Here is a 134,868-nt window from a genome sequence, read left to right as displayed (position 1 = left end):
TGCAGTCCCGTTGTCTGAGACGAGAATGTCAGGGAGCCCGTGGGTTGCAAACAGCCTGCGTAGTACCCGGATGGCTGCGGATGTAGAAGTGGACGGTACCAGTGCGACTTCCAGCCATTTGGTGTAGGAGTCCACCACTATGAAGAATGTTTTCCCCTGAAAGGGGCCAGCGAAGTCCACATGCAGGCGTGACCATGGTGCTCGGGCGGACTCCCAGGACTGGACTGGGGCCCTTGGGGGATCTGGGCGGGATTCTTGGCAGGCCTGGCAGTGTTTGACCCAGGCCTCTATCTCTCCGTCGATCCCCGGCCACCACACATAACTCCTGGCCAGGGCCTTCATTCTTACTACCCCTGGGTGTGTCTCGTGTAGGGCTGTGAGGACCTTTTTGCGGAGGGGCTGGGGAACAACGACCCTGCTTCCCCATAACAGGCACCCCTTGTGGGCTGACAGTTCATGTTTGCGGGTTGTGTAGCCAGCGAATTCTGGCCCAGGGCTGTTGCTGGGCCATCCCCTCCACACCCAGTCCAGGACCCGGGAGATGACCCTGTCTTTCTTGGAATGGTGTGCAACTTCTTGTGCCTGAATGGGGCGGTCGGGAAGCAGCTCCAGGCTCATAACCGCTTGTGCAGGTGCTGGGTCGGGGCCTGTTTCCGGTAGTGGTAGCCTGCTGAGGGCGTCCGCATGGCCCATCGCCTTCCCCGGGCGGTGAATCAGTGCATACTGGTAGCTGGCAAGGAAAATTGACCACCTGAGGACGCGAGGAGACAGCACTTGGGGGGTCTGCTTTTCGGGGGCAAACAAGCCAAGCAACGGCTTGTGGTCAGTCACCACGGTGAAGGGCCGCCCGTACAAGAAATCATGGAATTTTTTTACTCCCTTCACAATTGCCAGCCCCTCCTTGTCTATTTGTGAGTAGTTCCGTTCGGTTGCGCTGAGTGTCTGGGAAAAGTATGCTACTGGTACCTCTCTTCCATCCGGGAGTTGGTGTCCCAGGACAGCGCCAATGCCATAGGGTGAGGCGTCGCATGCTAGCACCACCGGCAGCCTCTCGTCGAAGTGTGCCAAGACCGAGTTTGAGACAAGCAAGTCCTTGACTGCCTGGAATGCAGCCTCCTGGCGCTGGCCCCACACCCAAGGGGCCCGCTTGTCCAGAAGTCTGTGTAGGGGCTCTGCTACCGCCGCTTTGTGGGGAAGGAAGGAATGGTAAAAGTTCAATAGTCCCAAGAAGGCCTGAAGTTCAGTCTTGCTCTTGGGCGCTGGGGCATCACAAATGGCCCGTACCTTGTCCCCAGTCGGGTGGACCCCTTCTGCGTCCACCATAAATCCCAGAAAGTCCACCTGAGGCACTCCTAGTAGACATTTTTCCCGCTTCACCTTGAGACCCGCCGTCTGGAAACGGTGCAGAACAGTGCGGAGGCGGTCCTCAAACTCCTCTGGTGTGGGCCCGGCAATCAACACATCATCGAAGAAGGGGGTGACGCCAGGAATTCCTTTAAGGAGAGAGTCCATTAGGTTCTGGAATATGCCTGGTGCCACGCTGACGCCAAATTGCAGCCGCTTTACCCTGAACGCTCCTCTGTGCGTCACAATCGTCTGTGCCTCTGCTGTGGCCTCATCTACTGGTAGCTGTTGATATGCTTGGGCCAAGTCCAGCTTGCCAAAAATTTTCGACCCAGCCAGGGTGGCAAGGACATGGCTGACCACTGGCACTGGGTATGCATGGGCCGTGAGGGCCTTGTTTATGGTACATTTGTAGTCTGCGCAGATGCGGACCGAACCATTAGGCTTGACGGGTGTGACGATTGGGGTTTCCCAGGGGGCATTAGGCACCGGCTCCAGCACTCCTTGCTCCACGAGCCGGTCCAATTCCTCGTCTATACGGGGTTTCAGGGCGAACGGGACCCGGCGGGCCTTGAGCCTGACTGGTCGTACTGCGGGGTCAAGCTGTAGAGCAATGGGGGGGCCCGTATACTGTCCCAATTTCCCATCAAAAACCCCCGGAAATTCCTTGCATATGGCGTCCACGTCCACTTGTAAGCTAGTGTTGTTCACCCCGGTGACGGCTAGCCCCAGTGGTCCAAACCATGCCAATCCCAGTAAGCTAATGTAGGGGCCCTTGACCACAAGCAAGTCCAGTTGCCGCGTCCGCCCTCGGTATTGCACCCTGAAGGTCCCCACCCCCATTGTGGGGACCTTACGTTTCTGGAAGTCCCGGAGGGTGAATGGGGCCGGCCTGAGTTTGGGACCCCCAGTAGGACACAGTTTCCTTAAGGTCCTTGCCGAGATTATGGATAGATTTGAACCCGTGTCAAGCTCCATGCGGCATGGGGCCCCCTCTATCTGTACCTCTACATAAATTTTCTCTACGTTGGGGTGGGGCAACTGGTATACCTGGAAGTCTGTGAGCTCCGTTGAGTTGCCTTGGTGCGTTGGGCCCCGGGACCTGGGGCTCTTGGATTGGTCATCTGATGCCTGGCGTCGGGTGGGCCGAGCCCGACACACCCGGGCGATGTGTCCCGATTTTCTGCACTGCCTGCACTCTGCGTTGCGGAAGCGGCAGGTCCTCCTCTCGTGACTTTCTCCACAGCTTGCGCAGTTCCCTCCTTCTCGTCGAGGCAGCTGTGGTATGTGGGCTGCTTGAGTGCGCTGCTGTACTCGGTGCACCTCCTCCCTGTTGGATCCTGAGTCGTCGGTGAGGTCTTCGTGGTGGACCCTCGGTTGGGGCGGCTGGCTCGGCCGTGCCTCTTGCGTCGACTTCTCAGCAGCTTCCGTTGCCAGGGCCTCCTCCAGAGCGACCTGGAACGTTAGGTTCTTCTTAGCGTAGAGGCGTCGTTGCAGCTTCTCATCCCTCAGGCCACCGACGAGGCGGTCACGAAGCATGTTCTCCAGCTCTGAGAAGTTGCAGAACCGGGCGGCTTGGCGGAGAGAGGTCACAAACCCAGTTATGGTTTCCCCAGGGGCTTGCCGCTTTGCGTAGAAGGCATTTCGACGAGCCACCACTGAGGGCTGTGGCGAAAAGTGCCCCTTCAGCTGTTCCATTATTGTTTTGTATGGAACTGTAGCGACGTCTTCAGGCGCAAGGAGAGCCCGGGCGATTTCAAACGTCTCCTCTCCGCAGACGCTGAAGAATATTGCCCTCTTCTTGGCGTCTTCTTCCTCGGTGACCCCTTTGGCTTCTAGGAGGAAGGTGAAACGAGAGGCATACGCTTCCCAGTCTCCAGATGCTGGGTTGAACGGCGAGAAGCTGCTGTCGGTTGCCATTCTGAGTTCCTTGTGTCCCGGAGCTGAAGCCTGGATACACGGTGCGAGGCAGCGGTGCAGCAGGTGGCGGTGCTGCGGTGCTGTGTGTGGCAGTCAGCTCAGCGGGATCCCATCCTCGTCGCCAGTGAAATATACTCAGAGTCGCAAAGTGATTTCATGCTCTTTATTCAGCTCATAGTGGTGAGGAGGAATGAATGGAAGTCCCCTCAAAGTATCTGCTTTATATACATTATTTACACAATGGGCTGCACATGATTGGCTAATTCTGGAATTCTACTGTAAGCCAATCAGGTTGTGGATTCACTTATATCTGGAGCATGATTGGGTGGTTCCTGCCAACCAATCAGACTGCTGCATTGTTCTAGGACCAATCAGACTGATGCATTCTGAATCCTATTGTTCTAGGACCAATCAGACTGCTGCGATTTGGATCCTATTGTTCTAGGACCAATCAGACTGCTGCAGTTTCGATCCTATTCAACTCAGTACATAACAGCAATGGAAGGGGTTGTCCTTGGATAAGGTAATTACATGTTAGGTATGTTCCTTCTTTCTCTACTGCTTGCTATGCTTTTCTGGTTTTGGAGCCATTTCAGTTCATGCACCACAAATCCTTTCTCTTGATCAACCAATTAATTGTTTCCTGGAATGAGATTTCCTCAACCCACACATTTCAGTTTAAGCTATTTAATTAGTTGATCACACTGTAAACAGCAGTGCTTGCTTCCAAGTACAGACATGTAAATTTTGTCTGTAATCCTGTAAAGTTACAATCGTCTAGCCATGTACTTGCTTTCTTAGAAAATATGTGTAGGTTCCACCTATAATCCTGGAAGGCAGGCATCTGTCAGCCCTGTGCTGTAGATACTATGTAAAAGTGGTACTCAACACTAGTCCTAGTCTGCTAAACCCATCAAACTTAACTGATATGAGTAATTTAGGTTTATTCATTTCAGTAGGTCTACTCTGAGTAAGATTTTGTTGAATACAACCCAGAATTGTGCTGTAGTAGATAGTACAGCTAACAAGCAGAGGAAATTGTGTTGGTCTAGATCCGCTTGTGGAATTGGCTACATTAGAAATCTGGCACCGTCAGGTGAAATCTACAGGAATTAGAGCCCAGTTGTGTAACCGTGCTTACTTGGAAGTAAGATGAGCTGCAATCATCTTGATCTGTAGTGTAGGCACTCTATAGACACAAATCCAGGTGCATGCACAAAAAAATGGTGCTAAAATGGTTCTGAGAAGCACATGCTTCAAAATGTCAGAAGTATGGTTGAGGGGTGGGGAAGAGGACAACGCTGCTCACACAGCTATGCCATGCCCACCATAGCTATGTAATATAGTGGGATGCACACATCAAACAGTGCAAGATGAGTCCAGAAGCATGGATAATGGCTGCTTGCCATTCTGCTTTTAGCTTACAGCAGAAGAACAATGGTAGCACTATGAACTCTCTATCTGGAAGCATCCTGGCAGATTTCCAACTGTTTCCAAAATCCTGTCCTTAGGAATGATTCAGCAGAAGGGGCTACATCTACTTCTTAATGTTTCTTTGGGGCGCGGGTGGCGCTGTGGGTAAAACCTCAGCGCCTAGGACTTGCTGATCGCATGGTTGGTAGTTCGAATCCCCGCGGCGGGGTGCGCTCCCGTCGTTCGGTCCCAGCGCCTGCCAACCTAGCAGTTCGAAAGTACCTCCGGGTGCAAGTAGATAAATAGGGACCGCTTACTGGCGGGAAGGTAAACGGCGTTTCCGTGTGCTGCGCTGGCTTGCCAGATGCAGCTTGTCACGCTGGCCACATGACCCGGAAGTGTCTTCGGACAGCGCTGGCTCCTGGCCTATAGAGTGACATGAGCTCACAACCCTAGAGTCTGACAAGACTGGCCCGTACGGGCAGGGGTACCTTTACCTTTAATGTTTCTTTTCCCCTTTCTGCTATCACATCATAGGTTGAAAAAATAAATTGCAGCCATTATTTTCTGCTATTGCCCCGTATCCATGCACGTTATGTCTTTGTTCTCCCGTTGGTGACTCTTGTCGTTTCTTTTACCCCCTCAAAATATTTGCAGAATAGGTGGAGTAGGAGTAAAGCAAGTGTTCACATAAGGAGGCTATTCATAAAGTACAGCAACCCTACCTTGGCCTCATTTCTGTAAATGTTATGAGCTCAGAGGATGAGAGCCCTAATCATAACAGAATGGCTAGAATCAAAAGAGCTACTTTAGGTTCATTGAAAGAGCTGGGGTATGCTAGTGAGATTTCGGAAAACCTTTCTCCCCTTAGAACAGCAGAGCCCCATGCCAAATCACAAGCTGCTTTTGAAACATTTTTCATTTATAAATGCAGCTTATTTCTATGGAACATGGAGGGCTGCTGTTCAATAAATGCAGGGCTAATGCTGTCTTATGTATTTTTTAAATTGCACATAGAGTATAAAAAAATATAATGTTCTAATTTGAGTTGCTGCTTAGCCCCAAACCCTCCAACTGAACAATTAAATTGGTATTTAATATTAAAAATTGTTCAGCTCATTCTGGGATTTTACAATGTGTCTTGTTTTTATGTGTGCATAAGTCTTAAAGTCTGCATCTGCTTGGGGGAACGCCAAGATTCTCATGGTTTCACCAGCTGGGTCCTTCCATCAAAACACTCCAGATAAAATTGGTTCAGCTGGCAAGCTTGTAGAAGTTACTGTTCCTCTATAATGGAAAAGTTTCAAGTGACTGATAGTCCTAGTGCTAAGATTACACTGACCTCAAAGACTGCAATTTTCCATTGGGAAATTCCAAAAGCTGGATTGGCTTAAATGTTTAGTCTTGCTTATAAATTAACACTTGTTTAAAAGAAAGAGAGGGAGAGGAAGAGAAGAAGAAGAAGAAGAAGAAGAAGAAGAAGAAGAAGAAGAAGAAGAAGAAGCCCCAACCCTTTGTACAACACAACAGCAAGGGATCCTGGGGTCAGTGCCGAGTCTGGTTTGGAACACGTGAAAAGTGCTTGTACGTGACTCTGCCATTAAGCAACTTCAACAAGTTCATAAACTAAAACATGGTGAGTTAGGAGTTCCAGGTGTTGGCAGAATGAAAGCTCATATTCTGGGCTTTTCTAGTGTAGAAATATAGCAAATAACAGTTTCACAGCCTTTGTCCCAGCGACACATGATTCAGAATCAGAATAGCATGTATTGTGTTAGTCCATGTACTATAGCAGAATAAAACAACTTAGAAGACAAGTGATTTATTTATGTAGCAATATAGGAATATTTCATGTGTGCACATTGGTGTCTGTAATGCTACACACCATAAAATGTGATTAGAAGATACTCATTTCCAAGCAAATGGGAATCTCTTAGCTGCCTTGAATCTTTCGCCATTCAGTTTCATCGGATGTCCATTGAGCTCTAGAGTTAAAAGAGAGAAAGAAAACTTTTTATTTACTTTTTGCACACCATGAAAATTTATTATTATTATTATTATTATTATTATTATTAATTTCATAAAATATATACACTGATTGTACGAAAACCTCAAAGTGGTTTACAAAAATTGTAATTGTATGTGCCTCCATTGTGTTTCCTTCTTTCCTGCCTTTTTTTTTCTAAACAAAAAGCCCCAAATGTTGTAACTTTTCCTTATAGGGAAGTGGCTCCATCCCCTTGATTAGCCTTTTCCCAACCCTTTCTAGCTATACAATATTATTTTTGAAGTGAAGTGACTAGAACATTTAGTTTAAAGAAAATATTTGACATCCTCAGATGTTTTTCTTCTTCTTAGAAGGGCTTGATTTTTATCTATCCTGGGTAAGGGTGGATCTTCCAGAGATGTCCATGCAGACTGGCCCAACAGGTTATGACCAGTCATTTCACTTACAAGCTGGGCCTGAAGGGTTGTAGCTTTTTGTCCAGTTGATAGCTGGAGAAGCAGGAAGGTGTGGGGAAATTACTAGGGGTCTATGAGGAAACGTTGACTGACATGTAGCATCTGCAGCTTTTTAGCTTAGGAATAAGAAAAGGCAAACAAGGGGGAAGGGATGTGATATAGAACAGGCTTCCTCAGCCTCGGCCCTCCAAATGTTTTTGGCCTACAAATCCCATGATCCATAGCCAGCAGGACCAGTGGTCAGGGATGATGGGAATTGTAGTCTCAAAAACATCTGGAGGGCTGAGGTTGAGGAACCCTGATATAGAATTATATGTATGGTGTGTAGAAAATGGATAGGCCTCTCACATAATACTGCTACCTGAGGTCACTCAATGAAGCTGAATGGTGGGAGGTTCAAGGCAAACATCTTCATATAACACATTGTTAAACTTGGAATTTGTTACCGCAAGATGTGGTGGCGGCTACCATTAAAAGCAGTTTTAAAATGGGATTAGATTCACGCAGAATGTGGTGATCAATCGCTCCCAGTGGGCTTATACTACCTCCAGCATCAGGGGGTCATATGCCCTTGAATACCAACTTCTGGGCGCAGCAGGGGGGATGAGTGGAAGAGTACTGTTGTGCTCACATTTGACTTGTGGGCTTCCTAGAAGCAACTGGTTGGCCACTGGGAACAGAGTACTGGACTGGATGAGCTTTTGACCTGATCCAGCACAGCTCTTAAGGCTCATGCCAGAATTCTGTTGGGCTAATAATAAAATAGTGTTGACCAGTGGGGCATCTAAGTAATTTTAGACCCTAGACTTAATGGTCATGTGGCAGCGGTGGGTGGGTTAGCCAGTCATGTTTATGACCTCAGCCTCAAGGTCCAGCCTTAGCTGAATCATTGCTGCTGAGCAAATACAACTTGGTATTGGCAGGCAATGGGGTGGACCCATTGCTGGCTGTATATAGGCATAGTATTAACCATACTTTTCACAGGTGGCAATGTGGGACAGGGTTTATTACGAGTAGGTGGTGCCACCGCGCCACCGGAGCACAATTTCTGTTGTCATCCTGAAGCAAAGTTCTTAACCTGAAGCATTATTTATGGGTTAGCGGAGTCTGTAACCTGAAGCGTATGTAACCATAGCATTTCTTTTTGTAATTCAGTATTGTAGTTTGCCCTTTCATTACAGAATGGAACTATTCACTAGACGTGACTTTAAAAGTTTTAATGCTTGTATTATGTTTGTTTATTGTAGAATAGTTATCCAATTTATTCTGCCTCTGCACTCTCCTTTTGCCAATTGACTTCACTTCTGGCTCTCTTTCTGAATATAACTGTGAGCCCTGAAGTCTAATTTAGTAAGTTTTATTGCAGTACTGCTTAGGGGGGAGCTAGGAAAAGGATCTTATTGTGTTGTTAGAATAATTAATATGTCTACTGCTTCACAGTGTTTCCCAAACATCCGTTTTCATTTTCCCTGCCTTTCTGGACCTCTTGAACTGATTTCTTCTTGCTACTTGCTGTTAGTGTTTCCTTGAGGCCCAGCAAAGGATACAGCTGGGTTAAAAAGGTCTCATTGTTGTGCCAAAATAAATATTTGGAATACTGAAGCACAGTGGTTTCTTGTCTTTTTGTTAACGATTCAGGGCATTGTAACGTATTTTGTCTGCTGAAAAGTGCATTGCAATGATTAATCTGATGTGATAATTAAGTTGATTCCTTTGTAGCTTATGAAACCAGGGAGCTCTGAATGACTCAGTCCTCTGCCACATCTGGAAAAAGCATTATATATTGCAAATGGGGCTTGGAACGAAAAGCTACTGTGTATCTGCCCCTTTTAACAGGGACACACTCTTTTTCAGAGTTCTAGTCAGGCCCTCCTCCAGTATTTTGTCCCTCTCCCTAATTTTCAAACCTGTGTGGAAAATTATGCTTCCCCAAATGACACACAGCTTTCTGGGGTCGTTGAAATACCAGAGGGTGTTTGTTTGGTCCTCAAGTTTATCCATTGTTGCTGTTATTTTGTATTCCTACAATACTCGGGGTTCCTTGAGCTTGCTGATAACTTAATTTTGGTTTGTCACTCTTCTTTTGGCTACATAGCTGTCCGCACTCAACATCTGAGTTCACTATTAGAGGGGGTGATTCTGTTAATAATCCTTCTCTTATGTCGCTTCAGCTGTTGTCTTGTGGGTCAGCTAGTCAGTCCTTTGTGATTCATCTCACCCTTGCATATTGCTGTGTGCCATGAATGAGATAGCTTATAAACAGAGTGCCTGCATTGGACCAATATTTCTACTTGCTTTTGAATGTTAAGCCATCTTCATCTGTTAGTCAGACAAAGGTCATGAGTTTTCCTCAGCAAGTAAAATTAAATTTATAATTGGAAAATACTCTTAGATTTGAGACAGAACCCCCCCCCCCCCAAATAAGCCATGTTGCTCACAGAGACTGGCAGACACACACCACCTCTCCTTTGCCTGGCATTTTGACTAATGTTTTGAATAACCAATGAGTGGGTGTGATACTTCTGGACAGATGGTCAGAGGGTACAGGAAGCCAAGATACCATCTATGGACATGATGCGTATCTTAGAGCATATATCTAGATATGAACATTAAATGTCTAGAAAGGAGCGAAGGGGTTTCTTGGTACCTGGCTGGATTTATCAAGTTCATGTACATAAAGCTGTGTACACACCATACATTTAAAACACATTTGAAGCACATTTTTTCCTTCACATTATTCTGGGCACTCTAGTTTCCTCAGATATGGCACAAGACATTTGGGCACCTGAGGCGAACCACAGAGAGGGGTGAATGAAGATCTACATCAGAAACAAGGGAGGGAATTTAGAATGATGTCAGGATCTGCTGCCCCTGCTGATTCTGCTACCTGAGGCATTCACCTCATCTTGCCTCATGGGTGGGCTAGCCCTTAGTTTACTCGTTTACAATTCCCAACAAGCCTTAACAAACTACAGTGCCCAGAATACTTTGAGGGAAAGAATGTGCTTTAAAGGTACAGCATGTACACAGCTTAAGACAAGGAACTGAAACTATTCACCCATTGTTCACCTGAACAATTTCCCCCCCATGTAAAAGCAGGAGCCTTGAAGTTGCCGATCAGTAGTTAGCACCTTAATGGCATACTGAGCAGCAGGGCCAGATTTAGGTTTGATGAAGGTACTGAAGGTAATGGGGCCCTTTATATGTCCAGCTGTCCTTTGTCAACAACAAATTGTCGCTGTTTTTTGTGTTGAATATATGCTATATGGTAATTTATGGACCTAATAGGTATCTAAAGCCATTTGCACATAACAAAATATGTATTTTATCAAAGTAATTGTTGAACTGAAATACAATTAAGAAGTATATTAATAGTGGGGGGGAAATTGGGGGGGGGGGGCAAGAGAGTGGTGCCCTAAGCTATAGCTTGTTTAGCTTATATGTAAATCCGGCACTGCTGAGCAGGCACATAGATATCCAACCCTCTGTGATAAACGTCATAGCCAAAGGCTGGCTGATCACAGAAAGGATCTCATTAAAATATTCCCAGAACTGGTAAGGAAACCCAGGGAGAAGATAATAGGTATATTAACAATTTTATTTATACAAAAACATTGTAAAATTAATGAATGTTAGAAGGATGCTGGAATGAAGTTATATGGTTTTAGCAGAAATGTAATAAGGAATTAAGTAAAAGTGGATTGATAACGGGATAAAATGAAAAATTTAAGGTTAGACCGTTAAGATAAATTATAGAACAAAAATTGAGTAAGATGGAAAATTTTTTGCTGAAATAGTTAATTGAAATAGAATACAAAAAAGGGAGGTGTGAGGAGGTCGATGAAACAAGTTAATGAAAGGTAAAGATATGGAATATTGGATGTGTGTGTTTAATGTATTCTTTTTTTCTGTATTGTTGTATTGCCTTTTTATTGTAATTGTAATGTATGTTTTGTTAAATTTTTTATTGTTTCCTCTCCTTCCTTTTTCTTTTTTCTGTAATTTCCAAACTTCTAATAAATACATTTTTTTAAAAAACCAACAATTTTATTTTTAACAGAAAGGGGGGCTAAATATTGAGAGTAAATCAGTAATACTGTACTTCAGAAGTGTTCCAGTAACCTAAGCAACTAACACTTCAGTGTGGCAGGCATGCTTTGGGGGTTTACACCAATGTTCTTTGTGGGAAACACACAAACTGTGAAGGGAGACATATCTTCTTTTTTAAGAAGCATGTGGTGGACACCAAGTATACTGAGAAACCATGACTGTCTGTGGTGCCTGTCATACTTTATGTGTTCCCCACAGGTAAACCTGTGTACTGCTGTACTGAATCGGCTCTAAGAGGAAGGATAATTCCACCTTCCACACCGTGATCAAAAGGCTCCTATTGGAAATAGTTCCGCAGCATTAGACACTGAATTAACCATTTTTTCTAAATACACTACATATGCAAGCAACTGTGGCAAATTTTAGAAGCGTTTTGACAAGTATAGGCAAATAATAGAAAAGCATGTCATATGAGTGAGAGGGGACTGAAGTTTCAGACTATGATGCAGCATGGGCAGGCTTGTACAGTTTGTGACCCTCCAACTCAAACAAGCCAATGCAACAAGCCAATATCTTGACGTACTTCTCTCTGCTTTTTTCCAAGCCAGCCAGGCGGCTATAATAGAGGCTTATTGTGTTCCTATCAAGCACGTTTAGCTGATGGCTGCATTTAGCTTGGTGAACAACAAGTTGCAGGCATGGCTGTTGTGTGTCCTCTGCTTTGATAGCCGTAAATATAATCTGTGGCTCAAGTCAGGTGCAACATTATTCACATCTTCTCTTTCTCCTCTGGCTCTTCCTTGTTCTAGTTGCCCAGCTCAAATTGGTATGGGTATTCTTCCTCTTCATTCAGGTACCCATTGTTGTCAACCTTACTTTTTGTCTGCTTTCATTTTTAAATTAACTGTTAGACATATGACTCAGATTCAGTGTAGCCATTGTGCCCTTTTTTTGTATACTACTGTCATCATTTTCAGTTGACAGTTTAAGCCATGAAGCTTTTCTGAGATACTGTGTACAGTCCTGCGTTACATTGCTTATATAAAAAACTATTCAAAATAAAAGCAAGCTAAAACTATAAGATTGCAGAGCTAAAAGATAAACAACCTTACTCATTGCCATATTCATTCTGAAGTGTTGTTTATATAATGCTTTTTATTTATTTTTTACTTTGCCCTGCTCTTCAGCTCAAAAGCCTTCCAGAACAGTTAAAACACAATCAATGAAAATTAGGCAGTTGCTGCCTTGAGCAGGCTTACAATTTTAAATGCTGTAACGGAAAAAGGAGAAATTGTGAAAGGAGGGAAACAAAGGATTGCACACACCAATTCTTAATAGTTTGCCGGATTTTCAGGTTCTTATAATGACCAGGAATGGAAACAGTTCAGGGAGAGGAGGAGTTTGATGGAGCTATATTTTTCCTCCCCATCTCTCCCTCAGCTGATGAAATGGTTGTTGCCCAGTGACCACTGAGAGTGGGACTCCATGGAGAAGCACAACCTTGCTTCAGACCTCTGTCTTTGTCTCTCTGTGCTATAAATTGATGGAATGGCTGCTACTAGGTGATGGTCGAAGAAGGGAAGACCAGATGGAGCTGGTCTCACAGCCAACCTGATAGAAATACCATGCTTCTCAACTCTCCTGCTGTACTGAAGACTGTGGGCTGAGAGGCTTTGTCTTAGGTTCTCCTGCACTGACAGATATGCCACCTCCATGGGGGATATCTGGACATACTATATACACAGGTGAAACATGCAATTGGTGGAAGGTTGTGTGTAAAGCCCACCATAACAAAGCCTTGTGACTTGCATGGGGGGGGGGAGATAAAGAATGTGTTTATTGAATAAAAATCAAATATCTTGCATATACCTTCTCTCTCTCTCTCTCTCTGCAGGGGTAGCTACTAAGGTTCCATTACTACTAGATGGCCGGTCTAGAAAGCGGAAGACTGAGAAGTAAGGAGTGAGGCTGTGGCATCAGATGCATCAGGCTGCTCCAGGTGACCTGTTCTGTTATGGCCCGGCATGCTCTGGGCTGTTTGGGGTGATAACATGATCAGGAGGTGTCTGCCATGGCATGCTTGATGAGGTGCATGGTAGCCATCAGCGCATTAGGAATGTGGTCACAACGGCCTGGGCATTGACATGCAGTAGACATCTCTGGCTTGAAATTTTCCCTGCAGCTAACCCTCATAATAATGATGACATTGCCTTTAGCGTAACCAGTTGCAACATATCTGGTGCCAGGGAGGCTGCTCCTCCATTCTCCTGATTCCCACGCCCCCAGGCATATGTGCTTGGCCAGCATGCCATGGACTCACCAACCCACCCACTCACTCACCTTAGCCCATCGCCAGCTCCCTCTGTTCCCTTCCCAGCTGCTGCATATGCACCCTTAGTCCCTTGATAAGTTCCTGGATGATGACGCCAATCAGATTTGTGGCCCTGGTGTGGTTCTGGCTTCTTATTAGAACGTTGGGAACATCCTGCCCCAGACTTTTTCAGTCAGTATCTCAATATGGGCAATGTATAACATATCCCCCCCCCCTCGAGGTTATTTGAACCAATGTCCCTGGGAGCAGTCATTGATGTGTTTCTACCAGCTTAAGGCTGCCACCCTAAACAAAATTATTAGAGAGTAAGTCCCATTGAACCCAGTGAGAATTACTTTTGTGTAAGCGTGATTAGGATTGCACTGGACACCATATACATAATTCTTATGAATGCTTATTCACATATGAGAGCAGTTTTTGTCTATTACGATTTTCCTTCTACACTGCAGATAGCTCAGTTGGTAGAACACAAGACTCTTAATCTCAGGGTTGGGGGTTTGAGCCCCACATTGGGCAAAAGATTCCTGCATTGCAGGGTGTTGGACTAGATGACCCTCGTGGTCCCTTCCAATGCTACAATTCTATGTGAGAACAGTTTTTGCCTGTTTTAATTTTTCTGTGTAATTTCATTTAAGGGCTTAATATCAAGCTGAAATATTGCTCCCTATCTAGTTTTGGCTTATTCCCCCCACCCACTCAGTTTTGTTCCCTCCTGCCCTTTTCTAGTAACCAAGTATATATGCTTGAAAGCCTAAACAACGGGAAAACCCTGAAAGAAAAATGAAGAGGTTATTGCTTAATTATCAGCATTGTATATCAAGTAATGTCTGATCATTCAGCAAGGCAAATAAGTGCCAACCTCTCTGTTCCCAGTAAATAATGTAGGCCCAGTTTTGTTGACAAGCACATCCTGGAGTATTTTGGGAGTATGACAGACTGCCTGAGGGAGGGGGATTGGGTTAATTTCCGTTGAGTACATCCTGTGTGAATGGAATGGCTTCAATTAAGAGTGTACATTACAGAAAATACTCTTCAGTTTACAACTGCTGAGAATTCTAAGTATGCTAATTGTGTGTGTGTTTTAAATCAAGAGAATATGGTCAGAAATGCGCTTAAATGACCTAAGCTGATGATTTAAGACTGTGTGGAGATAATTTCTAACCAAAAGCATGTTTTAAGGAGATTGTGGAAAGTATAAGAGCTTTGGGATGACGCAGTAAAAAACAGCGTCCCCAATTTGGCAAGTTCTGTCAAAAGACTTATGTCTGGGAGGAGGAACGGATCTGTTTTCATATTGCGGGCGAGCCTCCTCAGAGGACTAAAGAAGGTGAGAGATTTGCGAAGATTAATGATGTAAAGAGTGCTTTTATTTATGGAAGTGATGATATATGGAAACCATCTCAATATGGTGATTGGATGAACGGAAAAATTCACACAGGATTACAACTGGTGTTTACCTGCTTAAGGAGATTATCAGAAGAGATCACAAAGAAAAAAGAAAAATATATGAATAAGATGAGATGTGGGAACAGCAAGATAAGACTGGATAGAATTATGAACATTATTTGGACAGATTTGTGGACATTAACGCAGCAGCAAGAAGATGATTGGAATCCCCTTCGGAACTTGAAATATGGGTACCCCCCACAAAAAATTAAAAATTCGGCTTTGTAATTCGGAATTTATGTGATGTGATTTGATTTGATTGGTCAGTTAATAAAAATTATTTTTAAAAAAATAATAAAAAAGAGAATATGGTCCATTTTGTCCAGATGTTTTAAATCCTTTACAGATGCTGGCAGTGTTACTGGGCTTCTGTATCCCTGTAATTTAATGGATCCTGAGGACAGTGTGGCAAGTAATAGTACTAAGGTTAGAATACAAAATCACATGCAAGAGCACAGTTCTATAGAACAGCCGCAAAAAGTGCTGAAGGCCACAGAACTGTAATAGCAATGGTGAAAGGAGGGAAACAAAGTAACACCCATTCTTAAAAGTTTGCCAGTTTTATACTATATATTATATTGTATATATTAATGAGAATATGTTTACAATAAAGTAGGCAAAATATCATTGTCGTTGCAAAGTGTATATTTCAGAGAGGCTTGCAAAGAGCCATGCAGCACAAAAATAATTATTATTGTATTGAAGAATGCTCAGCTGACAGCAGACAGGCTTCTGGATAAGGTCCTGTTCCTCAGATGTAACCTCCAAAAACATTCTCCATGAGGAATTAGCAAACATTCTTACTAGCAATGCAGTTATTTGCTAAGGGGGCGGTATCAACTTGTCAACAAAAAACTCACCACCTCAAAAATGTTTCAAGACCCTGATTACTTTTTCTACAACTGGGAGAACTTCAGAAAAGAAGTTATTAAACAAAAAAACAAACAAAATTATAATTAATTTATTATACATTATAAAAAAAGGGAGTTTAATGGTAAAAAGTCATTCCAAGCAATTGTTTCCAGGGGGATAATACCACTGCAAGCACCCAAAATGATAGGCAGGTACGGGTCCTACAGACTTAATGCTTTTTATAGTGTCCTCGGCAGGTGACTGTCACCCAAAATACACACCAGATAATGTGACTTCAAATAGCATTTAACCCATTTACTGTTGCATAATTTAACTGGAAATCATTATAGTTATGAGAGTAATCCATGGAACACTTAACCAATGGTGCATCCAGAACTTTATTCTGATGATTATAAGGATTTCAAGTTCCTAGTTGCTGATGAAATCTATTCACCAAAATATAACCAGGTAGATTATGCTAAGTTGCTGTTATGTAAGGAAGCTTGATGCATATATAGTTTGAATTCTGTTAACTTCGTTGGGCTATATGCTAATTTGGACCTGAGTCTTCATGTGGATAAGTCATACATATTGCGCTGTCAATGTATGAAATTCAAACAGACCATATGAATTCCACCTAGCCAGTTTATAAAATGTCTGCCACTCTCCAGTGTTGCATATGTGCACATTCTCTTCAACTAAATGTGCACATTTGCTGATGTTTGTCCATGTTCACCCACAGACCTATTGGTAGACCAGTACTTGAATATACATTTAACACAGAATGAAATGATGCAGTGTACGAGGAACACAGAAAGGAGTTGTGATGGGGAATTTCATTAGTGCAAGCAGTTTCTGAGCTCTTGGTGCAGTACTGCACCTAAGATTTCAGATTAAAACTGCAGAGTGGAAAGAAAGGAGGACCTTTTTCTGGCTCTGGTATAGTGGTTAAGAGCGGTAGACTCGTAATCTGGGGAACCGGGTTTGATTCCCCGCTCCTCCACATGCAGCTGCTGGGTGACCTTGGGCTAGTCACACTTCTTTGAAGTCTCTCAGCCCCACTCACCTCACGGAGTGTTTGTTGTGGGGGAGGAAGGGAAAGGAGAATGTTAGCCGCTTTGAGACTCCTTCAGGTAGTGATAAAGCGGGATATCAAATCCAAACTCTTCTTCTTCCCCACTTCCAGCTACTCTCTGAAGACTGGGGAGGAGACCCTCCTAAGAATATTAGGGGGGTGGGCAGGGGAAGGACTAGACCATGTGAAAAATGAACAAAATATTTTAGCTGCAGTTCATTAATTTTCAGCTTTGTATTCTTGTTATAAAAAAGCGTGCCTAGACATTCTGTTGTTGCGCCCATAACCTAGGTTTAAGGGGCCATTTAGCTCCTAGCTTTCATATCTCAGGTTCTAACACTGGCTAGTTCATTATGGCACTGCATAGATCTATTTTTGCTCATCCTTTAGCATGGACAGATTTCGTACGTTTCTGTTATGCTTCCTCAGTGATTCACTGAGTGATTCACATGGCCTCATCAATCATACCAGTAAAAACATAAAACTGGACATTGGAGAGCAGTGATGAGGGGAAGGAAACAGGAGTAGCAATCCATCACATCCAAGACTTGGCACATCACAAGGAGACAAAAGGAAGATCCATTCCACTCTCACCAACCCATTTTTTCATTATTCCTGAAAGGAACAAGGGGCACACTTGAGCTCTCAGCACACCACCGGCTGGCAACCTCGCAATTACCATACCTAGTCTTTGGAAAACTGAAGTGAAAGACATCAGCACATACAGCAAAGTCACTGCATATTCCTATATCTTAGCACAAAAGCAGTCCCGACTCCTTGGTATTGCATGAGCAAGATGAACAGGACTTGGGTATGGCCTTGAGAGGCAGATCAATTGGATCCCATATGAATCTTGACTGTGGATTGGTGGGGATGATCAGATTCTTGGTATGTCTTTGCTTATGAGTGGAAGGAAATAAGATTTTGAGGCATCCCTTGTGCTTACCTACCTGGAAGTATCAGGTGCGCCTCAGTCAACATGGTTAGAATTCTGTTGGGAGATAAGTGCCGCCATTATTCAGCAGCAGTGTCTGCCAAGCGGTTGATTTAAGTGCCTGCTCAATCAGTGTTCAAGTTTGTTCACACAAAGTGCTTGAACTGGAGACATATATATGTATCAGTTTATTACCTTGTGATGAAGCTGAATCACATACGATACAGAAGATGCATGAATTCAGACAAACGTAAAGAGAATGCATAAACTTCACAAGAAGTGTTCCCGATTAGAATATAAGTCTCAATACTTGAAGGTGATGTGCTTGATCACAAGCATACTTGTGCACAGGCTGCTTAATTTAATTAAGTTACGGAGTATTGCTGACTCTTTACTGTGATATTGTACACAGGTACACTCAAGCTAAGTAGCAATTAGGCATCTGTGTGCAATTATGTTGGGCAATGAAGTGAAAGTCTCAATGACAGATCTAGACTGTCACTCACTGGGCCCAGTTTCGTAACTGTGCAAACAGGGACACAATAATCTGCATGCTTAGTGTGGAAAATGGATGCAAAGAAAATATTGTCCTTTAATTAAAGTAGAAAATAAATAAAAGGCAACATAGTAAACATAAATACAGTGGTACCTCGGGTTACAGATGCTTCAGGTTACAGACTCTGCTAACCCAGAAATAGTACCTTGGCTTAAGAACTTTGCTTCAGGATGAGAACAGAAATTGCGGTGCGGTGGCAGCGGGAGGCCCCATTAGTTAAAGTGGTACCTTAGGTTAAGAACGAATTAAGTTTTTAACCAGAGGTACCACTGTAAATGTTAACAGAGCACAAGTTCCTGGGAAGGGTAACTGTCTTAGTCTGTTTTAGCAAAACCAACAATGTTTTGGAACATGTTAAAAACTAACAAATTTGAGTATGGCATAAACATTTGTGGACTACAGTCCACATGGGGAGTGTAAACTTGAACAGGCAAGCATGCACTATATACATCTGAAGGGAGGGGGAATTTAGAAGAATTTAGAGAGAAATCTAATGCAAAAGATGATTACCTGAAAGCAAAATAGTTACAGTGACTAGTTAATAAGGCAGCACCAGCATCTGAAAGGCCTAGTCGCAGATATCGTATTCAGTGGATTTTGTATTTTTCCTCCCACACCCTCTCTGGTAAAACAGGTGTTGAACTCAAGTTGGTGAGTGAAATTCAAAAAGGGAATTGTTTTATAAATTATATTTATAGATAGAAAATTATATTGCAGTCTGTCAATGCTGAAGGAGATGTCACACATTATATTTTGCATTTTTTTTCACTTTAAAAATGGTGCCTAGGTTGACCTGGACTTCTAGTCATCATGTACGGGCTTTTATCAGTGCTTGGCGAAAGAATGTTGCTAAAATTAATGTTCCTAGGCAAGCTAATCAGGGGAACTAGGCTTTGTGCAATATAATCTGCTATATACCAGTACATGGCATTTTATTCTTTCAGTACCTATAAGCAGAACCCACTCCACCAGCTCAGCTGGAATAAACCGGAATTTGGCTCCTTTCATCCCTGAACTTTTCTCCTCCTATATGGTCAGTATAAGAACTGCTATGTGTAATTAGGAAGCGCCATCTGAGTTTGCTTATTTTCCTCTTCCCCATCCTTGTTGTTCTTGTTGTGTCTACTGCATTTGTAAACCTGCAGGCAGGGATTCTCCCCCCCCCCCATCTTTATATAGCACTTAGTAAATTGTACGTACTTTATAGATAATGATAATAATGATGGCAACATTTGGCACTACAGCAGACTTATTTCAGGCAACAGCACAACTAATTTAACTTCAGTAGGCTGGTAATCCCTATTTCCAAAGATTAACCGGCATTTCAAAGTCAAATGGTGTCAGCAAAGGAACAGAAGATAGACAGACAGAATCTTTTATATCAATGCCTCAGTGGTTATGGGCCACAAGTAGTTCAAATAGTTAAAATTGGTGCAACTATGCTGTAACAGAATATGTGCCACTTCATCCAAAGCAATTTCCAGCAACATAGCATTGCACATTATATAAAAATATGAACACGGGGGGGGGGGGGGGAATGCACAAAGCCAATTCCCTGCTTCTTTTAAAAAAGATTAACAAACCCTACATAAAACTATTATCTCTTACTCCTTATCATATGCATCTCTCTACTTTTTCACATTCTCTCTCAGGATCGTGTTATATGCCATGTTTTTATGTGCCTATTAAAACCATTTGACAGGTACACATAAAAATCAGAGTATGCACACACACACACAAAATAACAATACCATCCATGTCTGAAAGACATGACACGAAAGGAAAAAGGGAGGGAAAAAGCAAGCTCAGGCACCAGTTCTTAAATTAATGTAATTTGTTGCAGTGGACATCTTGAATGAACAGTTGAAGGAGAAGAGTGCCTCTATTAAAGATTTTAGCATTAGATACACCAGTTTTTAATTGTGTGTGTGTGTGTGGGGGACCTTGTCACCTTCTAATAACCTTTTGGTATTAAGCAGGTTTGGCAATCTTTGGTCTTCCCTTCTTCCCTGGCCATTGACCATGCTTTCAGGGGCTGATGGGAGTTGTAGTCCAGCAACATCTGGAGTCAGTGGTTCCCCACATCTGGCACAAAGATAGGTGAAGGGGCCTGGGTTGCCATAGCTTCACATTCCCCCCAGTTCTTGCCAAACTTGTGTCTTGCTAAAAGCATTGCTGGCAGGATGCCAAAATGCAACAGAAAAAGGGTGGTGGGGAAAGAAAGAATATAGCTTCTCATAATAGCATAGGAAAGAACTTGTGAAAAGTGTATGGTACAATCTAATTTATCCAACAGCTATGACTAATCAGCAGGTGAAGCAAATAGAAATGTGGACATCTTGGGTTAATTGTCACAGAAGCTAAATGCAAAGAAAAAACATATTCTGATTTCAAAATAGCTAATCAAGGTCTTTACTAGAAGGGTTTCCCCCCTGAACTCCGCCACACATATAAAAGGAGTGCCTCATTTGAATAAAGGGAAATGTCCACATTTTTATTAATTTTAACCAGCCATTTGCTTTTCTAATGTATTTTTTAGCCTTGAACAATATGATCCAAATGCTGTTAGGTGAGAGAGATTATTTGTGGCAGATTTAAGAATCTGCGACCTATATTAAAAATATGCAATGAGGATTTTTTAGTCTCTCCCGCTTTTTTTTTTGAGCCATCGCATCCTATTTTCAATAACTTCTATTCCTAGATCTGTGACCCAGATAAATATTCCTTTTGGCTGTTAAGAGTCTGCACTCCCTTGTCACCAAGAAAAGAAAAAATCCCTCCCTTTTAATTCATTGCACCATAAAACCGTTAACGTAGCCCTGCTATTTTGATTTGATGATCTCATCCTTTGGTGTGAACAAACCGACCCTCCGCCGGGGGGCGCGCAACGCTGCGACTCTTCATTCAAACGCCCGAAAGGGCAGCGCGTTGCTCTTCTAATTCGGTATTTTACAGACATCCGAAGCTGTTCGGATCCGGAGAAGTGCAAAGCCCCGCCCCTCCATCAGTGTCAGAACGGCATCTCCCCCCAACCCAGCCCGGAAGCTGCCCGGCTTAGGTCTCCTCACCTGCCCTCCCTGTCGTTGCGCACCTTGGCACGCATTTGTAGCGCGCGCGCGTAAAAGAAGGCTCGGCAGCTGCAGTAGCATTTTCTCCTCCCCCGGTTGCTGGCTTGTCCTCTTCTTTGTCAAGTGATTCAGTTTTTTAAAGCCTAATCTGAGAGATCCTGTTGCAACCGTTTTTGACTACACATTTAAAGGAGGAGCTCTGGTAATAACCACTTTCCTGGGAGTAAGTCCCTAGGATTTTCAACTGGTTTTTTTTTTTTTAAAAAAGCAGCCTTTCGCATACAGGAGACGGTATTTCTCCCAGGGAGTTTAGAATTATGATCCAGATATTGCTCTTCAGAATAATCATTTAAGCCTGCAATTTTATCTACATCTATTGTGTGCGTGGTACGCATAGGGGCACAAAAGCCAAAAAGACAGGGATCCCATGTCCCAGAGCACTCGCGTGCAATCATGCGCGCGTGTGAATGCTTTTCTTACCCGTGCAGGTTTCACGCTGGATCGAACGTCTGCATTTGCAACAGGGACAGGCTTTGGAGCGCCGTCTAAAAAAATAATAATCTGCAAGCGGTTTGCCTACAAAATTTCTAACGGGAAGCGGAGCGCGTGTATGTGCGCGCGCGCGCCACCCATGTGCCTTTCATGCAAAACGCCCAGGCGCGGAGGGGTGCTGAATTTGTGCAAGGTCTGTTTGCCGAGAGGGGGCCCGTCTCTTCTTCTCCCCCTCCTCCCGCTTCAATGATGTCATGGAGAGGCAGCAGGCGAAGGAGGGAGGGGGGGAGGCAGAGAGGAAAAAGGAGGAGACACTGCAGGTTCATGTGTATATAATGAAAAGGCATTTGACAATCTGCCAAAACGCACGGGAGGGAGAAACTGGACCTACTGGATTTCGTAAAGCGAATCGTCATCATCTGCAACTACATGGGGAAGGAGGAGGGGGGAGCAGTGGCGGCGGCAGAAGCAGCGATTCCAGACTCGGCAGCCTCCATGTGAAACCACAAGCAAAAATAAAGCGGGGAAGAAGGGGGAGGGTGGGGTGGTTGGGGGAAAAATAAGGGAGGAGGAGATCACTGATATTTTTTTAAAAAATAAAATCCATCAGATCCAGTCCTCCTTCGTCGCAATTGCTTTCTCGCGCTGGCTCTTCGCTGGGATTAAAAACCGCCTCTTGGCAAGAGCAGCAGCCATGAATTCAGCTGAGCAAACCGTTACATGGCTGATTACTCTGGGGGTGCTGGAATCGCCCAAAAAGAGCATCTCGGATCCGGAGGGATTTTTGCAGGCGTCCCTGAAAGACGGGGTGGTGCTGTGCAGGCTGCTGGATCGCCTGCTGCCGGGGACCATCGATAAAGTAAGTGGCATTTATGTCCCTCTATTTCCCCTTTAAGCCTCCTCTTCTCCCTCCACCGCCCTCCTTCCCTCCCCCCCCACCACACGGGTAAGGCAAGCGGATTTTATACTTGGATTTCACCACCAGAGTGCTCGCACAGCGCATGCAGCACACCATGCTGCCCTTTCCTTGCGTGTGCACAGCGGATCTGATAACCCACGAGTGCAGCAGACAAATAAAAATGCCCGGGCTGGGTGCTGAATAATGCAGCGGCCCCGGCTGCTTTTCCGATCCTCTTTGGCACAGGGCGCAACAGTCACCCAGGTAGCCAGAGGCTCCGCCGCCCTTGCCAGATAAAAGAGGCGCGCGCATGGGCGCAACCCGAAGAGGCTCCTTCCATCTCAGTCGATCTGGACATGCAAGGAAGTGAGCCGATCGCATCTAAGCGCTTTTCCTTTGTCCAAGGAGTCTCCCCACCCTCGCAAACGCAGGAAACGTGCGGCCTTTTCCTGGGGAATGCAGTTGCCTTCCTTCAGCCGACGGCGCGGACATCCCATCTAGCAAGCGAAAGGCGCCATTGTCAAAGAGGAAGGGGGTGGGAAATGGGTGGGGAGTGGGGTAAATATAGGAGCAGAGTTTGGAGCAGGGCTAAGCTGCTGTACTTTTCGATTTCCTCTTAAAGGGGCAGGAATCGTCGAACGTTTGCAGATCTTGCCCGAACGAAAATTAAGGGTAAAACGTTTCAAATCTTCCTGCAAGACCCACAGTGATTTACCATGGGAAGAATAAAACGTTTTTCAAAAAATCAGATAATGTATAAGAGAAAATCTGTTTTCCTTTTTATTTATTTAAGACATTAGCAATCTAAACTAAAAGCGTGCTTCTCCTTTTTTGCACAAGCCCTGTTACTCATTGTTCTTACTGAGAAGTAATATTACTATAGCAGCTGTGGTCTGATAGGCATGCAGGCAGAAGGTTACAGCTGAAATTAACAATCCGCTCTGGAATTTATGGATTGGTGCAGTTTATAATTTTGCATGGGTGCTAAGGATCTGCTGAGGCCTTCACAGATCCAAAGGCCCATTTTGGGCCTGTTGGATGGGAGAATGGGTGTGACAGAAAGGACACACTCTCAGGCTACAGTCTTGCAATGGAACATAAAAAATTCACAAAATATGACTGATTAGAGAGATAGAAAGAAGATAGACAATCTTGCATGAAGTCCTGCATTAGACTTACAGTTCTAGCATGGGTGAGGTGCCGATCACATAATTCAAACTACTATAGCACTACTGTTGCTATTACTTAAAAATTCCCCTTACACTAAGAGATATCTCTGCTTGCTCACATTGCAGTATGCTGACCTAGTTTTCGAAGGAGCGCTGGTGATTTATTGTGAGTGTTATTTTGAAGTCTTAAGTTTAGTGTCTTACTGCTTGACCCTCGATAGATGAAACAGCATTTTAGCTGAAAACGAAGCACCTTAAAATTTTCTGTTGTGTGTTAAAAAAAATTGAATATGGTACTTGTCTTTTTCAAACATTGATTCCAAGCCAGAGAAAGCCACCCCCACCCCCACCCCTACCCCCGGCGTATTTTACAGGCAAAAAAAGGCCAGCTGCTTTATTTCAAGGTCTATAAACAATGTATTCAGATTGGCTTATTGTATTTTCTTATCTGGGTATAGTTTTGACTGTAGACTTTTCCAAACTTGGGAAAATCAGTGCCTGTTTGCTGATCCCACTCCACCCTTGTAAATTAATGTGAACTTTGACCTACATATTGGCTAAGTTTCGTGTTCATACTAGTTGTCTATGTGTGGGTAGAGGGAGAAAGGGAAAGTTCAGCTTTTTCGCTGGTTATAGATACATCATCATAATGCACGAACCTGTGTGAACGCAACAAGAAAAACAATATTGCTCTGGCTGTAGTATTTTTGCCTTAAGTTCTGGCACTATTCTACTTAGGTTTGTGCATTCAGAATATTATTTGTACAGTGGTGGCCTCTAGAGGGTGTAGTGGTTGTTAGCGTTGGAGCTGCGACTCCCAGCTGCATTTGCAGAGCATGTGGAATTTGAATTCCCACCTTCCTTTCTTCTAACCTTGGAGAAATTGGCAGCCCAGGGCTTGCTACTGGGTAATCCAAAACTATAGCTTTAAGCAAATCTTGTCCGGTGGGCAGTGTGACTTAGACCAAGTTGGCAGAATCACCTTTGATTTTTTTATATATATATTTTGGTATTAGAACCTTGCAAGATCCATCAAGTGGAGCCCAGGTGCAAAAGACATACACTTAGAATGAAATAATTTTGACCCCAAGAAATGGCTGAGTATTGGAACTCCCCTTCCACACACAAAAAACCCACTCCTCATTGCCCCTTCTCCCTGAGCAGTCTTAGCAGTATAATTTGGGGGTGACAAGTACTCTTGTGTACTTTTTAAAGGAAGCCAGCTTTCCTTGCTCATCTGCTTCAAATTACCTAGAGATCTACCAGCAGATTCCAGTCTCCCTTTCACCCACTTCTAGGCTTAAAACACAGCAATGTTGTTTTCTCCATGCTGCGTATCAAGTTGCATTTGCACATTGCTGCGAATTGCCCATTGCTGCGAACATTGGGGCGGAGACAGGGGTGTCTTCACCCGATGCGTGCGAACCTGTTTGATTTCTCCAGCCTTGCAACCTATTGAGGAAGCTGTCGTCTGCGCATGTACAGTGGCTGTTACGCGTACACACCTCATCTTAACAGCAAGGTGAATGAGGCTGTTATGTACTGAGTTGAATAGGATCCAAAAAGCAGCAGTCTGATTGGTCCTAGAACAATAGGATTCAGAATGCAGCAGTCTGATTCGTCCTAGAACAATGCAGCAGTATGATTGGTCCGTAGGAGCCACCCAATCAAGCTCCAGGTGGAAGTGAATCCGCAACCTTATTGGCCCATGGGAGAATCCCGGAATTAGCCAATCACGTGCGGCCCATTGTGTAAATAATGTATATAAAGCAGATATTTTGGGGGAACTTTCATTCCTCACTACTATGAGCTGAATAAAGAGCATGAAATCCACACTCGACTCCGAGTATATTTCAGAGGCTTAAGTTTTCCTTTCGGATTGACAGAAAACGCATCAAACAACAAGGCCTCTCAAGGAATTACAGGATAGCTCTGCACTGAGGTGCAACGTCTTCTGTGTGTTCATGGATTCAAAAGCCAACCGTGGTAGCGCAGCCCTGGTTCAACCCCGGCACCACCATTCCTTTTAAATTTGCAGGGTGAAGGGATGCGGAGAGGACAAGGTGGGCCAGAGTGTGGAATGTGCTGTTTGCTTGCATTTGCAGCCAAGGGAGAAGGGAGTGTGGAAGGGGTCATGGGGACATCCTGGGGAGAGTGCATCTTAGATGACAGGGCTGTTTGGGTTGGCAAGATAGCTGGTGTTTTGGCATGTGTGAGGATTTTGGAGGGCAAGCAGTGGCACACGAGAAGAAAGCTTAGACTGTGTGTGGCCGGAGGGCGGGGGGGAGAGAAGGAATTGGGAGTTGCAGGGAGGTGCTAGAAACCAGATGAATTGGACGTTAGCTACTATCTGCTGCTGCCCTGAAACAGTGTGAATGGAAAATGTGTGGTGTGGATCCTACTGGATAGGGAATTGGGAGCTCAAGCAACCATTGGTTTGATTGGAGGCAATGGAGAATCTTGCAATTTCTAGAGAACATCGTACTGTACTGCCTTGTGCTTTGAGAAACATGGCTTAAGGGTGAACTGCCAATGTAAACCCTCAAAGCAGTTTGTTTGAGTATGGTGCCTAGACCTCTGAATCACCGCCGCTGCATCCCCTCTACTGCTTGATGGTAGAAAACCTTTCCTAATCAGGAAAAAGTATCTTTCCAATTGTGGCCAGAACAAAGATGGCTCACCAGGGATGGAGATCAAACTAGAAGGAGATACAAGCTGCTTGTGGGATTTAAGTCAGCAAAGAGGGCTGCTCAGCTGGCTCATTTGCCTTTGCCAGTCAACAAGCCTAAGCACAACAAGTTTTCTTAGGATTGCAGCCAGAGGGTTTGGAGTGGGCTTTGTTGTTGTGCGTTTGTAGTTCTTTTTGTAAACAATATGCATGACACCGAAAAGCTGACTTAACATTAGCTGCATTTGGACAATCCACTCCCAGCCTAATAAGCTGAGAAATGAATGAGAGTTTTGCCTGCACACACAACCCCCTCAATTGATCCATAATTGAACCAGGAAGGGAATTAACCATAGTTTACCATTTCATCCAAACTGGGAGACTAGAGTTACCAGCACGTCATGATGTTAAGCTGGCTTCAGATCGTGATTGAATGTTTTGGCTTGTTATAAACTTGGGAACCATATGTTGCATTTATACTCCCATTTACTGTGTACTAACTGAGTTTCAGCGTGGGGTTTTTAATCAGTGTCCACACAACATTATCCAAAATGCATATGTATCCTGTACTTTGCTGTGATATACCAATGTTTGATGTGTTGTTTCTCCAACCAGTGGTGTCACTTCACACCAATTGGAGTCCTTAAGTGGACCTTAATTTGTCTCTAGCCAAGGTATGAACACCTTTGCAAAGGGTAAAAACATCCCTGTCATTGACAGACCCTGATGTGTTTATAAACTGAAATTAATTGAAGCTGTGCAGAAGTGAATAGCTAGTGGGGAAAGAGCTGTGAAATGCACTGAAAAAACTGCTGTGCTCTGAGATGGTAATGTTGACCGACCCATGGTTTCCTGGTTTGAATGAAATGGTAAACTATGGTTTTTCTCAGGCTTTCTAACATTTATTCACTACTTGATACTGCCTATGGAAGCTCATGCTACAAGAAACAAATTTAGATGTAATTTACACATTCAGGTACCTTGACAAGGTCTGCATTTTTTGGATGTATGATTTCTGCTAACACAGAGACACATAACAGAAAGTTGCATTATTGTCCATTGCAATATGATGAGTGATGCTGCACCATTGAAAAGTAGCTTTCACTGAGATGGCCCTTCTAGGTGTGTATCTGTATGCACGGTGCAGAGAACCTGGCATAGAAAGAGACCTGAGTCTTTGACGTCAAAATATCAAGTACCATCCAAACTGGGTTGCTGAAATTCCACTATGCCCAGAGAGTGTGGCAACTGGTGAAAGTACCCATTCTTTTATCATTTGGACCACCAAAAACAAAAAGGCTAGGCTGTGCTCAAGTAAGGAGCGAATAGAATTAGGAGTGTGGTGATAGAGACCTTGCTGAAATGTCGCCACACACACAGAACCCACCCCAAAACAGTTGCTAATGAGCTTCCACACAAGCTGTGACTGCAGATGCATAACACGTTATTTTTACTTAACAGAATTTCTGCAATAAGAGCAAAGTTGGATTTAAATGGATGGAAAGAGTACAAACTGGCATTGTCATGTGATATGGATGATGGAAAAAGACTTGCGCACACAAGAATGGTTGATGAAAATCTCGGAATATGCAGAGATGGCAAAATTGACGGCACTGATGAAAGACACAAATTGCGAACCTTTTAAAGAAGACTGGAAACCCTTTCTAGTTTATATAAAAAAAGTTATTTCCCATATGCGAAGACCACAGTGAGGTTTGAAGTGTAAGAAAACTGCAGAATATATGAAGAAACATGTTAGAGAGAGGATGAATTTAGATAAGAGGGAACCTTAAAACACAGTTGTATGTGTTTTGGGTTATAAACATTGATGTTGGGTGTGAGCAGGAAGTCACTAGTTTTGTTGAATTGGAATATAATTGTTGAGTAACAAATGTAACTGTATGGAAAAAAGAATAAAATATTGTTATAAAAAAAGAAAGAACCTTGCACACATGAGCAGCTGTGATTCCATAATAAACTTCCATCTGGAAGCCCCTTTTGATGACAGCTGACCAGCTCATTAATTACTATGAAGTAAATACCCAGCAAGCTAGCCTTACACAGGAATGTTTCAGCACTAATGGAGGCAGTAATTAGAACCTGATGAGAAATAGAGATTTCATGTGAAGTATACAGAAAAAAAGTTAACATTTAATATGAACAACATGCAACATTTTCCGTATGTTAATTTTTTTACAACGCTGTATTGTGCATAACATGTTTTATGTGGGTTTATTTTGGAGAAGACATTTATTTGGAATCTGGGGCAGGGGGTAACATCACAGTCCCGTGATGTTAACTCAAAAGTAAGACTCATTGGGCATAATGGGGCTTCCTCCCAAGGTAACCGGTTTGCAGCCAAAAGCAAGAACTACTTCTGGGTGCACAATTCTTAGGATCGTTCTGGGAATGACTGCTTACATTTATATTGAGAATGTAAGAAGACCTTGTGCAGGGTCAAAACCAGAGGAGCCATCTAGTCCTGCATTTCCTTCTCGCATTGGCCCACCAGATGTGAGAAGCTCATGAACAGAGCGATACTCTCTGCACTTGTGATCTGTAGCAACTAGTATTCAGAGGCATATAGCCTCTGATATGATGGGCAGTGCATAACTATCATGACTAGTAACTACTTACAGTTTTATTTTACCACCACACTATTAAAAACCAACAACAGCTCATAGGCATGGTCCAATAAGGAAGATCAACTCTTTCATTGCATGTGCAGAACATGGCATGCAGGGATCACACTTTAATTATCAACCACATTTCTCTGTGTTTATGTTACCATTGGCATAATGTGTCATCCATATGCTGTGATACCATATTATGCATTTTCTTAACTGTCCCCTCCACACACTTTAGTTGTTGCTGAGAAGCAGGGCATGAGAAGCAGGGCATGTGATAAGGGTCCACACATGTTACAGGATGAGAGGCATTGAACTCTTGCCTGTGCTTATCAGTTTTAGATGCATCACTGTTTCAGTTTTCACATGGAGGTTCATCCTTTTTCAACCTATGTGTTTGTCTTTGTCCTCTCGCCTCTCCTTCTCTTCTCTTTCCCCTCTCCTCTTAAAAACTTGCACAAAAAGAAAATGCCAGTGGTGTAGGTCCGGGCACGATCCAGTTGTAGGTTATGATGAACTACCAGGAGGTGCAAGAGCTTATAGATACCTTGCACTCCAGATATTTTATTGTGCACTAGGGTCCCATCTCCCCGATGACCTGTTTATTGAGCATTAATCCAGTTTTGCTTGCACAAAGCTTACATGGAGGTTAGATTATATCTGGTCTTTACTGAGCATTCATTATTTGTTTGTAGGGCCGCTATATAACAAGGAGCATTCGTCTTGGTTTGCTTGTGGGATGTTGATATCTATTTCTATTAGTCTTTTTTTTTCATCCCACACTTTTCAAAGCATTTCCCTATCACTTTCCAAACTATGGAGAGGCGTATAAAAATGTATGTTTATTGTGCTGGGGAAGAGAGCCGCATATTCCACTCTTAACTATGTAAAACTTAAAATTCTGATATGCACTTGAATATCACTCACAAAGCAGTCACAATCTGGAGGCACATTTATTTATTTTTGGGGAGATTTGATTTGCATTTGAACTGTGTTTTTTTTTTTTTAAATGCAAGCTGTATAAAGGCAAAAGGTGGAATACAGTGGTACCTTGGGTTACAGACACTTCAGGTTACAGACGCTTCAGGTTGCAGACTCCGCTAACCCAGAAATAGTACCTCGGGTTAAGAACTTTACTTCAGAATGAGAACAGAAATTGCGTGGTGGCGGCAGCAGGAGGCCCCATTAGCTAAAGTGGTACCTCAGGTTAAGAACAGTTTCAGCTTAAGAACGGACCTCCAGAACGACTTAAGTTCTTAACCCAAGGTACCACTGTATAAGTTTTAACTTTTAATTTCCCCCTTACATTTATACCCCATATTTCTTCCATCATAAACTGCAAGGTGGCATTAAACAGTTCTCTCATCTAGGCATGGATGAGACCCAGACCTATTTAGCTTCAGCCATAGTAGGTGGTGGTTTCATGTGTCTTCAGGCTGTCACCGTCCAAAGTTGTCCCCTCTCATGGGAGAGCATTCAAGCTGTTGCAGACCTCATCACTGCCACTGCCACTACTTCATCGCTTGCATAAACTGGCTCTGGATGTGAGGACATCTCATGTGCTTGCCTTGCTTTTCAGCCTTGGAGATGGAACCTGGTGTTTTATAGATGTTGAAGAGGAACCATAAATGGGACAAGAATCAAACAGAAGTGCTTTGGGGGAAGGGAGGAGTGGGGGACCAGCATGTTAAGAAATATAGATACTTTTTTCTGAGGAGATAATTGAGAACTGATAATGAGGCACAGACTATGGGACCAGGTTGCCTTGAACTGCTAAGCACCAAGGCATCACAAGCAGAGGGCTTCATGGTGTAAGCTGCAACTGTTTTCCTTCCCTGGCAATCCTAAAGACACCAGTGTGCAATTGTGACAGTTTTTCAGAGGCATTTTAGGTCTTTACATTGGGGCCTGAGGCATGGCCTGCATATTTACACGCATATGGTCTCCTTCCCTGACAATACTCACTATGTGCAGCTTCCTGTGGAGATTTATATATGCCCCTGACAGGAATAATCTGTACAGGACAGCTGTGTTTGGTCTGTTTGAGGAATAACACTGCACATTAACTATTCGTTTAGAATGTTAATTCTCTGAAAACTGGCTGTGCAAACATTCCCTGAATGTGCATCAAATTAATTTTGACACCAGCTGTCCTGGTGGCTCAGGGAGTGGGGAACTGACATTTGCTCCTGAAGGTCTAGAGCTCCACTACAGAGCTGATGACTCCAGATTCCATGTGCTAATTGACTTCTACTGTAGACCGCTTGGGAATCTCTTGTGTTGGCACAGCACTACACCTGGAGTCTCAGCCGGTGTAGGAGGCTACAGCAAATCTGTGCAACTCGTGACTCACCAAGCCCATGAGCAATGTATAGCAAGAGGCTCACCGGCACTCCCTTTTTATGTTAGACCCAGGCAATGGCAAAAAAGGGGTTAACCCATCACGTGATGGGGTGCCGCGGCCGGTGGGCTGCACTTACGTTAGTGTGTGGCACGTTTCTCAAGCCTGGATTGGGTTTAAGACACGGAAAACTCAGGTTCAGCTCTCCAGACAGTTGTGAAGTTTGGTGGGTGGTCTTACGCAAGTCGCCGTCTCTCAGTCTCACCAAGGTTTGAGCTTGCTCAGCGGCAGACAGTGATGTGGGGCTGGGCCCCACACCTGACCTCTGCCCAGCTGAACCACTGCAGCAGAGGGGGCTGCACAGTGGGAATGGGGTGGCAGCCAGGTCAACGCATGTGCAAGTGCGCCAGCGGAGCCAATCTAGTCTCCTACTGGTTCTTGCTCTGAGTTATTTGGCAGGAAGTTGGGTTACGAATAATTCATGCACGCTAATGCGAAGTTCTTTTTTGTGTGTGTGTGTATAGGGGTTGTTAAGTTGGAACCCAGAAATACTGTTTATTGTGTGGTATGAAACAGCTGTAGACTGTGACTTATAGAACCTTCTCCAGACTCCAAGACTCAGGACAGTGTTTGGATGACTATGTTTATATGGCAATGACTCAGCATGAGTGTGGATTCTTTTTATAGCGGGACACTTAGTGACTGGTTCTGTGAACGCACCAATATGTGATGAGGCTGTTGCTTACTACATGCAGTTAATTTGGATAGGAGAAAACTTAACTATGAAGCGAACAGTCAAAGGACGGGTAAACACACCCAAAAATGACAAACGATGATGATTTTGTGCCACAGCTAATGTGTCATGTGAGGTAGCACTCAATATCAAGTTGTTGAAGCAGAAACTGCCCAGTTTTGAGGCTTTTGCCCACAACTGTGGGGCAAAAGGTTTTTTAAAAATAAATAATAATAATATAGTCATGGAGATCTTCAGCCTATTATATTGGAGTTTGCTTTTAATGACCGAGTCACTCATAAATCGTCCCCACCGATCCCTGTGGGAGTATTCACAAGTAAGTGTGATAAGCTGTTCTTGCCATTATGAAGTTAATTTTGAATCCATGCACTATTAGGTCTTTCAGACCGTTAACAGATATAGAGCCCTGCCCTTCAGTGAAGCCTCACCTCTTAGCTTGAGTGTATTGCCAAGTGATACAGAACATGGTGCCACACATTAGGCAAAAATATGTAATAAAATGTCAAAGGATTGTATGGACTCTCTTCTAACGGATCAATTTTACCTCAGAAACATGTAGGGTAGTCCTCTTTGACCTCTTTTCATGATGAATGCTGGCTATTTGTTTCTGTTCTTTTGTACCTATGTTTTAAATAACCAATGGAAAGACTTCTCGCAGCTGAAGTGTTACAGGCTCCCATGTTTCCTCCTGCATTATAAAGGTTGCTTATGTAACGCTTAATTTATCACACAGGTTTTAGTTCCAACTCATTTATTTTAAGGCAGCTTGAAGAACAATTTGGCAGTCTTCAGAAATGTTTCCAAAGTAGAAGTAAGAAAACTATTTTTGGATTTTTCAGTTGTTTTCCTTGAACTCTGGGATAGTTGGTTTTATATTCATTCACTTGGAGCCAACTCTGTGAGCATCACAAGCCAAACTGCGAATTTCCCCACAAAAGTGAGGTGTTTACGCGCTTGAGACTTTGTGCAGATACACAGAGCAGGCCATTTTGTGCTAGCAGAGCCTGCCAGCTGCTACCTACCTACCTACCTACCTACCTACCTACCTACCTGAGTACTCATTGCCACTGCTTTAGGGCACGTAAAACTGCCTGTGAGGGAGTCCTCATAGCTCCATTAAAAATAAAATAAAATAGGGAAGGGGTTTGGGGGACAAACACAAGTGTGCTCCCACCTTACTTCTCCTGTTCCTGCCAGAAGAAAGTAGTTTGACTGTATGTATGTACATACATTCAGATTCTTATTTTCCACATTCATTGGAAATTTGATTTTCAGACCACGTGTATTCAGTAGTTTCCTGGAGAGCCCATCTGTGTGCTTTGCAGTGGAAATGTTTAGTAGCCTAAGTTGAAACATACTGAAAATACTAACACTGAATGCATTTAGCCATAGGGATATACATACATTAAGGGCATACCCACATTACAAACCTAAGATGTTTTAACCAGGGGTCAGCAAACTTTTTCAGTAGGGGGCCGGTCCACTGTCCCTCAAGCCTTGTGGGGGGCTGGACTATATTTTGAAAAAAAATATGAATGAATTCCTATGCCCCCAAAATAACCCAGAGATGCATTTTAAATAAAAGCACACATTCTACTCATGTAAAAACACCAGGCAGGCCCCACAAATAACCCAGAGATGTATTTTAAATAAAAGCACGCATTCTACTCATGTAAAAACACCAGGCAGGCCCCACAAATAACCCAGAGATGTATTTTAAATAAAAGGACACATTCTACTTATGTAAAAACATGCTGATTCCCAGACCGTCTGTGGGCCAGATTTAGAAGGCGATTGGGCCGGATCTGGCTCCCGGGCCTTAGTTTGCCTACCCATGGTTTTAACAGTCATTCCTTTACCCCTAGGAAACCCTGGGAATTGTGGTCTTGTGAGGGACTGGGGGCTAACAATTTATGCAAAAGCATTCTTGGTGTCTTCAGCAAACTATAACCCCCACTATATCATGGGGAGAAACCACGGAAATTACAGCGGCGTAAAACTGGTGCATGCTTATAGTGGGTGCATAGATAAGTAGTTCTGCATGCTCAGAGTCCTTTCCAACTTTACAATTCTGTGATTCTGTGACTCTACTCTGGGCTCTCTGTATGAGAGTTGAAGTTGTATTTTCTGTGGTTTAGGGGACCATGTCTGTGTCTGTTACTAGACCCATGGGCTGGCAGGAAGAAGTTGAAATGGGTTGATTCAAGAAGGCTGTCTTTATGTAGTACCGTATTTTTCCATGCATAAGACTAGGTCGTTTCCCCCCCCCCAAAAAAAACCAATGTCAAAAATTAGGGGGCAGCTTATACTCCGGGCCATCTTCCCCTATTTTCTTAAATCTTGAGTCCCCCAAAATAGGGGCGCCTTATACATGGGGGCGTCTTATAGATGGAAAAATACGGTACTTTGTTTTGCTGTTGATGTTTATCATGTTTATTATTTAAGGATTGTTGGCTGTCTTGAACACATTTGGAAAGGTGGAGTACAAATGGCTTCAATAGCAATACAGTACAGTTAATAGCAATAGAAGTCAACAAATACAGACTTCTTTACCGTTCACCTAGCCTCCTGCATCTGCACTGACAACGTATGGAAACCAGTGTACAGTGGTAGCTTGGGTTACAAACGCTTCAGGTTACAAACGCTTCAGATTACAAACGCTTCAGATTACAAACACTTCAGGTTACAAACTCCGCTAACCTGGAAGTAGTACCTCAGATTGCAAACTTTGCCCCAGGATGAGAACGGAAATCGTGTGGCGGTGGCAGCGGGAGGCCCCATTAGTGAAAGCGCGCCTCAGGTTAAGAACAGTTTCAGGTTAAGAACAGACCTCTGGAACGAATTAAGTTTGTAACCCGAGGTACCACTGTGTGTGGCATCAATGCAGTGAAATCACTGCCTTAAGGAGGGGCCCGTTTCTCTGGTTCAGCTTCTAGTGCGGCGAAATGATTTGCTTGCAGAAACTCTGTAAATGTTACATCAGCAGATTTCCCCACTTTCACTGTGTTTTGCACTATTATGCAAATTCAGCAGGTTCCACCTGAGAGAAACAAGTGGAAAGAAGGAGGGTGCAGGAACATGGCAAGAAGCCACTCAAGGTGGCTTCATCACGTACGTAGGCTACATTTAGCAGCTTGCAAGATTCGAGTTAAAAGTTAAGTAGGTTCCCCACCCCCCCTACTGACTGTACAATGGAGCTTGGCTTGATTTCTCGAGTCTCCTGTAACCTATTTGTTCTGCAAGCACCGGTGCTGTGCTTTGTAGCACACCATGAAGTGAATGCCATGGTGGATACTGTGGAATGCAGATGTTCCTATTGTGTGTGACAGCAGACTCGGAGCTTGCCCACACTGGGACAAAATGTGGACCCCCATCCCAGTGTTGTCTCTTTCCTCCTTTAAATGCGGGGCATTTTGAGCCTGGCCTTTTCTGATTTTCCAAGCCTCCAAGCCCTCTGCATTTCAGGTGGAAAGGTCCAGGGTAAAACTTGAGACGGGGAGGACATTGTGTGGCTACTCCTACATTAAGGGGGAGATTGGCCTCCTGGGAAGACACATGTTGGAACAATGTGGACAGGCCATTGCAGAACGTTGCCTATGAAAGAAAGTCCGTCAGCCCTGCCTTATATATTATTTTCCTGAAGGTGGCCACCATTTATTTCCGGCAGGCTCCCGTGCCTTGGAAATAGCTAGCCCAAATCCAACAGGTGGATCTTTATTAACTGGTAACTTAAGGACAAGAGCTGAGCCCATTAGCAAAACTGCCCGCCGGAGTTTTCCAGAAAGGCACGGTGGCAAGATCCTGGCAACTCCGTTCTGCACACATTGCTGCTGCTGCTGCACTTGGTGGGGTGCTCTCTATATTGTCTGCTGTATTTGCATAGCTAATAAGACACCACCTCTCTAGCCCTGCCCCTGCAGAGGGGGTGGCGCGGGAGGGAGGGAGGGAAGAGAAGGGGAAACCATCCCGGAGTGGGGGAACGAGGGACTTCCCTCGTCCCCCGTTCACACGCCATTTCCTGTCGGCGTGTTTACTTCCGGGCAAATCAAATCCAAAAGCTGCTTCCCAAGTGAATCCTGGATGGGAGAAAGTGCAGTGGGTGGGCGGGTGGAAGCGAGAGCCGGGAGCCCACGGATGGCGAGTTAGACCCGGGTGGGTGCTCCGAAGCCCCTGCTTCTCTCCACGGTCGCAACCCGCCACCGCGAAACTGACTTGAGCCGCTTCTCCTTCTCTTCCTCTTGCAGGTTTATCCGGAGCCGCGCACCGAGAGCGAGTGCCTGAGCAATATCCGCGAGTTCCTCCGCGCCTGCGGCGCCACTCTCCGCCTGGAGGTGAGGTGGGGGAGAATTGTGCATATTGCAACACACACACACACACACACACACACACACAAAACCACGTGTGTGTGTGTTTGCTTGCTTGCATGTATCTATATGTGCACACACACACGTGTATATATGAGCATGTAATATGGGGTGAGGGTGGAGGGTGCTGAGGAGGCTAGAGGGCCATTCTAAGGAATGAATTAAAAGTTAAGGGAGCTACTGTGCCGGACGGTTGGCAGCAAACAAACGCCTACCTGTTCCATCCTCTCTCTCTCTGCAGACAGGCGTTTCTTTCTTCTCCTCCATCGTAATGCCACGGTGGTGGTTCTTCTTACCCACGCACCTATTTAGCACACTCGTGTCTGTGCAGCCACGCTGTCCTTTTTTTTTTTTTTTTTGCTTGCCTCCCGTTTTATATTGCCTTGTGAATGCTATATATCATTTTGTATGGGTAGCTGTTTTAACAGCCAGATATTGAACAAGCTTTCCCACCTCCTGTTAACTCTCATTGAAGGCCAGACAAGATGAAATACAGGAGGATTGTGAGTTCTCTCTCCTGGCATTTTTACTTAAAAGCAGCCATGGAGAAGCCTGGATTTTATTGGAGTCATGGTGCAGGGGGAGTGAGGCTTTTACATTTCCACGCTTTCACTGTTTAATACCTCTTTTCAGCTGCTATTAGCCCTGAAGTAGAAGACATCTCTGTTTTCTGCTGGGAGGTTATTAACTGCTTGTTGAGAGTACTGTATTAAGTTTTTTTTGGGTAGGGGCAGTTAACTTCCACTACCCCAATGTTGGTGCTTTGATCATAGTCAAAGCCGAAGCACGCGTGCACACACACACACACGTCTTTGTTTTTTTACTATTAAATAAAAAAAATGTCATGAGATTGTTCCACACCTCTTGTTTCTTGTCTCATCTGGCCCCAAATCTAGCCTTGTTTTTCAAAGAGATATATTGTTTCCTACTGTGTTTGTCTTCACACTGATTTTATTTGGATTCTTCCAAATTTTATATATATATATGAGAGAGTCATCCCTTTAAAATAGCCTGATTAATATCATTGTGTAATGCAAACATATTAAAATATACACTCTCTAGTTTCATAAAACTCAATCCATGCCCTCCCATGAAGTACTTATATTGAGGTTTTTTTGTTTTGTAGGGAACGAACCATAGATCATCTCAGAATCAGATTTTTAATGCCACATCTGCACAATATATTGAAAGTGCTATTATGCAGCTAGGCTTCAGCCAAAGAATCCTTGAAAACTGTGTTTAAGTGTACAGTGAGTTGTTAGGAGACCCCTATTCCCACCCCAGAGCTACGATACTCAGAGTGGTTTAACTGGTTGTCCCTTTCCCCATGGAACTCTGGGAATTGTAGCTGTGTGAGGGGAATAGGAGCCTCATAGCAACTCCCAACTCTCGTAACTTTTAGACTTTTAAAATACATCTGAAGGCAGCCCTGTTTAGGAAAGCTTTTAATGTTTAATAGGTTATTGTATTTAATATTCTATTGGAAGCCGCCCAGAGTGTCTGGGGAAACCCTGCCAGATGGACGGGGTATAAATAATAAATTATTATTATTATTATTATTATTATTATTATTATTATTATTATTATTATTATTAACAAACTACAGTTCTCAGGAATCTTTGGGGAAGCCATGACTGTTTAATGTGGTGCTATACTACTTTAAAATGAAGGTGATAGCTGATGTGTTCGCGCCTCAGAGGTGGTGGATTTCTGCTCAGCATGACCAGAAAAAATCCTAACACTGGAGGCGGAAAGAGGGTTTTCTTGCGTATCCCTGGGCTATGGAGCAAGGAAAAACAGCTTGTTCTGGTTCTACCTGCTCAAACACTTTGAACGATGAAAATTTTACCCTACTTGTAGAAGGAACATCATGGGTGAGCATGTCCAGCCATTTCAGGAATCCTACCCAAAGCTGTTGCTGTCAAAGGCATTTATCCTCTCTACTTAAAGAAGTCCCTGGATATATGGCTGGAAGTGACACTAAATCATCAAGTCAACCCTCCTTCCTCAAGGACAGCACCTAAACCAATCTTAATCAATGGTGGTCTAACTTGATATTTAAGGCCTCTGTTGACAGAGGATGCACAGCAAGGTTCCATCTTTTTATGTCTCGTATACAGTAGACAAATAATATAACTAATCTCAATGCATTTGAATACTTCTATTAGATTCTGAGGCTGGGGAGCGATGGCTATTCCAGGCCTTTCTTTAATTTTTCATTTGTTTGTTGATGACCCTCGGGATCCCTTCCAACTCTGTGATTCTATGATTCCAGCCCTTTTCCATAATGAGATAACTAGAGGAAATGTGTTGGTGATAATCAGTCTAAATGCTCTTCTTCTGTTCTGACTACTAGGTGACACTTTCTCAGATTTCTCTATGAAACTAGTTGGTTTCTACATGTTTTCCTCATTCATTCGGACCCTTGATTGCCTTGGTTTTTGTTGGTTTGGGTTTCCTTATGACTTCTTTGTTATAAGGAGTACAGTTTAGAACGGGACAAGTATCTTCTGAGTCTTCTGTGTATAATTCTCTTGTTGCATCCAAGTATGGTGTTTTCTTCCTTTTGGCAGTGTCGCTACATTGCTGAGTCAGAGTCAATTAGTTAATGATGAACTCCCCCTCTACTTACTTTCTACACAGCTATTTAAATTAGTGTCCTCGTCCCCCAAGCTTGCTAACTTTCCCTTGGGTTAGTGAATCTGACTTTAAAGGGCCTTGTAGATTTAACACTTGATAACTTTAATACCTAGCAAATTTATTGCCTTTCCTTTTAATGAGTAATTGATTAGAACATAGAGACCTAGATTTTGGTCACATGATCAATCACACACCTACCTTGCTTCATTTTTGTCTGTGAACCCTGTGTGGGGCTACAGTTATGGCAGACGTGTTGAAACAAGCTTGTGAACTACAGTAGAAATGTGAGACAATTGAACTTCTGGCTTTGTTTACCCAAGGTAAAGCTCCACCCATGTTTCTTATCTTTCCAGGGGAAAGACAGAAAGAATAAGAGTTTTATAAAATGACTTAGCTTTATTTAAGTGGGGTGCAGGGGGTGGAATTCACAGGGCCATCTGAGGAACAGTTGTGATTGACTACCCTGAGTTGAAACTTCTTGATTATTGGCCATAAACAATATGCAAATTACTATATTAAGTGGTCAGTGCTGTTTGAATTCATTTGTCAAGTTGTTTTCTTCTTGCCTGCACTTGCCTTTCTGTTAAGACATGAAACTTAAAAATTGTTAGTTGGAAACGTATTTTAAAAATTGAATGGGCATTACGTATCATAACAGGAACAAAGTCTGCCAAAATTGTGGGAAAGTTCAAGACTATATGACTCACTTTTGCGGGGGGGGGGGGGTTTGAGGGGAGACTTCTGTATTTTCATGGTTTGGGGAAAATTGGAAATATTTTGAACCCAGGCACGAGTCGTTTTAAAGTTGTGAACAAGATAACAACTAGGTAGTTTAAGAGAATGCTGGATAGGAAAAAACCCAGCTGTACCCTATTGCATCATATATTGTACTTGAACTGCAGGTTTTTGGGGGGCCATTTTCCGTTCTAGATAATATTGTTGACCTCTTCAGCACATTTCAGATATCCCTGGCCTTACTGTTCTGCCTTGGGAAAAGCATAGGAATATATCTACACTGCAAACATATAAATCTCATGTTTACTGTAGGAAATTACGGGAATGGTTGGTTGGCAAACGTGCTTAGAATTATCTGTTGTAGAACTATAGTTCCCTGGAAACCTAGAATAACTACAGTCTTCAGGTTGAGCGTTTTCGGGTTGTGCCCCGCGGCGACCCTGAAGTAATGGAACATGTTACTTCCGGGTTTCACCGCTCGCGCATGCGCAGATGCTCAAAATGACGTCGCGTGCATGCGCAGAAGCAGCAAATTGCGACCCATACACGAGCAGACGCGGGTTGCGTTGACTTCAGGATGCGAACGGGGCTCTAGAACGGATCCCGTTCGCATCCAGAGGCACCACTGTATTAAAATCAGTGTTAGCTGTGGTCTAAACTACTGAGCCTCTCGGGCTTGCCGATCAGACGGTTGGCGGTTTGAATCCCTGCAATGGGGTGAGCTCCCGTTGCTCGGTCCCAGCTCCTGCCAACCTAGCAGTTTGAAAGCACACCAAAAAATGCAAGTAGATAAATAGGTGCCGGTCTGGCAGGAAGGTAAACAACATTTCCGTGCGCTGCTCTGGTTTTGGTGTTCCGCTGTGCCATAAGCTGCTTAGTCATGCTGGCCACATGACCCAGAAAAACTGTCTGCGGACAAACACCGGCTCCCTCGACCTGTAAAGTGAGATGAGCACCGCAACCCCAGAGTCGTCTGTGACTAGACTTAACTGTCAGGGGTCCTTTACCTTTACCTTTAATTCTCATTTAGGGGTAGGTGTGTCTTTGGGCTGTGCTAGGTAAAGGTAAAGGGACCCCTGACCATTAGGTCCAGTTGTGACCAACTGGGGTTGCGGCACTCATCTCGCTTTATTGGCCGAGAGAGCCGGCGTACAGCTTCCGGGTCATGTGGCCAGCATGACTAAGCCGCTTCTGGCGAACCAGAGCAGCGCACGTAAACGTCGTTTACCTTCCCGCTGGAGCGGTACCTATTTATCTACTTGCACTTTGACGTGCTTTCGAACTGCTAGGTTGGCAGGAGCAGGGACCGAGCAATGGGAGCTCACCCTGTCACAGGGATTCGAACAGCCGACCTTCTGATCGGCAAGTCCTAGGCTCTGTGGTTTAACCCACAGCGCCACCCGCGTCCCTTGGGCTGTGCTACTGGGCTGTAAATGGGAAGTCACAAAATTAAATGTTCTTCCATACTAATGCATAAATAAAATTCCTCTCCTTAGAGGGAAAGGGTTCTAGCATAGCCTTATTTCTTACACTTGCTTTTCTATATGCAGCGGTTATTGATTTCTTTTGCATGGAGGACTCTGTAGTCACTAGTGATACAATCCAGGCAGAGGCTTACTGTTTTGTGTAGACTCTCAGGCCCTCACGGTGTTGCTGTGTTTTCCAAATAAACATGCATAGGATTAGGCTGCCAGTGGGTTATAGCTTTCTGTCCCATTTATAGTTTTATATCTGCTTATGCAGTTATAGGCCAGGAGAAGTTGAATTCTTGACAGGAGAAGGGGAGCAGAGGAAGAAGAGAAGACAGGAAAAGTATTGAGCTCTCATTTTGGTAGAGACTAGAAAGCATTCCTTTACTAAAGAAGAGACGGTTGGGCAATATGTGTGTAACCATTCACTGCACAGGTTTCTGGAGGGAAATAAGTTTGCTTGAGAGTCAAAACTGTCTGTATTCTTACTTCTGTAGATGAAAAAAAAAAGGTGTGTACAGAGTTTTCTGTATATAGGCAGATCAGAAGTGTTTGGCTTGGTTTCTTGAGAACATGGTTTATTACCTTGAAAAACAATAGTACTTTAAATACCAGATAATGGTAAGAAGAGACTCAGAGCCATTTAGGCTGATTTTCTATAGCCTGCAAGTTGCTGCCTTCCGTTTTACAGCTGTCACAAATTCAAATGGCGCCAAGTGCATGATCAGCAGAGTATGTGGTACTGATAACTGATCAGTATCTCAGAACATCAACTTATGCCAGCGTTTGCCATTTTAAAAAAGTGCTTGGGTGAACTAGTCTTCAGTACAATTGCATTTTACAAACATTTAACTTGCACAATTCGAACCATACGCAGTTGAAGGCTGCTTGACTTAAATTTTGCAAGTTAAATGCAAGGAAGATAGAAGGCTTTAAAGCTCTTTCTGCACTGAGTTTTGCCTGCATGAAAATAACTTTTAGCTCTCTGCTTTGCTTGGGAGGGCAAGGCACACACAGATTTGGCGCACTGGTGCAAGATCTCACAGGGCTGTCCAGTTCCTGTGAGATCTCATGCAAGCTTCCCTACCCTTCCAAAGTTGGCGTGCTGAGTGAGCCTTGCCTGGCAAGCAAGGGAGACAGCTTAAAAGCTCTTTCTGCACAGGGAAAACCCAGCGGAACAATAAGTTTATAAACATTCTTACTGGCTCGCTTGCTGCTTCTTCAAATCCCTCTCTGCAGAAGAAAGGCGAACACCCACAGAAAGAATGCATGGTTCTGATTGGCTTAGGGTGGGCTGATTGACTTAGGTTGGGGAAACTGAGTCTGCCTCCCTCAACTCATTACAGGCAGTGACCATTTTATGCAAATCATGCACATGCTCATTGCTGCCAATATAGAAGTGGTCTGAAAAAGGGGCGGGGTGGGCTTATGTAAGCTCTGCTTGTATGCATGGGGGTAAGGAATGGAACGCCCAGCCAAAAGGATTGCAACCTGTATAAGCCATAGCTTGGTTTTCACCCCCTTCTTACAAAAGATGGGGAGGGAAATGAGCAAAAGCATCCACTGCCCTACGGAAGCCGTTTCTGTGGGATAGAGAGTTGCAGGAGATGGAAGAATGGAGAATAAAACTGACTGAATATGCAGTATTGGATAAACTGACTGTGAAGATTCGATATCAGAAAGACCAAAAGTTTATTGAGGACTGGGGGAGATTTACAGAATATCTGAAAGGCATACGTGATGTACAGACAACGCTTGTTGGTTTTGAAGAGTCTCTGTGAAAAATTAAGAAATATTGTAAAAAAGAAGTAAGAGAGAGGAAGAAGAATGGTTAAAGGCAATAATAAGTTCAGAAATGCGTTAACAATAGAAATTTTAACGAAAGATTGGCAGAGAAATTGAGGGAAGTCAAAAATTGATGAATGTGTGATTAAATATGAGCAGATTGTATAAAAATGTTTGGAAAATGAATAAAAATTATTATAAAAAAAGAGTGTTGCAGGAGACTGGGTGGGACCTGCTGGTAGTGATTATTCTGACTGGCTAACCAGAGGAGATGGGCAGAAGTATCTAGGAAGCCTCTCAGTTGGTGTTTCCAGCACTGACCATAGGTGGCTTTCCAGAGTCTCTGGTGGAAAGCTCCCTTCCCAAGCTCTGCTTCCTTTTGATGCTTTGAACTGAGCTGTCTAGGGCTGAACCTTCAGCCATGTCATCACGAATCAGCACCTCTTTCCCCCCCAGCTATTTTTGTTTTCATCTTCATGCTACGGAGCATACCATCATGAAATTTGGCATCCCCACATAATTTCGGAGGTGCAAAGAAATGTTGAGCGTTCAAGAGCAAGTCGGACACCCTCCCCTTGGTACATTGTTGGCGATTCTTACTATTCTGTTTAAAGAGAATTCCCAGATGACATGAAATCACTTCCATTAAACCATTACACATGCATATACTCTTCTCTCTGCAATTCCCTGTCCTTCATCCTCTTGTTTGGCTTCCTGTTGAGTAATGCCGCCTAGGTGCGTGTGTTATTCCGATGATGAACTGGCTGGTGGAATGGCCAATCAGCTCGCTCCCACCATCCCAGATAGCCTCAGATTGGCAGGAAACATAAGCCTCTTCACATCCTGTTTTTCCTTGACTTCTTTGAACATAACACGTTTAGCAGTCTACTTTTGTTGAGAGATAATTCACAATGGTAAGCCCAAATCCTTCTCTTGTGTGCTGTTTATATAGATTATCTTGCTTCCTAACCCATTTTTATTTTGTGGCGGCTGTTTTGAAAAATAGTCCTGGTATATCTCTGGCAGGATTTTTATTCCGGTTGATACTTATCTCTCCAGGGTGGATGGGGTGAGGGATAGGGCGTGGCATTTTCTTTTTGCTGTTGGAAACAACTTTTATGCCTTTACAGTGGTACCTCGGGTTACAGGCGCTTCAGGTTACAGACTCCGCTAACCCAGAAATAGTACGGTACTTCAGGTTAAGAACTTTGCTTCAGGATGAGAACAGAAATTGAGTGGCGGTGGCAGCGGGAGGCCCCATTAGCTAAAGCGGTACCTCAGGTTAAGAACGGACCTCCAGATCGAATTAAGTTCTTAACCTGAGGTATCACTGTAATCCTTTCTAGGAGACTTAGCAGGATTGGCTAATACATCCTGTAGGGTAAGGTCGTCCCCCCCATTTCCCCCCCTAAATCTAATGCCTGAAGAGGGCTATTGTGTTTGCTGAAACAGATTGGCATAGCTACCCTTCTGTACTGCAGTTGACTCATCAGCCTGTAAAAGGGACAACATCTGGAGAACCTTTACGTGGCCTATGGAAGATGGGCATAAAATAGGCCAGGTAGGGGTGTTTTTGGAAATGGATTCCATAAGGAGGTTGTTCAAGAGAGAAGACGTGGTCCTGTGGCCCTGCAGTTCTGTGTGAAAGGGCACACACAGCTGATTCCCTTTGACATGTCTATGGGTGTGGGAGAGACATGTGGCTGGAGATGTTCACTGGCAGAGTGCATAATGTCCAGGGCTTTAAAAGCCATTGTCAACACTTTGAATTGGGCCTGGAAGCTAATAAGGTAGGTGGTCCTCGAAACCGAAACAGAAGTTGTACACTCTTTGCAACTCAAGTTTGTGTATATAAAAAATAAACAGTGGATCAAAACTTGGCTGAGATCTTTTAGAACAATTTCGTTTTGAACTTGCAGTGGCTTTCTTTCTAGCATGACTTAATATGTATTTATGTTTCTTCTTTTTTTTTAAAGACGTTTGATGCAAATGATCTCTATCAGGGACAGAACTTCAGCAAGGTGCTTAGCTCCTTGGTTGCTCTAAATAAAGTAACAGCAGGTAAGTAGAATCCATTTCCCCCTACTTCATTTTCTCGCTGTTCTGTATTTTGTTTGTTTGTTTTGCTCTGAACTGAAAGTTTCTATGTTTCAGGTTTTTTTTTTTAAAAAAGAATTCACCGCATTTACCATTCAGCAGCAGGATTTTTATTTCATTTCATTTCTTGCTCCGCCCTTGCGACACTCCGGCTCACAACTCCCCCAGTTGTCCTTGAGCTGAATATGCTTCCTTAACTAAATAAACGAACTATAGCTGAATAGCTCTGTTGATGATAGCGCCCGAGTCATTAGCTTGGATTTTGGTTGGTTTTCAGTGTTACCTGCACAAGTGCCCCATTTCCGTACTTTGATACTATTTGGAATATATTTGGCGCGGGTGGCGCTGTGGGTTGAACCACAGAGCCTAGGACTTGCTGATCAGAAGGTCAGCGGTTTGAATCCCCGCAACGGGGTGAGCTCCCGTTGCTCGGTCCCTGCTCCTGCCCACCTAGCGGTTTGAAAGCACGTCAAAGTGCAAGTAGATAAATAGGTACCGCTCCGGCGGGAAGGTAAACGGCGTTTCCGTGCGCTGCTCTGGTTCGCCAGAAGCTGTTTAGTCATGCTTGCTACATGACCTGGAAGCTGTACGCCGCTCCCTCGGCGAATAAAGCGAGATGAGTGCCGCAACCCCAGAGTCGGTCACGACTGGACCAAATGGTCAGGGGTCCCTTTACCTTTACCTTACAGAACACCTCTATTTTCTAAGTAGTAATATATACCTCCTGAGTCTGTTTTGGTGTTTATCCCATGCTCCCTTTTTTCCATTTTAAGAGGATAGATGGACAATTGCCCCATTTTCAGATTTTTCTAGTAATACTGTGGTGTGTACCAGATGTTTGTTGTTTTGATTATAGGATCACCTCTAATGATTTTGATACCCCATGAGTATGGGGCATAAATGTCACTGTCTCTTGAAGCACTCATGTGCGTGCATGCACAAGCATACACCTAACAGTTCATAATATGAGTATTTGTGTTAATGCCTTTTTTATTGCATAAAGCCCATGTGAGGTCCGGAGGGTGGCAACACAAGAACAGGCTTCCTCTGATGTGTTTGTGCACATCATTGAAGTTGGATAACAGTAGAGATGAGGAATAATCTAGCAGAAGTCCCTTTTGAAAGCAATCTAATTGAATGTTTATTTTATTATATGTATCACTCACTTTCCCCCCCAAAACTGGCTCTCAAACCAGTTTACATCTATAATATACCATATATTACGGATATACGGTAGGTTTTGTGGGTAGGCTATTCTGGTTCCTGGTAGTTGGTGTCATGGTCTAGGATGGTTGTAGGATTTCTTCCAGAGAGAGAAGGAGCTGCAAATGGACTTGGGGGGGCTAGTAGATTATAAAGATGCATTTAAGTGCTCAATTGTACGAGCCTCATTGAATTCAGTGGCACTAACATTCCCATATGATGTGCCTATTATAATACAACAACAACAACAACAGCAACAACTTATTATTTATACCCCGCCCATCTGGCTGAGTTTCCCCAGCCACTCTGGGCGGCTCCCAATCGAGTGCTAAAACGGGCTGCCTTCAGATGTCTTTTAAAAATAGGATAGCTGCTTATTTCCTTGACATCTGATGGGAGGGCGTTCCACAGCGTGGGTGCCACTACCAAGAAGGCCCTCTGTCTGGTTCCCTGTAACTTCGCTTCTCATAATGAGGGAAACTGCAGAAGGCCCTCGGCGCTGGACCTCAGTGTCCGGGCTGAACGATGGGGGTGGAGATGTTGTGCCTCCCTGAATGTAGGAAGAGTGGGCTATATACATTTTAAAAAGTTTAGACCCCTGAAAATGTTTCATGATTTGTTTATTTTGCTACTGTTGTTGGGGTACGGTGCCTTCCTTCCCCAAATAAGACAGTGAAGACTTTACCTACCGGCCTCTTCCTCCCACCCCATGTCTCCTGGATTTCTTGCCTGATCCATCAGGAGACACATACATGGAAGTGGTACATCATCCTCATCCTTTCAATAGTAATGATATCACTTTTGGGATCAGGGACAGGCAGTCTAAATTGGACGTTCATGCAGATGTGCCTCCTGGTGTGGATATGGAAGTATGTCCTCTTGCATTCATTTGGATTTTGGGAAATGAGGGGTGTGATTATTACTATTTGCTTTTGAAGTGAATTTTGCCTGCATACCTGTTGGGTGCATCTGTCCAGAGATTCTTCCCAGGCCCATCTCTTCCCGTTTTGGTACTCAGTACATTCCTATGAAGACAACTCGCTTTACAGATGCGAGGGATGATAAAATATAGTTCCGTTGTCTTGCACAAAAGTAGGTTAATTCAAGTAATTGCCATCTTACACGTGCATTTCTGGGAATTCTACACTTCCGTTTTAGGAAATCAAATATAAATGCTTGTCCCCAGCACAAATTTTATATATGTGTGCCTTACTGAAATGCTAATGTTTCATGGTTATTTCTTTTCAGATATTGGGCTAGGAAGTGATTCTGTGTGCGCAAGGCCATCATCTCATCGAATAAAATCTTTTGATTCCCTGGGATCCCAATCTTTACATAGCAGAACCTCAAAACTTTTTCAGGGCCAGTATCGAAGTCTGGTAAGTGTTGACCTATTTCTATTCTCTCTTTTTCTTTTCTTTTCACTCTCCTTAATTAGTGCTGCAAAGTGAGAAGCTTGACTCAGATTCACAGATACTTGATCGTTGCCTTCTCACCTATCTGTAGCATAAGGCTTTGAGACTTTAAATATGTTTTGTGATGTTTTGAGGAATCTACTTTCAGATTCTGCAGATTCATGGGTTGAGATCAACAATTCAGAGCAGTCAAGTGTTGCTTAAACCCACTAGTGCATCAGTGAGGTTTAAGTGTGCTTAACTATTGGCTTGTGGCCAAAGAGTCCTAGAAATGGTGTATTTGTAAACAGAGCTCATATCCATCTAGTTCCTCCATGTTTGTTATCAGGGGCAACCCAGTCAAATGGGCAGCATGTTGTTGTTGTCAAATGGGCAGCATGTTGTTATGCTATTTTGTTGTTATTATTCTGTGCACTATCTTAAGTCATAAGGCCTGGAAGAAAAGACCTCTTTACTCGGTGGGGAGGGTGCGTGTCCAAGAATTACATTTGTTTCATTTTCCACTTAGGTTTTAACCAATTAAATTTCAGCATTGCGTCGAACATTGGTCCTACTTAGAATTGACCCATTCAGACCAATGTATTTAAGTTAGCCATTCTCATTCACTTTAATGGTTCTGCTCTGAGTGAGGCACCCAAGTTGGCCAATGTCAAATGAATTCGTTCAGTTCCAGTTCACACAAGAAAATGTGTGATGAGAAAATAAGGCACACGATAATGCAGTTCAGAGCAAAATAATAGGTCTAAAACTTTTACAGCTAAGGGGTATGAATCCTACCTTAAAAGCATACTACCTAAGTACCAAATAAATCCCAAAGGCTTCTTTCATTTGTACTTTTTAATGATACAATCATACACATACATAGGTGAAGAAGCAACCTATGCTTTTGGTCGGAACCCGGTAACCTGATTTTTTGTTTAGGGAGGGGGTGGTTCTATTCTGTTTCATACTTGGCTAAGACTTCTGGATAATGGTTCAAGTTATGTTCTGCTTCAGGAAAAAATAAGGGTTTATTCTAGTTTGTTTATTTATTACACTTATATCCCATATTTTCTTGAAGGAGGACACAGTGGCATGCTTGTTTCCCGCCCTATTCAATTTATCTTCATAACAACCCTGTGAGGTATATTAGGTCATCAGGCAGTGACTGGCCCATGTTTACCCAGTGGGTGGTTGAATTCGAACCCTGTTTCTTGGTTCACATTTTGTTTGAATCCGTGTTTTTTTTTCAGTTTTTGAAATATGATTAAAATCTGTGAGAGTAAATCATATTAGTTCATATAAATGTTGTTCCTCTGCTTGTCATCTCAGACTTTTCCTGCTGAAAGGCAACTAACCAATGATATGCACCAGGTGCAGAGAACCAGTGGTTCTCTAGATGCTGTCAGACTCCCAGATCCTATCAGCCCCAGCTTACATGGCTGTTGGTCAAGGGAATGATGGGAATTGCTGTCCAGCAACATTACAGTGCCTCACCCCTGATTTAATTAAATGAACAAAATGAGGCCCACGTCTTATGACCAGTCTTTGCCATTTGATTCTCACTTTCTCCCTACTGTGCGAACTTTTATAGAACTATGTAGAAATAGCCTCTGTGTTTGATTTGAAGGTTAGCTTGGTATGGTCAAGGTATCCCGTGCATTTCCAGAAATGGCAAATCTGCCGAACAATGACTGTTCACACTGTTTGCAAAGGGTGAGGTTGGTGTCAAGCTGATGGAGGAATTGGCATTCTAGAATTGAGTAAGCGGCCATGCCACTACTTTTGAGGCTGTCTTGTACTCTTTACTCCTGAAGTTTCTAAGCAGCTGAAAGTACTGCATACTTTCCACTAGTCAAGGCAGCCGTAAATCCTGAAATCAGTGGCTGGCTTTATTCCAGTCTGTTTTGAATGACTCCACCCATGGATGTGAAGGAGTGTTTGTATTCTTTCATACACTTCGTTTTGCATCTGTCGGCGATGTCAGCTTATACTGATTCACACATACAGGCTGGGACATTAAATGAAAGAGCTCTTAGGGCACTCCTAGGAAAGTGATAGCAGGCATCTGTTTTGACTTAACTTTTCCATCAGTACGCAGTTGCAGGTTCAGTTTGGAAAATGTTGCAGCAAATATGTGTGGGTGGGTGAATTTTCAATTCATGCCAAGTTTCACAGTATAAGCTTGGGAAAGTATCATGGGCTTCATAATATTCTAGGACCTTTGCCTGTCTTGTGTGCCTGGGGACCATGACTGTTTACTACATGTTCCTAGACTCCCAAATGTTATAGAAATGGCATGGTTAACAACCACGGAGACCTTTCTTGTTCTTCAGCCTGTGAAAAAGCTGTCTTATTATCCTGCACTGGGGATTTGCAGATGCCGTTTCATACATCTCACTCAGTTAAATTCTGTTAACATTTTGAAAAAGTACCTAAAACTTTTGTTTTCGCTTGTCTTGTCACTTCTAGGATATGACAGATAACAGCAACCACCAGCTGGTGGTAAGAGCAAAGTTTAATTTTCAACAAACCAATGAAGATGAACTTTCTTTTACAAAAGGAGATATTATTCACGTTACAAGAGTGGAAGAAGGAGGCTGGTGGGAAGGAACTCACAATGGCAAGACAGGCTGGTTTCCCAGCAATTACGTACGAGAAGTAAAATCAAATGGTGGGTTTCAAGAGTCTGCTTATAAACTGCCCAAACTTACTTTCTTTGTGGATTTCCATGTAGCATATATATTTGTGACGATGCATGCCAATGTATCCCAGCTACAAAAATGAATGTGAAATTCTTTAATCTACCTTTTGTGCATCAGGGCAGGGCACTGAATGAGAGATTTTATTCTGAAAACTCCAGTACGTGTATTGACAATATGGTTAGGTGCATTGCATACAGATACACAGATTTCCTTTCATGTTTAGCAGCCTCAGTAAGATCCCCACACATTATGTGATGGTGGCTGCTAAGCAGGTGTATGCTCTAACACTTGTTTACAAGTTACTAGCTTTCACATTTGGATTCCTAATCCTAGTGAAGATGGTTCACTGACCAGTGACAGGGAATGCAAAGCCTCAGGTCTTATCTTTCATTTTTTTAAAATACACCTGTTAGTTTCTTTAATGTGTTCCAGAGTCTCCAGGCTAAGATTTATAACAAATGACCCATATTCGGTGCTTTTCCTTCTTGTCACACAGCAATTTAACTCCATAAATTTTCAGTTAACTACAGTTTCCTGTAATGTCCAAACTGGGAAACAATGGGTTTGGAACAAGGCAGAATTTAAAAAAAATCTTCAAATTGTGGTTTAAGATCCTGGCTTGTTCTAAAAGTGGAACAAGGAACTGTTATTAATTGAAGACTTCTTAGCTTACCGCATGAAACACTCAGGCAAAAGGACTCATTCATATCTTTGTTTACTAAGCCGAGACGGATCCATATGAATGAGCTGCGTGCTTGTAAATAAATAGCTGAAGTAAATGGTCCTGAACCTTGCTGCAACAAGATTTAAGAAGAGCATTTTGTTTGACCTCTAGTGTCTGAGCTGTGAAATTGCATCCTACTGCTAATATATTCCCTATTTCAGAAAAACCTGTCTCCCCAAAATCAGGAAGCCTGAAGAGTCCACCAAAGGGATTTGATACATCTGCAATTAGCAAAAGCTATTATAATGTGGTGAGTAATCTTTATTTGAATTTCTTGTGCACTACTTATCCATAGAATCTTGCTTAAGGCTAGAGCACCGAAGTTGATGATGTCATGGTTTGGTGTGGGTTTTTTTGTTTGTTTTTTGCAAATGATATTCATCTGCAGGATCTGGGCACCTTAAACCATTATTTGCTAAGCTGCAGAGAGCCCACTAGCCATGTATTGTGGCAAACCAGGATGCTTGACAACAACCCCTGCCCGTTTTTGTATTCCAACATAGGCAACAAACCAGAAAGCTGCCCAGCTCCCAGTATGCCACTATATGTGGCTTGAAGGCTCATAGGTTTACAGTCTTGGCTTAAAGAATTGGAACCCAAATGCTGAAGTGAAAGGCTGATGTTTAAATATCGGCCAGTATTTGGAAGAGCTGGCACCTTATATGCCTACTGGCACAAAATACTGTGGTACCTCGGGTTACATACGCTTCAGGTTACAGAATCCGCTAACCCAGAAATACTACCTCGGGTTAAGAACTTTGCTTCAGGATGAGAACAGAAATCGCGTTCTGGCGGTGCGGCGGCAGCAGGAAGCCCCATTAGCTAAAGTGGTGCTTCAGGTTAAGAACAGTTTCAGGTTAAGAACGAATTAAGTATTTAACCTGAGGTACCACTGTATATGATTCTAGTGATAGAAAACAGCACAAGATGAATAAGGACGAGCCCATGATCAAGTCTGAGTAGTTTCCAAGGACGTTATCCAAATAAGTGGTTTTGTTAGCGCAAGATCTTCCTGTCTGCAAAATGGAATCTCCTCCCTACATGCTTCCTGCGCCCTCCCCGAATCTGCTTCGGAGGGTTGGGGGAAAACCCCATAGCAGATTTAGGGAGTGCAGGGGGAGAGGAGAAGACAAGGCATCCAATTACACAGGTGAATGTCTTTGCACTAACAGAACTACTTTGTTGAAGACCGCCCCAAATACCCGGCTCAGTTTGAAGACTGTCTTTGTGCAAAAATGAAAAGGTGTTTCCATAAGTAGTGGGTACTGCATGATTTGTGTTTGTGCAGTGTGAATGATTGCGGTAGGGAGATCAGGTGGGAGCTGATGTAAGACAGAACTGGTGTGATGTGTATGTGTTGATGGGGTGAGTGTTGCATATTTTGCGAGTCAGAATGTGCCTTGGCAAGACGGCAGTTGAAGAGGGAATGGATGGTGCTTTTATTCAGGTGGTTATGGGTAGGATAGAGTATGGGGAGTGAAGGGCGGGGAGGTCAGAGGGTTGCAAACCATACCCCCCTCTCTCTGAACTTCCACCCATCTTACAGATACTTGTTGGCCAGGCTACTGCATCCTGACACTTGATATGTTTCTTTTGTTATGTGCATTGTATTTGCTATCCTTTTTGCAAACTACCATATTTTTCACCCCATAGGACGCACCGGCCCATAGGACGCACCTAGTTTTTTGGGGGGGAAATAAAGAAAAAAAATATTTCCCCCCCCCTCAGGTGCGGGGCTGGGGCGGGGGAAGCCCGAGCTTCCCCCGACCCCAGCCCCCAGAACAGGCTGCTTTCCGCTAGCCGCGGGAGAGCCGCGCAACTTGGTGCTGCTCTCCCACGGCTAGCGGAGCACTGCGCGAAGCCCGAAGCTTGGGGCGTGCTGAGCTCAGCGCGCCACAAGCTTCTGGGTGCAGGCAAGCTCTCCGCTAGCCGTGGGAGAGCTGCGTCTCCCACGGCTAGCGGATAGCTTCCTGAAGCCTGGAGAGCTAGAGGGGTCGGTGCGCACCGACCCCCCTCGCTCTCCAGGCTTCAGCGAAAGCCTGCATTCGCCCCATAGGACGCACACACATTTCCCCTTCATTTTTGGAGGGGAAAAGTGCGTCCTATAGGGCGAAAAATACGCTATTTAGTCTTGATTTGGTATTAAGCAGTATGTAAAAAATGAAATGAAAGTCAAGAGGCTGTGCTCCTGAGCTCTCTTGTATTTGCAAATTCTTTTGTCAGAAAAGAGTGAGTGAGGGCTAATGCACACATTGCTATTCCTGTTCTCCTAATGATCTTCATTGGAAAAGGAAGGAAGGTTTTTGATGTGTGCCTTAATAGCACCTGAATCAGGTCTTTAAAGGAGCTTTTCCAGTTCCACATATTGGCCGTGTCATACATTGGGAAGGGAGTGCACCATCCTCATGTGATTGTGGAAGAGCCCTGTTCCACCACACAGATAATGCTAAATATACAATGGATACATTCCATAAGAATGTCTGATCAGTCATGTAGAGGCCTAGTCTGTGCAGTTTTTCCCTCTTACATGGAATACTTTTATTTCTATTTTATTGATGTCACAGAAGGAAGAAGGCAAGTTCTCTTCTGCACCTTGCAGGAATGGTGCTCCGTCACCCAGACTTAGACTTACAACTGTATGTTCAAATCTTATGACAAGACGCCATCTTTGGCCATTTTCTCTCAGGACTTCTTCCTGTGGAACGATGGTGGCGGTTCCCCTACATCTGTTTGTAGGGAGCCTATTTATGGCCTTCCTCCAGATGTTGTTGGACTCCACTTCCCATTTCCAGCAGTCAGCTGGCCAGCGTTCAAAGATGATGGAAGTTGTAGAACACCAATATCTGGAGTCCCCTGTGTCCCCTACCATTGCCCTCCTCAAAGGAGGTTATTCCAAATGAATTAAGAAAGGCAACAATTGAGCCGCTTGGGATAGTAAAAATTTTTTTTAAAGAATGTTTGAAAAGTGAATATGCAATATGCAAATTTTAGAGAACTTCACTGATGAAATGTAACTTGCACTCTTGATGAGGGCACAAAATCTAAACATTGCAGAAAAATATTAAAAGGGTGCTTGTCACAGCTGGAATGTTAGTCTTTGAGAATGCTGAGTAAATCTGTCACTTGTCTCTCACTCGGTAGTTGAAGAGTATCTGTGAAGAGTATTTCTTGGGGAAAGTTTTCATAATGACTCCCAGGGTCCAAAAACATTCCTCAGAAAATTCAGAAAAGTCGCTGTGAAGTTATTAAACTGAGCCCACATTTTTCATGGCTTTGTTTTTGTGTGTGTGTGTGTGTTTTAAAGGAATGTTCACACATGTTATGCATTGCATGTAAACGGACTTGATGAAGTTTTCCTAAAACAGATCAGGAGACAGGCCCCTGTAATTTTGTGGTCTTTTAGCAATCTCTTGTATTTAGAGATACAAACCATTATTTGTGCGTTACATATTTTTGACTTTTTATTCTGCATATTCTCAGTTCTTCTGTTTCTAGGATGGGTGGGGGGAAAGTATATGCTATTACATGCAAAAAAATAATGCAAGGATCTATTTTGCTCCAAAAAGTTTGTAGCTACTTAGGCAGCTTCTCTTTATGATTGTGTATCTCCCCCCCCCTTTTTTTTAGTGTAGTGGAAGAAAAAACATTGTAAAGTGGCCCTTAGTTTCCTTTCACCTGATATCAAAACAGTCATTTAAGCAGTTTTGTTATTTATTCTTTTAAATAAAAGAATAGTCAAAGTTAGGGATGATAACCGGGCATTGTGTGAGTGAACTGTTAGACATACTTGATATTTTTCACCCCTCTTGTGACTGAGGGAATAGCTCACACTGAATGAATCCAGCTCTTTATGCTTTTCATTTGTGTGCAGACTGCTAAAGGTTACCATGTCTGTGAAAGCAGTCCACAGTTGGTACCTAGTTCCATCAGATGGTGATGGAGCTTTTGGAACGGGGTCTTTGAAATCTCATGGGTTCTTGCAGCAGCCAGAATGTGCAGAAAGCAGGAAAGAGGAGAAAGGTGATCATTAGAGCAGACAAGCAGGGTGGCGAGATTAAAAACCGCGAGGTGCAGCTATGCTGGATGTGAAGTATTACTATGTTTGATGCCTTGTAACCTCCAAAAATATTGTAAATGTGAATTGTCTGCCCTGGGAGGCAGGTAAGTGAACTTGAAGCCCATCCAAAAACAGTGAGACAGAAAGAAATTATGAGAATTGAGAACTATCTGCATAAAAATCAGCATGAATCTTGAAAGTCAAAATAGGCTTCTTCTTTTTTTAATGGTACTTCATGAATGCAGGTAATGTAAAGGAGAATTTATTTAAACATCAGGAACATGCTTATTTGTGGGAATTTAATTTACACTTAGCCGAAATGCAGCTCTGTTAGCGGCTGGTAATTAAGAAACTGTGTTACACAGCATGTTTTAATTTAGATACGGTTTATTTTCTCAGATTAGCAAATATACTGTGTGCATTTTAAAATTAAAAACAGTTAATTTAAAAACATTTAAGGGTGGTACTATTAAGCGTCTCTTAATAGGATCACTCTTAATTCAAAGACTAATACAGTTAATTAATGTTTTTTCAGAGATTAGATCATGAGAATACACCTTGATGACTCCTGCGTAAAAATGATGCAAAATAGTTCCAGTGTAATACTTGAAAGCCTTATAAAATGTTTCTTCTAGATGCTTATTTAATGCCCCCCTCCCCACATACAATGCGACTTTTGCTGATTGTTGGTTTTGTAATGCAGCAGGCAACAGGTTTCTATGCATCGCCTAGTTTTGCATGCGATAGTGTTGTGGTCTGCTGATGTTTCAACATTGTCTTTTCTTTCTAAGATATAATTTATTAATCTTTCTGCTTCTTGTGTGCAAGCCAGTACTTTCTGACCGACTAATTAATAGCTTATGTGTTCTTTGTGACATCTGTCCTTCGTAGCGCTTCTTGCAAAATGGAGACATTTTAATCTTCGGGGCAGGAGTCAAGTTACCAACAAAAGAATGAACTCAGAAATTGTCTCCCCCCCCACCCTCCGCGCCCTCTCTTCAGCTGAATAGGCCTATTCAAAGGAATAAAACTGAGTTCAGCAACACTAATGAAAGAAGCAGTGAATTCTCCGTTTCAAATAGTTCAGCATGCCACTTGTTTCATCAGGTTTTCATATAGACATCTGGCGTGAATAATGGTTTTATGCCCATACCAACTATAAACTGCTGTATTGAATAATGTAGTTAGGCTAACGACATCCTAAGATCATGGGGGTCCTAGGAGATCCATTGCATCATATTGGCCTTCCCAAAGTAATAAAAAATTGGGGGTTTAAAAGGGAAAGTAGTGGTAAAAACGGATAGCTTATTCTTGCAGATTGCAATGCTCTTAGCAACTATTGAATACTACTACATTTCCCTACTCCTAGGGCAGTTCTGTTGTACACCTAGCAGTGTTAGAAACTCATATATAAGCTAGGTGCTAAATGGCTCCTTAAACCAAGGTTATAGTCATGGAATGTCTGGTTGCCATTTTTGGGTAAGACATCTCCAAAGTCTTATTTTTCAAATGATGGACTGACTGTGATTGATTCTCAGTTAAACATCTGGCTAGGTCAGGCGACAGCCTTGAACTGGGTTAAGAGCTTTGAAAACTTAAAGAAGAAAAGTCACTTGATCCAGGGACAGTCCTCATATACAGTGGTACCTTGGGTTAAGTATTTAATTCGTTCTGGAGGGCCGTACTTAACCTGAAACTATTCTTAACCTGAAGCACCACTTTAGCTAATGGGGCCTCCTGCTGCCACCACACGATTTCTGTTCTCATCCCAAAGCAAAGTTCTTAACCTGAGGTAATATTTCTGGGTTAGTGGAGTCTGTAACCTGAAGCGTATGTAACCTGGAGCGTATGTAACCTGAGGTACCACTGTATATATATTGGCCTATTCAGACCTCTTTTTCTGAACGGTGACTGCTCCCGCTCAGGCTGCGCAGAAAAAGCACTTGGGTTCCAGAAATTCATTCCGATTGTGCAAATAAAATATAATTGATTGTGGTATTAGTGTGCATAAACAGCCCACATCGAATGCATGCATCTCCAGGCATGCACCTCCAGATGGTGTAGATGTCAGGAGGCATCCTGCTGCCTGGGCATCTTCACTTGGTCGCAAAATGCCCCTGCTAATTTCAAACACTGACATCTAGCTGCGCCTTCACTCTAGTGGCTGTGTGTGTGTGTGTGTGTGTGTGTGTGTGTGTGTGTGTAAGTAATGTTAGACAAAGGTGTGAGAAAGAAATTCAGGGTTGCAGTACAATAAGATTTGGAGTTTCCGATATCACTCCTGTGTGCCGCTGTTTGTAGACTGTGACAAAAACCAAACCCAAGGCAGGAAGGAGAGCTGCAGAGCAGAGTACCATCTCACACTTTTTAATTTCTAGCACACATTTGTCGAGAAATATTAGCCATCGCTGCCTTAAATAATCAAGGTGCTATAAGGAAGATATGCCAGACATATTGCCCTTTGCAGGCAGGATTTTTTTCCAGCCCTAACCTGGAGATGCTGAGGATCACACCTGCAAAGTGTTGGTTCTACTGCAGCCCTTCCCTACCATTTTGACCCTTAAAAAACATGGTGTGTTTTTTACTACGCTAATTGCTTACCTTTAATCAAGTGCACACTTCTTCCTCTCCTATTTACAGTCAAACTATAGAAAACAATATTGGTGTCTTGACATTTGGGTTTCCTCCTCTCTGTAGCTTTAACATGACAGTCACAGGCTTTTTTCAAATGTATTATAGGTGCTACAAAACATTCTAGAGACAGAAAACGAATATGCTAAGGAACTACAGACCATGCTTTCTAACTACCTGCGACCCTTACAAGCTAGTGAAAAGTAAGTACATCTTGCCGTTGAAAAACCTTATTTGAGCCACCATGCATCATGGGCAGTGTAAGTTGCTTAAGGGACGCTGGTGGTGCTGTGGGTTAAACCACAGAGCCTAGGACTTGCTGATCAGAAGGTCGGCAGTTCAAATCCCCGTGACGGGGTGAGCTCCTGTTGCTCTGTCACTGCTCCTGCCAACCTAGCAGTTCGAAAGCACCTCAAAGTGCAAGTAGATAAGTAGGTACCGCTCCGGCGGGAAGGTAAATGGCGTTTCCTTGCACTGCTCTGGTTTGCCAGAAGCGGCTTAGTCATGCTGGCCACATGACCCGGAAGCTGTATGCCAGCTCCCTCGGCCAATAAAGCGAGATGAGTGTCGCAACCCCAGAGTCGGTCACAACTTGACCTAATGGTCAGGGGTTCCTTTAGTTCCTTAAGTTGCTTAAAACCTGCTCTGCGGGGCTATGGTGAAGGGCAGGCAATAAATTCAAAAAGCATTCATAATAGTAGTAGAATCCTAGAATTGTGTTGGAAGGGACTCTTGAGGGTCATCTAGTCCAACCCCCTGCAATGCAGGAATTTCAACCCTCAGGGGTCATAGTAGTACTCTGTGGCACTGTAACAGAGATGCACACAATATTATATCTGTTGTTTGGAGGCTAGTATGGGGGGGCACTGTAGAATATATATTGATCCTGATCTTTCCTTTTCGCAGTGTGTTGAATTAACATTCTGTAACATCACAACCAATGGTTCCAAGGGCTTATGGGTGAAAGAGACCCTGATTTTAGTTTGTTAGAGGTGTATATTGTGGGAATTAGACTTAAGTTCTTATTTACAGAGAACTATGTGAATGTAGGTTGTTTGACCCTTGAATTACTTTTCCCTCCTGTTAAAAACTACGAAAGGTGCTCTCTTTTAAAATTTAAAGAATGTATAACTTTTACCTGATGTACTTGCAGTTATGGTGTAAAAATATATATACAGTGCAGGTGGATTTTTTTTTTAGTTGCTAAAGCACCTTATGTTGATTAAACTGTTACAGACGAACAAACATTTACAGACAGACTGATAGTCTGAGGCAGACAGCAGCACAACACAACATAACCTGCTGCTTTAACTGTTGAGAATCGCAATAAATAAGATGAAATATATATATATATATATATGCTTTCGTAGATTTTCACGGGTACAGGAATGCAGGTTTTGGTGTCCTCGGGTGTCTTCCCGTGTAAAAGTTGGGGTGTCTAGGCGACGTTTCGACGAGGTCTCACTCGTCATCTTCAGGCTGGTGCTTTCGGCTTCTTGTTACTGGAACAGAGCAGGATCTCAGTGTTTGAGTTCCTATAAATACTGTTGAGGAGGTGTGGTGTATAGCCTCCAATGTTCTGGGCAGAGAGGAGGTTCCCAGGCTAGTGTGCCTTTTCTTCTTTTGTTCCTTAATTACTTGAGGGATATCTTGAGTGATTTCTTGAGTGATTTCCTGAATCCCACTTAGGTGGGTCATTAGGTGTGGATTAGTTGCTAAAGCCTTCGTGTCTTGAACTCTTGAACTTTGTGAAGAGTTTTTCTGAGAAGATGGCTGTACTGCACTTGGTTGTGCTCTGGCTTGGCTTCGTGTATAGGGGCGAGCTGTGGTTTTGTGGCCTGTGCCAGCCAGATCTGTGTAGGGATTGCAGGGGGGTGCAGCATCCGGAGGTGCCACCCTGGTTTGGCTACTGGATGGTGTCTGTAATTTATCTGTGGAGAGGGTCTGGGTTTGGGTCTGGTGTGGTTGATTGGTGATGGCGTTCTGTGTGCCTCTGGATCTGGTGTCAGATTTTGTGGGGAGGGCTAATTGACAACTGAGTTACAGAATCTCTCAAATGTGTTAATTGCCAATGGATACCAGCAAAACAGGGTTACGAAGCTAATCCAAAAAGAAACACCCCCCAAAAACCAAGACACAGAAGAAAACAATGGCATAGCCCTCCTTCCTTATATCAAGGGCACTACAGATAAAATTAGCAAAATCCTCCATAAACACAATATCAAAACAGCCTTTTGCACCAACCAAAAAATAGCCAATATCCTCAGAAACCCCAAGGATAAAATTCAGTTGGAAAACCAAGGGGTCTATGAAATACCCTGCAAAGTCTGCCCAGCCACGTACATTGGACAAACAAACAGACGAATAAATGCACGTATCGCAGAACACAAGAATGCCGTCAAAAAAGAAGAAAAAACTTCCTCTCTTTTCCAACACATGAAAGAAACAGGACACGAAATTAATTTTGCAGATTCCAAATTGCTCTTTAACATGGAACATCACCACAAGAGAATAATCATGGAAGCCATCGAGATAGAGAAACACCCTCACAACATGAACAAGCGTGACGACACATCCCGCTTGCCAGACATCTGGAAATTAGCCCTCCCCACAAAATCTGACACCAGATCCAGAGGCACACAGAACGCCATCACCAATCAACCACACCAGACCCAAACCCAGACCCTCTCCACAGATAAATTACAGACACCATCCAGTAGCCAAACCAGGGTGGCACCTCCGGATGCTGCACCCCCCTGCAATCCCTACACAGATCTGGCTGGCACAGGCCACAAAACCACAGCTCGCCCCTATACACGAAGCCAAGCCAGAGCACAACCAAGTGCAGTACAGCCATCTTCTCAGAAAAACTCTTCACAAAGTTCAAGAGTTCAAGACACGAAGGCTTTAGCAACTAATCCACACCTAATGACCCACCTAAGTGGGATTCAGGAAATCACTCAAGAAATCACTCAAGATATCCCTCAAGTAATTAAGGAACAAAAGAAGAAAAGGCACACTAGCCTGGGAACCTCCTCTCTGCCCAGAACATTGGAGGCTATACACCACACCTCCTCAACAGTATTTATAGGAACTCAAACACTGAGATCCTGCTCTGTTCCAGTAACAAGAAGCCGAAAGCACCAGCCTGAAGATGACGAGTGAGACCTCGTCGAAACGTCGCCTAGACACCCCAACTTTTACACGGGAAGACACCCGAGGACACCAAAACCTGCATATATATATATATATATATATATATATATATATATATATATATAAATAAAAAGATGATCCAAAAAGAACTCCCTTAAGAGAATCAAGTCTTTTTGTCTTAAGACAGTCTTTAAAAGAATCTTTCCAAAAAAAATTTTATAAAATAATTCCAGTAGCACCTTCAAGACCAACTAAGTATAAGCTTTCTAGGTATGAGCTTTTGTGTGCATACACACTTCTTCAGATACTCTTGAGGGAGAGGTCGCTACATCCTTATAACTGTTGATGGCTGTTAATGATGGCAGTTGGTTCCACAGGGAAGGGCAAGGGATTTTTAAAAGGACAGATGACCAAAATTAGCTTTAGCATGTATAATGGGACATGAATCCAATATCACTATTCAGACCAGGTCTCTCCATAGTTTTTTAGTTTGGTAATGAGTTGTAACTCAGCAACTTCTCTTTCAAGTGTATTTCTAAAATTCTTTTGCAGTAAGGCAGCTACTTCATAATAAATAACAAGATGAAAGATTAAAAAAAAAATTATTAAAAGATGATACAAAAAGAACTCCCTTAAGAGAATCAAGTTGTTGAGAATCGCGAGACTGTTAATAACCGAACCAACTGAAATAACTGCCGCAGAGTTTGACATCTGGCAAGCTCCCCATGCAAGTTAGCTCCAGAGAAGACCCCCCCTCCCCGTTCCCCACCTCACACATCTTTTATGTATTGCAAGGGACTCTGGGATAGAATCATAGAGTTGGGTCATCTGGTCCACCCCCTGCAATGCAGGAATATGCAGTGAAGCTGGCTATGGGGGAAGCTGTCAATCAGAGCGTATGGAAAGCATCTTCTGGGATGTATATAGTGGGAAAGAGCTCTGGCCTGTCTCCCCGCCTCTCTAGCTTCCTGAGCCCCCAAGTGGGAAATTGGAGGAAAGGGGGGGGGTCTGTGACATCAGGGGTGCATGCGAAAGGAAAGTGATTTTATGCCTCCTATATTGGAAGCTAGTCTCGGCCATATAAGCAACACCAGAAATGATGTGGGCTGTTTTTCATACAAGTGCTTAATTTTCTTATTTTCTTTTTGGCTCCAGGTTAAACTCTACAGATACTTCATATTTAATGGGAAATCTAGAAGAAATCAGTTCTTTTCAGCAAATGCTTGTACAGTCTTTAGAAGAATGCACCAAGTATGTACTATTCAATCTAGCAGACCTGTTTATGTTTAACTGTTTAGAATGACACCTGGCATCTATAGACATTTGTAGCCCACACGTTGATGTAAATGTGTAAATCTTGCAGTTCAATTGCAAAGTATGAACAAAGAACAGGAGTGACTTCTCCAAAAATAAAAAATAAAAATAATGAAAGTACTGTGCACAAACAACAACCACCACCAGTAGTTTTATGCAATGTGATAAAGTCTATTAAAGCAGGTGATTTTTATTCTTTATTTTTTAAAAATACGCTTTCCAGCAGCAAACATTCTTGAAGTAAATAATTTCAAAACATTAAAGTTGGTGCAGCTGTAACAATTTTGACTCTTCAGTTAGGATCATGGGAGTTAGCTGTTGGGTTATTGTATCCCTGCTTCTAGGGATGTGGGTAGGGCTGTGGGTTAAACCACAGAGCCTAAGGGCTTGCCGATCAGAAGGTAGGCAATTCAAATCCTTGCGACGGGGTGAGCTCCCGTTGCTCTGTCCCTGCTCCTTCCAACCTAGCAGTTCAAAAGCACGTCAAAGTGCAAGTGGATAAATAGGTACCGCTCCGGTGGGAAGGTAAACGGTGTTTCCGTGCACTGCTCTGGTTTGCCAGAAGCGGCTTAGTCATGCTGGCCACATGACCCGGAAACTGTATGCCGGCTCCCTCGGCCAGTAAAGCAAGATGAGCGCCACGACCCCAGAGTTGGCCACGAATGGACCTAATGGTCAGGGGTTCCTTTACCCTTACCTTTTATCCCTGCTTCTAGCTTCATTCTCTTCCTCGCTGAGTTATCTCTCCTCCTCCGTGTTTGTCATGCTTATGGGCATTCGGCACAAAAGCAAGGACATCGACTGTAAAAAATAGAAGGCATCGCATCCCAAGTAACAGCAACACATAATGAGCTATCAAATATATAACAATTTTACAACAGTTTCCCCAACACTCAACTCCCAAAGCTACACTTGGTCTTTAAGGTTACTAAAACAAATGTCCTTGGTGAATTTGGAATGCATTGCTCATTAAGCTTCAGAACATTTAAAAAATTACATTTACATTGCTTTCTTTCAGGTTGCCTGAAACTCAGCAGCGGGTTGGTGGTTGCTTCCTAAATCTGATGCCACAAATGAAAAATTTATATCTTGCGTACTGTGCCAACCACCCGTCGGCAGTAACCGTCCTCACAGAACACAGGTATGTGCATCAAGAAAAAGAAAACCTTGTAAATTTAACTTTGTTTTTCTTTCCACTTTTTAATGGTGTTTTGCAAACAAATTGAGGTGTTTTATCAGGCACAAGACCGAAGATGAAGTGGCAGCAGATGTGAGCATCAGTTTTGAAATCAGCTTTTTTTAGTGGAGTATTTGAAAATAGGCATGTAGATTGATTTCAGTATAACTTGGGGCTCGTTAACACTTCCACTTAGAATCATAGTGGTGGAAGGGACCACAAGGATCATCCAGTCCAACCTCCTGCAACGCAGGAATCTTTCGCCCAACATGGGGTTCAAACCCACAACCCTGAGATTAAGAATCTCATACCCTGCCAACTGAGCTAAGTGTGCATCACTTGTCCTGTAGCTTGTAGGCATTAGTCAAATCAGTTTAGCCTTTGCCCCACCACTTCCCCCCAGAAAACATGGTCTTTATTGCTAAATTGGAACAAACATCAGTCCAGAGAAAACCCAATTGATATTTACTCGTATTTAGTGGTAAACGGCAGGTTTTCTTAGAGGAAAGAGGCAGTAGTGTGGTTGAGTCCTTACTCCTGAGGGAGTGTGCACAGGTTTGCAACCTTACAAGTCCTGTAGTGCTATTCATATTTAGTTCAGTGCCTGAAATAAATCAAATACTTTTTATTCAGGCGCATGACAAAGGCTTTCTTATTCCGGCAGGCATTTTAAGGTGGCGGTTGTGTTACTGTCCAGTTTCACCATGAATTTTTATTGTTTTAATCTCTTGTGTGATCTGTTTTTATATACATCACTTAGAAACGCTCAGGATTCAGCAGTCCATAAAATGCCTTAAATAATTTTGTTCATTGGATGTGTGAGATAATAGTTACAGAGGTAATTCAGGCATATGGTACCTTGGTTCTAAGTCGGGGATAAGCAACCTGAGACCCTTGAAATGATGATGGGCTCCAGCTTCAGCTAGTGTAGCCAGTGGCCAGGGATGATGGGAGTTGTAGTCTGGCAACATCTGGAGGGCCACATAGGTTTCCCACCCCTGCCCTACATGAACTAGACTAGGAGAGTGGCTATGTAAGCTCTCATAATACTTAGAATTAGCCAAAATGACAGACATAATAAGACAAAAACCAAAAAGTGAAGTAAAAAAAGAATGGGAGTGCCTAAATGAATACCTCAAAAGTCAAGGTTCGAGGGCAGAAATCTGACTGAGTCTGGAATAACCTTGTGAAGTGAAAGGATATGAAAGAAGGATTTATATCCAGATGTTAGGATAGAGATGATAAAGAAAACAGGAAAACAAGAAGACACAATGAGAGATAAAGGAGGTGTTTTGGGATTGGTGGAAGTCAATGTCTTGTTGTTTTAGGGTTTATAATATTAACTTGTAAGATGGATTTTTGTTTTGTTTTGCTTTTAGTTTTCGAATGTTGATTTTTGTGTGTTGTGTATTATTATTTTTTAATATCTTTCGTGTTGTTGTGTGGAAAATACTAATAAAATTCATTTTTTAAAAATAAAAAAGGTAGTTTCCAACACTTGCATATTCCCTCCTTTTCCTCTACTTAAGCACTTTGAACAGTGCATTGTTAATCTATGGAACTCACTGCTCCAAGATAATGATGGTGGCTTGTATGGCTTTTAAAGGGGATTAGATGAATTCCTGGATGATAGAGCTATCTCTGGCTGTTGGCCATGATGACTATATATGGAACCTCCATGTCTAGGGGCAGTATCCCCTTGAATGCCAGCTGCTAGGGAAACAACAGCAGGCGAGAGCTATTGCATTCAAGATCTGGTTGGCCATTTTGGGAAGCAGAATGCAGACTAGATGCAACTTTGGTCCAATCAATCAGAGTTGTTCCTTTTCTTAGGCAATTTATTTTAAAAATTGAGAAAATTTCTAAAGTGCCATATTAAAAGTTGGAGTACCTGAATAGGGCCAGGATTTTCTGTTTCAATTATATTTGCTTAATGCATTAAAACTGAAATTAAACCATTGTGCTTTTGCAATGGTGTGATCGAATGGCTGAATGTTGGGTGGGATGTTACAATAAGTAAAAGTAATTTTGCACAGCCTGTGGAAAAACATGATTCTTTCTGAGGATTCCAGGCTAATGCTAGCACCTACGGTAGCAATCTTTATAATATTTTCCGGTGTGTTTAATTGTGTGGCTGGAAGCACAGTGTTGACACTTCCTAGTATATATTTTTTTACTTCATTTTCAAAAGACGCACAGTGGTTGAGTGTATTGATGCTTTGGCTACATTCCTAAGGTTCAGGGGTTCAAGTTGCACTCAGTGTTGTTATCAAGGGCTGTGTCAAGCCTACTGTGGGATTGATTGAATGTGATTGTGCTTTGAGTATAATAGACAGTAGAAACTAGCTTGCCACAGAAGTGCTTTCATTTAAAACAAATATATTTTAATATAAAATTTGAGGTCTACCTCACTAGCCTTGGTCAGATGAATAAGGTTTCCTTTTTCTGATACCCGATGTTTTGAAATGATTATCTACAGACCAATAGGGCCATTAATTGATTCAGCTTATAACTATAATATTTTAGGCTTGGAAGGAATGTGGACATTTCCGTCCATCGTCAGCCCTCTCTGCTTATTCAGAAACCTGTGGTTAGCCACATATCAAAGCAACCTGACTATTTCTCACTTTGGGAGTTCTTAACACCCTCTAGCAGGATTGTCACTTGGTTTAAAGCAATCTTAGGTCTTTACTTTAAAATGTTTTTGTTTTTATTACTCAACCTTTCCATAAAATGAGCAAGCCAATTCAAATGTATGAATTTAGTTGGTTGAGTTGAATTACATACAAATAAAACAAAACATTTGAAGAAGTTCAGACAAGGGAAACAACAGGGTTCCCTTGTTGTTTAGATTATGCAGGCAACATATTAACAGGAGGCCTTCTGTTCCTCTAGGGAGGAGAGGAAATGCTGCTTCTATGCTGATACCTGCCATGCACAATGTTTGTAAATTATTGTACATAAATATATTTCTAGTTACGGTGCAAATGCAACCTTAGATGAGGTAAGGTGATCAGAATCAGGCTGTAGGATCATACGTTCTTTCCCCAGAGCGTCCCATTTTTGTTTTAGACCAGGGATGAGGAACCTGTGGCCCTCCAGATGTTGTTGGACTCCAGTTCCCATTGGCCCCAGCCGACAAGGCCAGTGGTCAAGAATGATGGGAGTTGTAGTGCAGCAACATCTGGAGGGCTTACAAGTTCCTCATCCCTCTTTTGGACATTTCCCTGCCTTCCCTCTTTTGCACTTCGCCATGAATTTGACCCAAGGAAATATCATTAAGAGCGGATCTGCCTTAGCATTAACTATGATTAATGACATAACCCTTAACCACTATGGAGAAAAGCATTGCTGGAAAATTTGCAGATGAGGTGGAGTGCTGCCGCTTACTCTGCCCCCTTAACCATAGTTAAAGGTTACATCTCCATCAGTCTGAGGGACGCAGGTGGCGCTGTGGGTTAAACCACAGAGCCTAGGACTTGCCAATCAGAAGGTTGGCGGTTCGAATCCCTGCGACGGGGTGAGCTCCCGTTGTTCAGTCCCTGCTCCTGCCCACCTAGCAGTTCGAAAGCACGTCAAAGTGCAACTAGATAAATAGGTACCGCTCCAGCAGGAAGGTAAATGGCGTTTCCTTGCGCTGCTCTGGTTCTCCAGAAGTGGCTTAGTCATGCTGGCCACATGACCCGGAAGCTGTACGCCGGCTCCCTCGGCCAGTAAAGCGAGATGAGCGCCGCAACCCCAGAGTCGATCACGACTGGACTTTTACCTTTACCCATCAGTCTTACTGATGCAACCTCAGTTAAATCTTTACCAAAGGCAGAAAAGTTTTAAAACAAAGGTAAGAATACTTTCCGTGGAGGCAAATGGAAGCAATCTTTTTCTAGCATTAACCCAAATGAGAGAGCAGATTATAAAAAAAAACCTACAACCAAGCACAACACTCAAAACTTCTCCTGCATGCTTCAGGCTGAAAATTGCATCTGTAGAATTGGAGCAAGGCTTAAAGCCACTTTTTCTTTTAAAGTACAGTTTAACAGAGTGTTAGAAGATCCTGTAGCTGGAACCTGATTTGAAATTACTTTATTGCATTTTTTAACAAAAACAGATTTCGAAATGTGAAGCTTAAGTAGCATTTATGGAAGATAATGGGAGCATGGAATACAGATAAGCATCTGAGTCAGAGAACCTTTTGTCCCTCCTCCACTTTGCTTCAGAAAAAGGGCTGCTAACATAGAGGGTGATGTCATACTTGAAGCAACAGCCCAAGAATAAGGCATTCTATCTAGAAATGCTGCACTAGAGACAGTAAAAAGCTTAGAGTCATTAAGTGAGCCAAGGGTTTAGTGGAGGGTTTTCGGCATGCATTGTCTGTGTGACATATTTAGACCTTTCAGCAGTGAGAGTTCATGTTCTGTCTACTATAGACAGGAATTGGAAGTGTAAGTTGCAGTTTTAAATGTTTCTTTTTCCATTTGTTTGTTCATTTAATGCTAAGAGTTTTTCTACTGTTCACATAGTTGTAGGTGCTTTGAGGTCTTTAAATATACTCTTCCTAGTTTGTTTTTTTTAGTGATTTTACATGTTAAAAATGTTGTTGCTTTGGATCCCTTTTAGAGGCAAATTGCAAATTCTATTTTAATACCTTACTAACCTAGGAGACTTCACGAAGCATGGATGATAAAAACAGTCAGTTCTCTGGAGTATCTTTATAGGAGAGGTTTCAAAAATTCCTTGATACCCAAATCTTGTAAATGTATGCTAGCTTTGTAATAATATTTATGCTTATTTATTTTACATACATAGTCTGTTTTGGATAGATTTAAGATTTTAATAATAGGCCTATTTGTTTCTTGGATGAACTACTATATCTTGCATATCTCATTTTGTTTCTTCCCTGTGTACTGCTTTAGCTAAATATGGAGTGGATTCATTGTGAAATATTCAGCAGCATTTAGACAAAAAGTGCATATTATAAAAACTTAGTGGCTTTGTTAAAACAGCTGTGATCTTGAACTAACCACACTGATTTGCAGATGTAATGGTTGTTGAAGGAAATAAATTAACTATGCATAGCCTTTAAATAGTTCATTAATGGCAGTTTTTTTTAAAAAAAGAAAAGTTCTTTCTTAATCAGAACACTATTTAAAAGATTCTATTTTTAAGTGCTTGGCTAGTTGATTCTATCTCATGTAGTGAGTTTTGTAGCTAAAGCAGGGCTGTGTTACGTTTGAATATACACGGACTCTTGAATATCAAAACTGTTGCTGCTCCATGTACTTCACATATTGTATATTGCATATGTACATACAGCCTTCTGTCAAGCACATGTCCACGAACATATTGGTGGTGTTGTGGACCATTTTTATGGTCTTAGGGATTTGGTTTAAACACGAAATGATATTACTCCTGAAATCAAAACTATATTTTCCTGAAGTGTTGCGGTAGCAGGAAGGCGTTGCAGCTAGCCTTGGACTTTCTTGGCCATGAGAATGTTCAGTGGGAAGGATGCATTTAACTCTTCAGTGTATGGATGGGGAAAGGTCAGTTCAGACTTACAGAATCATAGAATTGTCAAGTTGGGAGGGACTCCAAAGGTCATCTAGCTCAACCCCCTGAAATGCAGGAATCTTACAGCTCTTACTATAAAAAAATCTTCCTGATATTTAGTTGGGTTCTTCTTTCTTGTAACTTGAATCCATTGGTTTGAGTTGTACCCTCCAGAACAGGAGAAAACAAGCATGCTCCCTCTTCCATGTGACAGCCCTTAAGATGTTTGAAGATGGCTATCATAGCTCCTCTCAGTCTCTTCTTTTCCAGGCTAAACATACTCAGCTCTCTCAGCCGTTCCTCATAAGGCTTGGTTTCCAGACCCTTGATCATCTTGGTTGCCCTCCTCTGCACACATTTCAACATGTCAACATCCTTCTTAAATTGTGGTGCCCAGAACTGGACACAGTACTCCAGGTGTGGTCTGACCAAGGCAGAATAGAGTGGTACTATGACTTCCCTTGATCTGGACACCATACCTCTGTTGATGTAGCATTAGCTTTTTTTGCTGCTGCATCACACTGTTGACTCGTGTTAAGCTTGTGTTCTACTAAGACCCCTAGATCTTGCAAGGAATCATAAGAGAACCTAGCAGAGGAAAGTTTTGGGAATTCCACTTGTTGGATTGTTATTAAGAGCATGACAATAGTTAAATGCAACATTGCAGATGTGTAGGTAGACTAGACTTCCTTTTAGAGGAATGTTGTGACTTAGCTGAAAAGGGTGTGTATGTGTTGATGGTGGGTGTGCCGACATACAATGCTTTCTTGACATTCTCTCAGTTGTGCTAAAGTGGATTAAATTGCTGTGGGAGATTTGAGGCTATACAAATGCAACTGCGATGGCGGTTCTTAAAAATGTACTTTTTATTTGTGTTTCTTCTGGAAAATGTTCAGTAACCTATTATTTAACTTTGTGTTCCGTGTATTTATATATTTAAATTATCCTTAACCCTTCTACATTAACATGTTGTCCTGAGTATACCTTAACTTTAAACAATAACAATAAAACAACAAATTAAACAAAACAATAGCATAAAATACAATAAATAAATAAATAAATAAATAAATAAAAAAAAAACAGTAGATGAAAAAACAGCATTAAAGGAACCAGATCTTGAAAATACCTATAATTAGACTAAAGCAACTTTCAATGCCTGCTTAAAGGCCAGTATGTTCATTTCACAGTGTGGCTTGTTATTATTTTGGTAGTGTGATTTTCCCTGTGCAGATTTGCTTGGGTTTAAATGCCACTGAACAACATAGTGCTTAATTCCAAGTACATGAGCACAGGGTTGAACTGTTAATCTTCTTGGACGTTAGCTCTCGTCATCAGTATGAATAATATGTTTAACATCACCTGAAATACTTGATTATTTATAGTGCTGGGAGTCCTAATTTTAGCTCTAAATTGATGCATTCTTTTCAATTGGGATCCAGAGAGAATTAAAGCTAAGCTTGCAGAACTGCTTTTCCATCAAAAAAATACGGATAAGATTAGGCTTGTTCATCTTTTATTTTATGAGGAAGCTTAGCCCTTTCTCAGAAAATGAAAAGCAGGCTATTGCCGAAGAAGTGAAATGATTTATTTCTCTCTGGTTTGGCTGGTTTTACTTCTTTGCTTTTGTTTTAACTTTAATTTCTTTTTTTTATGAACAGTGAAGAGCTGGGAGAATTCATGGAGATGAAAGGAGCCAACAGCCCTGGGATTCTTGTATTGACCACAGGCCTGAGCAAACCTTTTATGCGCCTGGATAAATATCCCACATTGCTCAAAGAGCTTGAAAGACACATGGAGGTATATCTCAGCAGCATTAACATTCCATCTTAATGATGATTTGACAATGATGGCCTTAAAGGTACATTTCAGGAGTGATGAGTCCTAAAGGACATTGCTATGCTCTCGTTCTTCTGATGTAAAGGAAGTCATAGTAGTCTGGAAAGATCAACTCCATTAGAGTTCTGGGGTTGTGTTTTCAAAGACAAAAATAAGATACCCTGATCCTAAAACTGTGGCCTATAGTAAGAGTGTATTGCCACATTTTATATGGCACTGCACCTGTTGCTTTTTTATTACTCCAGTCCCCCAAGAGGCACTTGTGGAAGTCTCAGACAGGGTGGGTATTTAACAGCAGTGCTGTAATGGTAAATCTCGAAGTGCAAGAAGTCATAATGATGACTCCCATAGAAAGTCCAAAATGCAAGGAGCTGTTCTGACCATACCTGCCCAACCACATCAATGCATAGCATAAAAGCCAATGCTTCAGGCTTGGCTATAGCAGCCTTAGAATAGTGAGCTGACCTCATTCTCTGATTCCCTCTATTCTAATTTGTCACAAACAGTAGTGAAACCTGAAAGTCTTGATATCAGCCCACTCATTTGCTGGAGCAAGACACTCCCGACAGATGATGTCATCGCGCATGCTCTGAAAAAAGTCCCAGAGCCGCAGTTCCCTGCGTCCCCGCACTGTTGCACAACTGCCTTGTTTGTGCTTCTCATATATGAATCTTGGCTGTCAAGCAACCAGGTGGACTCGAGAGTGGACAGCCAGGTGGACTCAAGAGGACTGTGCATCCCCATTGCATATGTGTTTATCTCGGCACTCCTAGCTTACCATGAAATCTACATCGGCATAATTGTTTAATTTTAACATTTGGGAACTGCCCCCCCTTAGTTCTTTGGCTATTTAACTGCTGTTCAACAGCGTGCACAAATTCACAGTAATCCGACTTGTAGGCTTGGTCCTCATTACCAAACCTAGTTTAACATATTTGGTTTGACAACGCCGTATAGAGTTGGGCTGAAAGGTTAGTTTCCATCTTAAATTACGATGAGACATAGAATTTTTAGTTGCAAGGGTCAAACATATTTTGATTAGTTTTAGGGCTGGAACAAAATTCCTTTTCCTCTTTACATCCAGTAGCAGCCAATGGAACTGTGCTGCTCTCCCGTCTTCTGAATATGTCAGGTCACACCTGCTTGCCAAGAGGGAGAGGGGCAAGGCATCGAGAGCTTGGTATGGTGTAGGCACAGTAAGGACACAGCGTCTGGAGCATTGGGCTGGTTCTGCCACAGCGCCTGCACCACACAGAGCTCCAGCTGCCTTGCCTTTTCCCTTTTTGGTAAGTGACCCAGCATGTTTAGAAGGCAGAGCAGGGCAGTCGCACCAGCTGCTACTGTTACATCTCCAGTAGTAAATCAACTTATTTTTAAATTGTACACCACTGAAATCTTGCTCAAATTGTATTCATAATAAAGGTAAAAGACCCCTGGACAGTTAAGTCCAGACAAAGGTGACTATGAGGTGCGGCGCTCATCTTGCTTTCAGGCCGAGGGAGCTGGCGTTTGTCCACAGACAGCTTTCCGGGTCATGTGGCCAGCAGGACTAAACCGCTACTGGCACAACAGGACACTGTGACGAATGCCAGAGCGCACGGAAATGCCGTTTACCTTCCCTCCGCAGCGATACCTATTCATCTACTTGCACTGGCGTGCTTTCGAACTGCTAGGTTGGCAGCTGGGACAGAGCAATGGGAGCTCACCCCGTCGTGCAGATTTGAACTGCTGACCTTCTGACCAGCAAGCCCAAGAGGCTCAGTGGTTTAGACCACAGCGCCACCTGTGTCCCCTAGGTATTTATATAGTGAGTGAAGGATACAGATTTATGGCTAGTCCATCAAGCGAAGTGTCACCAGGCCAGTGGGAGGGAATGGGCTTATTTAAAATAAAATTTGTTCTCTAGATCTGGCATGACCTGATCTAGAGGTTTGTTGCCTTTAAAGCAGCGTAGGTGTGAGAAATGTATCTTAACATTTGATTTATATATAATACCAGAAGAATGTGTAAACCTTGTCTAGAATGTAAAGTAAATTTTGTTCCTTTCATATTACATATAAGTATATTTTAATATTCTTTTAGGATTATCATCCAGACCGGCCTGACATTCAGAAATCCATGACAGCTTTCAAAAATCTTTCTGTAAGTTACATGGGTGATAGATGGCAACATACTAGTCTAAACATCATACAAAATAGCATATCAAAGTCACGAGAGCACTTTGGGTGGGCATTATGAGGGAACAGTATTTAAAGATGAATCACTATGGAAGAATTTTTAAAAAGATGGTTCCACCGGAAACTCTGGTCTGGGTTCAAGGGACAGACAGTTTATAGGATAAAAGAGGAGTCACATGGTACTACATGAAATACCATGACTTAAACCTTTGCATATAGAAATCTGTCTGAGTGAATTCAAGTACTATAAATCCATATAAGGATAAAAGCACCCATGTTGTGGTTGGCCCACATAGCCAGCTTCCTGTTTGATTGTGTGGTGTCAGGCTGCTTACACATCATTCTTCCCATGGATCTCTGGCCAACAGAATTTAAATGTGAACCTGGTCATTCAGAATGCAGAACTAGCAGGTGCTTTTCCTGTTTAAATTGAATATACTCCTCCTGTGCAAATGCTTAATGTAGCAAAATAGTTCAAGGCAGGCAAATTTGAGAAAGCGTTCTGCAGTTGAGGTTCACAGAGGGGAAAAGAAGCAAACCCCAGTGTGCTGAAACTCCTTAAAAAAGTTATTTGTGCTTGGAAGTTTCCTGAGCTGCTTCCTTTGTTTAGGATGTTTCACACACCCTTATATGGCAATAAATGTCCTATATAATGTAATCCTTGGGTGATAATTGATTGTGTTCTCTATTTTACTGAGCACAGTGAATGAAAGGATATATATAGCCCTTTGTAAAATATTTCAGTTGTTAAAAGAGGACAAAAAGAATTGGTAAGAAGTCAAACCAAGTGTTGGAATATTTTGTGTAGAAACAGCTTAAAAACAAAACACTTGAAACGTCAGACTAGGACAGCTAAGTCATTATAACTGATTATACTTTAATGATATTTTTTCAAGTGCCAATAGGAGCTATATGTTGTACATGAAACAGTTAAGTAGAGACAACCCCTACCCATAGCTTGCAATCTTAATGACACCTTGAGGAAAGGTAAGAGATGGACATTAAGGGATTTTTTTTTAAAAAAAAAAGTCAAGGGAAAACAAAACTGTTTGGTAACCAGCTGTCCCACTACGTTGAGGTGCCTCAAGTTTCTATTTTGGCTTCAAGTATAGAATAGCCTTTAAAGCAACAATGATGCAATGCATAGCCATCTTAAGTAAAAAAAAGGGGTAGTTGGGATTTGGTAGTCTGGAGAGTTCAAGATGCAGTTACTTCTATGACTGTCTCTCCTCTTCTACAGCCAAATCAAATGAAAAGACCCAGACATGGTACTGAGTAACTGTTGTTTCTGGGCTGTTTCAGTTGTGCTTGCATCCTGGCTCATAGTATTTTCTCCTGGTCCAATAGGCACAGTGTCAAGAAGTACGGAAAAGAAAGGAGCTTGAACTCCAGATACTAACAGAAGCTATCCGCTGCTGGGAAGGAGAGGACATTAAAACACTTGGAAATGTTATTTACATGTCACAAGTCATGATTCAGTGTGCTGGAAGTGAGGTAATGCAGCTCTGTTTAAAAGAAAACCCGAAGTGGTTGCCGCCCCCCTGTCTTGTTTGCGGGACCCTATCCACCCCCCCAACCAGTCCTCCAAACTCCAGAAGAACCTGGCAGGGAGAGGGATAGAGGTGTTGCAAGTCACAAGCCAAACAGTAGAAAGCTGCCACCACTTCCTTTCCTGGGTCAACCCTTGAATGGGGTCCAAGGAGGAGAATCCCCCTTCGATGTTTACTGGGTTGCCCAGACCTGTGTCACTGTACCGTGACGCTGACAGACAGTGGCGTAGCGTGGGGGGTGCAGGGGGGGCCGGCCACACCGGGCGCAACATCTGGGGGGGGCGCGCTCGCACTCGCAGCTCTCTGTCCCTACCTGGCTCACTCACTCTCTCTCACTGCAGTGCTGGCTGTGCGAATCCGAGCCGAGCCGCCGGGTCGCCGCCCACTGTGGAGGGGAGGGTGCCAGGCATGCGGTGCGGTGCGGAGAGAGAGCGAGGGACTATCTGGGGGAGGGACAGTGCAGCGGGGGGGCGCAAATTACTTGCCTTGCCCCGGGTTAGGGGGCGCAAATTACTTGCCTTGCCCTGGGTGCTGACAACCCACGCTACGCCACTGCCGACAGAAATCCAACAGATAGATGCACCAAGGGTCAGGCATCAGTTTAACTACTCCGGCAAAAGGCACAAAATACAAAAGGCAAAAGTCCTTTTCCAAATTTATTGAAAAAGCCACTTGGAAAGTAAAAGCTTGCACATTTCTTGGAAGGTTACAAAAAAATAAAATAAAAACATTGTACTGTACAATATAGCTAACTACAACATACTCACAAAGCATCAGTAGTTCAAAGCATAGCAAGAAGTCACAAAGTCCGTTCTTGTGGTCAAATGCCCTCAGGCGAACTCCAGGGCAAGATAGTCTGCAATTTGCATCTCAATTCCCCAAACTTTTATCCTTGAGGATCCCACGTGGAGAAGGGGTTACAGCACAGCTGAACTTTGTTTATGCTCAAAGGACCTTGAGATCAAAAGACCGCTTCTTTGTTCCCATACTTTTCTGACATGTACCAGGCTCCTGAGCTGTGAATTACCTGATAGCCTTTTCACACCCATTCCACATCTGAGCCCCCAGCTGCCAGAATTTACAAATCAGATAACATCTCCTCCCTGCCCAAGTCAGGATGCAATTTGATTCACACTTCTAAAGACAGAGAGGTTTGCAGAACCTAGACATCCATTCCCAGAAATCCACAGTTTTAACTCCCCCACAATGCCTCACTCTTGCGTGAACCAAAGTTTAACACACTAAGATTTCCTGACTTCACCACACCCCCAGATAATCTTATTTTTAAAAAATGCCTGACATGCCTTGATAAAGTAACAACACATACCAGTGTTTGCGATCACAATATGCCATATAAAATTTTGTTTTGTCACTTCATTGTAACTTTGTATTTTAATGATTTGCCTTCTCTCTCTCTCTTTTAATAAGGAAAAGAATGAAAGATACCTTCTTCTTTTTCCTAACATATTGCTCATGCTGTCCGCCAGTCCTAGAATGAGTGGGTTTATCTATCAGGTAAAACAACTTTTAGTATAACTTTTTCTGCATACTATGTTAATGTAATCTTTAGCTTTTGGAACATTTCTATCATATCCTCTGACTGATCCTATAAGGCAGAAGTAGGCAACATTATGTCTGAGGGCCAAAATGACCCTCTAGGCCTCCCTCCATGACCTTAGGACTCCCCCTCCCCCACATCATGCCCCCTTCATCACGCCTTCTTGGCACCTTCAAGTACTTTTGTGTGGCTCAGATGTGGCCTTGAATTGCGATAATGCCTCTTGCTTCGCTGGAGATATATATGTTTGTGGAAATGGCTGACATTTGTGTGTCTGGAATGAAGTCTACCGTACAGCAGCAAGAGTCACTTGTTCGTTTGAGTGTTAAATTTATATACCGCCCTTCACCTGAAGCTCACAGGGCGGTTTGCAATGTATAAACACCAAAAAGTGCCATAATAGCAAACAAAAACCACACATCCCCACAGTTTAAAATGTTATAGATGGTTTAAGTACCATATTTTTTCGCTCCATAAGGCGCACCTGACCATAAGGCACACCTAGTTTTTAGAGGGGGAAATCAAGAAAAAAATATTATTCCCCACCCCCCGTCCTAAAGAGCAGCGTGTCCGCTTCTCCCAGAGCTTCTCAGGGCTGGCGGGGGAAGCCTGGGTCCCCCCCCCCCCCAGCCCTGACAAGCTCTGGGAGTATTCCCACCTCCCACAAAAGCCCACAGGAGCCGCGCACCCTTTAAGGAGCGTGCGGCTCCTGCGGGCTTTTCTACGAGGAGGGAGAAGGGACTGACACGGCCAGTCAGTCCCTTCTCCCTCCTCGTAGAAAAGCCCGCAGGAGCCGCGCGGAGCTCTTGGGGGCTTCTCCTGCCTGCCTTCCCCCCTGCATTCGCTCCATAAGATGCACACACATTTCCCCTTACTTTTTAGGAGGGGGAAAGTGCGTCTTATAGATCGAAAAATACGGTAGCCAAAGGCCTGGGAGAAGAGGAATGCTTTTGCTTGGCAACTCTAGATAGGTAATGAAGACGCAAGCCAAGCCTTCCTGGGTAGACCGTTCCACAAGCAGGGATCCACTGCAGAAAATGCCCATTCTCGAGTTGCTGTCCTCTCGTGGAGGCGGCTCACCCCCTTTTTCTGCTTCCACCTCCAACCACCATGACCATAAAATCTCTGCAATGTTTCTCACAAGAGAATGTGGTCCTCAAAGAGTGGAAAAGGTTCCTCAGCCTGCTGCTACTGTGGTAGAGGAGCAAGTAAGGAGCATAAAGGCAGCACTGTGGATATTGACATAAACCACTCTCCAAGAGCAAGCTGTGTCCCAATCTTTGCTTAACCACCCCCTGGCTCAAAAACAATTCATACGTTTGTTTTCATTCACTGAATGTATTTTAGGATTTATCAATGTAAATAAGCTCACACAAGTTGCTGATCTGCTGGTGGCTGGCAGAGAAGAGACAGAGAACTCCCTTCTTTTTGTTTGGCAGAATGCTTGCTTCCCCTCACGCAGTTCCTTGTCACCCGTGGCTCCTAGGCTAGTGCTTAAATACAAGGCTGCCATGTTTTTGGATTTTGTTTAAAGAATGCCTTGATATATCTGTTTTTTAGGGGAAATTGCCGCTAACAGGCATGACCATTGCAAAGCTAGAAGACAGTGAAAATCACAGAAATGCATTTGAAATATCAGGTAATGTCTGGTTCTGTTTGTATCATTTTATGTGGCAAAAGCCAGCTTGATAAGTCACAAGACAGTTTAAAGTGACCTCTCTGGTCATACTGTTTATAATTTATTCATTTTTAAAATAGTATGTGGCTTTGTTTGTTTTTTTAAAAAGAACTCAAGACAGGCTTCTCCAATAAAAAAATCAGCAGTATACCAGTAAAATAACAATATGGTCTCGATGCCTGGAATTGTAATCCACTCGATCACTGGGCCAGCAATCACTTCAAGCCTTCAGCCTGCACATGCGAGGGGGAAAGTGGGTAGAGGAATAGGAATATACATGTCAGCCCCTGCTCCAATGCTTCCTTCTCCTCCACCCTGATATTCATAAGTTTTCTGCAGTGCCCATTTGTGTGTGCCTTTCCCTCTTTATATTTCTGCCGTCACCTGTCCAGCTGAACACCTGAAGAGGGCTTTAGTGGAAGGGGATTTTAGTGCCTTCACTGCACTCCCCCCCTCCCAAGCTCTTGCAAACTGATTGGCTGTTCCAAAAACAGGGCAACACAGCTAAAAAGGTCCTCCCCAAAGTGGGTGAGGAACACATGGCCCACCGTATAATGCTGAACTACAACTCCCATCATCCCCAACCATTTGCCATGTTGGCTGGGACTGATGGAAGTTGGAGCACAATAACATCTGGAGGGCCATAGGCTCCCCACCCCTGATTTAGAGTTCCAGAGGTCGAAATCAGCACCTTGATTTGTGCCTGGAAATCATACAGCACGGGTATATTGAGACTTAACACCAGCTAAAACCTGAGCAAGCCATATTCTCTGCTAAGCAGAGTTAGCTGACTGTAGCACTCCAAACAAGAGCGCTGGTTCTCGAAGATGTAGTGGTGATTCTCTGTTGAGGTGGCCATCGTTGTGCAGGGGTATTAGTGGTTCATAGGGAGAAAATCCCTAAACATCATATGTATTTGTATTTGTAACCTGCAAACCTCCCATATTTTCTGTAACCAAGTATTACTCATCCTTAAAGGAACAAGAGAATTCTTAAGGAAGCATTCTTCTTTTTTCATTCCCAAATTGTGGTAAGGTGATGTGGAGGAGACACCAGATTCAGGAGAAGTGTGCTGATCCTTAAGAAGCAGAATATACGTTCATTTGTTTGAAACACGAAAGCGTTTTGCCGTGTTGGCTGTTGCTAATGTGAGAATTCAACTCAACTGCTCTTTCCTTCTGTATTTTCTGTTGGGTTCCAGGAAGTATGATTGAACGGATATTGGTATCTTGTAACAACCAGCAAGATTTGCATGAATGGGTAGATCATCTACAGAAGCAAACCAAAGTGACTACTCTTGGGATGCCTGCTATTAAACCTCATTCTGTGCCATCTCACACGGTAAGAGACCTTTAGTACCATTGGGTTTAAAATAGGTCATTTTTTTCTGTGTTCCTGGAGACAAACAAATGCATCCTGATAATTGTAGTCAGTGTTGGAGCTGTGTTAAAGTAGGGTATTAATGAAATATTGTGATTTGTTTGGGGGGAAAGAAGCACTTTGTGTTCGGGCACAAAGATAAACCAAACTCTGATTTGTTTTGTTTGCAGCAGGTAGAAGCATTCACATTCAACCATAGCCCATTTTAAACTATGGTTTAATGTGATGTGCTAACCATACCATAGTGTTAATAGATTGGTAAGTTCCAACAAACCTGTTTTTAAGTCTTACTGCAGCAAATTTAATAACGAAAGCTTACTGGTGTAGGGTTATACGTGGCATTCCCTTTTGATTGTTCTTTCTTTGCTTGTGTGATGTTTGTTCATTTTGGCAGCTTCCTTCTCATCCTGTAACACCATCCAGCAAGCATGCAGACAGCAAGCAAATGCCCCTGACTCCAGTATACCACACTCTTCCACATCCTTCACATCATGGGACGCCTCATACCACTATAAACTGGGGACCCCTGGAGCCTCCCAAAACTCCTAAGCCGTGGAGTTTGAGCTGCTTGCGGCCTGCACCTCCATTACGGCCTTCAGCAGCACTCTGTTACAAAGAGGTGAGCATGTGCAACCCAGTGAGAAGTCTAAATTCTTTCCAGGTCAGAATTCTATACGGATAACATAAAGGATTCCAGCTGAGATTCAGCTTGCATTGAGTCAGTCACAATTAACCAAGGCTGTGATTTCTAGGCAGTGAGTGGGAATACAGTGGTGCCCCGCAAGACGAATGCCTCGCAAGACGGAGAACCCACTAGACGAAAGGGTTTTCCGTTTTGGAGGTGCTTTGCAAAACAAATTTGCTTTGGGCTTGCTTCGCAAGACGAAAATGTCTTGCGATTCCTGGGTTTTTCCCCCCGCTCCCAGCCTTTTTCCCAAGCCCCTAAGCCGCTTAACAGCTGTTCGCTAAGCCGCTGAACAGCTGATCTAAGCCGCTTATCAGCTGATCTAAGCTGCTAATAGCCTTTTAGCAGCTAATCCGCTAATCCCTTAAGCCTTTAATAGCCGCTAATAGCCTTTTAGCAGCTAATCCGCTAATCCCTTAAGCCTTTAATAGCCGCTAAACCACTAATAGCGCTAATAGCGCTAATCCACTAATGGGCTTGCTTCGCAAGACGAAAAAAACCGCAAGACGAAGAGACTCGCGGAACGGATTCTTTTCGTCTTGCGAGGCACCACTATCTAATTTGACACCATACACTTTTTCTCTTCAGCCACGTTTCTTACTGGAAGAAAGGATGGGGGGAAATATTTAATAGAAAGAGTAGTGTTCTTGAAATGATGATGGATCAGACACTAGGAAAAATGTGTCCTGTGTGTTGGCATATAAAAAGCAAATCCTGCTTCAGTTGCGCTTTCACTGTCTCCAGGCCACTTGCAGTTTTCCTCAGCCAAGATTTAGTATTGTAAAAATAGAAATCGAGACAGCAGGGTTCCCGTTTGCTCTGTTTCTGAATTTGCACAGGCCTTCTGTTTTCACCAGTAGTTTTTGCCCAGCAAATGTCTCTTGTAGTTTAATAGTTTAAACGGGTTTTATTAATAGCATCTCCTAAAATCGACACACACTCATATCTTTAGAGCAGCAAGATTATATGGGAGTTCAAAATCTTCTGGTGCTTTCTCTTCCAGTGCAGCTTGGAGGAAGATTACAATGGAGATTACTTTCAGTGCAAACCATTAGTATTATGTGCAAACAAGGAATCTTGATTTAGAAAAAACAATGGCTCAACAAGCCAGCTTCATATGACGCTTGGAAACTGAAAGTAAAATTGACGTATCCATCATACAGGAGCAGACTGGGGGAGTATATGAGCCCAACACTTCACTTGGGCATATCCACATAGTGATAAGCCATGGTTCAGTATTAGAGGCAAAGCAGCCTAATGGCGTATAACAGCAACCATGGTGACCAGATATTGGGCTCATACACTTTCTCCTCTTCTTGGATATTCAGATTCCTTCTCTCCCTTTCTGATATGATCAAACCATAGTTTTCTGTTACATTGGAGCCAGGCAAAATTTGATCACACTGGGAAGTGAGGGAGGGGGAATTGGGTGTACAGGGCAAGGAGAGACCCAGTGTGCAAACACATTTGACTCAGGCCATTCAGCACATTTCTGTCATGTTTTTCCACCACTTCCTTGTCCACTTTTTTAGCAGACATCTAGTTTACAGACAGACTAGCATATCTTGGAATTCCTGTAAATTGGCTTGTTTGCTCAGCAGAACTGAAGTGCTCTGTGTCTGTTGGTCTCCTCTTTTCAGTATCCTAATTTAATGCAGTAACTTCCACCTGTGCATTGGAACTTCTTCTCCCTCTCCTCACCCGTTCGTCCCTGCCTGCTTTAGGGCTTCTGGAGCAGATTTGGGGGGGTCACACAGGGAGAGGAGGGGGAGAGGAAGTACCTTGGTGGGGGCAGGATGATTTCACTGGATACAGCTGGAAATTTATTATTTGTCAACTGTTGGAAGCCAAGAAAATGTGCTAAGTTGAACGCTCGAGGCTACAGATCCACAATAGAAGGCTGCAGCTGGATTTAGACACATCAAAGAAGGGTTTCAGTTTAAAGCGTTGTAAATTTAAACAGGGAAAACAGGTGGAGAAAAATAGGACTCCAAATCGCCGTCTGGTGGCACAATGTTATATCGCACATACAACACATATACAGTCATACCTCGGCTCCCAAACACCTTGGGAGTTAAAAGTTCTGGCTCCTGAACGATCGAAAACTGGAAATGATTGTTCCGGTTTTCAGGTGTTCTTTTGGAAGCCGAATGTCCGACTGGGATTCTGCAACTTCCGATTTGCTGCAGGAGCTTCCTGCAGCCAATCAGAAGCCACACTTTGGTTTCCGAACAATTCAGAAGACTTCCAGAATGGATTCTGTTCGACTTCCGAGGTATGACTGTAAATCACTTTTCTTTACCAGTCTAGCTGAGTCCCATGTGCCAGAAGACAATTTCTCCATCAGATTCTTATGATTCTTATGTTGTGATTTTAAATTGTAGTTATTTATGCAAACTTGATTTTTGTTAGCTACGTTTTGCACTAATATAAAAGTCAAATATAAACATTAATCAATAAAGAAAAAAAAAATTTTTTATTGTTATGTATTTCTAGGCAACAGCCCAGAATGGGGAGAAATGGTTCACTTGAATGAGAGTTTGTAATAGTGAATTGCTATTCTATTGGTGTGTTTTGATACCTTGACACAAGTAGGTTTTCACTGTGTTTGTATGTATCTGTGTTTCCCCCCTCCTTTTTTTCTTTTAACTCCAGGATCTCAGCAAAAGTCCCAAAACCATGAAAAAACTACTGCCCAAGCGAAAACCTGAACGGAAACCATCAGAAGAAGAATTTTCGCTGAGAAAAAGTAAGTGTGTTTTGCTGTGTGGGCGTGTGAAAGCTTTTCATTCCTTCTGCTTAGTCCAAAAATTACTGTTGTTAAACAACTGGGAATCAGAATCTTTGCTGATTTACTGCAAACCACCTGGATCTACCATTAGATACCAATACCTTCTGCCCACCCTTGGCTGAAAATCCATATCGTTCAGCTTAAACTCACAAGGTCATTGGTTATATGGCTTGCTCTTACTTCCTTTCATAAATGCAGGTATAATGAGCTGTACACATCTAAGTCACATTCAGAGCTAGGCCCATTAAAATCAGCAGACTTGAATTAGTCCTGACTAACTTAAAAGTCGGAGGGACGCGGGTGGCGCTGTGGGTAAAACCTCAGTGCCTAGGACTTGCTGACCATAAGGTCGGCGGTTCGAATCCCCGCGGCGGGGTGAGCTCCCGTCGTTCGGTCCCAGCTCCTGCCCACCTAGCAGTTTGAAAGCACCCTTAAGTGCAAGTAGATAAATAGGTACCGCTTTATAGTGGGAAGGTAAACAGTGTTTCCGTGTACGGCACTGGTGCTGGCTCGCCAGTGCAGCTTCGTCACGCTGACCACATGACCCGGAAGTGTCTTCGGACGGCGCCGGCTCCCAGCCTCTTGAGCGAGATGAGGCCGCAACCCCAGAGTCGGTCACGACTGGCCCGTACGGGCAGGGGTACCTTTACCTTTACCTAACTTAAAAGTCCATTGATTTCTGCAGATCTAATCATGCACATGACTCATTTGGAAACAGCTTAATGTTCTGAACGCCAAGGCAGCAGTCACCATTCCACAGTTAGTTGTTGCTAACAGAACTGCCCTGTGATAGGCAAGCTTCTTTACAGTATCTCAGCAAGAAATTAACATTTCACATATTTTGTTGTGTTGAATGATACCATGCTGGCAAAGCGGTAGGAATTATCAGCACCATACTAGCAACAATAGTCAATGTGCGAAGTCACCTAGGAGAATCACCTAGGGGTATACAGGATTAGTGGAGATAGGTGCTCATGCAGCAGGTCAAGACCCAGGAAGACCGGATGCCATGGCCATGTTGACATAAGGCAGTTGATGCTTTCAAAGGTATGTGTATGGGATTGGTGTGCCAGCTGTTGCGTTAATATTGTCTTGAATTGACGAACACCTTTTTATTTTCTGCAGGCACTGCTGCATTAGAGGAAGATGCTCAGATTCTAAAAGTCATTGAAGCTTACTGCACAAGTGCCAAAACGCGCCAAACATTAAATTCAAGTAAGTTTTAGAAGAAACATAAATAACATTACAACTGTCCTACTTATTCAGAAAGCAATATCTTTAGTGGTGACTCCAGCTCTTCTCCTTCTTCTTCTTTTGGCTGACAAGTGGCATGTCAAGTGATTATCAGATAAATGTGCTAAGAATAGCACAGGTAAAAATATTTGCAACAATGTAAATACAGCTTGTTCTGCAAAGTGGCGCAAGTTTGGCAGGTGACATTTTGTGGTCGTTTGCACCCCACACTCGGGACAATTCCAAGATTCAGCCATCGGAGAAGCACTGTAAGGGTCAGGCCTGTGAACAGAGCAGTGACTGCCATGTTTTCATACTGGATTTCTCGAATTACGCATACTAACATTTTCGTTTTGGATATCTGTGCCAACACTTGTAGTCCATGCACCCATTTGTTTTAGACTTACCCAACTGAAGTCACTGGAAATGCCACAGGGCTATTCTAGAATAAGAGGACTGTAAACTACCATTCTAAACCCATATTTTCTAAATGTTTGATTGCTAAGGTGTGGTTCGAATTGGAGGCACACTTCAAGTGACGCTCAGAAAGATAAATGTGCATTTTCTCAGTCAGCTCTTAGAATAGGGAACAGAGATCCTTCTTTCAACTTTGCAGAGGCAACCCATTTAATAGCCTTCTGCCATTTCCGTTGTCTAATCAGCCAAGTTTCAGAGATAGTGCCTTTCCGCTCCAACGTGGGTTGTGATAGGCATTTCCTGTACATCCTTACTTCCTCTGTTTGGGATGATGTCACTCCCCACATAATGGAGAAAGAAGGTATATAAGTTGTCTAAGGACTGTCTTCTCTGAGAGGTGTAAAGTAGTGCATGCAAGGCACACATCACAATCTCTCGTGGTACAGTTTGGAAATTGCTGCCATAAGCATTTCAGCCCTACTCTAACCTTTCCACTTCTGGAATAATATTCTTACAAACTTGGTAGATTGTCATGGTTTTGTATGTTAGCACAGATGATGCTGAAGCCCATCCTAAATGTTCATTTATTGATGCAGCAAGTCTTAGAAAACTACTAATTGTGCACAAAACTTGTGTCTAAGAACAGGTGATCTTCAATACCCTAAGTCCAAAATTTTCTTCTTAAGAATGGTTAAGTGTTGATGTAGGGCATCAATATTCAGTGAGATGCGCATTTTTTCAAAGGCATTTAAGAGACATTTAGTTTTACTTTTTTTAAAAAAGGTAACGGGGCATAAACAACTAATAGCAGTTTAAATTTTTTTTTGTTACAGATATCAATAATTCCCCTTTATTCCAGAAAAAAATATATGTATTTTTGTAAATACCTGTATGTTGAGCAAAGCTGCTGTTTTCAATTACTCAGATATATATCCAACTTACACTGTGTCTTGAGGACCCAGGTTATTTAATCTTAAACAAGGCTGCAATGGTGGAGATCCTCTATTGTAAGTAAAGCATTGCACCTATCAGGAGAATCTGCCAGCATGTATCACATCTACATAAGGGAATAAAATACTCTTTGGTTTATTCCAGTTTGCACAGTTTTGCCATTAGTCTGTAAAACTAGTTTACAATCTATATTTCCATGCTCCAAATTCGTCAAATAGTTTGCTATTGGCAGAAATCAATGTAGACATTGGTTTGGGTCTTGTCTATTAAAACTTCTTAAGCCTTACATTTAATCAGGTTTTCAGCAACATGTATTGTTGAGAATATCTAATGCCAGTGCCAGTCTTACTAGACTGGGAGCTAAGACTCTCATGCTGCTTGCTGCTTTGGATCATTAATCAGAGGTCATACGTGTCCACCAATAATTGAAATTTGACCTGTTTAATTCTTAGGAATTTATTGTAGGACTACTTTTTAGTCTTTTCACATTTAGATTTTCTGGCTAGAACCTTTATGAAAAGGTTCGTAATGTTTGTAAGCCACGGTATCAAATCGTTGGTGCTGTGTTATGTCTTTGTGCGGTTACGTTTAGGCTGTTTTAATCATTCTTTTCTAAAATCAGACTTTATTCTAGTCCTACAATTGTTTTGAAGTGGCAGCTATTACGTTTCTATGGGCGATTGCACTAGGGTGGGATCAGATAAATTGCTGATGTTTTGAATGGCACAACTGTGCTCAGTTGGTGTTTGTCATTATTTTTATAAGAAAAAAAACACAAAGTGAAAAGAAGTGTTTTGTGAAGCATACTTTTTTTTAGTTTATGCAACAGTGTGCTTACAGAAGCTCACAGCTGGTACAAAATGTATTTTGCTTTTTTGCCGTTTCCCCCTTTCTATGTATATTTTGTAAATATACATAGTGCAATAAATTTCATTGCATACATCAAAAAATCTGCAGCTTTTATTTGCATTTATCTGCAATGAAAATAAAGGTAATAGCTATTAGATGCACGGCTTCTTTTTTTCAAGGCTGCTGATATTGTTAAAATTATATTTGTTTTCGTTTTTTAAAATTATCTGCCCATGTGTAATTTAACAGGAATTGGCAAAAGGAACAGGATTTGGCCTTGTGCTTTAGGAATGAGGCCAAGTATAGATGTAATGCTTCTCAGTCTCTTGCGTGTGGTTTAGGAGACTGGGAAACGTGTGTGCCTGCATCAGACTCGAGAGGACATGCAATAGCTAAATAGGCCCCTTTAGCACAACACCATTTCTTTGTCTCCAGTCTGTCCTCACCTCTGTGTTCACATCCTGACTGTTCCTCATAGTGCAGGTCCGCAATTCCGTTAGTAGCACCGTCCATCTCTCATTTTGGAGGTGCTGCTTCTGGAAATGCACATTAAGTATGGCCAGAGGATAGGGGAACCCCATTGCCCTGGAAATTTGTGGCATCAGAGGGTAGGACAGAAGCCTTTTCTCTCCAGTGGAAAAGCACAGCCCATGTTTTGGGAAAGGTTTTTGGGAGATGGGCATGAAAAGGAAAATGGCTGGCCATCATGGTTTCTGCCTCCGCTCCTCTTCTCCTTCTAGTTAAACCATGTCTTCAACTCTGTGTGCTCTATGCTGCTTTCAGGGCAATAAAAGCATTTCTCTAAGGGCCTTTCCACACAATCAATCTGTTGCGCAGCAAATGTGTATTTGCTTCTTCTTTTGAGTATAGTTCACACATCTTCTGGAAGGAGGTATATTACTTTTGAGGGGAGACTGCAGAGAAGCAGTCCTTTCCTGCAGAGATCTATTGCAATTGCCAAATGGAATTTGGTTGCATAGGCATCACAGGTCCCAGGATTTACTTTATTACATTTAGGGATTATTATCATGCTCGTCACTAACGTTCCTACTGAATATTATTCTCCTCTAGTTAGTGCCTGCATCATTCTTTAATCCCTTAAAAGAGAGAGATTGAAAACATTTATTCAGTTTTCATACTTTTTTGCTGGGGATGTTCAGCATAGGAGTGCTTATCTAGCATATTTGTGTTTTAAAAAGTTTCCTCATCTTCCTCTCCCAGCAAAAATGACAATGGCCACCCACCCACCCACTCACACCCACCCCACCGCACAGTTCTTGATGCTGGAGCACCAGTTATTAGTGTCACTAATATTCAGCTTCTCTCTTCCATGTGGCAAGGCTATCTGCCGCCTTTATTATATAGAATCAGAATAGTAGCATTGGAAAGGGACCCCAAGGACCATCTATTCCAACCCCTTGCAATGCAGGAATCTCAACGAAATCATACATGACAAATGGCCACCCAGCCTTTGCGGATGTGAACAAAATATTGAATATTCATTGAATAGCGACTTAGAGAAGCATTGCCCACAGCCTAAAATGCCACCAATAAGGGCATGACTCCATTCACTGATCATGTGAAAAGGTCCTTAAGTATTGTTGAAAACAAATGGGAAGAACAGCAGGTAGAGCCCAGCTTCCCTTTTAAGCCCCGTGTTAGTTTGCTTTTAATGTCTGTATGAATGGTCTGCGATCACTTGCCCTAGTAGGGAAATCCATGTGTGCCACAATGTGCACACGGTGCTTCTGTGTGTACAGTTTCGTTCCCTCCATTGAAGCAAATGGAGAATCTGTGGGAGCTACAGATTTGGGGGGTCCTCTTCACATGTCCAGTCTGCAGCAAGGTTGCTGCTGAAATGGCTGCAGTTGTACAAAACGTTGCTCATGCAAGCAGCTGGGTGTGGCTGTACGTAATTATTCCCAGAGGGTACCAAACCCAGAGATTGCACATGTGAATTGGGCCTTAGCTCCTACGTGGGTTTTCTTTCCCTGGATCAGACTGATCCAATACTTGCTATGTTAGGTGTCTGTACACAGTTAGTCAGCCTTCTGTTTCTCCATCTTGGGAATCCAGTTTTGCATCACTTTAAGATTCTCCTTTATTTTTCAAGCTAAATCTTCTGGGGCCAAGTTTTTCCTTCCACGGGCATGGTTTGGAATAGTTCCTGTGGAGAAACGGCATTTCTCACGTAGTCTCCCAGAAAAGTCTTTGTGTGGGATGGTAGAGTGCTGACAGCTCCTTGTTACTAATTTCCAACCCCCCCCCCCCCAAAGTAGTTCTGCATGGGAAGACTAGGGCAGGGCGATGTCAGCTTTTCAACATCATGATGTATCACCAGCCAAACATCACAATATAGTGATACATCGTGATGTTGAAAAGTGGAGGGAGGAACAAACTGCATCAGCCCTGGTTCTGCAAGGGAGCGGTGGTGCCTCAGCTCCCTCAGCCTTGTGGGGTTGGGGTCGATGCAGCTCGTTCCTTCTTCCAGGCGCTGGTGGTGGCGGAGTCAGGCACAGGCAAGCCTCACCCGTGATATGCCACTGGGCGAAGATGCCCTTGCACTCTGATCCTCAAACCGGTCCTGGGTGATGTTTCAGTACATCGCCCAGGCCTAACCAAGGCCCTCTCATGAAGGACAATATGGCTGAAATCCACTTATAAGGGGGAAGTGATTTAGAGGTAGTGAATAATAAAGTGGGCACATAGACTTAAATCAGTGACAGCTGAACTCCACTTAAACCCGGAATACTTAAAAAAAATTTTTTTTTTAAAAGTCTGATTTGGTTTACATTTAGATTGGCTTTATAGCACTTTTCAGAAGACATTTCTTCTGGAAATGCAAAACAGCAGAGCCGTAAGAAATATTTTCATTAAAACAAAAACCAATAGAGACTGCTCTTTTGATACATTAGTCTGTGCTTCCACTTATTTTCATTTTTAAATACCCAATTTTAACCAGAGTAATTGGTCCTAATAGCATTAAAATGAACATGCAAGCAGAAGCACCTTCTAAATGTGACACTGGGTTGGACTTTGATGCAATCTTGTACACCTTTACCTGGGAGTAAGTCCTGTAAGCTTACTTCTGGGAAGACACACATAGGATTGTGCTGCCGGTCATGCTTGGAGTAGGTCCATTGAAATCACTGGAACTTACTCTTAAGTCCCATGGATTTAAATGGGTGTCCTCTAGGAAAGTCTCAAGTCTGTATCCAAGCCAACCAAAACAAATTCAGATTCTTATTGTGACAAATGTCTTTTCTTTTTTAAAAAAAATGTACGTACTAAATATAATTTGTACATAAAACCCAGCCAAAATAAGGACAGCAAGATTTGGTGCCTTTTTAACAATATTTTCTCTTTTCCTTTTCTTCCCGTCACCTTTTGCTTTTGTTTTCATGTGTTTTGGTTGTGGCTTATCCTGTATGTTCTCCTCCTCATCCCACCTTTGCCTGTCTACATCCACCATTTCATTTCACCCCATACATCCTTAGCATGGCAAGGCACTGACCTGATGCATAATCACGTCTTGGCTGATGATGACCAATCAAGTCTAGACTCCTTGGGTCGTCGCAGTAGCCTTTCTCGTTTGGAGCCTTCCGACCTCTCTGAAGACTCTGACTATGACAGTATATGGACAGCCCATAGTTACAGAATGGGGTCTACATCTCGTAAGAGCTGTTGCTCATATATCTCTCACCAGAACTAATGCACTTCTGAGCTTTTCTTAACAAATGCTTGTTGTATCACAGCCTGCTTTTCTTAGATGTTTTCTTGCAGTTCCTTGTCTCTTTTAATGTGATATTTTAACAACCTTCGGGGTGGGGGGAAACCAATTTCTGATACTTCAGTCACACCTTGTTGGGATACACTAATAGGATCTCTTTTTTATATAAAGATTGGGAGCATTGATATGTAGCTATGAATGGTTTAGTTTTTGTTTGGTTTTTAAGTTTCGGTGTAGCCATAACACTTATTTCCTTAGCCCCCTTCCCAGCCCCATTTTTACAGCACATGGCTCGTATTCTGTGAAGCAGCACTTGTGCCATCTGTATGGAAATCCTTTTAGCCTTACAGTGTTTAGGTTGGTGTGTATTAACAATAAAACGGGGGAAACCAAACACAACAACTGCATAAATGTACGAGGAAAATCCCAGAGAGGTGTATATGCAGTTAACTCTGTGTATTCGGTTTCCAAGAGCAAGCCAAGTGTGTTACTATCCTGCCTACAGTTCTTAAAAAGCTGGGAGAACCACATATACGTTTCAAAAGTTGAGCAAGCACGGCATGGTTCACAATTGTAAAATGCTGTTCCGATAACTATTGGCAAGATGAAGTTCACTGCCACTTTATGCCTACAAGTCAGAGAGTTCTGCAGCTAGCTCCACACATCCATCAGGGATTTGGATGTGTTTCATTTAACAGCAGACCCTTCCTTCCCCTATCTTCACAGCAGACCATGTTTGATACTTAAGGGAATTTCAAAAGCAGCTTTCAGCACAGCTGCCTGGTGCGACAAAAAGAATGTCAATGCGCTGAAGGATTTGTAAGCTCCTGTGTCTACAAAAGCTCTCTAAGGCAATGTTAACCAATACATGTGCAACAGTAAATCATTACTTTCTGTGGTAGGAAGGAATTCCTAAATTTTATTTGACGATAAAAACACTTGCTAAGATCCCTTTTAAAAAAATGTCCAGTTTTTGGAAGTGCCATGTCTCTCCCTGTTGACTTTTTGAAGTTCATTCAGCTCTCCAGATCTTGCTTATGTCTGCAATTGCATGTAACTACAGTAGTACCTCGGAAGTTGAACGCCCTGCGACTCAAATGTTTTGGCTCCTGAACGCAGCAAATCCGGAAGTGAGTGTTCCAGTTTGTGAGCGTTCTTTGGAACCCAAACGTCCGACGCGGCTTCCGATTGGGTGCAGGAGCTCCCTGCAGCCAATTGGAAGCCATGCCTTGGTTTCTGAACATTTTGGAAGTCAAACGGACTTCTGGAACGGATTCTGTTTGACTTCCGAGGTATGACTGTATACGTTTATTAATTTCTTTCATAAGCACACTTTTCATTTGGATTAATAGTACCCAGGGCTGCTTTTTCAGCCAGAACTCACCAGAAATCAGTCTCTGCACTCCTCAGGTGGGGGCCATTGCTGTTATAAGAGAGGTGCTCATTCGTGAGTTCTGACACCTCTTTTTCTAGAAAAAGTAACAATGATAGTACCATTGAATACTTTGAGATACCTTTTTGTATTATAGGAGCCCAATATACTTTTTGGGGAGCTCTGTTTTGCAGATAAAATTACTAGGAAATGTAATCTAAAATAAAACAACAAATAATCAGAATTGCTATTAGAAACTGGCAACTTCTTTCTCCCTAGGATGCTGTACCCACTGTCCTAACATCATTGTTTGAATAAATTAAACCAAACATAATGTTCCATTGCTGCTTTCTAGAAACTTGATCATAAATGCTTATGACTCCTCAGATGACAACACACATCTATGCAGGTAATCTTTAGTTTCCACTGCTTAATAACTGAACAGGATACAAAGGGCCTAAGGAACAAACAAACTGACCCAGTAGGTGTAAAATTACTTGCACTTAACTTTAAGCAATTTATGAATAAATGTCCCAAAACTGAAGCACTCAAGAGAGGATTGTTAGCAATGAAATAGCATGGACCTGTTTCAGCTGCACCTAATTCAACTGCTGGGACACGGGTGGCACTGTGGGTTAAACCACGGAGCCTAGGACTTGCTGATCAGAAGGTCGGCGGTTCGAATCCCCGCAACAGGGTGAGCTCCTGTTGCTCGGTCCCTGCTCCTGCCAACCTAGCAGTTCGAAATCACAGCAAAGTGCAAGTAGATAAATAGGTACTGCTCCGGCGGGAAGGTAAATGGCGTTTCCGTGCGCTGCTCTGGTTCGCCAGAAGCAGCTTAGTCATGCTGGCCACATGACCCGGAAGCTGTACGCCGGCTCCCTCAGCCAATAAAGTGAGATGAGCGCCGCTACCCCAGAGTCGGTCACGACTGGACCTAATGGTCAGGGGTCCCTTTACCTTTACCTTAATTCAACTGCCAGCCAATGGTCCAGTTTTGGCTGGAGAGAGAGAGAGAGAGAGAGAGAGAGGTTTGCTTCAGGTCAAATGGCATGGAAGGCAAGACTTCCTGCAGTCTGGCCCCACTTAACCAGTAAGCTACCTGCTGCTGCAGCCTTGACTTAATACCAGCATTTCATTGTAGTGCTCTACCTTTGCGCATCCCTAAGGCTGCAGAGAGTAACATGAGGAACCGTATGCAGCATAGCAGTGACCCAGAGGGATGAGCCAGGAGCACCAATCTACAGATTGCTGTTGTTTTGCTGGGTTTTGAGTCACTTTCTAGCTTCTGTTGCGCCCCTGTGGTAGCAACAGGAGGCCTATGCTGCAGTTCCAGCGGTTTATAGGAGTCGACTCAAGTTTTGAGTAGGGAAATGGCAGGGTTGGGTTTTCTTAGCACACTACATTCAGAACATCTTCCGTTTCAAAATGTGCCCCCTGCTGGAATGCTTTCCTTCCTTGGGGGAAAATATATAGGGGACTCATGCACATATACCACAAGTGCAAAAGCAGCTGGAAGGAGGCAGCTTGAGTCAAAACGTCCAGGCCTCTGTTGCCCTTCATAAAAACAAAAAAGGGAAACCAGGAAACTGTTCAAACATGTCTGCTGCATAAAGCCTAATTTGACTCTGAGAATTCTCAAAGCTCAGTTTAAAAACAAAACAAAACAGACAACATTGAAGGCATAAATTTAAGCAGCCGTGTTCTGGCTTTTAGACAATAGATGTTTCTTACAGTGGCTGAAAGCTTTTTAATTGATTCTGTTGCTCTCAAGATAATGTATTATGGATATGGTATACCATGGTTTCCTTGGAACTCCACCCCTCCCCTTCTCAGAATTATGTTTAACTAATTTTGAATATCCAAAGCACTGAAAAAAATGCCACCATTAATTATTACAAGAGCTGCGAACCATCAGAACAATGGAGTCTTTTTACGGTAATTTTCTTTGGTTTAACCATGCCATTAAAAGGTCCTTATCAGTGTTCTCACTGTGGCAGACTGCTGGCTTTTGTGAATGGAACAGAAGTGTTAATGCAACCAGCATTAAAATATAATTATAATAATAATAATAATCCAGTGTTAAAATGGTGGTATTCAGCCCAAAGTTTTAGTGTTTTATTTTTGTGAAACTTAAATGATATTAATAATGGTACCTAATGTTATACAATCTGTAAGATAAGTGTGTACAGTTAGTATTAAAATGAAGGCGTGCAGAATTTGAATTAGAATGTTAGGTGTGAGCCATTGTCAGTCCCTTTCACACAGCTTAAATGATACTGCCATTCAATAAGTATTTGCTATAAGGTGACAGTAAGCTATTATTAATTGTGTGTTTTGCATAAATCATGCCAAAACACAATAAAATGTGTATATAGTGATGTTTTAAAAAAGAACAAATATATATATTGTTCATTTCATTTGTGAATGGGAGAAGCCATCTTTAGTAAGTTACTGACTTTTGAAGACAATTATAATAGATGTATATCTGAATGTGCATTGTATTGTACAGTTTGCATTTTCTTGTTTGTGGTGGCATATAACAACTGCGTGTTTTCTTTTTGTTTTTTTAAAAAAAGGTTTCTGTTATGTACAGTTGAAATAAATTTTGCATTTACTAGCCTATGCCTTTAATATTAAAATTATTATGCTCTGAAAAGGGCAGCTATTTTATAATTCCTTTTAAAAAAATATTCCTTTTGGATGTAGTCAAGCAATATGGAAGCCAAGCACTAAACTAAAAGTGTTTCATTTAGGGCCTGGGGTGTGTGTGTATATAACACCTTTTGTGCTCTGATGAATTATTTCACACAGATTTTGCTTTATGTAGGGTTTTAGCTTTCTAAAAACAACAACCACCCTGTAAAGTTCTAAATTTCCAGTTGTTTGCTATTTATAGAACATGGCTCTGTAGTTGCGTTTCATTGTGTGGAGTGGGCAACCTCAGATTGTGGGTGTTCATCTGCATCAAATGTGTCTTTCTAGATTAGATGGGAAATGGATGTGCAGTCAAAACATCAGCTGTGTATGCAGATTTTATTTGCTGGATCAGGGTACACATGATTCAATACATTTTAATATGGTAGTGTTACTCCTCTGGTATTTGGCAGGGAGCATGCTTAAATGACTTAAAGAAAAAAATAGTGAGAAATGCCTCGGATGTTTTCAGGGTATATGTTTACATATTTGGAGCTCTGTTGTGTAGGCTGATCAATAGTATAAATAGCAGCAGCAGATCCAGTGGGGCATCCCAGGTGAGTGAGGGACCGTTCTGGTGTGGCGGTGCTCTGGCACCCATGAGAATGACTAGATTTGGATGGAGCATATATCCATCAACTGGCCTTTGAGAGCTACAGAATTTTCACCGAGGTACCTGGATTTTCAAAGAGTAAATGCGTGTGATGTTGTTGTTCTTAAACATTGTCATTGTGTGAACTAAGTAAAATACTGGAAAAGGTCCTGCTATGTAAATATTTGTATTGTTACTGCTATATTGGCAATTCAACTAATCACGACTGCTTTTTTCCCTACTGAGCATCCATATCAGTTAGGGATTTATGAGCAGGTCTCTTTCTGAAGTAAGTATTCCTGTGTCATTCCTTAAAACTCCAAAAAAATGGGAAACAATGTGCAATTTCCTCTTACTTCCTTTGACAAAATACAGGAGCTAATACTGTAACTTTGTAACATTGGAGTTTTGTGTCTCTTAAGACTGCAATCTTATGTATACTTACTTAGGAATTAAGTCTCATTGGATGGCAAAATTTTCTTCTGAGTAAACATGCATAGGATCAGGCTGTAAGGCTGTTTTAACAGATTTTTATTTCAGTAGTTCCCTGAAATATTTTGTTGACTTGGTTAGCATGTAATGCCAAGCCATGGTTTATTAAATCACATTTTTCTATTGTCCAAACAATAGAATCTTAACATTGGTTTGTTAACCATCTTAACCTTGGTTTGTTAATCATGAACAAGCCATGCTCATGAGGCTTGGTTTATTATTGGTTTATAAACCTTGGTTGATATTAACCATGGTTTAGCATTACGTGTGAACTCAGACATTGAGGTTTTTTATGCTCATCATTTGTTCTTGGTAATAAAGAATATTGGTCATTGTCTGTGACGTAAAATGATTTATGACATGCTTGTTAAGCTACATAAATTTTCAGTGCATTTCCATATGCAAATATTGACAGTATAAAACGGAAGAATAATAGGATGTGTGGTAAGGTGGGAGCAACAGCTAAAGGAATAAAATACAGAAAAGTGTTATGTAAACACCTAATGTTGAAAACAGAGATAAAGAAATTTTATTTAGAAGTGAATATGAAGCTTAATTATAACAGTATCCAAGGTAATGGCCTTAAAATAAAGCACAATTAAATATTTTCCCTTTATCAGTTTGAATTTTGCAAAGCATAAGCAACTGACTTCATAAATACAAGGTCTCAAATCCTAAGTTGTTCTTTTGTTAATGTAAATATCAGTGATTTTCTGCAGCACCTCACCACATGATCCACACTACTTCCAAGAGTCCCCCATCTGCCAATAGCATTTATTGGGTTGGGCAGGTAGGAGTCTGTAGTGGGAGATGGGGAATTCCTGCTCCATGAACTGTGTTCCTTTCAGGGAAGGAAAATTAAGATCCAAGCCAATGAAATGTGCTGTTAATGGTTGACGTAACTAATTAATATTTTGCCAGGTGACACTTGCCATTCAATTTTCACTCCGAAATGCAACACTTGTAGGTTTTTGGCTAAAGGTATTCAGAAGCAGACTTTCAATATGAGCAGTACTGTTGTGTATATTGTTTTAGTTCCAAAAGTGTACCCAAATGCTTCATCAGCTTTGCATTGTGCTAGGGAAATCCAATTAACTTAAGTAAACACAGTTAAAACACTTCAGATGTTTTCCAGTTAAGCCGCCAAGCTATGATCCAGAATGAATGGTAGGATTAGATTTTCCCCCCTACTCTGTGCTGCAAGAATCTACAGCTTGTTGAGTTTCGTGAAAAAAATTGAGCAGGGGCTGTTTTAAGTATATAATTAAAAATTACCTTTTAAATATATGTCCTCTCGTCCTTCTGTTTTTAAAAAGTGAATGCAGGTGATCCGCTATATAAAAATATATTATCCTTTCCTCATCTTGTGGTCTCTTCATTTCTTGAGACCATTTTCATGAAAAGACAAGATAGAAACCTGTACTAGGTGTGTTTCTTTACAACTGTAAATAATGTGTTACATAGCTTACTGGAATAAGTGAACAATTGTTAGCTTGTCTACCTTGTTTATTGATTTGGTTTAAGCTCCTATGTGTAGTCCAAAATGTTTTGTTTTATAATCACTTCTCTCATCCTTGTATTTTAAAAGGTTTTATTGTTTATGTGTCATTTACTCAGATCAGGACACAACAGTCTTCTATCTCAACCATGAGTTCAAACTTGAATGAGCAGAATTGTCAAACTAAACTGAAAATTAATTTTTAACTCTGGGTGAGTTTATATAATCATTTACGACAGGAGGGAAATCTTGGGATATGTTTCACCATGGTTAAATATAGTTCGTCTTCAGTGGTGGAGGGATTTCCGGAGCACATTACTCGTCCCACTTGCTCTGAAGGTGGCTCTATTCAAGTCCTTCTTGGCCCTTCTGATAGGGGGAGACTTCCAAGTTCTTTCTCTGTCTGTTCTGAGTAAACAAGGTTGGTGCACTAGCATTGCTGTGGAGCCAAACAGACTGCTGGCGCTCCTTTTTTATTTTCTCCTTCCCTCCTTGAGTTTTAGAGTCTGATCAGGAAGGGAGCCAACACACAACTTCACCTTCTAGAAGGTACTTAGAAGAAGAAGAAAAAGTGAGGAGCAAAGATCATGCTGATAATGTTTCAGCAACCACCAGTCTAGGAACAGGATGCTTCATTGGCTACCCATAAATAGGTGGTTAGCCCCTGGGGTACTAGTAACCAGCAGGAATGGGGACACCACCAACCTAGGTCTGCTGCTCACTTGGCAGAAAAAAAGCATGAATTTTTGAGGATGGATAAGACCTACACCCTCTCCTGTCCAGCATAGTGGGTGTTCACCCAGAGGTTTTTTAATTTGATTTGCACGTTGGTGGTCAGATATACTAGTACAGGCCTCCATGAGAATAGAGAGAAAGCAGAAAGCCAAATGCCCTGACCCCACAAATTACCCGCCCATCCTGCCACCCACCTTCACTCTAAGACATAGAGCTGGGAAGGAGAAACATGAAAAGCAGGCTGTTAAAATGTAGTCACCAGTTTCAATATTTACTAGGTGATAACTTCTCAGCATGTTTGGAACAGGAATTTCCACCCATCATTCATACACATTATTATTATTATTATTATTAATTATTATTATTATTGGAGGAATCTTAAGTTTCTAAGACTGGTTTTCAGAAGGTGTGTCTGTTGTGTTTGGAGTATTATGCCATAGCACTGTAGTGTAGCTCTAGGGAGATTAATGTACGGCTTTTATTTCCCCCCTAACCTAACAATGCTCACTTAGATTGCTTGCTCCTCCCTTCCTATTTTTGGATTACGGGTGTCCCTTACAAGCCTTACAGCAAGAATATTTGACCACTAAACAATTTGAGAACAAGTTCATGAACACTATGGGAAAGAACAGCCAACTCCAGTTCTCAGTTCTCTTCCAACCAGTGTAGACCAACAGGAGGATGCTCTCCATACAATCCTAGGCCATTTGTCCTTGTGGAGCAAGGATTCATTCAGTACTTTCATCAAGCCTTGAAAAATAATGTTATCGTTGTATTAGTTGACCTTGGGTGTTAATCTTATAATTGTCAAGAGATTAGAGAGCCACCTTAACTTTAAAAAGCTTGTCAAATGCCACATATTCTAATGGGGGAAGCCAGTCAAAAGGGCAATTTATTGACCTTCATAGAAGCTCATGGAAGTGTATACATTCCCATTCACTACCATCACTGCAGATTCCCAAGTTCCATAAACAGGAATGAACTCTTTCTACACAAGACCCTCCCAGTTAGCCTCTCATCTGCTCTTGGTTTTTGCCCATACTCATAATGTTTCTGATTCCCAACTATTCAGATTTAACCAAATGGCCCACCAGTATTGTAACACCTTGGCAGTGTAGGTGAGATTCAAATATTTTGTGAAATATCTTATTGTGTACAAAAAGTTGGAGCTTGTCAGAGGCAAGGGAAACTTCCTTCAGAAAATGGAGTCTCCAAATGAAAAAAACAACATACACTTTAGCAAAAGAAATGCAAGCAGGTGATAAGGAATGCAAAACAATAATTTGAAGAGCACATCACTAAAAACATTAAGACCACCACCTCCAATAATAATAATAAAATAATAAATCCTTAGGTATATTAGAAGCAGGAAAGGGGCTAGCACGATCATATATGTGCTAAATAAGGAAAAGCAAATAGCAGAGAAGCTAACTGAATTATTTGAATCTGTTTTCGTTGTGGAAGACGAAGGCAAGATCCCTGTTCCTAAACTAACTTTCTCAGAAAGGGAGACTGAGGCAATTAGTGGTGCCAGGAGATTACGTTCTATGCCTAACGACAAATTAAAAATGAACAAATCAGTGGGTCCAGATGGAATTCACCCAGAGTTCTTGAACTCAAATGTAAAAACTTTAAATTAAAATTTGTAACTTGCCCCTAACTGGAAAGTGCCAATGTAACAGCAGTTTTTAGATCCTATGGAAATCTGGGGAATTATAGGCCAGTTAGCGTTTGTTCTGATGGTAGAAAGCATTCCTAAAGATATAATTGCCACACATGTAAGAAGAACAAATTTTGCTGAAGAAGAACCAGCATGGCTTCCACAAGGGTAAGTTCTGTCTAACCAGTTTTCGGAGTTGAGTGTCAGTAAGCATATGGATGGGGTGATCCAGTACACATTGTGTAGTTGGACTATCAAAATGTTGTTAATAAAATTCCTAAAGACTCCTGTAAGGTTAGCAGTCACAGGATAAACAGACAGATACTCTGAGGAATGCATAACTGATTAAGGAACAGGAAATGCAGAGTAGGTTAAATTGATTCTCACAATGGAGGGGTGTAAAAAGTGAGACCTGCCAATGGTTAGTGTTGGGACCTGCGCTTTTTAACTTTTTCGTAGATGACCTGGAGTTAGGGATGAGCAGTGAGATGGCGAAGTTTGCAGATGACACCAAAGTGTTCAGGGTGGTAAGTACAAAAAGTGATTGCAGGCTGCTCCAAAAGGATTTCTCCAACCTGAATGAATGGGCATTGAATTGGCATATGCAATCCGATGTAGGCAAGTGTAAATTGATGCACATTGGGGTAAAAAATTCTAACTTCATATATATGTTAAGTGGAATGCGAGTTAAGTGGTTATTGTGCATAACCACTGGCCATTGTGCACATTCACCAGGCAACATGGAGAATGTGCACATAATTCTTTCATGAAGAGGAGATTGTGCACATTTCTCAGTCAATATAGCTAACCTCTAATAAGCCTTGGAAAATGTGCATATTTTGATTGGATTTTGTATATTCCTCAGGCAGGTTTTGGACTATGCTGTTTTCCTGACCTGTATCAGAGGTACTTTACACACTCTCCCAGCTCATTTCCCATGATGATTGACCTCATGCTGCTATTAAGCTTTTTCTTAAGTTTAATAGACATACTTGAGGGCAATTTCCATCTTTAAACTTTGCCTCTCCTTGCAACCCCCCTTGTGCTGCTCAGCTGACTGGTGAACAACTGAGAGGTGAAAAGGGGGCTGGACAACAGAACAAAAATGATATTTTCCTGCCCCCCTTTCTTTCTGCTACTTGCCTGATCAGTATGATGTGGGCCATGTAAGTACTGACAGTGGACTAGAAACAGCTGACTGCACTTGTGAACAAGAAACGGGGGGGAAATGTGCATGTTTCTTAGATGATATGCATACTGACCAGAGAATGTGCATGTTGGTTGGACAGTGTACAAGATTCAGCTGAGATATGCACATACCCCAAAGTCTGTTGAGTATGCTTATTAGCCTGAGAACATACAAAATTCAGTCAGTATATAAACATTCTCAAAGGCCTGTTGGAGATTATGTATACCAGACAGAGGGCCTTCTCGGTAGTGGCGCCCACCCTGTGGAACACCCTCCCTTCAGATGTGAAGGAAATAAGTAGCTATCCTATTTTTAAAAGACATCTGAAGGCAGCCCTGTTCAGGGAAGTTTTTAATATTTAACGCTGTATTGTTTTTAATACTTGATTGGGAGCTGCCCAGAGTGGCTGAGGAAACTCATCCAGATGGGTGGGGTATAAATAAATTATTATTATTATTATTATTATTATTATTATTATTATTATTATTATTATACTGACTGGGGAAAGTGCACAATTCCTTCTTCATGTAAGGATCCATGTACTTATTCTCCTTGAGGCCTGGGGAATGTTCTTGTCTTTCCAATCTGTTCTTTGCTTCATTATCATTAGTACTGGAATTGACAGAAACACACCTTATACCAAGCCAGACAATTGGTCCATTTAGCTGAGTAATGCATATGGATCGACAAGGTGCTTTGTAAGTGGAAGCATTGCCATTACAAGGGTCTCTTGTCATTACCTCTTGCAGCAGTGCTGTCATCTCCCCTCAAGGTTAGTCATATTTAAAGACAAGCCAGAATGCCTGGAAGCAGACACTAGTCGTCCTAGATTGAAGGATGTATTCAACGCTGCATGAATGGAGTTCCACTTCTCATCTCCCCTCCCTCTGCATCTCCAAAATCTCCCAGCACTGTGCAGCATATTTTGCAGGTGCGCAGGGGAGCGGAGGAGGGAGTTTCATTGCACATGCAGAAGCCTGGCGAGTGGAACAGCAGTGTTGGCTACATCCCTGAGGATGTAAACATGTTCTTGACACCAGTCTAGAGAACTTTGGCTGATGCTACTTTGGTGTATTTGTGTGGAGGTTGTCAAGCTCTGATTTCAACCCTTTCCCATGTCTGTCTCCCAGTAAGTTCACCCACGTTGCCATGTCATGAAGTGTGCTGTTCTAATGGTTTGACTGGGACTTCCTATTGATGTTCAGGCATCTTTTGTGATGATTTACTTTGACATATCTTCAGATGAACTTCTTCAAGTGGTTTATACCTTTCAGTGTTCCATAGTTTGGTTTTAAATCTACAGATCAGAAAGTTTTATCTTTAATCATGGTTAATCCCTTATTCTTCTCTCACTCTCTTTTCACCAGCTATTTTCTTGATTTTATGCATTATTTATCTAAAGTATGTCAATCAGCAAAGCAAGCCCCTCTGAATTTGTTATTGGAGTGCCAGTTGAGATGTGAATAAAATAATGATTGCCATGTGTGTGTGTGTCCTGTGTTCTGTATTTCCTAAGTAATGAGATTGTTAGTGCAAACTGCTATAGTTTTTAACCTTGATACGATATTAGTTTTATTTTTACCACAGTTTTAAAGACCATTGAACATGTCATTTTGCAAAGCACATCTATAGGTATTTGTAAATCAAACCAAAAGATTTATAGTATCTTACTTAAAGACAAGGAGTTTGCAAATTGGGCTTGAGTCCCACTGAAATCAAGGGGTGGGCTTTGTTGATCTTGCTGTTTTTAATTGCAAGGAAACTCAAATTATGCAAGAATGTAAAAATCATAACATTATGCAACACATTTTATGTGTGTGTGCAAATGTTGCTTAATTTATATATGTTCCAATTTTATACTTGTCATGGTGCAGAATTTGGATTACCCAGATATAAAAATCAAGTTATTTTGGTCCCAGGTACATGCATGCAGGTCATACAGGATTACCTCTAGAATTGCAGCCTGGAAAAATCTCCTGTTTATTTATTTACTTGATTTTTAATTTCAAGGAATAAAACATACCCATATAAGGAATAGAGCTTCTCTTACAGAGATGAAAGAAAAAGAGCAGCTGGTGGTTATAATTTTAGACATATTCATGCCTTACTTTGGTAACACAGCACTGTGAAGTATATTTACAAATCTAATTAAATTTAAGTTAAATAAGAACATTCACGTATTTTATAAATGATGAAGAGCCTGCAGGAGTAAATCACATGCTTTTGTAATGCAGGAAGCCAGAAGCCATGATGTGGAAATATTGGGGAGTGGGAGGCAAAACAGGAAAGTCTCTCAACTTCCTTATTTGCAAAATACTAATTGGATATTGGCTTATGATTATTGTAGAATGCACACTTGAAAATCAACATTGGGGAAACCTTTAAAACAGCACTTGCAGTGGTTCTTTCATAAGGTTACCAGATTTTTTTCAGTGAATCTGGCGACACTTTTCAACTTGTAGGAATGATAGGATTTTGTCAGTGAAAATCATTCCCTTTTAAAGCTGCTGTTTGCTTTGGGATGAAATCCTTTATTAACACAAATGAATATATCCTCCCAATGCAAATAGCTTCAAATGAGCAAGTTCCATGAGGACCACTGCAAGGGAGGAAAGGGTTAAATGTCCCCTCCAATCTCCCTTCCCCAGCAGCTACTATTTGTATTTGTAATTTATTTATTTTTTATGTGCAGAATTTTATAACGTGGGCGGCTTGGGCTTGATGTCTTGATGTTGCTGGATATTGTTTTTCAAAACTCTTCTTCCATTATTAACAGTCTACCTGTTTGTTGCAAAAGTTTATCTTGCTTTAGTTTGCTTCTGTTTTAATGTAATTCTAAACATGTATGTGTTCCTGCTGGTTGTTTACACATTTCTGTATATTCTGTATGATGCAAATTTGCAGCATAGATGGCTTTCTTATATTGGCTTCTGGGAAACAGAAGAACTTAAGTTCTGTTGGGTTAATCAAACCATTTGTATTAACAGAAGAAAATCAACACAACATGGGCTCATTTACAAGTCACTACCACATGCTCACTACTTCCTGCTTGTAAATACAAGTTAGGAACATTCACTTCAATGGGCATGATTAATTTCAATACTGAAAAGTTGTGGTCATTTTGTGAAATGAGCTGTAGGTCAATCAGTAGATTTCCATCCCAAGCCTTTGCTAAATGAATTGTCTGTGGGATCTCTAGATAAACCTTTCGGATTTATGTAATTAAAATGTTTTGAAATGATTGGTGGTTTTTTTGTGGTTTTTCTAGACCAAAAGTGTGGCAGTGTCTTTGTTTTCCCCTTCTCGTATACAGAGCTTTGATGTGCCTTCATTTCAGCCCATTCCGTCACTACAAAACCATGCTTTTTCTTGCCATGCAACTGCATGTTTTCTGAGAAGATACAAGTCTTGGATGGTTTTAATATCCTAAACATTTAACAAAGTTGTTTTGAGACACAAGGACTGTGCTCCTAAGTGTGCATTATTATTTGGAAATAAGTGGGAAATAACTGACAGCAGGTCAAGCTGAAGGTTGTGTTTAGACTGTTATTTAGTACGTAAATAAATTAGAGCTGAGAAGCGGATCTGGCCTATAGTGTAGTCATGTTTGCTAGAATCTGTTCATGACATTCTGTAATAGTTGTCTTACCATGTATCAAAAAACATTTATTAACTTAACCGTTTTTGATGCCATCCATAAGGCTTACATTCCTTCCAGTTACCTTTCCTTCTCTGTTTATTGTAACATCCATGAAATCAAATAATTATAATTATTTGTTGAAATAAATTGTGCTTCAGATCTCATACATTCTAAAATGAACTGAACTGATAGTTTGGATTTAGGTTTTTAATTTATGTCAGGGAGCTACTGATAAAAATGTTTGGAAATAAATAGCTATTCCTTACCACACACAAAGGGATAACAGTGTTTCCATGTCATCAATTTCAGTGTCGTTATTGCAAGAGCATCTTTTATTTCAGCACAGTAACAAGAAATTACTTGATTTACACTGTATCTAAAAAGTTAATGATGTGTCATTGCTGTGTGCAAAGAATAGCACAATTCATTCAGTGTTGCCTCTTTTTATGACGTGGTGGTTTTTTATGGTGTTTATTCTTTTAAAGTTAGTTGCAGTGATGTATCAAACATATTTCTTCTGCCTAATTGTTCTGGGTAATGATGAAGTACCCCTTGTTTAAAAGAACATTATTTTTATGTTACCTTGCCTTGTCCTTTGATTTTACTTCTTAAAGTTCTTGAGTTCGAGCAAGTTAGACGGAAAACACTTGTTTTGTATCTTCTTTTTCCTACGTTTGCAGCATAAAAGATCTGGTTTTGATCCTATTTTCAGAACAACAACTGTGTGTAAGTGGCTTATTAAGATTTCTGTACCATAGGTTTTCGGTTTTACTAGTGACCATTTGCCAAATGGGAACTTGCCACCTGGTAAACTGGTATCATCCTGTCAGGTTGTAAGGAGGCTTTAACTACACATTTGGTACAGATAAGTGATAAAACAATTCTCTATATAGGCTTTGTGGTGGTGTGTTTCTTTAGCTGTTGTGGCAGAAATATTTTCCTCTACACCTCTTGTATGGTTGTTCCTTTGTATCTACTCCTTATCTGTGTTTAGTTCTGAGAATATTGTCAAGAATGTGTTTTCCCCCTTGATCCTAAATTTTATAGTGACAAATAAGAGAAGAAGCAGTCTCTATATTATGTGACTCGGGTCAAGTAGATTTTGAGAGTGAAGGCTAATACTTTGAATTATTCTTAGCAATAGAGTGGAGCATCATTACAATTTTTCTTCTAATGACCAACCAATTTTAGAGTCAGGTTACTCCATTGAAGCAGTTGCAATTCCTAAATATTTAATCAGAAATGCCTCTTTTATTAGGTGTATTATATAGTCAGGCGATCACAACCAACCAAGATATTTTCATATGGCATGCTTTTGCAGTATCTATAGAAATTTTAATTATATTAGTAAAAATTCATTACTTCCTGATTAAGTTACTGGCTTATAATAATAAAGATCATTATTGCCTGATTATGTTACTAGGCTCTTTATATAGAGTTTTCTTAGATTTAACTAGGCAGTGCTAATCTGATCTGCTCATAGCTCGAAACACATAAGTGGCAATTTGTTGGTCAGTCTCACATAAACTAGTGTGAATACACCTGTGGAAGTAATTGGCATATGCCCCCCCCTCCCAAAAAAGGGAACTAGACATGATATGTCCCCATGTCCAATACCTGCTATGTAATAACAATCCTGCAATTTTTAGAAACGTATTCTTTCACATGCTTTTAATAGTGCCTGGATGTTTATCTTTTAATTCTATTATTTTGCATTAGGCTCCCGTAAAGAATCTGCTCCCCAAGTACTGCTTCCAGAGGAGGAGAAAATTATTGTAGAAGAAACAAAAAGTAATGGTCAGACTGTGATAGAAGAAAAGTAAGATTTTTTAATTTCATTTAGCAAAATGATGGCTTTTAAGCAGTCCGCGTTCTTGAGCACGGGAAATTTTTGTGTGATAACTTGAGCTGCATATAAACTTGTTCCTTATATACTCACTGGCTTTATATTTAAGCAGATGAATATCCTACTGGAGTTCATGGCTGACTTGCGTATAAATGTGCACTGTCGTTCCTCTCTAGCCCATTAAGACTAATATCAACAATCTTCGGTTCTCTAACTTTTCTCTTTGCATCTTTTTCCCTTCATCTTTGTACCAGCTGGGAATTGATCAGTTTTGTTGGGTAAGGTAGCATTCTTGAGTGCTCCGGGATTTCTGCTCTTATTAATACATAGAATCGCTACTAGGTGCTTTTTTTTTTGGTACCAGTTAACGTTATTGTTTCCGTTTTAAAATGTGCAGTTAAGAGTTGCTTCATCTCAAAGCCCATTAAAACAAAGAGGATTTGCAGATGAACAGCATCTGCTATAGCAGATTGCTCCCTAACCAAGCAAAGTGATTTTATGCTGCCTAGTTGTATAACCTCTATTCCAAGAAAGGCTAAATTAAGAATATGCCAGAAAAGACCAAAAGATACTGCAGAGGAATACGTTGGCCATTTTTGTCTCCCTGTCTTTTCCACCTTAAAAATTGTGTGGCTTCTCATTTAAATGTGTATTCATAGTTCTTGATGTGATTTTTATACTTATTTTAACGTAATATATTTACAAAATATTCTATCTTAATTTTCTGTTTTAGAAGTCTTGTTGACACAGTATATGCATTAAAGGATGAAGTTCAGGAATTAAGACAGGTTGGTAAAAGATATATATCCCACCCTTTATCAACACAGACTAGGAGGGGGCAGTATGCTGTGGTTTAGGCCATTTAAGATTTCAAAGAGTTAGCAATAGAATCAGTAAGCCCCAATAGAAATGCTGTTTCATAGCATTGATGCTGGAGTGGAGGTTGAAGGGGGAGCATTGATTTTCTGCTCCCTGCACCATGGGCTATATGGCAAATGTCTGAAGAGTGTGCTCTGCCTCCTTTAGATCTGTCTATCAGGTGTCAAGGTGGGCCAGCAATCTACATATCCTCCTTACTTTGCTGATTACTGCTATCACTGTTACTAATGTGGGGTCAGCATTACTCCATACAGCTCCCTCCTTCTTCACTGCTGGTCTCTTCCTTGTGGCATACCGGCACTAGGCCTTTGCACTTTGCTCTCCTATGACCTGACGGCCATGTAATACCTAGTGAACTAATTGTGAAAAGCTGAGTATGCATAAGCCCTATCAAGAAACAGTGAATGTGAAGCTGCGTCGCAACTCCCCTTACCCCCCATCATCAGCTATAAACACATGGCCTTCTCTTTGCTTTTGATGCTTACTAACTGTTGCGGCATTTAAGCAGATGTATTATTGTAAACAGTTCGTGAAAATGAAAGCCATATAAGACAAACCCCGGAAAGCTATTCCCAAGTAATGCAGATGCGGAAATGTATGCTGGACACATGTCTAGAACGTTGGCTAGTCTCCGCCCTTTTGCTCTCAGTGTTCCAAGTTTCCAAAGTGAAATATATCCCTAAATATCAGGATTTCTTGGTCAGAGACTAAAAGGAATAAAATGAACCTTTCAGTAGTGTTAAGTAATCCTGCTGTCAGCTCAAGGATTTCTGCTTTCCCTGTCTCCTTACCCCCTGTCCTGTGCACAGCCCATGCCCTTCCTAGATCAGCTCTGAAGCATTTGGGGAACAGATTTAGGGGGCGCACAGGGGTAGTAGAGGTGGGAAAGTCTCGTTGTGCAAGTGGAAATTCTTGTGATGATAGGACAGATAACTTCCTCCTACATTTCAGCATTACCTTGTACAAGATTATTATTTTTGGAGATATGTTAAGTTTTGAGTACTGCCATGATTTTAATGTTTTGTGGAGTTCCCCCCGTTATAGTAAAGGTAAAGGTACCCCTGACCATTAGGTCCAGTCGTGACCGACTCTGGGGTTGCGGCACTCATCTCGCTTTATTGGCCGAGGGAGCCGGCGTACAGCTTCCGGGTCATGTGGCCAGCATGACTAAGCCGCTTCTGGAGAACCAGAGCAGCACATGGAAACGCCGTTTACCTTCCCGCCGGAGCGGTACCTATTTATCTACTTGCACTTTGACATGCTTTCGAACTGCTAGGTTGGCAGGAGCAGGGACCGAGCAACAGGAGCTCACCCCGTTGCAGGGATTCAAACCGCCAACCTTCTGATCAGCAAGTCCTAGGCTCTGTGGTTTAACCCACAGTGCCACCCGATAAATAGTTATACTTTATGACTATTTACTTAACATTGTTCATGTACTTAAAATGGAGCCCCTTCTAATATGATACCTTTTCTTCCATTTGTGGCTTGGGCCTACTGATGTAGAAATGTTTTTTTACCTCATGAGGCAAAATATCTCTGGTCCCTGGATAATATTATAGAGCAATAGACTAGTGCTCCATGAGATGCTCATGTCTTCTCCCTATAAAAACATCTCAATGAGAAACTAATCTTCCAGCTGTTCAGACCAAGTAACCATGATATGTTTGTCTTTTGTTTGTTAGGATAACAAAAAGATGAAGAAGTCTCTGGAAGAAGAACAAAGAGCTCGCAAGGAGTTGGAAAAACTTGTCCGGAAAGTTCTAAAGAGTATGAATGATCCATCTTGGGATGAAACCAATTTATAACAAACTTACTGTTGTTCTTTTCTTTTTCTTTCTATTGAAAGACCAGTTGTCAAATCAAGCTGGGAAGTCTTCTGACATTTAGTCAGTGTTGCATAACAAGCACTACAAAGTAGGACTTAACTGGATCAAATTATTTTTATTTCTTACAATGTATAATAATAATGATAATAATAATAATCCATTCACTTAAGCTGTCTGTACTTAAGTGTAGATAGCATGGACCCTGAACTGAACTAGAATTAACTTGTGTGCATTTAAATTACCTCATTTTTGCAGCAAGTGCAACAGCTGGCTAAGCAGTCCATGACGCCACCCCACCCCAAAAAAACACTTTGTAAATATTATCTGTAATTTTGAATGCATATGTGATCAATGTATCAGGACTGATATAGTGTTATAGTTTCTTCCTGTAATGATTGCAGCAGACAGACATGGCAGTGCCTGATGCTCTTCTAAAATTTACTGAAAATTGTGCTCCGAGCTGGATTGTTTTAAATTGTTCTAGACATAATAGATGTTAGTTGCAATTTTTAATTTTTTTTTGTAATTTCCCGACCTATTTCCCAGTATTCACCAGCCTGTTTTAATAACTTAAATTTATTTATGTCTGTTTAAAGCTTCAGACACAATTTTAACACGCTTTTTAAAAACACCAAGCTGTCAATGCAGTGACACTTGGCACCATTTTGTATTCAAGTTAGCATCTTAAAGATCCAAGACAGACAGTTAAGTTTCTTTTGGCATGCCAATATGCAGAATTACTAGTTAAAGGTGGATGTACTTGCTCTTGTTTTTTTAATGGCTAGTTATTAGATGATTTGTGTAGTACGTTGTTTTTTTATGGTTGTGCATATACTTTTAACATACAGCTGGCTAGTATTTTAATTGAACACTCAAGCACTGCTGTCAAAACAAAAAGTCCCAATCAAGTGTGTGTAGGGTTTTTTGTTTTTGTTTTGGGATGAAAAAAAAATGTATTATTTATTTTTATCATGATCGTAGCAAGTTTAGGTTAATGTATGCATGGAAAGCATTTGCAAAACTCAAACCTCAGAACTGACATTTGATCTTCCACTACTGTGCAGAAATCATCCCCTCCATCCTTTAAGATCAAATGAAATTATAGTCCACATAACCTCCATTCCCTTTATACAAGTAATAAATAAAAAAAGAAAGGAATGAAGGGGAAAACCCAGTGCTTTATGAAAATAAGTCTCTTTAGTTTTCTCTGTCCGTATAAAATGGCTGTTACGGTGAAACGCGGCACTGTGACATTTTGGGTTGCAGCCTGGGACTCTGCAACGTGTTGGTAATCAGGGACTCTATGACGTGCAGTTTTGGCAGTATATACTCTTAAATTACCATTGTGATCATGTACCATGCCAGTGCGTCAGACTGAAGGTTGCGTAACATTTCTTGAAGACAAAGGAACTAAGGGATTTGGCTCCTGAAGTCAGTGAATCAGTTCAAATCCTGGTGGTGTTAAATATCAGTCTTACTGCTGAGTCTAGGCAGGATCCTGCAGCAGAACACACCCTTGTTCTGAGCTCTTCCCCTGCCTTATTGTGTAGTAAAACCTTTGCCTGACTCTTAATGGCATCACATATGTTACTTTACCTGCCCCTCAGCTGGTGATTTGGAATGGGGGGAACACTTGTGATGAGATCAGAAGTCAAGATTGCTTTTACTGCATGTTACAGGAGGAGCGAACCCAACATAGGGGAGCCGTCTAAGGAGGTAGCTCTTGTGTTTCTTGTAATGTCACCCCTAAAAGATGACACGTCTCTGATACTGTATGCTGTATGGTTGATTCTTCCATCAAACAGGCAATCCACATTCCCCACCCACAAAGCAATAAGACTCAGCTGTTTATTGTTTCTCGCTGTCAGCAACCAGAAATGGGCAGCTATACTTCCGTTGAAAATAAATGTTTATTGTGATGATAAAGGGCTTATGCGGCTGCTTATTTTATGAACTGGTTTCATACACACATAATTTTAGGATGGGAGTAAATTTCATGGGGCCAAATATCTAAATACTTAAGTGGTGTTGTGAATTTGGAAATAGGAACTAATCCCAGTCCTGGGACTAACCCTGTTTGGCATTGCATTACCGCACGGTATATGTTAGTGCAAACGTGCAGGAGCTTAAAGGACAGTCCCTTGCCTTGAGGAGCTTACAAATGAAACGTTCAACAGGTTTCGCCAGGCTTACCTTTTGACACTTTTGAGATATGGTGCATTATTTTTATTTATGATTCCCCCCCCCCATATCTGTTTGCAAGGAAAAGTAACTTGCAAGGAATTGAAATATAAAAATGCCCCCCAAATAAACAAAAATAAACGAACATACACACACACACACACACACACACACACAAACCATGTACGTCTCCACCCCATTAAAAGAGGAGCATCAAGACTGGCTGAAAATGGAGAACGAATATGTATTTGCCTGGCATTGGAAAGCTGAGTTTTCTTGGGGAGGTCATTCCGCAATCTAGGGAATGGGGAAAACATTAATGAATAGTCCTCTTCTCTCATTGCAACCCGCTGCACGTCTGGAATTTCCCGGCTTTTCAGCCACAAAAGGAACTGGTACGTAATCATTTTTTGGGTGGCTAGATCCCCAACCCCAATTCGAGACAGATTTCTACATTCATATAAAAGGAGCTAGCTCATCAATTTCTAGCGTCTGTGCTGTAATCTTCACCAGTACCAGCGCTGAATGTGCTTCCCTCCACCTGCCACTATAGCCTTAGGCTTCAGAGTCTGCTCAATTCCTGTTAACTTAGCAGTACACCCTGTATGGACAATGTGGTACAGCCTCCTCAGCTAGAAGCAAGAGATAACATCTCCAAGCCATGGGCAGTTTTGCAGGAGTCGGGGGGAGAGCTACAAACCTCATCTTCTCCTTTCTTTGCTCATTTGTGTTGCATTTTTAACTTCCATACCCGTATCCTCTCAACTTTCAGTACCCTAGGCAACCAGTTTAATGACAACACACAGTCAACTGTGATGTCACAACTTGCAGCATCCTTTAGTTGTTCCCTATGACAGCGGGGAGATCATTTGGCAGACTTGGTGGAGAGAAAGAATCAGAGAGGGGTCAAGGCAGGTTTCCACACTAGCTAGATCAGCCACCTGCTAAATGTATGGAAATAGTAGCACTTAACCAATATCTTGAGTATTTTTTTTCTGAAAGAACTTACGAATCAAAGCTGTTGGCAAATCCAAAAGAATGTAGCCTTTTTTGTTTTGTTTACATGACTTCATTAAATATTTTTTTACGGATCAGTATAATTAAGCCCATTAATGAAAGACCTGGAAGAATCTGGGCAGAATCCAAGGCTTATTTTCTTAATGTATTGCCTAACATTGTGGTCTGCTCCTGGCTTGTGTGTTCAGTCGCCTCTGAAGTTGAACAGGGCAATACAATCTCCACCCTTGCCTCATCGGCTGGAAAAACGAAATACCAATTTCCTCCGTTACGGGTTTGCAGGTAAGAAGTTAGCAAACTACTGCTTTGCTGCCATGAACATTTTACAAGAGACGGTCAAGTTAACTTTGCACTATATTCATGTTCACTGTTGGGATACAGAACAAATTAAGTTACACAGGAAGTGTTCTGGTAACCTTGGTTTTTCTGTGTGTTTTAATAGTAGAGAGTTGTATTTAACCTGTTGCTCATAATAAAACAATCTCTACTACACTAACACAAGCTGCTTCCCTAGCTCTGTGTTTGAAAGCTATTCAGCTATGCCTTGCTGCTGGAAGTCGTTAATGGAATAAGTAAAATCTATGTTTTCAAGCAGATCAAGCAAATGGGGGGGGGCATTGTGCTAAAAACAAACATCTTTTACAACATTTGTAGACTAATTTTGCTGTTGGCTGTGCTGTCCCTGGCTGAAACAATGATGATTCAATTATTTCAGGAAAAGTTTTCAAACGTTTTTTTCCAATTGAGGCCACCACCATAAGACTTCTGGCAAAAGTTGTGCAGGTGTTACATTATCTGCTGGGGAGCTCCCTCTGGTGGCAACCACATATAAATCTGTTAAAAATGGGAAGAGTGCATGCAAGTGGACACATACAAGAGCAAAGGGGCTGTTGAAACTGGCATCTTTGAACATATTTTTTAAAATAAAAAAATACATATATATGTGCATAGATAAATTGATAAATCGTCTGAAACTGGTATGGCATTCAGATCACGATACCAGTTTCAGACAATTTGAGCTGGTGCTAAAACATGCCAGCTCAAATTGGCTCTATCTGCCTGCTTGCTTGTGCCTTTAAGGAAAGCTCCTGTTCCCCAGCTGAGCAACTGAACGAAGCCCTGATGCTCCTCTAGCTCGTGTGAGCTGGAGTGGTATGGGGGCTTTGTAGGGCTGGGAAGAGAGGAAGAAGCAGCCGTGATAGTTACCAGAGTCAGACATGATATATCAGCATATCACGGTTTTTAGCTGCTGATATATCACAACATTGAAAACCAGATATTGCCCAGCCCTAAAGGGGCTAGGAAACCAAGTCCGATGAGGAATGTTTGAAGGAGTATCTTTATCCTGGAAAAGAGGCAATATGGTAGCCATCGTCAAATATGTGAAGGGCTCTCACATAGAGAGGATGGGGAAGAGCCACTATAGCTCAGCGGTTGAGTATTTGCTTCTCATGCAAAAGATCTTTGGTCCAATTCCTGGCATGTTCAGGTAGGACAGGGAAGGACCCTGGCCTGAGACCCCAGAGAGCAGCTACCACTCATTGTCAACAAAACAGCTTGGTGGGCCAGTAATCTGGCTGCCTGACTAAAACTCAGCTTCCTGTGTTCCAAAATACGGTCCTGCAAATATGCGCAGGATTATGCCGAATAATGGTCCCACAAGCACTGCCTTCTGTGGGGCACACTAGGTAGCAATGAAAGTGTGCCAGAGTTTCTATCCTGAACAGCCAGTCCAGAAGGACATTGTGGTTCATGGTATCCATATCTGTTGAGAGGCTGCTGAGTTACAGTCTCCAATGTCTACTTGCCTAAGTAGAACCACGAAGGAAGTGTCAATGCGAAACATGGGCCAGGAGATTCAGGAGTACAGAAAAAGAAACTTCTGACTTGAAGAACTATTGAGAGGAAGGGGTATGGATGGAATCTAGTCTTTTGGGGCTTCATCCTGTCTCTCAGCTCAAGGGACTCATTTCCCACTTTCTTTGACCTGCTGCATTAACTTCAGCATGGAAATCTCTGTGCAGAAGTGTCTTACAGTGTATCAGTCATATGGGAGCATGACAGATCCACATATGTGCAAAAAGTCTTTGGATATAAGGTTTTAGGATTAAGGCTATTGAATGCAGCTCGTAATCTATTTAAAACAAACAGAATAGCAGTGCAAAACTCTTAACGTATTTAAATAGATCTATTTAAAATATCATGCTTGCAATTCATTTTGGGCCTTTCTCTTTTTTGAAGTATGTGAATTCCCCTTTTATGAAATATGCCGTGAAAATGTATCAAGAATTGAGTGTTCAGAGTTGGGGTGCTGTTACCACAAAGAAACGTGCTATAAGAAAGCTGTACCACGTAAGTAACTATAATTTTGTAGCCCAAACTCAAGCTCAGTTGCCGACCTTTAGAGCAAATTCCCCTTTCTTCAAGTAAGAACATTATTATTATTATTATTATTATTATTATTATTATTATTATCCCTCTGTGGCTGCTTCTAGAAAGCAGTTTTCCTGGGACAGCCACAAATTAACTTGGCAATTACTGCACAAAAACGAGATGTGATACAGCATGATCACAGATGTTTGACAGGAGGGTTCTGGAGATAGGAAAGAGGAAACTTATCATTTCTCCTTTCTTCCCTCTTGAAGCCTCATTGTACAAGGAGAAGAGCTTTTCTTAAAACTCATGGTGTGCACTTCTCCTACATCAAAGTCCTTATTTCAAGAATCCTATAAGATCCCATGGCTTAAGCAAGGCAACTCCTATCGACCCACCCTGTTTTTCCTTCCCTGTCTCCAATGGACACTTATCAACACCCCATGGCTCCTGAAGGCTAGTGAGCATGCTCAGTTCTAGTTTCTCTCTCTCTGGCAGGAGATCTCTTTTCTTTCATTTAGTAATGAATATACTATGTATATGTATATGTATATGTATATGTATATGTATATGTATATGTATATGTATATGTATATGTATATGTATGGATAGTAGTATTGCATCCACCAGCTTGACTGTACTGTGGATGGTTTTGTATTACAACCCAACTGACAGACATGGCACCATGAAGTTTGCTACTGGAGGAAAGACAAAATGTCCCAGTTGTTCCTTCCAGTCCTTAACAGGAGCCTTGTAGTGTTTTCAAGGTTTACAGCAGGGGTCAGCAAACTGCGGTCCATGGGCCGGATCAGGCCCGCCAGGGTTTTAAATCCGGCCCGCCCGGCCATTTAAGAACCCACCGCGAAGCCAAGACTCCCGGCGATGGTGACGGGAGGAAGAGACCGAGCGGTGGCTCTGCCAATCAAACACCGAGCCTGGTTTACCTCAGCGTGGCATGGGGACGTCTCTGCCAATCAAATGCCGCACTGCACCAGGCACAGCGTTTGATTGGCAGAGACGTCCCTGTGCTGCGCTGAGGTAAACCAGGCTGGGTGTTTGATTGGCAGAGCCACCGCCGCTCAGTCTCTTCTGCCGCCCTAGTGCTCCTGTGACTGCTGCCACTCTGTGTCCCCATGAGGAGGGCGGCAGCGGCATTCTTGGAGGACAGCCAGCCCGGGCTAGGGCTCGGCGGGGCCGCTGCTGCGCTCCAATGGCAGTCGACATGACGGAGGACAATGAGGCCAGCGGTGAAGTTGCCCAGGCAGTGGCCTTCACCTTAGGAGGATGAAGGGATGGAAACATCTGCACATGGCGGCAGATGCAGGTGAGGCACCAGCTTGTCCTTGCCTCCATCTTTGTGCTCCTTGAAAGAGGTGCGTGCCGCTCTCAGCCAGCTCCTGCAGGCTCCTGGCTTCCGAAGCGCCCAGCTCTGAGCATGCCAACCCACTCTCCAAAAACTTCCCGTCCGGCCCCCAACAGTGTCTGAGGGACAGTGAATTGGCCCCCTGTTTTTAAAAAAGTTTGAGGACCCCTGGTTTACAGGGACATGGAAAATTATAAAAAGAGACAAAGTGTGGGGGGGAAGGAATCCTCATCATCCAAACATATCCACTCCTGTGTTAAAGAACTCAGATTAGGGGCAGCCAGCCAATCGCATGCCTAAGTGCTTTAGGGCTATATAATGGAGTAGGCAGAAAAGTTTCTGGAGACTGGGGAAGGGAACTTTGATTTTGCAAAGTTGGTGACGTTGCTTTTTTTTATTAAAAAAGTGCATTGCATTTTCAGTGTTCTCTTTGCACTGGAATTCAATTGCGAACTGCCTTGGGAGCCAACTTTTTGAAATATAGGATAGAACAAAATGCAGTGAAAAAAAATACCTAGGAGAATACCAAATAATCCTATGCACAGTCGCAACATGGGACTCTGAGGCACAGAGGCAGTGTGGATTGCCTCCAACCTGGCTGGGCCCATCTGAACTCAGATGAATAAACCTGTTGAGAGTCTGTTGAGATTCAGGGCTACAATCCCATTGGTTGTGGGTCTCTACTAGAATGGAGGTGGCGAGTGCTGCTTCTGACTTGGCGGGGCCTTGGCAAGGTCTGAGCTACCTGCTTCATTTGTTGGCTACTTAAATGGGCCTTGGCCACAGCAGCTCCCCAACTCAGCTGGCCTGCACTGCTGGTAGGATGACCACATCATCAAACAGAGGACACAGATCTGCATAAAATTTACATAGGCCAATCTATATGTGCCAATTCCGATTTAGAAATAATTACTATAAATTAAATAGAAGTAGAATGCATCTCATATTAGTGGGGAAAACTTTGGGCTGTCCAAGTGTTGTGGTTCTTTAACTTTAACCACAATCTTTTAAACTATTTGGACCCATCAATGCTTCAAAGAGCTCCTTCAAATACAGGATAAATTGCTGGCCATGGACTTCAACATTCCATGATTGCAGTCCTTTCATCATTTAGACGAACCTGAAGAAGCTGTGTATGAAGCTCTCCTTAACTGAAATGTTGCCTAAATCTACAGTTGTGTATGTGCGCGTGTTTTGGGGGAGGGGAAAAATCCTGGTTAATGTGGTCCTTTTTTAAAAAAAAAAAAGAGAGAGAACCATCTCTCCTCTTAAAGTGAAGACTGTGCCAAACAGGAAAAGTCTGACGGTGTCAACTGTACCTTTTCAGTTCAGAAGATGGTTTCAATCGCTTTGAAGGGAAGTTTATCTATAGGATTAGGCAGAACAGGATGACTCTCTGAGGCCTGTTTTAAACAGTGGCACAGACCACAAGGTAAGGCAGGCAACTGCTGTGCTTTTAGTGACTACGTAAGTCTCCATTGCATGCTTGTAGCAAAGCTGTCCTTTATAAAAAAGATAAATTCAAAATTAACACTTCACTCTGTCAGAAATTTGAAGTTGCATTTTTATTTTTAGAATACATGAAAGCGTTTATTTGCTTAATAGTGATCGTCATGGTGGCCTTCTGTATATTTGTGCTGCATAGGTAAGTTGACGCTTTATACAAACTTGATTAGCTAAATGTCGGCCTCCCATGAGTTACTTAAAATATTCCAGGATTTAGCTCCAAGAAAACGTTTCTAATGTTATAGTTTAGAAAAGGAGAGCAGGATTTTATTTTTTTCTTCATATTGACTCATGAAAGAAGGTATGAGATCCACAAAAAGGAGGAGATTGAGAGATGTGTGGCTGAGGGGTATAGGTTTTGGACCGACTGACTGAATAAATGAATGGGATAGTTCAGTCTAGAGCCTATAAAATGCCTTTATTTAGTTTGTAAGAAAGTTTAGATCGTTTGTAATATTTTAAACTGGTTGCATCTGGAAGAGGGGGCTTTCTTGTTTGGTGGTCTATGTGGAAGAGTGGGAAATAATAATAATAATAATAATAATAATAATAATAATAATAATAAATCATTTTATTATTTGCACCCTGTCCATCTGACTGGGTTGTCCCAGCCACTCTTGGCAGCTTCCAACATACATGAAAACCTAATAAAACGGTAGACATTTTTATTCCCTATACAGGGAATACATCACACCAAGATATACCAGTAGAATTCTAAATTCAAAATCTTAAGCTTTAGATTCCTAAATTAATCAACATGCTGCACTGGGACAAGCAAGGCAATTTTCTTTGGTTTTATGTGTGTGTTTTCATCAAAAGGGTATTAATAGCTTAACTACAAGTAAGATCAGGGTCCCATTCCATCGAGAAGCACCTGTAAGGATGCTTTCCCCAGGAATGGTTTCTCAGATAGCAAAGTGTGGGTAGCCTGTGGCCTTCTGAATGATGTGAACTACAGATCCCCACACACCTACATAGGCCATGTGGACCAGGGCTGATGGGAGTTGTAGTCCGAAACAGCTGGAGGGCAAAACATTGGAACACCCCTGACATAAAAGCGCATGAACCCAATATTATCTTGGGACTGCACACTGCAGGGTGAGATAAGTGATAGAGAATGAGTTTTTAAATTTTAATCTTTGGGGAAACTTGGCCTGTATCAGTGGCGGACTTTGGACTCTCAAATTTTGCTGGTGCCCTGGGTGATGCTAAATTTGGCACGCACACACCGCCTCATTCACTCTGTTCTACAGCATTGTTGTGGCACCCTCTGCTGCGCAATGCCCAGTATGGTCACACGGGTCTACCGTAAAACTGCCTCTTCTAGTATTACTAATCTTCAAGCTGAGGAGCTGCTAATGAGCTTTTGAGAAAACCCAGGGATTCCTGAAACTGTTTGAAAACCGCTAGTTTAACATAAAGTCCGCCTCAATCCAACAGTGCAGTGTGGAATTTGTGCTATTATTATTGTTATCAGAGTGGATAAAAATGATTTAAAAAACCAGATTTTTAAAAATTTAAAACAGATTTTTAAAATTTAAATTTAAATTGGATTTTTAAAATAAAAAGCTTTAGGAGGAAAAATCTTTCTAAAGATAGTTTTCTATTTAAGTTACATTATAGTCCAAAGGCTATTCATCAGGAAATAAGTACTGGTATTTGTTTTTTAAGTTTTTCATATGTGTCTAAAACTCAGTCTAAATTTTTCTTTTTATTGTTTAACCAAATCAGTTAACAAACATGGATACATATGCTATAATGTTATTGTTTTAGTTAAATTGTTTAAATTGTTATTAAGGAAATGATTATTTTTCTCCTTCCAGTAAAGTACAGCAGAAAAGTTGTCCAAATATAAACAGTTAACTGATTAAACCTCACAATACTTTCATAATTATCTGTCTATCTTCTAATAGTATAACCAAATCAGTAATTTTTTATATAACTGTAAAATCTACTCTGGAAATTTATTATTCCAAAAATGAAACCTTCACCTGGTTGTAAATTATAGATTATACCAGCAAGAATAAGTCTTTCTGTAAAAATATGATTTAAATCAATTCTTACTGACATGATTTAAATTATGATTTAAATTGATTTTATTCAAATAAAATCCACCCTGGTTATCATTAACAGCAAATAACAAAATTTCAAAACAGTTGTTGCGCAGGTAAAAAGAGAAAGTCATCTTTAGAGGATGAAGTGAAAAGTTCATCAGATGAAAATGACAGTTCTGCAGAGTCTGATGAAGATTAGCTCCAGGTATATGAAAAGTAAGTGGTTTTTTTGTGTGTGTTGCCCCATGGAAGCAATCACTGAATGCTTTCTCATTATCTGATACAGTAGTGATCATCAGGACAGTCCAAGATGGTATTCAGACATGTACATAGAAGCAAAAGTGTACTTAAGATCCCAGCTCAGATTCCATCTCTGTTAGGGAGGGGGGCGAAATCTGATTCACATTCACATTTAAAACTGAATGAATCAAATCTGCACTTTTCGAAACGGTAAGAGAACTGAAATGCAGCCATCTTTTGAAATTCACATTTTTTTTTTCAAATTTTGCAATGCAGTTCTCAAACCAACCAATTTTTTTTTTTAAAAGGCATGCATTAGGAGAAACTGTGCATGCATAAAAGGAACATATTAGTGAACATAACATTCAGAAATGCCTAATATTAGGAGAAATGGCTGGCAAAAATGTGTCCACTAGTCAGAATCACATACAAAAATGTGTTAGGAGAAATTTGCACCAAATTTTTAAAGACATTTCATGAGGGTTTTTTAAAAAAAAAAAAATCACAGGTTGTTGCACAAATGCAGAGAACTGAATTGAAGATTGGAAAAAAGAGAACCAGAGAGAAGCAAAACTGACTGTTTTGATTACGTTTTATTGGATGCTTATTGCTGACTTTATTCTTAAATGTTGTATACTGCCATGATATATTTTTATGAATGTGTGGATTATCAATCAATCAATCAATTATCTTTCCAGCAGATAGCACTCAAAGCACTGATTAAGACAGAAAGGGTTAGTACTGGAAGTGGACATGTCAGAAAAAGAATTGCTCTCTCTCTCTCTTTCTGGATTTGATTGATTCTAAAGCAAGTCATTTTGTTCTGTTTAGCTCTCACTGAATTGTAGAATGGCAAGACAGAAGTGGACACCAAACTTGGATTTAATTTGGCCGTGATGACTTCATTGCTTACTAAGAGCCTGCCCAGCGCTGGCTCCTGAAACAATAGGGTCTTATTAAACAAGTCCCAACTGTGCCCTTTTAAAACCTTACTGTGCTTGCTTTAGAATAGCTGCAACAAGCCATTAAAAAGAAAATTTAAAAAAACCCCAAATCCTAAGAGGCAGTTATGGAGTTGTGTTGGAAGGGGAGGTGTGTGCATGGTGCGCACACACACAAAATAAAATTTTGTAAAAAAAAAAAAAAAAAAAAAAAGCTTGGTTTAAAATCGTTCCCAAAGGGTGTGTACACATGATGTTTTATTCTAGAATCAATGGGGACTTGTTTTTTTCACTTAACATACTGCAGGGGCAGCAGTCAGGGATTATGGTAGTGGTAGTCCGAAAACATCTGAAAACCCATGGGTGAGAAAGGCTGCTGTAGACAGTACTGAGGTAGATGGATCAATGGCCTTATATGTTCATATATCTGCTCATCTCTTAGCACACTAGTGTTTCTTGACACACTACAGTAGATTCCCCTGCACATTTAAAGCACATTCAATGCACATGGCTTCCCCCAAAGTATCCTGGTAATTGTGGTTTGTGAAGGATCCTGGGAACACTACAGTTCCCATGATTCTTTGGGGGAAGTCCTGCCCTTTAAGTGTATGGTGTGGATCTGTCGCCCCAACCCCCACAGTTTGAGAATCACTGCATCACATGTCTCATTATTCTAGTACATATGGTGAAATCATAGCTGGGAAGAGAAACCTGGCTGCTATTATGTTCAAGTATATCCTTTTCAAGCAAAATGCTTCCCAGTTCATCATAAATGTTACCAAAGGTCCCTTTTGTCCACCTCCTTGAATAGCTTCTTTTCTTCCCCGCTATCCTTGTTGCTTGGAATTAAATTCAAAGTGTTGCTTTATCAAGCCCATTTGTTGTTATAGTCACTAGTTGATTGCAAATGTACATCCATTCTCCCACCCCCCCTCCAGCCTTTTAAAAAGGGCTGATCACTATGGTAACCATATTACAGAAATGATCTTTTCGCCTGGTCTCCTCAAAACGCCCTTCAGAAAAAAGGTCATTTGGCATTAACATTTTCTGACGAAAACTTGAAATGTTGGCGGCATTGAGACTATTCAAGGCTCCTTGCCATGGTCTTATTCTTCTCCCTCCTTCCCACCCACCCCTCTTAACCATCCCATTATCTATATTTCAGAACAATATCAAAACAATGCCAAATATTGATGCCCCACATAAATTTGAGGTTGCAGCAGTTTGAACATGTTTTGAAATAGGAAGATTCTATTAAAAGACTGCCCTTGGAGAGAAATTAATGGCAGTATTCTCTCCCTCCCATCTCCTTCTCTTTCTCAAGGACGGGGGAAATGTCGTTTGAGTATATACTTTTGCTCCATGAATGTCAGTGTGCAATGGATTCAATGGATGAGGAGGACCATTGATTCTGAATCATCAAATCGCTGTTTGTCTCGGAGAACAAAAATAGCAACGCCAAAGGTTAACGTTCTGGGGAGAGAAGTGCTGAAGGGGTTAGGCTAGCAAAAGGGGGGACGGACCCAGTTCTGATTATAATAACAGAGTCGTAGGTTAGCAATACAGAAAATTATTCCCATTCTTTCTCATGCCATTTGTATTCAGCTTGATTGGACATGATGTCTTGGTGGTACTGACACGGTCTGTCCAGGATACTAATATTTGTATCCCAGAGGGCAAAATCTTCAGTGGATTTTTTTCCGAGTGCTTCTTTCGCATTTTGATAATGGATAAACCAGTTAAAAGTTTGCCCGCCCCCCCAAAAAAAATTAGGGAGGAAAGGTGAGTGTTAATTCACGTTGATAGGTATGTGCCATTGATACAAGGTTTGTGCCAATGCCATCCTAACTTCATTCCTCCTCTTTGCCCAGAGTGCTGCAAAAGACTAAGAGGATGGTCGTTTAATTGGAAAGCCTACTGAGATCTAAGGCAGCCGAGGCAAAGGAAGCACTCTTTCTTTGCTCAATGGCACTGGCTGAAGGATGTATATAAGGTGGCCTTATTAAAGTGACAAGGCAATTTAATTCTTTTGTGCACAATGATTCTACTTCATTGATTTACAATGGGAAGGATATAATTTTGCTAGTGTTGGCAAAAAGCTCAAATGTCAGGCTTTTCAAATTGCCATACTTGCCTTGTTCGGGATGAATAATGAATAAGTCACCTTTTGTCTCCTGTTAAATATTCTTGAATAAATACAAAGAGCACGGGAGACATAAATGATCGCCCGATTTTTTTATGTTTAAAATAAAGATCAACATTGTGATAAATGGTTGAGAATGTTCCAGGTGAAGTAATATGACTCTGCTGATAATTATGTTATCAATTATAGAACCGTCCAGGTGTAGAATGTGTGGCAGGAAGACAGACCTGCAAAACCCAGCATGCCAAACATCTCTGAAGGGGAGAAAACCAATTTACAAAGCTTATACAGACCGGGGAAATCTTGAACATGAGCATTCTGAAATTGCTTTGATACGTGCGTTCATCTGCAACTCTGGCCAGTGTAAATTGTTCTGCACCAGATTTTGCAAAGCACGCAGCAACTGCAGTTCACTTCAGTTGGGCCTGAAAACTGTGCTTTCAAAGAGGAAAAACCAGACATCCTGGCTAAGAGAAAAATAATGACTTCACCACACTCAGTAGTAATCTGCAAATTCTGCAAGCCCCAAGAAGGCACCCTACTGTATTCATATTTGTACAGTTTGCTTATTCCATGTCCCAGCAAAGCTTAACAGGGTAACAATAGGGGAGGGGAATCTATTCAAATGGATAGCATCCTGCAATTTGCATTTTCCTTTTCATTTGAAAAATACCATCCCATGTTAATACATGGAGATTTATGTGGAAGAGGCCTTTTACACTACCATCGCATAACTTCCTGATCAGCTGCAACATCTAGCTAAATCCTGCTGTTTTTCACTATATTAGTCAAGTCACTCTCCTCCTGTCATCCTAGAATGTGGAAGCGGTCAAGTTAAAAGATCATTGAAGGGTTAACGTTTGGTGTAGTTTGACTATAGGGGAGCTTCTATTTCCTTGTCCTGTAGTTTAAGACTAGCCAAGGCAACAATAATGAATTTCATTTAAAAAATGGTTACTCAGCTGTCGACTCGGCTGAACTTTGGTCTTAATGTTCAATATTTTAAATATATTCACTTGGTCCAGTAAAACCTATCATCAGTATATGAATTGTAAAGGGAATTAGATCCTGTGGCATGCTGTTCTCATCCAATAATTTCGATTAGGTTAATTTCTACCTTAATGCTGAGGGTGTTTTTTCCCCTTTGTGTGGACACAACTTAGATTAAATTTTATGGAAAAAGTAGTATTTTCTTTCTTTCTTCCTTCAAATAGGTAGCTTTAAGAAGGTTTGATGAAAGCTCAACACAGAATGACTGTATCGATCCATGCACTTTCATTCAACCGGAGCATTTGAATAAGAATTTCACAGAAATTCATACTTTGCTGGCCTAGACAGAATCATGTAATTATCTCTGTAAGAATGTTTATGCAGAAATCTGGACAATCAAACAGCAGGAGGTGGGGCGGGTATGGCATGTGTAAATAAATATAAAGTTGGGAGGCATTGCTAACACGACTGGGGGATTTAAAAATAACACTGTGTGAACCAGATGCAGGCTGGGCATCAAAGGTTGGCATCATAGGACTCAAGCCTTCAACCTAGCAGAGGGTATCACAGCTGATCCCCCCGACATATCCTTCCTCTTCCTCACTGTTGCTCCCTGTTCAATGGCACTCTCTCAATTTAGGAGCAATGCAAAGAGAAGGTCTCCATTTGCCTTGTCCTTTGGGCAGGGGTACAAATTGTTGCGGATGGCGCTGTGGGTTAAACCACAGAGCCTAGGACTTGCTGATCAGAAGGTCAGCGGTTCGAATCCCCGTGACGGGGTGAGCTCCCATTGCTTGGTCCCTGCTCCTGCCAATCTAGCAGTTCAAAAGCCCGTCAAAGTGCAAGCAGATAAATAGGTACCGCTCCGGCGGGAAGGTAAACGGCATTTCTGTGCGCTGTCTGGTTCGCCAGAAGCGGCTTAGTCATGCTGGCCCCATGACCCGGAAGCTGTACGCCAGCTCCCTCGGCCAATAAAGCGAGATGAGCGCCACAACCCCAGAGTCGGTCATGACTGGACCTAATGGTCAGGGTTCCCTTTACCTTTAACTTTACAAATTGTTGCAAGAGGGTGTGGTCAAAAGAACGAGGAGGCATGGAGGTGTTCTGCTTAGGGTCCAACCACAGACCCACCCAAGATCTGGAATCAACTTTAATTGTGTGACTTCATCAGGTGGAGAAATACAGAACTGAATTCAACAGCTCAAGTAACTGATCATTATTGTAAGGACAACGATATAAGAATTTTAGTGAATGCATCCAGGACAGACTGAAGAGATCACAGAATTGTCAACAGACCAACTGGGGGTTGTGCCTGCTGTCTCTGTTCTTGGCCTATGCACATTGTAGCTGCTCTCTGCGCAGCTGGAAACCCTGCAAAAGGCAGCGCTGCCCCTTGCATGGAAAGGCCGTCCTCCCCACAGGGGAGGGCGGTGGTTGTGGACGGGAGCTCCGACCCCGCCCACGCAGGGGCGGGAGCCCCTGCTCCTTCCGGCTCACCTGGCCGGCGCCGCACGCCCAGAAGGCGGCTCCCACCTGGAGCCGCCCGTAGAGGGGGCGGGTCCGACCTTAGAACATATGCCAGCGCCGGCCCCCTCCTCGGCCTCTTTCCACGCCGCCGCTGCGAGAGTCCTATGAACCTACATCCATAAACTTGCATGTGCAAATGTTTGCTGAGTGTGTGGAAGGCTGAGCCGGTGGTAGGCACCATTACATCCTCCTGCATGGAAATAAAAAATTATAATGTGATGATTATACAAAGAGGGTAGATTACATAGTTGGATTAATTAGGAGGCAATGCATTTATAGTAAGAACAGTAGAATGTTTGGACCTTTGTACAAGACACTGGTGAGGTTACATCTGGAATAGTATTGTCCATTGTTTGTAACCAAGTTCAATAGGAAAGAATTAAAGCTGGTCTAGATGCCTGCCAGAGAACGAGAGACTGAGAGAGCACAATGAAGAAGATAAAAGAACTAAATAATATTAGCTGGATTAGATAATTTCATCTAAATTCATTTTGTGACAAGAGATTAAAGGGAGCTTGTCCTTTTTAGCTTGGAAACAAGGAGGCTAAGAGAAGATATGATGCTATTCAGTAAATATATTAGCAACGGATAATAGGAAAGGCACCTAATTAGGTCAAACAATGTTGTGTGTACAAACTCCGGTGACTGCAACATAGAATTTAGAGTTGAAATCCAAAGAATGTTTCCAATGGTTTGGCGATACAACATTCTAGAATAGTCTCCCTGGAATATACATTGGTTGAAAAAGTTTGAAAGAGAACTGGATACATTCGCAATGCAAATTCCAGTATGCAACTGCAGTTCACTTTGGTTGGCACATTGATTGGTTGTCTGGAGGAAGGAGCAGGGGATAGATGGCCCTTCCATGTTTGCCCTTTGTTTCCCACCTTGTTAAACAAGATGTCGCACACACTCTGCCTAAGTTTTCCTACTTTTCCCTGATCCAACAGTAGAAGAAGAAGAGTTTGGATTTGATATTCCACTTTATCACTACTCGAAGGAGTCTCAAAGCAGCTAACATTCTCCTTTCCCTTCCTCCCCCACAACAAACACTCTGTGAGGTAAGTGAGACTGAGAGACTTCAGAGAGAAGTGTGACTAGCCCAAGGTCACCCAGCAGCTGCATGCGGAGGAGCGGAGACGCAAACCCGGTTCACCAGATTACGAGTCTACCGCTCTTAAAAACTGCACCACACTGGTTCTCACAGTGCTGTCTACATCCTTGCTTGTTTCACTGACAGTCACACAGTATGATGCCTTCCTCCTACTAGGAAGCATACTTCATTAAGCTGCTGAGCAGATTGGCTGCCATTTTCTGACATCAGCTCACTCTCTCATTGTAGAATCAAGTTTGATAGCTAAAGATGTGGTCAGATTCCCTGAAATTGTGAACCCTACTTAGTACCTAAAGATGGGTTCACTCATCATGAAGAGCCTTCTAAGTGTACTTGATACTGTTGTGTACTTGATGCTGAGCATACTTTAAAAACAAGAAAACACCTTCTGACCTTTCTGTTTGACACAGGAAGACTGGGGCAGGAGAAGGTATGTCCACATTGCATAGCCAGTGCATCCAGTCTCACCACTTGAGGTGAAGTGGGAAGTAGCATTCCACATGGCTCTCTCTACTCTGCCTGCTCTGCCATTTTCATCACCAGCGGGAGAAACGGTTCTTGCATCAGCCATGGAGTGACTGGTGGAGCATCCATGGGGGTGTCCCCTCAGGGGCCTCTGCTGCTTCTAGGCAGCTGCTTCACCCTGCCCCACGAGTGGGCCAGACCCGCCACACTGTTTACACTCTCTGCTCACATGCATTCTTTTCAATGCATGAAAAGGGCGAGTGCATTGCAGCATCAACCGGTGTGACAACACAGTGATAGTACAGAGTGAGACAGTACTGGAATATGAACTAATTTCCAGCATCTGATTTTAGTCCAGGCTTCTCAACCTGCACAAACCAGGTAGTGCTGTTTTACCATACGGTCATACCTTATGTTACGTTTGCTTCAGGCTGTGCATTTTCAGGTTGCGTCTCGCGGCGACCCGGAAGAACCGGAAAAGGTTATTTCCGGGTTTCGCGTATGCGCAGACACGCAAAATGACGTCACGGGCATGCGCAGAAGCGGCAAATCACGACCTGCACATGCACAGATGCGGGTTGCGTTCCTTTCAGGTTGCGAATGGGGCTCCAGAACAGATCCCGTTTGCAACCAGAGGTACCACTGTATTGCCTTATAGGTCCTCCCCATTGAATTTTTATCCAGTGGGGCCATGAAGAAATTGGGGAAAAAATTCCCTCCCTCTCAATAATCAAAACAAAACTAAAACAACCTTCTTTGACAGACTGGGTGAGCAAACTGGGGGTGGGCCTATTTAAATAGCACTCTTCTCTCTGGTCTGCTTGGGGGTCCCACCGAATTGACTGCCATGGGGAACCCACAGCCCCCACCTGTGCTGATGTCACCATACGGCCTCCTCCATCAGCAGCATAGTCATGCCTAGGTGGGACAATCTTGCTCCCCTCCCCGCTTCCATGCTGTGTGTCAGGGACCCCAACCAACTTGCATAAATCATGGCCAAAGAAAATAGCGTTCTGCTATTCTAGAGAGGATCAAGATGAATAGAAGATGAAGACATAGTCCCACCTTGGTTAACTCCTGCATTTTAATATATACATTACAATGGTGCATAATGAAAGAATGCAAACTTAATGCATTGCTCCATTTGCTGATGCTACGAAGCTGCAGTTTAGTATTCAGTTCCATGGCACAGGAGGCAAGGCTATCAGCCTTTGCTTCCTTGGATGCGAAATATTGCATCTTTCATCAAGGTAATGTATCTTTTCAAAAAACTGTCAGAATCATTCAGATTGAATGAATGAAGAAATCAATAGTAAAATTATATTAAAGAAAAACACTGCTTTGCTCACCATTAAAGGTTTCAAGTTCAATAACAGTGGACTTAAAAAGAAGAAGAAGCCCTTCTTAATATTTTGATACATAATGCGCTTAATGCACTATACTGAGGAGAACGCAAAGGGTGCCACCAGTTAATTTAAGTTGCTTTCAATCCCCTCTTACCTGCTTCCAGTTCTGATTCTCTCTTGCATACTTCCTCTCTTTCTTTTGGAATAGAGAAGTCACTTTTTCTTAGCATGAAAAACGGTGCCACACCTTGAATATTGTTTGTATAAAGGCAAAACTTTCTTCTGCAACACCATTTTTTATTTTTATATAAAAAAACGTTGCAAACAAACAAGTGGGCTTAATAAAGCTATTGCTTTGCATTTCTTGTTCCTGAAGACCAGCATAGCCCCAGTTCCACAAAAATGCTGTGTGCATGTGTGAAAAGGGAGATAGTCGGAACACATCCATTGCTTTCAATGGGTGTACTAATACCTCGGTTTAAGAACAGCCCTGTTTACGAACTATTCAGTTTGTGAACTCCGCAAAACCAGAAGTAGTGTCCCGGTTTGTGAACTTTACCTCAGTCTAAGAATGGAAACCGAATGGTGGAAAGGCAGGCCTCATTAGGGAAAGCGTACCTCAGTTTAAGAATGGTTTCAGTTTAAGAACAGACTTCCGGAACGGATTAAGTTCGTAAACCGAGGTACCATTGTACTAGATGTCACCCTGTAGATTTACTTTTTGCAGAGCAAGCGGTTGCATCAAGATCATATTTTACATAGTGACCGGAGCATGAAGAATTAAGTGAGAACGAAACCTAAGAACATAGTAAGAGCGTGCTGGATCTGACCAGTCCTCAGCAAAGCCCCACTATGTTCCCGGCTCATGAGGAGACCCACCCTGGAGCCCAAAGGGGACATCATCCAAGGGGCTCTGGAAGGGGTTTCCTCGTAAGCCAGGGGTACAGCAGGGCTTTGCTGAGGCTCTTCATTTTTTATATATATAATATTTTTTATTAAGGTTTTTACAAAAAAGAAAAAAAGAAAAAACAACAGAAAAATACAAAAATACAAAGCGACAAAAAGAACAACACAAAAGAAAAGGAAGAAGAAGAACAAATAAAAACAATTCCATTTTCATAGTATTCCTTGCATTTACTTATTTCCCAGACTTCCCCACACCTCCCTTCACTGTATTCCAATTCATATATTTGATCAGCAAATCCCTTCCCTCTATCTTACCTAATCTTTATCCTAATCTTAATATCTTAATATATCTTGATCTCCTTAATATCTTTACAAATTAAGCCTTTTAGTTTTACACCTTTTAACCTTTGAATTTTCTTACTTCTTCTCCACTTTATTGCTAATAACCTTTACGTTCAATCCGATGTCATTCTAACATTCATTAATCTTATAATATTTCTGTAGATAGTCTTTAAATTTCTTCCAATCTTCTTCCACCGTCTCTTCTCCCTGGTCTCTGATTCTGCCGGTCATTTCTGCCAATTCCACGTAGTCCATCACCTTCATCTGCCATTCTTCCAGAGGCTTTGCTGAGCCTCTTCAGCCTCCCAGCTAACAGGTGACCGTGGGAAAGCCTCACCTCAGCTGAGCAAGGCCCCAGCTGTTCCAGCTCACATGAGCCAGACAGGTGCAGTGGGGGCTCGTTAAGCTGCTTGGCTGAGGTGTGGAAGGCTCCCATCGCCTCAGCTGAGCAGCCTCAGCAAGCCTCTGGCTTCCCTGGTGGGTCTTCTGGAGGAAATGCATTTTTTTTTCTGGGAAAAAAGCACTGGGTATAACTCACTGAAGGCTGAAAGAAAACTTGAGGTATGTCACTGTATTATTAAACAACCAAACACTGTATTATTAAACAACAAAATGCAGTTGAATGCCGGGATTGCACTTAAAATAAGACAAAAGCCAAGGGGCTGGTCTTACCACAAAGCGAAGTGAAGCAGTTGTTTTGAGAAGCTTCCAGCATCCATCTTGACAGGTGGGAGGAGGAACAAAAGACAGGTATCATTTTGACTTCTTGTTTCCAAGGTGGGAAATGTCTCAGTATGTCAGCATTAGATGCCAAGTTCCCTATTCTGCAATGTTATCAACAAGGATAGATTTAAATGATATCTCTCTCTTTCATCTCTGGGTTCCACAGAAGGCGGCTTGGCTTGCAAAAGAAATCTCTGGCCATGATAACAAAGCTGGGATAGCTGCAGAAAACGCAGATCTTGTGGGCCCTTTGAAATGTTGTATGTAGGCATGCTTGCTTCTAAATAAGGAACCGTTCCATCACAGTTGTTCTAGCAATGGCCAAAGTTTACTGAATACTCCATTCTCTACTATTCCGCATGTGTGAATAAACTGACCTTCCCAGAATACCTGATGAGAAACCTTGTATTTTTCCTAGGCCTCATAATTTGTAAGCAGTTCCCAATAACCAGGAAATGCGCTTTGATCGGCGCATGCTTTTGACTCTGTAGTTCCCTTCTCCCACCCCACTGGATATTTTCACTTATTTCACATTTATAAATTGCTCAGAATCAAAGGAATTTGGGTTTCCCTCCCCCCTCCTTAGAGCCCACCTTGTTAAGAAACTCTTGAATGGTATAACTAGTAAATAGCATTCATTTCCAAAAATGAAATGAAAACCAGCTAAAGTGGTACCTCAGGTTAAGAACAGTTTCAGATTAACAACGGACCTCCAGAACGAATTAAGTTCTTAACCCAAGGTACCACTGTATTAGAGTTGTCAAATGATTAAATAATTTTTAGTTTTAAGTGTTTGCTTTTTCCCTGATTATGATGTCCGCATGTAGAACATCTAGGTAGATTTGCAGAGCATCCCTGCTAATTAAATGTGTCCTTTGGGGATTCTGTAGTATTGTACAATTTAATAAACAAAAGCTCTCATTGTTAGAAGGAAAGGCCACCTTTAATATTTTATTTTTTGTTTCATATTATTACCAATAACACACCGGAAACAAAATAACCTGAAAAACAGAAGATACGTGCTCTTAACTCCCAGCTCCAACCCCTCTGACTAATCGACCGGTTTGACTGACTCATGCAGTGCTATCACGCCAGCAGCCCAAACACAACATTCTGCCCTCAGCTCTGCATCTCAGGCTGCTTCTTCTCATTTTCCATGGCTTTTCTTCAAGCTTTCTATTTGCTTCTGTGCATCCCTGGTGACATTGTTAGCCAGCTGGCATGGATCTTCACCCTTCTCTCCTCTACAGAGATTAGATTGAACAGAGACTGTTCGGTGAATTGGCTGCACTCCTTTTTGGAGAGTGTGCTTATTAATGGCACGCAGACTTCTTCACTATCTGTGCCATGCTGTAAAAAGACGATGCTTCAGGCTGGGGCGCAGTTGGGGGAGCAGAACTGCAGCAGACAATATATTAATTGCTGAGAAAAGCAGTGAGTACTTTTTTAAACCAAGGAGTAGTAGTTATCTCCACCTCAATAAAACATTCACCTGATCACTGCCTGGTAGAGAGGGTGCCCTTTGACTGGGAAAGACCCACCAAAAAGTAGTACTCCAATACACAAATGTGAGATATACAGTACTCATACTCCAAGTGACTTGGAGTCACCCCTCAGTGAATTATTATTGTTTTAGTACTCTAATTTCCTTACCTGCCTTTTACCACGAGGTCCCATGCCACTGGAAGTATGTGAGAATGTTACCTCAGGATCAAAGAGCAAGTAGCACGGGAACTCCATATTAGGAATTGTAGTGGAAATGTGGAAGATGAATGGTTAATTTGAAAACGTGTACGTGGCCTCGCACAATTAACCCTTCATATCACCATATGAAGTGATGCGGGTGGCGCTGTGGGTTAAACCACAGAGCCTAGGACTTGCCGATCAGAAGGTTGGTGGTTCGAATCCCCGCGACAGGGTGAGCTCCCGTTGCTTGGTCCCTGCTCCTGCCAACCTAGCAGTTTGAAAGCACGTCAAAGTGCAAGTAGATAAATAGGTACTGCTCTGGCGGGAAGGTAAACGGTGTTTCCGTGCGCTGCTCTAGTTCGCCAGAAGCGGCTTAGTCATGCTGGCCACATGACCCGGAAGCTGTACGCCGGCTCCCTCGGCCAATAAAGCGAGATGAGCGCCACAACCCCAGAGTCGGCCATGACTGGACCTAATGGTCAGGGGTCCGTTTACCTTTACCTATCACCATATGAAAGCAGGGCTTCATGGCTCTCCTAAAGCCCAGCAGTAGTGATTCTAATGCTGACTTGATTCTAATGCTGACTTGATTGCTTACAGCTGTGCTCCTGGTGCTGAGATAACACAGCTGTAGATTAAATACTTTGTTTGCCTGCTGGCCTAGGTCATGAGACCCCCATGCCTGGTGAAGGTAGCTTAACAATTAAGCCAGGGGAAGGTAGCTTAAAAACCTTAGGGCTCGAGTGGGGGAGCTTTGATGCAGGAATAAAGTGACGTAGGTGCTGCATAGGGTGGCCAGAATGAGGTCTACTCTGCTGCTACATCCTTGGGCTCCCAGCAACTGAAAGGAGGGATTGTCATTTGCCTGGTATGTTAGTCTACTTTATTCTTGTGTGTGATAAGCCTGCTGTGAAATAAATTTCAGACTTCCTTCATTACCTGTGTTTTGCAAAAAAAAAAAAGTGCCTCAAATTACTGTGAGGAGAATAGTAAGTTTGGGAAAGAGATTTGCATTGATCAGTAAAGAAAAACTAATGAAAGTCCCTTTATAATAATGCTCACCTGAATGCATCACTGATATGTTGAGAGATTATGGATCACTGTAAATTTTTGAAAAGGCTGTGAGCTATATAAAGGTAATGGACTGCTGGATGGTTAAGTCCAGTCAAATTTGACTATAGGGTGTGGCACTTATCTCCGCTTTCTGGCCAAGGGAGCTGGTGTTTGTCTGCAGACAGTTTTCCGGGTCCTGTGGCCAGCATGACTAAACTGCTTCTGGCGCAATGGAACACTGTGACAAGTGCCAGAGTGCACAGAAATGCCATTTACCTTCCCACCACAGCCGTACCTATTTATCAACTCGTGCTGGTATGCTTTCGAATTACTAGGTTGGCAGGACAACTCTGGCTAGTAAAACAAAAGATTCTATCTTTGGGATGTGCTAGTTATTTGAGCTTTCTGTGCTTGTTGATTCCCTAACTATGGTTGGCTAGTCACGTGCAACTACCTACTGCCACACAGATTCCAGCATTTGCACATTGCAGCAAATGCCATTTTTCAAGTGTGTGGAGATATGATGAACAACATATGGCCATATGGCTCTGCTATCGTGTGCACAAATAGCTGGTGATAGAAAATGAACCAACATGCTTAGGAATATGCAGTTAACAGAAGAACAAAAGAAGAACTTGATGGCTTAGGCCAATGGTCCACCTAATCTAGTATTCTGTTCTCACAGTGGCCACCCAGATTTTTGTGGGAACCCCAAGCACAAGGGCAACCCCCCCCCCTGTGGTTTAGAAGCATTTAGAAGCATTACTTCCTCTGAAGTTACTTCATATAATCATAATTCAGAGCATTGTCTGAAGGTATAGAATGCCTGAAGCTAACCAGGTCTGGCCCTGAGCAGCATGTAAATGAGAGACCACCTGGGAACTACCTGAGTTGCTGTGAATGCTTTGAAAGACTAGCAGGACGCAAACATAAAAGATGCTGCTTTGTGACCTAGCAATGGTGCTTGTTGGCTTTTAGTTGAAGTCTAATAAATGCAGTTTTAGAAAAGCAGCGTTTCACATCTAAAGCCACATTGTCGATTAAAAGGTAAACAATATTTCTTGTTGGTTGAGTACTGAGGTGAGGGGTAGCTCACAGACTTCTTATGATCTGGGATCCTAAATTTAGTAATTTTCATATTATTACAGCAAAGATTAATGAAGGGGGGAGATATTTGCATAGGAGGGTATCTGAAAGGGATCTCAGATGCCAAGCCTTATGGCAGCCCTGGTGTGATGTTCACTTAAGCTGTGTTGTCGGTACCTCTTCTGACTTAGGGTCTCCACCCAAGCTTCCAAGGGCTGTTCGATTTCTTTATTTTATTTTTTTTAGTAGTCAAATTACCGTTTACTGATGAAGAAAAGAACATCAATTAAGTGTAAGTGTAAGGCACCAGAAGTTAAGGATTTGGGGAAAAGCTATTTCATACTTGGATTTTTAAAGCCAAAAGGAAACCATGATAGATCTGAGCCTGCTGAAAGTCTGTTTTGTAATTGATTGTTTTATTGGATGCTAAATCATTCACTCATGCCAACTTCCGGAATGCCTCTTTTAGGGGAGGTGTCTAACTCAGAGTTCAAGTGCAAGTTTAAGTCAAAGAAGAAGCAAAGATCTCTTACATTAGAATTCATCCATTTAGAATGATAATGTATGATTGTATTGATACTGGTTATTCCTCTTGTGTTGAGGCACATTGGTACACCCTCCTTATCAGGTAGGCGTTAAGCCTTCAATATTGCCATCTGTGGCAGAAATAAGTTTACTGCTGAAATCAGTGGGGCATTCTCGCATGGAAATTGTATAGCAGCTTTCCTCAATTAGATGCCCTGTCGGTGTTTTGGAATACAACTCCAGTCAACCACAGGTAGCGGTTAGGGATGATGAGAGGTGTGGTTCTGAGAGGGCATCAAGTTAGGGAAGGCTGATATAGAGGACTGAAGCCTTAGTCTCATTGAATCAAATTTGTGCACTGTGGTGAAGCCAATTCTAGATGTAGTGCAGAAGGCAGCAAAAACAATGTTGTATAAAAACGGAGTGAGACCATTTTTTAATATTCATAAGTTGCAGAATTATTTTGGTTTACATATTCTTAGATGTGTGGAGATTTCTTAACGGAACAAATCATCCACTGATCAGTTGCTTCAGTCAAGTTGTGAATACAGAAGATGAGGGGGAAGAGGAGGAGGAGGAGGAGGAGGAAGATGGCAACTACTCTGAGTGGGGAGGAAATGCCCAAG

The 134,868-nt window shown here is 42.2% G+C and overlaps 2 protein-coding genes across 12 annotated transcripts; both read left to right on the top strand.

The window, feature by feature from the left end:
* The first annotated feature begins 22,130 nt into the window (after positions 1-22,130).
* On the top strand, positions 22,131-110,587 carry ARHGEF7 (Rho guanine nucleotide exchange factor 7). 8 transcript variants are annotated; one of them, XM_083437748.1, is made up of 22 exons: positions 22,215-22,804; positions 36,647-36,733; positions 45,372-45,456; positions 47,944-48,074; positions 50,562-50,763; positions 51,680-51,768; positions 58,315-58,409; positions 62,518-62,613; positions 63,695-63,817; positions 71,059-71,197; positions 73,319-73,378; positions 74,761-74,907; positions 76,392-76,478; positions 78,082-78,160; positions 79,401-79,540; positions 79,974-80,198; positions 82,920-83,013; positions 84,181-84,270; positions 90,003-90,179; positions 105,830-105,929; positions 106,690-106,744; positions 108,518-110,587. In XM_083437748.1, the coding sequence occupies exons 1-22, from the start codon at positions 22,640-22,642 to the stop codon at positions 108,638-108,640; spliced, it is 2,589 nt and encodes an 862-aa protein (XP_083293874.1). In that variant the 5' UTR covers positions 22,215-22,639; the 3' UTR covers positions 108,641-110,587. The 8 variants fall into 8 exon arrangements, with proteins under 8 accessions (XP_083293875.1, XP_083293877.1, XP_083293876.1 ...); XM_083437754.1 differs by lacking the exon at positions 22,215-22,804 and adding an exon at positions 36,440-36,554; XM_083437749.1 differs by lacking the exon at positions 90,003-90,179 and having other exon boundaries at positions 22,131-22,804.
* Positions 110,588-111,067: 480 nt separating this feature from the next.
* Positions 111,068-123,799, top strand: TEX29 (testis expressed 29). 4 transcript variants are annotated; one of them, XM_083438174.1, is made up of 5 exons: positions 111,068-112,141; positions 114,101-114,211; positions 117,171-117,240; positions 119,258-119,371; positions 123,694-123,799. In XM_083438174.1, the coding sequence occupies exons 1-4, from the start codon at positions 111,955-111,957 to the stop codon at positions 119,352-119,354; spliced, it is 465 nt and encodes a 154-aa protein (XP_083294300.1). In that variant the 5' UTR covers positions 111,068-111,954; the 3' UTR covers positions 119,355-119,371; positions 123,694-123,799. The 4 variants fall into 4 exon arrangements, with proteins under 4 accessions (XP_083294300.1, XP_083294299.1, XP_083294301.1 ...); XM_083438173.1 differs by lacking the exon at positions 123,694-123,799 and adding an exon at positions 122,208-122,360; XM_083438175.1 differs by lacking the exon at positions 123,694-123,799 and adding an exon at positions 120,227-120,432 and having other exon boundaries at positions 111,070-112,141; positions 117,201-117,240.
* Positions 123,800-134,868: the final 11,069 nt, after the last annotated feature.

The sequence above is a fragment of the Podarcis tiliguerta genome, assembly GCF_965153285.1.
Source record: "Podarcis tiliguerta genome assembly, chromosome: 4".
NCBI classification, from domain to species: Eukaryota; Metazoa; Chordata; class Lepidosauria; order Squamata; family Lacertidae; genus Podarcis; species Podarcis tiliguerta.
This window is presented reverse-complemented; position numbering and strand designations above follow the sequence as displayed.

Excerpts from the sequence above, each read along its gene's own strand:
- ARHGEF7 (XM_083437748.1), top strand. The coding sequence starts at position 22,640 with ATGAATTCAGCTGAGCAAACCGTTACATGGCTGATTACTCTGGGGGTG. Across the intron at positions 22,805-36,646 it reads TGCCGGGGACCATCGATAAA|GTTTATCCGGAGCCGCGCAC; the intron begins GTAAGTGGCATT and ends TTCCTCTTGCAG. Across the intron at positions 78,161-79,400 it reads AAATGCATTTGAAATATCAG|GAAGTATGATTGAACGGATA; the intron begins GTAATGTCTGGT and ends GTTGGGTTCCAG.
- TEX29 (XM_083438174.1), top strand. The coding sequence starts at position 111,955 with ATGAAAGACCTGGAAGAATCTGGGCAGAATCCAAGGCTTATTTTCTTA. Across the intron at positions 114,212-117,170 it reads CTATAAGAAAGCTGTACCAC|AATACATGAAAGCGTTTATT; the intron begins GTAAGTAACTAT and ends TTTTATTTTTAG. Across the intron at positions 117,241-119,257 it reads TGTATATTTGTGCTGCATAG|TTGTTGCGCAGGTAAAAAGA; the intron begins GTAAGTTGACGC and ends ATTTCAAAACAG.